Here is a 144,179-nt window from a genome sequence, read left to right on the forward strand (position 1 = left end):
CATGGCAAAATCTGCAAGAAATTGAGTGAATAATTAGCTTAATAAAGAATCATTTGATTACACTGTATATTAGTCAATTATTTTAATTATTATCAATATTTTGAAGTAAAATACTAAAATACTAATACAAATAATATGACATGTAAATATTAGAATCCTTTAGATGAGTAATCAATTAAGTCACTATGACATGTAGTAAAGACTAAAACAGTAATTTCAACAACAATAATATCAACCTAATTAGGACATTTTAATTTTCAAATTTCAATATATGAAAGCAAATAGACTATTATAAGCCAAATTTCAAAACAACAAATATGATGAATTATTTGTACATAATTATTTTTTTTCAAATAATAATAATATGAATAAAGTGTAAATAAGGTGAGTTTCCATCACTTTTTTTAAATACTTCTATGTTTAAGAACTCTCTAAACACATTCCCGAATAACATTAACATATGAAGACAAAATAAAATTTTCAAACTAAGTGATTTCAAGGTGCTCAAATATAACCGAACTAAAAAAAGGTGAAAAAAGTTATCGAAGTCATTTTTTTGTCATCTAAAGTCTTTATTTTTTTACCTGTGTAAATTAATCCAGATAGCCATAAAAGTAAAGGAGCATATCACTTACACATATAAGTTCATTGCCTTCTTTTTATTTTACTAGTAACCATAGTTAATTAGTAAAAAAATTATATAAGTTTTGAACTCAACTCATAAAATTTCAGCATGACTTACTTTCTATAATTAGAGACTTCCAAAAGTCAACTTCCATTGAAAATTTCAAAATTAGTCACTACAATATTTTAATATATATGAGAAATTACCAAGGGTATCATATTAAAAATTCTTATAAATATTTAAAAAAGTTAAGCAAGATAAGTTCTAATACAATAATGCTAAACACATTTAATTGTTATTGAGCTTCTTGTTATGTTGTATGTTTCATGATCACCCAATTGTTCTACAATCTTGAACATTCCATCCTTAGCATGTTATCCTAAATAACTATGGGAATACTCAAAACAAACATCAAATAACTAAAAATATAATCACACAAAAACTCAAAAGATTCATCCTATGAATGTTATGTAAACACTCATAAATCAATAAACATTTAATTAAACATGATTCTTGAACATAAGGCAAGACAAGTAAAGTTATTCATCTGAAAGTCAATTAGTCATGAAATAACACGTGACATGCATCACAATATCATGCTGGCACCCCAAAAGTCAAGGAAGCACTAGAAGTCATGCACTAGAAATTAATGAATGTGCAAGTAACTAGTCATAGGATTTAACATCAAAAGCTTAGTGGTTAGTTGTGAACTTGGTTATACAATGGTTCTACCATTATACCATTATTTTAATCTATTTTCTCTAAGACTCCCCTTCTTAGAATTAATGATCTTATTCTTAACAGCGTTAGACCGCCAAGAGATAGTGCATCTTTCCCTTAGCTTGCAGGTTATAACTCTTGACCTACAATTTACCCTCTCCTAACCAATCTCTAAAGAAATTGCATCGCTTTTAGCTTGTCCCACTCAAGGCTCAAGAAGCATGATTGGTTCATATTATTTAGTTCCTTTAATCTCCCTTAGGCATAGTTAGCTCTAGAGGTATTACTGTAAACATTTCATTAACTTTTATCTAATTTAAATGTAAACTAAGGACATGCAACAAGGTATTATAAATACATTACGACAAAGCACAAATAAATAATATTATGAATTTATTTGTTAGCAAATGCTCACAATATCTCTCATACATATGCAATTATATTATTTGCAAAATAAAAAATATATATTTGTCCCCTGTTTGCTTTACATGTACTATAGAGACAAGAATCATGGCAAACAATTTTTTCCCATCATTATAAATAATCAAAGATATGTTCAATCACAATCAATAATTAAATCATAATCAACAACATAGGACAACCCTTGCACACTAGAGAACATTTCAATAAAGTAATTAAGGAAATGGGTTTATCCCTCATAGAGATAGCAACCCTCATAGGAAAATTCAAAAACATGCAAGGCTATCCAACAAGTAATAGAAGTAACAAGTTGAATCAAACACTCAAAACATGTGGCAATTTAAAAATAGGAGATTTTAGATTTTTCACATAATATCATTACCGAAATCTCCTCTAATATCATAAGTCATTCCTCTACTTCAATCAAATGTGAGTTGCCACGAAAATTTGATAAATCGTTCCCACGAAATCCAAATAACCCCACATATTAAGGATTTGAAGACACTATCGCTCCAGCGACAACTTCCCCATTTCCCATCTGATGAATAATCTATGTTTTCTTTTGCATAACTTTGACCACCTAATCCAAAGCTATATATGGAAAGCACCTCACTCGTTATTCCCATTATTAGTTCCAATGAATTTGCACACTGCCCCTCAGATATTAGATTGATCAAGTACAATACCCAAGGATTAGTAGGCATACCACCCCTCATATATTGGGTTGATCAGTCCCAATATCTAAAAGATTAGTATCTTACATTTATGGTTCTAATAAACAGTCCTATGTGCCCATATTTTATTTTTTGTAAACGAATCCACTACTAAAATTTGATTTAGGATCAAACTACTATGATACCATAAATGTAACACCCTTTGATTACAATAACAACCTGTAATAAAAATATACATTAAAATGTCCATAAAATAAGAATTTAGAAATTTTAATGGTTCAAAGTACTTTAAATATTATAATAAATGAGTCCTTATGTATGTATAAATAAACAACTTTATTCTCAAATATGGGCATCTACAAAGTTTAACTAATAATGAACTAAGTCTTCAATTCTCCTTTATCTCAAAAGTTTTTCCTTGAACTCTGAAAACAACACTTTTAATGAGACAATATTCCTAGTGAATAACATAAGTTCTAAAAGAGTTCTCAAATAGTGTTGTTCTTAGTTGGCGCGGTAACCGGAGAATCCAACCATGATATCCACAAAATTAAATTAAAAAGACTTAAATATGTTAGAGATCCCTGAAATATACCTGAATTTCGTAACTGATCCCTGAAAAAGTTTTGATTCTCGTTGGGTCTCTGAAACTTCAAGAGTTTTGTGGGAGATCCCTGTCGTTAGTCTCCGTCCAAAATGTAATGATGTGGTTGTTAGTTGGACACGTCAGTAATATGTATACGAAGCCACGTCAAAGGTATCAATGACATGACATGGCACCTGGATTTTTTTAATTTTTATATTTAATTTTTAAAAAAAATCCCGCACCCATTTTTCTTTTTTTCCCCTTTCTTCTTCCCCTCTTCTCTTCTTTCCTCATTGTTTCTCCTTCTCCGGCAACCCCAAAACACCAAACACCACATTTGTCCAAGTTGAAACCTCCTTTGTATAAGCCAACCCCAACCACACAACAACAATAGCTTGAAACCCAAACCCTACATAATCAAAATTTGAAATCCAACACCACTACCACCACAAACAACAATAAGGAACTCGTCCTTGGCTCCATCAAATTCAATATTGTATGTTTCGAACATCGATTACTCCCTCACGAACTCAGACCTTCACACGCTCTTCTCCACCTTTGGCCATATCGCACATGTCACTATCACAGAGCCACGTGCGGAGCCGCGGGGCTCACAGTCGAGCGGCGGGAGGATGGAGTTGGGGACAAAGGCTTGTAGTGGCCGCGAAGGTGGGGCCGAAGTTGACGACATCGAGGAAGCAGGGTGAAAATGGAAGGTGTGGTACTTGTGCATGTGGACGTGGGAGTGGTGGTGATCGGAGGAGGGGGAGGCGAGTAGGAGGAAGATGCAAGGAGGGAAAAAAGAGGAATCGGTGGAAATTGAATTTGGGTTTTGGATTTGGGAAGAGAATTGGGAGAGAGAGGACAGGGAAGAGGTGACGGAGAATTTGCACACGGTAGGGCGGAGGGGGGGAGCAGCGGGCGAAGAACCAATCGAGGAAAGGAGGGAGGTGGGGAGGATGGTGTCGATGGAATCATGGAAGGACGAGGAGGAGAGGAAGCCAATGATGGTGGCCAGGAGAGTGGCGGAGGAGGAGGTGTCATCGTCATCTTCAACGGTGTAGTTCACATGTTTGGGGGTCGGACGTGACTTCATACGTGTATCACTAACGTGTATCACTAACGTGTATCATGTTTTGGATGAAGACTAATGACAAGTATCTCCTATAAAACTTTTGAAGTTTCAAGGGCCTAATGAGAAGCAACAAATTTTCAGGGATCAGTTTTGAAATTCAAGTATATTTCAGGGATCTCCAACATATTTAATACAATTAAAAATCATATATACACACTTATAAAGCAACCATACAAAATTATTCACTCAATGAAAGAACACTCTAGTAAATAAACACCAACACTTCACTGCACTCAATTCTTGAACAAACAAATATCACGGACACAACTCATTGATTCCCAGAATCACTAGACATAATTCTTTGGTTCCCATAATTGGTGTGGATTTCAGATTCTTGAAAGGGTCTATGAGCTCATATCCATGTAATAGTGTCCCACAACCTTCCCCATCATAGAGGAGGTATCTAGAATCTCTTCCCATCCTAGATGGAGGTATCTATTATCTCATCCTTATCCTAGATAGAGGTATCTCGTATTTCTTCCCTGTCTCAGATGGAGGTATCTCATGCGTATCGAATCCTAAAATAAAATATACACTACCTCCACTTCCTAGAAGATGATGATTGATTCACACATAATTAGAAAACATCATTCTAGATAATTACCAAATAAATACTCTAATTCTATACACACTAATAACTCACAAAGTCATACCCCAAATTATAACATCATATAAGTCAATAAATAATTAACTATGAGATTCTCTTTGTTTCTTCTTTCTTCTCAATCCTATATAATCTACTAATTTTCTATTATCTGAAAGAAATCATTTATAAAATTCTACAAGAAAAGAATTGTCTATCCTTATATAAGTACAAGAGTATATGATTTAAGATTGAGTTACTTGAGATATATTTTCAATAGATTTGGCTAATAAAAACTTTCTTTATCTTTTTTACTCTATTATCCAGATTTATCTAATTATTAACATGATCTATTATTTTATTTTCTTTCAAGATATATTAAGATAAAACATGATAAGACTTAAAAATCGTTCTCAATGATCACCAATTCAAATATAACAAATACCTTCACAATAATAATCTTTTAATCATGTTAATTATTATATGAAACTGCTATACTTTCTTTTATAATTATTAAATAGTCTAAGAAATTCTTATATCAACCACCTGATCTTTTTGATGGTAAAATTATTATTTAACTCAATTAGTTTTAAATAAAGTATTTAAAAAAATCATACTTTTTTAATTCAATTATTTCAATAAAATTTAATATATCATAATACAAGCATTCCAAATATATATATATATATATATATATATATATATATATAGACACACATAACTATATATCATCATAATTATAATCATTTTAATTCAAATAAATTCTTATACTAATAATTTTTATATTAAAATTAATAACAATAATTATAATAAAATTTTAGGATGCTACACCCAACATTAGTAATATGGTTAAATAAGCTTTTCAGTAAAAAAAAAATTAAAAACTAAATGTTCTAGTCTAGGGTTCCTGGTGGGGATTGAGGTTCACTTTTAGAGCATAAGGTGTATTCTCATTTGTCCTATCTTGGTGTTTGCCTTATATAGGGGCTCCACGAGGCAATCCTATCAAAACTTTCCTAATATTATAGGGATAAGATATGATAGGATATATTCAAGATATAACAAGATTTTACACTATATGATTAGATATGCCACTGTTATATATCAAGCATGACAGTAAGTTATTGGGTTAGTCTGACCTAATACCGACCAAAGGATACACAACCCCTCAAGTTTGAGTGCATAACACAAAGAGGCTAAAAGCAACAAGGGATTGACATGGCACCGCCCAAAGGGTATGCTAACTAATTAAAATGCATTACTCTTAGTAAAACATCAATATGGTTCTTAAAATTGATACTATCCATCAAATTAGTTTGTAACATTGCAAAAGTAGTAAATTTGATTTCTAATGGGCAAATATTAATCAATTTGGGTGTATGTTGGTACATAGGATATAAGTCAATTTCTTCTTTAACATCAGTAGTGGGCATCTAGAACAAAATTAAAGTGACTAATGCTTGTCAAAATTGAAAACTATATTCATGTTTTACATCTGTTTTTTTTTATTAATCAATTTTAATTACAAAGTCGTTATCTTGTTTTTGATCTGGTTCCTATTTTCAAATATTTGTAGAATAAATAGAGAAAGAAGTTGTTTTTACTATTTCTTGTACGAATTTTTTAAAATAGAAAACAAATTAAAAATAAACTGGCAATTTTGTAATTAAAAAGTAGAACAAAAGAATTAAAACAATAACACTTTCTCAAAGTAAACAAGCCCTAAATTATCGTTTTAATCTATAATGGGTCAAAATAAATGATAATGCCAATAATAAGGATGGATTGGATGTTTCACTTTTATTTGTATGTTTCTACTCATCTATATTAAATACCTTTGCTCATACACACTTTTATTTCTTATTTTCAGTTAATTGGTTCAATCAATAAGTTTTGACCTTTTTGCTAAGCTAACTGTTATTTTCTCTATAACAATTTTCAGTTATGATTAGGTAGTTGTTAGCTTGTTGGTTGTAGAGGCTATAAGTAGGTTAATCTTCATAGTTTCTAGTGAGATTCCAAATATCATTGTATTTTTTTTCTTTCTCTTATATCATTGTGAGAAAATTTGTAATTGAGTTGAAAGATATGTTGCATAAGGCCACAAAGGCCTAAGACTTAACATTTGGATTTGTGACTTTTGAGGGGATGGAGTGCTCACTCTCGTGTTACCATTTTCAAGATTCGATGTCAAGCATGAGGCTGGCTCTCCAAATTTTGATTGATAAGATTGACTCATGGTGGGAGCACAATGATGCGCTTCATGTTGATCGTTTCTACATCTACCTCTGTTATTGTCTAGTGTCGGTGGATGCACTAGAGATTAGGCCCCCTATGGTTGATCTTTATGTTTGGTGGACCTAGTCCAAATCATCTTATTACCATTTTTTTGTGCGCGTGCATAGGTTGTCATTCCATCCAAGTCTACCCCGCCACCTGTGGATAATGAGATGTCTTTTGTAGGATCTGACTATTCATCTAATGACTCTAAGGCTACTCTCCCTGCTTCAATTTCTCCATGGTCAATGTTACCTAAGCCTCGTGCACTGCTATCTGGGCCTCTTCGCTTATCTTTGACCTAGGCGGATTCCCGTAGGGTGGCACCACCCATGGTGAACTTGGTAGACCTTGTGTCTAAGAATGGAAAAGAGGATTCTAAGGAGGATACGTCTAGCAAGAAGGATCCATCAATGGAGGAGGACCTATCTATGGATGAGAGGGCCTAGTGACGGAGCTGGAGCTGATGGAGGAAGACTCTACATAGGATTCTTCTTATGGATCTTGTTAGAAGGCCGTGTACATCTTACTATACTTATTTTGAGTACAGTTGACTTGAGCTTGGGTATAGGTGAATGCTATAAGTCTTATATTTTCCACTTATGTGTATTTTAGGATGAATAGACCTAGGCTAAGACCTTTCGTATTATTTAGTCACCATATGCTTTATATCTCTTTTCTTAATACATTAGGACTGTATATGCTACTTATTTCTTCCACCAAGACACTTACACATTGCTACTTATTATCACTTATGAAACTTATTTATGTACATATTGTGTTCATGGAGGTTCACTTGTTTATCCATATTTATTACTTGAGAACATATGGTTTATTTATGCTACAAATGATTCACGTTTACTTACTGACACGTGGTTTCATTATGTCATGTGTTTACAACGAGAAAATTATGTATGTTTCTAAAATGGAAACGAGTTTGAGAAATTTATATAAAAAGTTTTTATTTTTCACAAAATTTCCTTTACTTCATCTATCCTTATTAAGTGGTATGAATGTCATTGGAACGAACCATTTTAATAAAGGATAAGAAAGGGTTATTTTATATATCTATCTAAGCCCATATTTTAGGGCGTTGTCTCTTGTATCACCCCAGCTACTTTTAGGATCATTGATTGTCCCCACAAACACACATGAGACTTTTCAACGTGGTTTGTTCTCACTCACATGATTTTCAAGAAAAATTCTCTAAAGGTCACCCATCCCAAAATTTCTCCAAGCCAAGCACGCTTAATTGTTGAGTTTTTAAGTAATGGGCAACCAAAAAGTAGATGCATCTTGTTGTCATAGGTAATACCAATTAATTCTTTTAATTCATCGTCAACTATAAAGTCACATACTTGCAAAACCTTTAGATTCATCTCATTTGGGTGTGTATTCATTTCAAATTCAAATCCCTCCTATTGGAAGCCTGCCAGGAGCTACTCCTTGTCTGAGTCACAACTTTTTTGCACTGGCGACTACTCCTTAGCTTTTTCAGCATCTAGGATGTTACATGATGATGTAGAAATGTGGCGCAACCATGGGATTAAAATAGATAAATGTGTGAAAGTGTATGTCAAGGCTCTAATATCGAAATCCAGCATCCCAAGATATCCATATAGAGTCCAAAATAATGAAATCACTTAAAGAATGTGTCCTTCCAAAATTAATTAGAAGTTATTGAGGAAATTAAGAATATTAATATATTTTTTCCTTTTTAATAAAGATAACATATTTATAGCTTTAGTTTAGTAATAAGTTAATTGGTGATATTAGGAATATATAATATTTTATTATTTCTTTTTATTTGGTTTCTAGGAAGTTTTATTTTTTCTTATATATAGAGAAAGCATAAGTACTCAAAAGAGAGATTATTATTGAATTAAAAATTGAGGCTTTCTCATTTTCTCAACCCTTGGTATTCTCTTGAATCAACAAGCAGTTGAACCCTATCTCAACTTCTCGGCATTCTTATGAATCAATGAGTTATCCTTAGTATTCTTACGAATCAACGATTTCTTGAAACCCTAGCTTAATCCCATTACTACATTGCATCAGTTGGTATCAAAAGTCAGTATGATCGGGCATGATATGACTAAGGAGACATGCTACTCATGCTAACCTGAAGAATGTGATTCAATTGATCAAGATCACATGGTTGCAGTTGAAGGTGGACCACTTAACACAACAATTGGTTTATTTTCAATCACAACCACCACACCATGTTTGTCTAGTCCTGGACATTGATCATCGAACCTGCGATGACAATGATTTTAACATTGATGACTACCCCTTTAATGTTCCCACTCAATCAGATTGTTGTTGGTAAGATGGATTCGAGTTCGATATGCTTAGTTTTGATGTCAATAGTGAACCTATTTACCACACAGATGATGAGTTTTGTAACATCCTAAATTTATGGACTATAGAAATAATAATCAAAAGACATCTTTTAAGGAATATCTTTTATAATTAATGATTAACGGATACCCTGAGGCATTATTAATAACAAGACCTTATAATAGGATTTGATGAAAATAAGATAATAGGACCCGGATGAGGAGTCAACGCCTAGGTTGGGCCAAGACACAACAAACACCCACACACCCACACGACTTTTATAAAGAAAGGTAGGGAGAGTTAGAGAGAAAAAGTGATAGAAAGAAAGAAAGAGTTAGTGAGAATGAGAAGAAAAGGAAGAAGAGAAGGAAAAGAGGAAGAGGGAGAAGGAGAAGAGATCAGAGCTTCAACGTGAGACCTCTACAATGTGAGTGTTTTCCCCTTAGCCCCATTGATTCCTTGTTTGTGATTGTTTTCCCCTATTTTCCCTTTTGAACCCAAAGTTAAGAAATTTGGGGATATTGATGATTAGGCATGATTGATGAGTTTTTTGATAAGTTTAATTGGATAGAAATACAACAGAAGTGTTTAGGGCTTGATTTTTGAGCTTAGGGATGCATGGGAAACCATTGTTGACCCCCTTTGTGCAGATCTCGCAAAATCACGATTCTACAAAAGCCTAGTACTCTTTGTGCGAGCAAGTTCCTAGGGGAGTTTGTTGGTTGGGCAAGTAAGTTGTCAGTGGAGTTAGCTAGCTAGGTGAGCGATGCTCACTGGACGAGTATAGGTGGAGAGAAATAGGTCTATAACCCTCTAGAAGTTGTTTGAGGATAGTTAAGGGTTAGATTGACTTAGTTGTTCCCTATGCTTGCCTCCATATATATAATCCTTGATGCTTGATTCTATGATGTATAGGTTGTTGTTGATAATTTCCTTGTTGGTAGATGTATTCTTCTGGATTGTGACATATGCTTAGGATTGTATGAAACGATGAATCTCTTAATGAAAGAAACTTAAGACACTTAAAACTATACCTATGCCTCTTAGAAAAGAAAAGGTTAGGGAGTTTCCCCTAAGGTTTTAAGTAAGAGTTTTTATGAAAAGTGTTTTAGTTTCAATAACAGCTTTCAGAAAAGAGTATCCCCTCAATGACATAAGGTATAACCTTCCCTGGTACCAATCACATCCAGCATACTATGGTGTGCAAAAGGCTAAGGATCCTTTATGTTACCAAGGAGTGATAAGTTTACAAAATGTTTATGAAAATGATTCTTTATGAAAAGGTTATTATGAAATAGTTTTAAAGAGAAAGTTAAGATCTCAAGTAAGGGAAGAGATAGGCAACCAAGAGGAGTTTCAAGAAAGTAAATCTAAGAGGCCCTCGCTAGAGGTGAGTGAAAGGACTGTCACCTAGACACTTATGGGGGAAAACCAACCATCTTCATCAGTGAAGGTGGGGTTCTTCATAGAGAAGGACACTTAAAGGAAAAAAGTAAAATAAACTCCTAGGTTGGCCCACTATCACATTCTTAATCATTGCATCATTTTGCAAATACTATGTTGGAGAATGTATCCCATGTTTACATACACAATCAAACAACTGACAATAGTCAATTGTGTTATCAAAATCATTACTACAAAAGAGTATGTTAATGTCTATTACAACATACATATCATCTACCTTATACTACAACAAAGTATGTTTTTTGTAACATTCGAAAAATGTCGCCAAAACATGAATAAATGTTACTAAAATATTTTCACGACATTTTATTGAATGTTGTGTATATCTCTTGTTGTTAAAGACTTTTAGTAACATTTTTTCATATTAATAACATTTATAAAAAATTTACTAAGGTTTTTAGTGACATTTTTTCATACTAATAACATTATTTTTAAAAATGTTACTAAAGGCTATAAGCAATATTTTTTCAATACATAGGCAACATTTTAAAAATGTTTCTAATATATATGTTTTGTAAACAACTTTGTATTAAAAATGATTCACTAAACAAATTAAACAAGGTGAAAAACAACAACCAATTAAATCAAACACCATATGAGAAAAGACAAAAAAAATCAAATCATAAATAAACATGAATAATCAAATAATAAAAATTGATATATTTAAATCACCTTAACTATGAAAAACAATTAAACGGACATAAAATGGAGCTCTGTTCCCCAAACTGCAACAATCAGTAGAGATGGCTTACCAAAAACAATTTATTTTAGGCTTTTTGATTGGTAATATGTTGAAAATGGAAAATTAACCCATAAAATACACAAGGTAATTAGGTTTTGATCCCTTGTGCATTAATGTGGTGATTAACAAGTTGGTGAACAAGATTAATAGTTCAATCAGAAGGGACTCCAATTCTAAATCTTTGATTGGGGTGTTTGATATCTATGGTTTTGAAAACTTTAAATCTACACTACTACATAAAAAGGTTTTAACATCGGTTTTGGAGGAGTTTTAACATCAGTTTAGAACCGATGTTGACACTATCGTCATCGAAAGTAGGCAATTTTCAACATTGGTTTTAAAAAAATCGATGTTGAAAGTCATATACAACATTAATTTTTGGCAAAACCGATATTGAATGTGCTATACCACATCGGTATAGCATCGGTTTTGGCCAAAACGGATGTGGTATAGCACATTCAATATTGGTTTTAGACCAATCGATGTTGTTTTTTTGCAATTTTTAAAATATTTCGTCTGTTTTTACAATGAATCAACCTGCAAATTAAAAGCAGAACTAACCCAGACAGTTTGTATAATTATGGTATTGATTAATATTGAATAAATAACTTGAAAATTATCACAAAACCATGATTCAAGTCATTGAAAAAATAGTGTAATAGTGGACAAATTGCTTAAAGTTACATAACATAATTTACAATTTAAGTAAAATAATATATCAAGTTTGTTGCTTGTATTTCTCATCGGTCTAAATTCAAAGAACTTATAAGGATCTCCAACTAAGACAATAAAAGATGTTAAACTAGAATTCCTAAGTCAAGTGTTAACAAGTATATTAAGTATGATACAATGAGGGAAAATAAAAACTAACGACTGGGAATCAATAAAACATTTCAAATATAATTTTTGCATATATAACAAAGAAAAATAAATCAACCTATAATAACTCTTCTCACACTGAAAATAGGCAGATATTACCTTTGCTCTAAAATGCTTGGGATCTCTCTTCTCGCCTTCTTAATTTTTTATCTTATTTAAAAAAGCATAAAAAATAGTATAAATGAAATTTCTCTATGTAATACTATGATAAGAAGATAAAAAAGAAGGTATCTTATAATAATAATAAACAGAAAAGTAGGTAGTATATCGCTAGATGGCACAACTATGCAAAGAGTTTCTTCTCACCAAAACTATGCTACTATAAAAGTAAATGTATTTGGACATAGAAGAGTCCACATGCATTAGTTATAATATAGGACGGTATAAAAATTAACAATATTTTTTTATTAGTTAAAAAAATTAACAATATAAGATTGAATGTGTATCCTTAATTTTTATAAACATTAACTAATTTGACTCTTCTTAAAATAATATATTAATTTTAAATTAGAATATTTAAAAATATTTCTTCATTACAATATCACATTACATACAATCTCATAATATTGATGATTACTTGCTTAAAATAACTACATCCATATGAAGATTCTACCAGATGATTATTTATTATTTTATAAAAAAACCAAGCTAATTAAAAAAGTTTCAAGAGGATTAAAAGCAAATAAAGTTATAACAACCCACATTAAAAGCAATTAAAGGATATTAAATCCATAATCAATCTTGACAAAGTTGTGGCTTGTGATTGTGAAAATGCAAAGCCAAAGCAACTACACCTCAAACACCACAAGTTTGTGCTTATATTTGCTGCATAGTTGCACACCATATTGATCTAAGGATTGTTTTTTCATGTTTTCTTTTTGTATAAAAAATGAACATTTTAAAAACCATTATGAAAGATAAATTACTATACCCTTCAAAACCATGCATATCTCTCCATCTGTCTGCATCATTCATGCCATTTTCATTTCTCCTCTCAAATTCTCTCACCTTCTCTTCAATCCGTTGATCTTCTTCAATCTGTGGTTCGTCTTTATCAAGTCGTGTGTGGTTGTGGTTGGTGTCCATCATCGTTCCACTATCGCTGCCATGAGGTGCCGTGAGTTCTACTGGTTTTTTTGTGTTTTTATTCTATATTGAACATAAAGATTGTCAATCCATATGATCCATATGAATATTCAATCTGTACAATTCATACGGATTACCAATCCATAGGATTATAAGGATTCCAAATCCATATTTTTTTTTAATTTTATATTTTTTTTATTTAATAAATTATTTGCTTAATAAAATTATTTATCAAAAATTTAATGTTTAAAATTTTCCATTATTTATTTATTTTTTAAATAAGTATTGTTGTTAATTTTATATAATTATTTAATTTAATAAATAAATAATTTATTTAATAAATTTTTTTATTTAAAATAAATTTATAAACTGTTTTTTTATATAATTATTTCATAAATATTTATTTTAATACTTTTATATATTTAAAATATTAATTTTTAAAATAGTTAAATTAAAAAAATTGCAAAATTTTATAATGTATATATTTTAAAATTTACTTAAACAAAAACAGGTAATATTGTATAAGAAAAATGTTTTTTACTAATATATTTGTATGAATATTAAATATTTAATACTATTAAAGATTTATATAATATTTTTTTGAAGTTTAAAAATATAAAATTAATATCTGCATTCATTTATTAATATTTAAAAATATTAAAATAGTTATTTATAAAATAATAAAGTTTTAGTTTATTAGAAATAAAAAAAAATTGTACTTTGATTTTGACCATATATTTTAGTTTGCTAGATTTAGTGATTTCAAGTAAAAAAACTAAAAAAACAATTTCTACATTGATTTATGAATATATAAAAGTATTAAAATAAATATTTATAATATAATTAAATCTTTATTTATGAATAAATAAATTGTAATTTATAAAAAAATTAAAATAAAATTGTAGTTTGATTTTGATGAGGTATTTTAGTTTGCTAGATTAATCATTTAATGTTAATTTAATTTTTTTTTTATTACATTTGTTAAAATATACTACATTTAATAATATAGTAGGGTTTTAGAAGATTTTTTAATTAATTTGTTAGTTAGTTTTTGAGTAATAGTATGAAAAAAAATGTTTTGAAATATGAAAGTCAACTATTATTTGAACGATGACATTATTTGATATTAATGTGCAAATTTGTTGATTATGGTTAGAACCAGATGATTGCGTTAAGCTTTAGATAGAGTTTTAAGAAGAGCCTTAGGCCAACAACATATGCAAGTAGACAACGGACATATGCAGCTGTTGCTGAGAGGATGTTGACCATGTGGATCATGCTGCTGACGAGGTTCACTAGCAGTCTCAGGAGCTAGTTACAAATTATGTAGTTACTCAGGGTTTTCCAGGTGGTCAAGTAAAGGCAGTCTATATCTGTTTGTTTTATAGGTACTATCTATGAGAAATATCAAATTGCAGGCATTGGTTAATTTCACTGCATCATGATGACTCCAACATCCTTCAGTTTATGTCAATGAATACACTCATCATGTTCAATAAGCTTCATTAGTTGTTGCATTTTACTATTATTGTCTCTTATAGAAGAATGATATGCATATGTTGCATTGCATACTTGCTTCATTGTTGTAGAACTGTTGGCATTGTGCTCCTTCAATGTCAGTTGACTAACATATGGATGTCCACCGAACGACTTAGCCAATGCATGATTATGACTTCTACATATTAAATTCACCATCCACTTTTCACCTCCCAACATTAGTTTCCCTCGCAGCTTAAAGGGACACCCACATTTTCTACTGCCAATAACTGTTCGTACTAAATCTTTCTTGTATGTCTTATATTTTCCACTCCTCTCAACCAATTAAAACATATGAGGTCCTTTCTCTCTTTCCATTATTTGTGTTTGACCTCATTATCATCGCCACAAAACCAATATTACACGCAACAGAGTGAGCCCAATGCAAAACATCATCACGGGTAGCAAACACCTACAAAAGGGATAATATATGTTTAGTCTTCAAGGGACATTCATTTATTTACTTTAACAAAATACAAAATTGTATCAATACTTTAGAAGTATTAAAGGCATCACAACAATCAATATTTTCAAACATGTCAGGTTCCTCTCTGTTATCTTCATTCATATTAATTTCTTCCGATATTATGTTGTCATATACTCCGTCTATCTTTACAAAACATTAAAAAAAAAAATCAATGACAAACTAACGACCCCTAACGACACCATACATAATTCTAATTATTTATAAATAAATCTATTTATTTTAAACAACTTCCATGTTCAAATTTATTTTAAAATCTTTTACACTACATAAGTATGTCATATATCAATAAATGTGTTTTTTAACATATACTATCATATAATTTTATTATTTTTTCAGTGCATATACTAATATATTATATTGAAATTGATAAGCATATATGTGAAAATTTATATCAAAATTTTCATATTTTATACACTGCATAAACTTGAAGAGATTAAGAAAAACAACAAATGATTTTAGAATTAAAAAATAATAATTTGTGTTTACTTATCACTATTATTATTATTATAATAAAAAAATTGATTTCTATGAATAATTATTTGATATAATTTCTTATTTTAATCAGATTTTAGTTTTTTTTTAAATTTTTAATAATTTTTAGAAAATGGAATAAATGTTTAAAAAATATTTAAAAGAAATTTATTTTATATAAAAAAAATCTGTAACATTGATGGGAACCCTTATCGGGGTTGGTGTGAGCTAGAATGCTTCAATGGTGACTTAATTTGGCCCCGCTATTTTTACCCTTTCTTTATGTTTTCACACCTCCATTTTTTCTTATTTTTTTATGTGTTTAAATTGGAAATGATACGTTGACACCCTTTAAACTTAAAGAACAATACTATTTTTTAAACAATCAAGGAGTTGGTGTATGAAACAAAAAGGAAAAATATCTTGAAAAAATTTCAATATATCAATGTAATTTACTCTAAACAATGACAGATCAAGGGGAAACTAGCAAAGGCCTTGCCCCCTGAAAACTCCTTGTATTTGTTTTACTAACAACACTCTTTGTATATTTAAGAAGAGAAAAATAAAAATATTAATAGAGAAAAATAGAGTGTTAATTAAGTTAGTGTTTACATAACTTATCTCTAGTTTTACACATAAAATTAATAATAAATATTAGTGTCAAATTCATAATTTATTAGATAATTGTGTATAAAAAAATTAACTTCCCTTAAATATTTATCGGGATTCATCTTTGTCTATATATTAGCATATAAATATCAATGTAGCATCTAAATAACTTTCCAGACGACCCTAATCCTAGTTCACCTTATATTTCATGTTGCAACACCATGAAAAAAAAACAATTGTGATAGGATGGGTCAAATAAGGCCCAAAAAGAAAGCTAGTTAATGTAATAGTATTTACACAAATATTATAAAAAATTATAACTAAATTTATACAAAAATTAAAAATATATATTTTTTAAAAAAATTAGGTTATACAGATTGAGAATCAGTGTAACTTATACGGATTGATAATCTATAAGAATCAATCCGTATGATTCTTACAGATTGACAATCTGTATAAATCATATGAATTGTCAATTCATATAATTCTTACGAATTGCAAATTTGTATGTTTAATAGCACAGATCGAAGTTGTTGGAAAAAAAACATATCTCCACCGTTAAACTGCAACACCAACCACAAACTGTCAATGAACCACTGCAACAATGCACCTCGACCAAACCAGCTACAACAAGGAGGACCTCAGCCAAAATGAAACAAAAATGAATGGTGTATAAAGAAAATAATGAAAGAACGAAGGAAGAAGAAGTTAACAAGGATAATTTTGGAATATTTATAAAAGTGTTGGGTATGAAAGAAATTCTTCCCATGTAAGAAAAAAATTCCCCAAATTTAATGCAAACTTTTTAGTCTTATCCAATCACGGCCCAATGCATGCTAAATCCACAAAACTCATTAAAAACTCACAAAATTGAACATACTTAAGCTTAATTTTTTAGGCCCAAATTAAATTCAAACCTTTTTGGGCCCGCCCATCTTAGTTGATTTTCCTGTGGTGTAATTTGGTTTGCTTTTTGTTTAAAAAATTGTCTAATCCAAACATAAAAATTATATGTAATTTAATTTGGTTTGATTTGAATTTAATATCAAATTTGAACTAAACCAAATAATTTTTTTTTTGTGATTTTTACTAAAATAATTATTTCATTATAATTTATCACTTTCTTTTCATCTTTTAAAAATCAAATTATATTGAAAACCAGTTAATTAGAATCTATAAAATTTGTTAATATGTTGAACATTCTATAATAAAAATTATTAAACTTTTATCTATTTAAGTACCTAATAGTCAAAATTAGATCTTATGTAATATAGTTAGAATTGCAATTTGATTTGGTTTGATTCAATTTTATAGATTCTAACTTCAAACCAAACCGAACATACAGGTTAGCCATAACCAATCCAATTGAATATCGAATTGGTTTGATTTTAAATTTTTAAGTAATTTTTATTTTTATTTTAAATTGATTTGGATTTGAATATGTACCTAAAAACTGAAATACTAGACAACAACAACAAATAACAATAAAAATAACAAATAACAAATAACAATAATGATAATAATAATAATGATAATGATAATAATAATAATAATAATAATAATAATAATAATAATAATAATAATAATAATAATAATAATAATAATACACTTGAGTACATGTCATACTTTGGTTATGTTAATTTTTACAAATGGTTATAATATCTTGAGGTATGACATTGAAATAATAGAATGAATAATGTAAAAGTGTAATGGTTAAAATAAAAAGTGATATAAAATATCTAAATAAAAAGAATATATAAAATAAATGAATGTTGCTACACATTAACATCAATTCTCTAAGATGTCTACAAACATCTGATCCAGCCTGTGTTTAGATGCCATGTAGAAATATTCCTTACTTCATTTCGTTTCTTTTAATGCGAGTGTATGTGATTGACACATGAAATTGTACCTTGATCCTCTCTTTAAGTTTTTCATATGATAGGGATCGTTCAAGTGATACTATTGGCTGTCTCTGGAAAATATGCTGAGTGCTGGTTAAGTCCTATTTCTTTAAAATCTAAACAAATGGACCTGCTTCTGATATTATTCAAACAGCTTCATTTCATCACATAGGCATGAAATATCAGGCATTATCCCTCCATCACAATACCTATATATCCCGTCTCCTGCTAGATCATTCAACAATGCAGCAGGTTCTCTGGCTCCTCCATGCTGTAAGAATTTTGTTCTTAAAGCAAATCCTGTAGTGGGTGAAAGTGGATCCTCCTGGCACAGCTTCTTCCATATGGTTGCAGCAAAACACTTTGCATACAAATAGCTATAATAACCTGCATAAGAAGAAATTAAGTATTATACCAAATTTCCCCCTAAACTTAAAATTTCAATAAAGGAATAATCTCAAGCTGCAATAAAACATGTTTTGGTGGCATCAATAGGATAAATATAGCTACAACAATCATGTACAAAAATTCTAGCATTATTAGTATTGTATTGGACTATTTAAAACAGTAACATTTTATTCTTATTTCAAATTTAAAATTCAAAATGTGCAACACACAGCAAACTAGTTTATCAAAAGGAAATCAACTACCTGCTAATTCAAAACTAATGAGTTCTGTATATGTTAGGAACCAAGAATTGAAATGGCACAAAAAAAAAATTATTGAATAGGATGAGAAGAACAGAAAATAGGAGAGAAAATTCTCCTCCAAGGATTTTCCCTTCACAGAGGATTTCTCCTTTCACAAAGAGCTAATGCTCAATCTACAAATGATAAGATTCCCCTCTCTCCTATCCTTCTTCCCCTATTTATATCTAATAAACCCCTCAAACTAACTAACTAATCAATATCCTAACTGCAGTAACTAACTCCCCCTTCATAGCCCTAGTATATGGCTAGGCATTTATTCATATATGCAAGCATCAAGTTATTCAGATTTCACTATGCTCAACATCATTGATACAAAGGGATTTAAAAAGAAAGTTCGGACTTCCAACACACCTGCACCATAATTAAGTAGATGACTAAATCGGGCCTCCCAATGTGTGCCTTCCACATGTTCACAACTAGTGTGCTCTCTTTTCAGTTTTGCAACAACAGAACTAATATCACCATGAGGGAATGGCTGCTCTCCAAAGAGTGTCTGGTCAACAAGAGCATAGAAGATCTGACAAAAAATACAATTAATGTGTTAAACTATGTTAACTATTTCTCCTTCATAAACAGAAAAGTTATGTACTAACCACTACTGTGTCCCCAGACAGGCAAAAGAAAAAAAAAGGAAAATTAAAAAAACCTGACGTTGCAGATCTGTTGCAGCAAACATATCTCTGGCACCCTGCATTGACTCAACCAACTTCTGTGGTATTTCTTCACCAGTTGAATGGTGTCTCGCAAATTTTTTCAAAACTCGATAATCCCATGCATAGTATCTGTGATAAAAAGTAATACTTAGTAAATCACACTCCACCAAATCAATATGACAGCATCAGCAATGAGCGGTAACTGAATTTGTCTAGATCATTCTTCCATTATTATTATTATTATGTAATTCTGAAGGCAAATTACGTAGGCCTTAATAGTAAATTAGATCGTAATAGTTATATAACAAGTTATTTAAGTGTGGTCTTCATTTAGTAAGTCCCTATCCCTGCCATCCAAATTATAGGGGCTAAAACGGATTAAAAAGTGTATGTGTAGCGACTAAACGAATTAAAAAGTGTGTGATGATTAAAATGATTAGTTTCCAGGTATAGGGACTTAAACATAAAGATTGTGCAGGTATAAGGATCTAATGAGTAATTAAACTTGTATTTTTTCTACCATCTCATTTAAGGTTAAGACTTAAAGACCATAGTTCTTGCAGCATTCTACTTACTCAAAGAGGTTGGATGGTATTTCTGCAAAATCAAGAACCGTTCTGGTGCCCGAAAAATGCTGGTAGTCCTACAATGAGAACATGGCAGCATCGGATTACAAAAGCAGCAAGCTTTTTTAAAGGTTTCAATTATCAAGAAATGCTTGCAAAGGTATTTTGGTTCATTAAACAATATGGTAAGACAGTTGATATAGTTACAATTTCAAAACTCATTAAAAAAAATGTCATTAAAGTTTAAATCAATTAGCTCAAATCATGTTCATACTTATGCCTTCATAATATTTGATGAGAAAGATATTTGACTTCCATAGATTACACATGTTACAGATATTAGAACATGTGAAACTCATAAATCCTAAAGATTACAATGTAGCCGACAGAGAAGCTACTACGGTATCTGCAGGAAGCATTTGCCTCCGGACCCTGGGTGACGCTTCAATTAGCCACATATGCCAACTCATGAATGAAGAACAAAAGAAAAGGCATTATCATTACATTAACTAGGGAAATGGAAACGGGAAAATTATATTTTATTATGCATTTATGTTATTTAGACAATAAGATTGCTAATATTCCTTTTATATTGTAGATATTCATACTCTTAACTAGATAGGAAGAATCTGATGTAAACAAGTGACGAATATGAATCCCCATAGTTTTGGAAATCCTTGTATATCGGACAGATTCTTTTTTTTTTTTCTTTTTACGGTCTCCCAAAGTAATTTCCCACCTAGTAGATAAAACCATGATTTTGAAACCCGGAATGGACTGGCCGGTTCAACCAGGAACCAGTCACGTGTCCAGTCCAGCGCTTCCTAAAGACCGGTGCATTCTTAAACCGGCTCAAAATCGCTGAACCAGTCATAAACCAGTAAAACCCAGTGGGTTAACCAGTTTTACTAGTTTCACTTAGAACTGTTTCTTTTTAAAATAAAAACTTTCAAAATCAGGTCGTTTTGGTTTTTTTAAAAAAAAATTATGATTTATGATACTTTTAAGTGAAGTTTACTTTTTATTATTATCAATTTATGCATATTATGTTATTTTTTGTTCAATATTGTTAGGATATTATATTAAAACATTAAAAAAATTATTTTATTAAAATCATTTTAACCTCAGTTGAACCATTGACTCTTGAACCACCGGTTCGATGACCAGTCCAATTCTAAGAACATTGGATAAAACTAATCACATGGTGTTGAACCCAAGATCACATGCTTAAGGGACCTGAGATCCTTCCAACAGACTATAAAACAGTTAGTGTAGAGATATTTGAATAGTAGAAGTAGTTAACTTTGAAAACCGATTAATTGTTTATATTATAATAACTTAATTTACATCTTGAACCCAAATTTCACAAATGTTTATCTTTGATTCTGCCACGTCATATAGATTTATCCTCATTTTGTAAAGCAACACTTTCCTCACGAAAGATCAAGAGAATACCGTTCTTGAAAGCAGTGAATGAAGAGCATGTCCAAACTCATGAAATAGAGTTTCTACTTCCCAATGATTGAGCCTTACAGCTGATGGATTCCGAGAACCCGAAAAGTTACAAACAAGAGCTACAATCTGCAAAATTATCACAATCAAGCATCAATAAGAAGAATAAACAGTCTGCCACCTATACAGTAACTTGGTCAGAAAAATGTGCTTAAATGAGCATTGTGCATCAATATTAGTTTAAAAAAGGAAATTTTATTTTTGGAAAGCAAAACTCATCGGACAATAATACATAAGTCTATGAAAAACTACAGTTCGTTATTATTTCTTACTGACAACTATCCAAGCAAAATTTACTATCTCAGTACCCTCAACACACTTCAGAGGAGCTAAGTCATGAGATAAAATGACAGGTAGCTTTTTCTTGAAACTCAAATAAACGTTAAATCCAACTTCAACAATATGCAGTTGAAAAATTGTCTATGTTCTTTAGTTAATAAAATGACAGGTCATTAACTGTTTTATTATTTAGGATAAGAGCTAATTGTCTATGTTCTTTCAGCATTTTATTTGTTTTTATTGACATTTGACAGGGTTGATATAATTAACAAGTTGCATACCCAGTAAGCTTTCAACTTTTTTGTTTTGATTGGCAAAAATATGAATATATTATAGGCTTAATTAAGTTTTTTATACCTGGAATATAACCTGTTTTCAAAAAACTATCTAATATTCATTTTTCCCCAGATACCTGGAAAATTTTTGCGTTTCATTTTAGTGCGTGTCATCAGGCTACATCCATTAAGTGATGACGTGACAGACAGAGTGCCATGTCATCACGCCTAGTCACTAACCATGTAAGCATAGGCCTCTCCACATCATCAGGCCCACACCATCCTGGCCCACTCCCTCGCGGCCCAACAACTCAGCGTCACCTTCTACCCAAACCCCCACGGCCTTTGTGAGGAACACCCCGAAGTGATTCTCTTATGCTCCTCCATCATCTCCACCTAGTGCGTGCTCCTCACTCTCCCCCTCCAGCGCTTAAAACGCAGCACACTCTTCGTCGAGGTGCTTTCCATCAAAGAGTTCCCCAAAAACCTCCTTCTCCACGCACTCCCCTCCGATTTCAACATTCTTTGCACCCACCCCATGTTCAGCCCACAGAGCGCCCCTCGCGCGTGGACTGGCCTCCCCTCTGTCTACGAGAAGGTCCAAATCGTCGCCGACAAGCACCAAATCGCGCGCTGCAAGAAATTCCTCGGCATTTTCATGAGGGAAGGGTGCAGGATGGTGGAGAGCTACAGATACACCAGGGGCAACGTAGCACTTAGGCGGGGTCGGGGCAAGGGCAACAAGTCATGGAAGTTTTCAGCTTAATCTTACCAGCGCTATATCTTGGGTGCGCGATATGGTGGGACTGTCTAGCACAGACACCCCCAAGAATCCCTGAGTTACAGTAGCTGGCGGAGGCAACGCAAATCGGGGAACAGGCAACTTCTTCCACAGAAGTAAGGCAGCTAGTAGACCACCTCAGTGAGCAAGCCAGGGAGGTGGCCAGTGAAGCTTCATTGGAAAGAACACCCAAAGTTTATGGAACTGATTTTGGTTGGGAGAAGCCTACAAAGGTGGAGATGACTTTCATTTTCTTAAAAAAAAAAATAATTTAATGATGTGGACGTCTGTGCCTACATGTTTAGTGATTAGGCGCCTACATGTTTAGTGATTAGGCGTAATGACGTGACATTCCATCTGCCACATCATCACTTAATGAATGTGGACTAATGATAGGTAGTAAAATGAAACGCAAAATTTTTCAGGTATCTAAGGGAAAAAAATGAATGTTAGGTAGTTTTTTGAAAACGGGCTATATTCCAGGTATGAAAAACTTAATTAAGCGTATATGATATATAGTAATAAAATCAGTACAAGTGGTGTTGTTGTATTTACATCCTAGAGTCATTATGTACAGAGGTATGGTGTCCTAATACAAGCTTTAGTGCAAGAATTAGGTAGACATAGATCTGTAATAAACTAGGATCCCAACTACAAAAAATCTATAAACCAATCCCCCCATAACACAGAACCAAACCCTGATGTTGCTAGACCATGTGTGGAAAGGAATATCAAATCCTTTTTCTATATTTTTAAGCCATGTCCAACAGAAAAATAACAGATCATCCATCAATTTTTTACCGTTGAAGCTTTCGTTTGAGAAGACTACCCTATTCCTATGGTACCACATCATCAGATCAAAGAAATCCATCAAGTTTGCTTTCATTATAGTCTGATACCATTGAGATTGCAATAGGAGTGTTGAAGGAAGTTTTCTCTCGATAATTCCAGGAAGACACCTGCTGTGTTTAGCCAAGATAACGATTCCCACCATAGTGACATGGTTTTGACACAAGTAAAGAAAAGGTGAGGCACATCCTCATCGCAACTTCTGCAAAATGGGCAGCAGACATCGATCATTTCCACATTCCTTCTCCTCAATTGAACCTTTGTTGGCATTTTGTCCCGAATCAACCTCCAAGCAAAGTGTGATGCTTTACTTGGGATTTTTAGCTTCCATAAAGCAAGCAATGCTTCGTCGTGATTTTCATCTATCATATATCGGTTGAGCAACATTTAAGCATTCCCCAACTATATCTATTTCACCCTCCAAAAATAATCTCCTCCACTAGAACTGTCATTCCCAATCTCCATTTGTTGCCATTCCTAGTTGTTGGATATATTGTTGTTGCTGTTGAGAAATGCGGTACATTCTTGGGTACTTCTCCCGCAATGAAACCCAATCTTCCTTCCACCCATCCTCCTAGAACTTCACCTTTGATCCACATCCAATTTTTCATTTTGTCCCACTTTTAAACCTGCCCCCCTCCTTAGTCGAGTTGCAAATAATGCTTAAATTCCGTCACCAAAGGGACTCTCTATGGTTCCTTCTTGTCTCATCTAAATTCCTCCAACTTCCACATTTGGAGTCCAAAACTTGTGCCCACAATTCTCCAGGGTGATGAAACAAGTTCCAACACCATTTTCCAAGTAAAGCATAGTTGAATTTCACCAAGTCCCGAATGCCCAAGCCACCTTTCTCTTTTGGGAGACAAATTGTCTCCCGATTCACCCAGGCAATCTTTTGTAGGTCTGAATTTCCCCCCGTCAAAAACCAACACTGCATCCTCACCAACCTATCCACCACCAATCTTCGGAACCCTAGAAAAAGATAAGAATTGGGTTCAAGATTGACTTTATCAAAGTCACCCTTCCCCCAAAAGAAAGATATTTGTGTTTCCATTTTGACAATTGAATTCCATGTCTCACTACGCCTTGGGTTTTCCCCAATAGGGATACCCACATAAGAGAAGAGTACTAACAACAATCTGCAATTTAGATAGCTGGCAGCATTATGCATCCATTGCTCAGACATCCCAAACACCCCAACTCAAACTCAAAGTTTATCTTCAGACCCGACACCAACTCAAAGCTCCTCAACATCACCTTGATCGCTTTTACATTTGCCATCATTGCTTTCCCAAAGAAAACCGTATCATCAGCATACTGTAATAGACTGATGATCACATTGTTTCTTCCTACCAAAAACCTTCAAACAGATTCTTCTCCTAGGCTTCTCATCAGTCCAGTTAAGCCCTTTCCTACAATAATGAACAGGAATGGACTAATGGGTCCCCTTGCCTGAGTCCTATTTGAGGGGTGAACTCATCTGGGGGGCTCCCATTAACCAGTATAGATATTGAGGCTGATTTCAAGCATCCTTCAATCCATCTAACCCATTTGGTACAAAACCCATCTATTTCATCATATCCAGAAGAAAATCCCAGCACACTGAGTCATACACTGTCAACTTTGAACACTAGGCAGCTTTTATTATACCTTTTTGCTTCTTCCACGGCTTCATTGGCTATAACCACGTGCAGCATATGCCTACCCTCCATGAAAGCAATTTGGCATTCACTTGTTATGGTTGGCAGCACCTTCTTAAGTCTTCTAGATAATAGCTTTGCCTCAATTTTATATATACAGCCTATAAATGAGATAGGTCTGTATTCATTGAGGCTTTGAGGATCATGGACCTTAGGGATCAGAGCTAGGATGGATGCATTGCTTCCTTCCAAGAATACTCCATTAGCATAAAATTCATCCAGAAAGCGAAGCATATCTATTTTGACAATATCCCAAAATTCCTTGATAAACTTGAAATTTGGTCCGTCCAGTTCGAGGCTCTTTGCACTGCTACAATCCCACATTGTGGCCCTCACTTCTTCCTCTTCAAAACGCGCCACCAAAGGATCATTTTCTTGCTGACTGATAGACTTAAATTTGACCCCATCCAACCTAGGTCTCTCCCACCCCACCTGCTCAAATCTCCTCTTGAAGAATTGTCTAGTTTCCTCTTTAACCCTGCTTGGCTCTTCTAACCAACACCCACCGACAAACACTCCTCTAAGCATGTTGTATCGGCCTTTCCAATTTACAATCAAATGGAAATACCAAGAGTTACAATCCCCTACCTTAATCCATCTAGTTTTTGCCTTTTGCCTCGTAATGGATTCATTTAAGAGTGCTGCCACCCAAAGCTCCTCCTGCAATTGCTTTCCCAATTTTATCTCTTCATCGTTCAGTTGTCTGTCATCTCCTTCTTTTTCCAGCTTATTAAGATCCAACTCCACTCTTTTCATTTTCTGCTTGATATCACCAAATTGAGCTTTATTCCATTCTTCTAACCTCTACTTTAATCTCTTGAGCTTTTCTTTTAGAACGAAACCCCCCTAACCATTTACAGAGTTCTCCATCCAGCAATCACTAACTACCTTCCTGAAAGATTTATCCTCAAACCAGCCATCAAAAACCTGGAACGGCTTCGGGCCCTAATCAGCAATAATGGATCTCAATATAATTGGACAGTGATCTCAGAAATTACGGTCCATGATAAACTGAGTGCTTCCTTGTCATTTGGAAAACCGTTTTGCGGAGACAAGGATCCTATCTAATCTGCTTTTGACAGTCCCATTTGGTATGTACCAGGTAAATTTTCACCCCACACAAGGCACATCCTCAACCTCCAGATCAGCAATGCAGTCATTTAAATTCCTTCATGTTACTAACAAATTGCTCCCTTTGACATAGTCCAACTCTTTCTGATGGTCTTCTAACGCTATTAAAATCTCCTAGTATACACCAGAGACCCCCAATGCTTGCAACTCTGAGCTGCCTGACCTGATCCCATAAATTTCTTTTCAAAGCTGCATCACATGGCGAATACATGTTTACTATTGTCACTTTTTCACCATCACCAACCCATATCCCTTCCAAGTAAATGAAATCACTTCCAATCATCTTCTCAATTTAAAAGTTTCCTCGCTCCAAAGACATAAGATTCCCCCAGCATTATTAATTGTTGGCTGCATTTCCCATCTAATTTCAAAATTGTCCCACAGAGCTTGACATAGGGCCTTATCTATCACTTCCTTCTTAGTCTTTTGTATGCACAACATGTCTACTTGTTCTTTTTTCACCATTTTTCTAATTGAAGCCCACTTTAAACCCCTCCCCAATCCCTTTATATTGTAAGTAATGATCTTCATCAATCACCTACACTTCTTCCCAGCCTCTAAGCTTCACCCTTATCCCTTCCTTCCATACTAACCATTTTGGACACCATTGTTCCTGTTGGGGAGATTCGAGGGGTACACCTGTGGACCACGAGCCACCACATAAAGAGATCTAACACCACACTCTAACCCAAAACCTTATGGCTCAGGTTTATGGGTCTTCTCCTCACTTATATGGTGCTCAACCTTTCCACTTCTACTCGATGTGGGACTTCACCTCACACTTGTAACCCAATACATCTCCCCCTCAAGTGTGAGTCTCTTCCACATGGTAGTCTCCCCCTCGAGCGGAAGTCTTTATCATCCACGAGTATAGTCATGGCCACCTATGGTACTTGCCCTGCCCGCTAGTCATTCTGGCCACCTGCGATACTTGCATACTCGTCTGAGCCGGTCACCAACTTGAACCATTGGCTCTGATACCAATTGTTAATTGTTGGGGAGATTCGAGGGGTACACTTGTGGACCACGAGCCACCACATAAGGAGACCTGACACCACACTCTAACCCAAAACCTTAAGGCTCAGGTTTATGGGTCTTCTCCTCACTTAGATGGTGCTCAACCTTTCCACTTCTACCCGATGTGGGACTTCACCTCACACTTGTAACCCAATATGTTCCCTCCTGCTTGCTGAAATTTATTCCCATATTTTTTACCATGTCCCAATTGCTTGTTGCCTCTTTTACCATCTCACAGCTTCTGGGACTTGAGGCAGTTTTAGATACCATTGTGACATGTTTTTCCTTATACTTTTCATCCCTCCTAACAATTTCCTTCAGCCCACTACCTCCATTCAGTTTGGGAGAAGCCGCCTGAGTGTAGTTGTTTGGGCCACTACTAAACTCCTTTTCTTCATTACTATGCCCCGGTCTCATTTGTCTTTCATGAAATCCATCTATTACCTTGGGCCCAATCTGTTATTTACCCCACCTATTTCTTGAGTATACCTTCCAAGCAGCTTCAGGCCCATTTAGTTTAAGGCCCAAAAGATTGTGTTCCCCTTCTTCTGAGAAGTCCCTTGCCTCCATCTCCTTTAATTAAAATTTCTCCTTCGGGTGTGAGCCCCTTTCTTCCCCACTATTCCCATTTTTATTGCTTCTTTCTTCCTCCTCATCAGAGACCGCATCACCTACCACCTCTACGGCCTCATCCCTACGACCCCCATCAACCTGACATCCTTCTCCTTGGTCCTCCCTGTCCACATCACTAGTATGTCCCTCCTGGGTGAAGGTTTGGTTTCCACCAAAAGCACAGGTTAGCCATGCCTTTGGTCCGAGTTTCTTTCACAAGACCCAATATGAATGGGTCCGCATGTCGGTGAGTACAATACCCATGTCCTGGTTGACCGTGGTTAATGACTTAGTGCAGTGACCAGCGGACAACTGCTACAACCCAAAATTTCTATTAAGCTCGTCTCCATCTGCAGTCAGTGCCATGTTGGTCGTCAGAGACTCGCCGTCAAATTGTGCTTCCTCCAACTATAGATCCAACCCCATATCGCTCCCATCTAAAGAGATTTCTTCTGACGACTCTACAAGGCTCCCTCTGTTGCAATTAAATCTATGGGAGTTGTAGCACATCTCTTATACAATTTTGACCACATAGTCGACCCCATTAATGGACGTCATTCCAATATGGTTGATTATAGGGGTCCATGGCATCTTGACGAGAACTCGTGCCCTGTCCAAACGTTGAAAGTCTTCTACATCCTCGTCGACATCCACCACCTCACCAACCCTCTCTACGATCTTTCTGATGTTTTCCAAATCCCATGCATGTAATGGGATCTCCCAACACATAATCCAAACCATTCTGAATCCAGTCCTCAGACTTGGGCTCTATTTCTCCAAGGTATGGAACATGGATAATCTACTTTCAACTCCTCTACATAAATCTTCTGCTCTTGTATCGTTGAGCCCCATGAGTAACACCATGTCACCACCGAGGTACTTTGGCTTAATGTCTTCACCTCCGTCCCACTTAAGCTCTTCTTCTAGTCTATCAAACGTTGCTAGATTCTTCAGTCTACCTACCCAAGCTTTGCTTAACCATGTATTGTTTTCCATAGGTATTGCTAGCTGGATAGACGAACGAGATGTCGGGCCCGTTGCCTCCGTATACCTCAGTATCCATCTTTTCACCGTATTTTTGCTACTTATTGCGACCACTTTAGCATACGAACCAAATTATGTCTCTCGTTGGGGATTCTGCTTCTAACATCCTCTATATCCAGTGTTGTGTGCTCTACTATCGCCTAGCCTTTATCTTTGTCTCTCTCAACTAGCTTTTCCTTCACCAGCTCCGTCTTATGCTAATCATCCTTGTTGACTCTGTCATCTTCTACTCCCTTTCGTGCTTCGGAAGATTCGCATGTAATTTCAATCCTCCGAGGATCTAATTATCCAGTTGTCTCTCGAGTTTCCTGACATTGTCGACCCCTTTGAATCTCAAGAAACCATATTTCCAGCCGCTCCTGTTTCTGTTCTTTGCGATGAATACCTCCCTGACATCGCTCCACTTCTTGAACTCGAACCACAGGTCCTTTTCCCCTAAATCTTCCAGAAAACGTGTGTAGAAAGAGTATATATCTGATGCATCCCTCCAGTTTTTGCTCCTTCCCTTCCCTCATTGTGCTGCCATTGTTGTCGCATCATGTTGAGCGTACCCATTCCCAACGGAGTTGAGACAAGATCTCTCACTCACGCACTCTCTATTTCCCTCTCACACCCACTCGGTGTTTCTCCCTCTACCTCTCTCTCTCTCATCCTTTTGTTTAAATTTTTGGAATAGTAAGATTTCAACTTGACATGGAGCATGAAAGAATATAATATAATATTAGTTAAACTCATAGGCAATGGGCTACATGTTCAGTTAACTTATGGTGCACCCCAAGTAAAGGATATATGTCTTCATGTAGTTTAAATATAGGGCTAAGAAAGTGTTATGCATTGAACTATTGCAATTAATTAGTGAAATAGAGTTCCCATAGTCTCACATCTCCATCATTTAACTTTCAGAAACCATCTTGTTTTCCACTGGAGGATTATCTCTTCTCTTTTCTTACTAATATAACACCTAATAAAAAAATGAGAACTTTAACATAAAAGGCACTGCATATATGATGGACAGAAAGAGAAAATTATATTTCTAGTTAGATGCCTCAATTAGATTAAGGAATAGGGAATAAAGAAATTTTCACATACTGGAAGTTGGTATTCTGTTTGAGAAATTCTGCGAGCCCCTTTAATTGCAAAGTGAGCACAACCAGGATACTTTCCCTTTCTTGAGTACAAATCGAGGTAGAGATATCCCAAGTCACCCTGAAATGATTTTGAGTCTCAGTGTCTTCAAACTGATTGATAAAAAAAAATAGCACAACATTATTGATATCAATCATCAATAACAATGTGACATCTTTGGCAGCACACATAAATTTAGTCAAGGTTCAAAGATATAAAATCTTGATACGATCAAAATATTATTAGGACAACAGAAATACTTGATTAGAAAAGCAAGACAATTAAAGGAACTCAGAGAGAAGGGGTAAGTACACCAAAAAATAAGCATCGTGTGCTTAAACAATAAATTGATAAATTACAGGTCTTCCCAAACATAGTTAGACGCAGCACCAGATAATCCCACCATGGCAAGGGCCAATCATCAATTTACATTACAGTATGACAATGTTGTGATTTTTTTTTTTTTTTTTTTTTTGATCAGCAAAGATAATATTTTATAGATAATAAAAGGAGTACCAGAGGTACTGTAATACAGCAGTATGAGTACCATAGCAATGGTTCCAAAGTCAGACTAAACAGGTCTGAGAGGGAACCATTATATGGGTACAGTAATATACATCTATTAGTCAAAAAGCTATCCTCCACTAATGCTAAAGCCCTGTCTAATGCTACTTGACCATTGGTTAAAATGGGTAGTAAAATCTTTCTCAAAGTGCCTGAGCCACGTCGATAAAGTGAATATTGCGTCTTCAAACAGTTTGTTGGCGTTAAAGGTTGCATTAGAAAACACTATGCTGTTCCTAAGCTTCCAAGTGGACCAAGTTAGAGCCAACCACCAGCATTGCCACCTCTGCATCCTAACACCATCAGCCTGAACATCTATGTGTTGGAGGAAGTGCTGTTTTGGGGTGAAGGGGACAGCACCTTTTAAATTCAGCCATGAGATGGTTTCCCACCAAATAGGCTGGATTCTATCACAGTGAAGAAATAAGTGGGCTGAATCCTCCTCGCTGTTTCTGCAAAAAGGGCATAAAGTGTCTGCAAGCTGCACTTGTCGACGCTGTAAATTCTTTTTTGTGGGTAGCCTATCTATAATTAACCTCCACGCAGACATCATTCTCCCCCCATAGAGCTTGACAAGTAGACCTGTCAATTGTCTCCTTTTTTGTTTCCTGGATACACAGCATATCAATGTGTTGTGTGTGGACCATCCTTCTAATTGCTGGCCACTTGACCCCCTTCCCTAACCCTCTTACATTATAGGTGATGATGTTCATGGGGTTGTTCTCTTGTTCCCCAATCTCTCAGCCTCTTTAGCATCTCTATATTCCATTTCCATTAACTTCTGCATGTACCCCTGTTGCATGGACCCAGAAGTCACTCCTAAGTCCAGTGCCATGTTCCATAAATGTTGTGCCTCTCTAGACTGGTTATGGTCTGAAGTTTCATTCTCAATTAGTGGTGGTGCTATTATGGCCTCGGGAAATTTCTTCTTTCGCCAAGTTCCCCTCGAATAGCAACTGAATGGGTTTTGTGGAGCCAATTGGGTTCGCAGCGGGCTACCATGGTAAAGGGCTAATGTATTGCTAGGGGTGTGGGTAGCAGTTACAGGCCCAGAATTATTCTCTGCCTCCGGGTCATTTGGAGTGGGTGTTTGGTGTGGTAGGGGCTTTTGTGGGGTCAAGGCATGTGGTCTGGTTGCACAGGAGTGCTGTTTTGATGTATGGGGCGGACTGGAAGTGTTTGGGTTTGTGTTTCCTTCCAGAAAGGTTACGGGATGGTGGGCTGGTAATGAGGTAGGGGTGTGGATAGCAGAAATAGGCCCAACCTTATCACTCCTCTGCTGGTCACGTGATTTGGTTAAAAGGCAGATCTCCTTCCCCTTGAAGGCAACAGTCTCCTTCACGCAACAATTTCCCCTTTCATGCAAGGGGCTGTAGCTATCTACTGGGGTACGCATACCAGCGGACTGGTTTTGACCATTTTCAAGCAAAGGCCACTGGTTGATATGTGGGCCACTGTCTGTATTCTTCTCTCCCGGCGACGATCCATTGATAGCAGCAGTGTCCACTGAAATCGCTGGCGCTACCGGCGGCGATTCTGTAACGGGCCACGGTGAGCCCGTGTCACTCTCCTCCGAGAGCACTTCCTCTGATGAGGTAGCCTCCCTTCCGCGCCCCCAATATGATAGGTCTGGTAGAGTTGCGCTTTCCTCAATGATGTACACATTGAGGATCTCCCCTTGCATGTGTACACTGACTGTATGATTGATTAGGGGGCTCCAAGATGTTTTGATCAACACCCGTGCCACGTCCAGCTGCCGGAGATTCTCTACGTCATCTTCAACAATCAACGCCTCGCCTAAACCTGCCGTAATCTGTTTGATATGCCGAATATCCAATACCGATAGTGGAATCCCCCAGCAACGTACCCAAGTTAACCTGTGCCCTGGACGTAAACTCGGATTCCACTTCTCCATTGAATAAAAAATGGATTCCTGTCCTGCAACCTGGTCATCCATCAAGTTTCGAGCTTGTTCATCTGTGAGTCCGAGAAGCAAGATCATGTCGTCTCCAATGTACTTTGGGGATGTCGTAGCAGCTATTTCCCACGGGAGTTCTTCTTCAATCCTATCATACAGAGCCACATTAATCAATCTCCCCACCCATGCTTCCTTAAGCCACTTCGGCGCTGTTACCGGTATGTCGAAATACACCGTGGATCGCGTTCTACGGTAGATTCCGTCGTCCCTGGTAGATATGATAGGTCTACCCCTCTGTGCCGTCGAGGTGAGATTTCGCATCACAGCTTCCGCATATGATCCACCCCTTATACCCGCATTCGTTTCTGACTGCAGTCGCTGGTACCCACCTCTGTGCTCCACCTCCTTTCGCTCTCCCGTTGCTCTTCCCTGAACTGCCTGGTATAGCATTCCCAACTTTCTCCTATCGAATTTGGGGATGTTAACATACAGCTTTAGCCCCCCAAGGATGATGTTGTCCAGCTTCCTCTCCAGAGAGTGTACATCCTCTACTCCCTTAAATCTTGCGAAACCGTATCTTCTTCCATTTCTGTTTCTCCTTTTCGAAATAAAAACCTCCCTCAGATCACCCAACTTCTTGAAGATGTACCACAGGTCTGTCTCTGTAACGTTGTCGGGAAAACGGGTGAAGTAGTATGAGACTACATCCTTGTGATCCCTCCAATTACCTCGCGTGTAGCCATGTTGATGTCCATTCCTAATTCCGATTGAACTCAGACAGGGACCCTCTCTCGCTCTCTCTCTCTGAGTTTCTCTTCTCTCCCTTCTGGTCCTAACTCTCTCCCACCCATAGTTTCTCTCTCTAGTGTTTCTCTCTCCTCTCTCACTCATCTTTTAACTCTATTTTCATTGTATACAATGTTGTGATTTGAATGAGGAAGTGAGCGGAAATAAAAGAAAATGATAGAAAGTGTAAAGAGAGAATCAGAGTGTCTCTGGAATTTGTGATATTCATTTCACTAAATGAAGTCAGAATAGATTTCTCATATTTATACTTTCAGTTGAGAAACAGAAGCTAGGGTAGATGCTATGTATGTTGTAACAGACTTTAACATACTCCGTTGTAGTAATGATTCTGATAACACAATTGACTATTGTCAGTTGTCTGATTGTGTATGAGATACATTCTCCAACATAGTATATGCAAAAAGATGGCAATGATAATGATTGGAGGGCTGACATTTCTTTTTCAAACGAAGGGTAGAGAATGTGATAGTGGACCAACCTAGGAGTTTATTTGACTTTTTTTTCCTTTAAGAGTCCTTATAGATAGAATTTACTCAAATTTGGACCATTTTATTGAATTCATAATCAAAGATATAAGTTGTATACAAAAAGTTAAAACTACAGAAATAAATTGTCTGACTTAAAAATTTCTTAACAACATTTCAGTGCTATCCACTGGACCCAAATTCATTTTCAGACACAAATTTTCACACCAAATACCTCTTCAGGATGATCAAGAGACAGTTTAAGTACATGTGGATCCCAAGATTCACCAGGTGCTAGAGGGATGATACGAAAGGTTGCACCAAACAATGACTGCACCAGAACCTTCAAACCCTCAATACAGTTTGACAGAGAAAAATATGAACCTACAACCTGCATACATGATTTATGCATTGAAGTGAAAAATACAGAGATATGTATTAATGACAAACAAAACATGCATCTATATTATAATTACCGAAGCATCCAATTTATATGAAGAGGACTTCATCATTGTCATGTAATAGGTCTCATCCCATGGCCTTAAATCTCCATCACTTCGACCGCATTTTTCTCTCTTGAATTTCATAACTAACTTACGCTCCTAAGATCACAAGTAAAAGAGAAAATCCTAGTATAAGTTACAAGCACAAGCCACTTTATCTGTAACACCCTCATGCCCTAGAAAGTATGCCTTAAAGGAATCTGTACCTCTATAGACTTAGCCTGGACCATCTTGCTCATTTCGAGTAAAAATGACGTTACGACTTTTGGTGATACAGCCATGTTAGGCTTAACAGAAAATTCAGCATAAGATCTAGACCCCATTATCTGGATCAAATAAACAATCAGATGGTAAAATCATTATGTTATGACGTCAAAATAGAAGAAATAATTAGCTGTTAATAAAAACTTAAAATTACCAAGCAAAGTAAATGTAAATAACATGATATACAGTTTTTCATTGAAAATAAAATTTTAGCCTAAAAGAATTCAAACCTTTTTATTTATAATTGTTGGAGCACATGAAATTCTCTGCTGATTTCATTATTTTAGTTTTTAATCGTGCAGATTTATTTCCCTGTAATTTAGTTTTTTTCTTTAACTCTAATTATGACAGCAAGATTATAGCCCTTAAATATTGGGAATTGGGTTGTTTTTTTGGCCACTCTTGTTGATCAGTTCCTGGTGTAAGAGCAGTTTCTTTTTCAGACAAACACATAGATTGGCATGATTTGTTACATATTCCAAATTCCAATCTCCTAAGTTATACCTTCTCCCTTTTTGTCTTTTTTTCGTCAAAGTACTTGTCCTTTTTTTACAAACTTTTTCTCTTCTTCTTTAATAAAATTCTTGCTCTATCTATAAAGAAAGAAAAGTATCAAATGTATTCCCCAAGCTATAGTCATATACTCATCATACAAATACATGATAGGGATCTAGAAATCATGTTCACCAAACAGCAACATAGAATACGAGAGAAGAGAAGACACTAATGTTACGGCACCGAACAACGGGCTTAATAAAAAGTATCAGGGTGCCTCATGATGCTACAGACCTGAGCTAGCTCATGTCGTGCAGATATAAGCCTTTTGAGGACATCAACATTTGCATGTGGCACAGAATTTCCTCGTATATATACCATTTTCCTAACCTTAAAATACAAAGAGAAGTTGATAGATATCCGTTAGTTAGTTAGGTTAGTTAGGTTGATCTGGCCTTTGGGCATTGAAGGTGCAGACCCTTTAAGTTCTGCAGCATTCTATCTTTGTAATTGGGTTTTATCCCTATGTCTTCCTAATATTATAAAAATACCAGGTTTCTATTAGAAGCACATAAAATTAAGCATAAATAGTCATTTTCGTCTCTGAATGTGTAGAGTACTGACAAATTCGTCTCTGAAAGATGAAAATTCAAATTTTAACCCCCGACAAATCTATCCATCCGTTAACTTCCGTCCATTACACATTTAGGGACGAAAATGACTATTTACCCTAAAATTAATTTAAGTTCAAATTGGGAGGAAAAAAACAAGTTCATTACTTCGGATCATTTGAGAGTACCAGCAACTTTATAAATACTCTAGAGTCTGAATAAAAGATTTCTTAGAAGATTAACATGATTAGAAATGCTTTTTCAAAATACATGAACTTACTGGACTGTCCTTAATAAGACCTGTGAGTAATCCTTACTACAAATACCAATATACCTGGTAAACTTCTAAATCATTGAATAGAAACTACCTCATCATCTGATGAAAATTGTAGTACAGATGTAAGAGTTTGTGGGTTTGTCGTAATCCGAAATCCTTTCTCTTTTAGGGTGTCCCCGGACCCTGATAAATCCTTGGTTATTAAAGATTTTGAACAATAGATAGGCTTTACAAGATAATGCAGATTCTTGGGGATGCGAGATGAAGGATATATATCAACAGTTCCTGGGTCCATTACAATATTTTCATTGTACCTAACCAAACCAATAAATTGCAAACTGATCAAGAGCACGGCAAAAGTAGGCCAAATTCAAACATGCAACAGTCTACTTTTGGAGAGAATAAATAATGAAGCAATAACTGAATTGAAATCTCACATCGAAACATTTCACAAGCATGATCAACTCCAATCAAATACAATTTATAGCAATAATGTCACCAAGTTCAATTTTTTCTGGTCTTAAAAATGTAGCCAACCTTAAATGTCACCTAATAAAATTTAACTCTCCTTAAGTATAAAACATATCAGCAAAGTACAAGTAAAAAATGACCATTAAGCCCAACAGTAGGATAGGAAGGGCAAACAGTTAAAAAAATTCAACAGTTGTGAAAAGCTTTTCCAAACACTTGTTCCTCCCTATAGAAATCTCTTCATCGTCATGTGAGGGAATTCTATTTAGAGTCTCTCGGGCTTATTCATCACTAAAATACCACTTAATCAACCAAAAGTCAATATATAATAACTTATAGCAGTAGCAGTTATCTAATTGTTTATAAAAAATAATAAATAAATATTTGATAGGCTAATTTTACCCAAGATTCAAAGAGAGAGCCATGCAATGAAGAGGGGTGCAACTTTTAGTCCACCTATCAATTGGTATAGAATAAAACATTCCAATAATGTTGATGTATCATTTGACTCTTTTCCTTCATGCATATATATAGATGTCTTCACTATTTCTATCATAGTATCCCACATCTCATCTCATACACCAAATGTATTGTGGGGCTATCTGTATCACAAGCCCTAACCATATTATCGATAGGCTCAATGAAATCAAAGATATATGCAATTTTGTTCCACCATACATCATTCAAAATAAAGTTTTTCACAGTTTGGGCCTTGTCCACATCATATTCTCTGTAAGCATTCCACTCTTTACTAATAACCATTGATTACAAAGAGCCATTCAAAATAAATCTTTTCAACATCACTACAACATATGTAATGCATGTTTCAACAACAGCAAGCAATTTTAAAGGTGAATAGTGATTAGAAATAGTCAATTTCAAAGAGTGGCTGATGATAAAGTTCCTAACTAAAGAAACATCATCAACAACTTGAGTAATCCAACTGCATTCACCATAAGCTACCTCATTTTTCCCATATTCTAGGCACACATGTGTTCTTCAATGCATGAACAACACAAACAAATCCAAAAAATTTAGGAAATGGAACTTCAATGATCATTCCAACACCTTTGCATCAGGAGCATTATTTTTTATAATGTGGACTACATCTTCTCTCCCTACTTCTATAACTTATGTCATCCTATCAGTTGTATAATGTTTGTTTTGAATTTCATCAAAAGCATCACCAACTTTTAAATAATAGACCCCTTTCACTTGTTACCATAAAATTAATTTAAGGTCTTTGAATATTTGTCAATCCATCAAAAACTAAATTAACCCCTTTTGCCTTCTAAATTGATTTAAGCAAACCTCTCCCCACATGTCTTCTCTTGATGGAAGGGAGTTGTCTTCAAAGCATTGTATCTAGGAGGGAGAAGATGATAGGACTGGACCAGAACAGGGAAATCGTTTTATTCAAATTAGAATGCCACAACTCAAGGATTACACACTCTGATGGATTCAAGGTCTCATCACCCTCCTATTCTCTCCAAATTTCTGTCCAACCCCAAACTAACCCCTCCCAAAGCTATTTGTAGCCTCTTATCTAACTACAATTGGTTATAACTAACTAAAAGTTATCTTAGCTGTCCTACAACTGACAGCTCTCTAACTCTTCCAAGGGTATTTTCTAACATACACCTTTCCCCATCTATTTCCCCTCTATCAGAAAATCACTGTTATAATTATGTGTATCAATTGAGAGATTTTCTGTTGTTTAGCTTTCTTAGTTTTCCTGCTTAGCTTGTTGTAGAAGACAGCAGTATGGCTTGTCTTGTCAAGCTGTCCCTTTCTTCCTTGATGTATATATATATGTTATTTTGAATGAAATAAAGTAAGCAAGTGAGAGAATAGGTCTTCCTCACTCTAGTCACAGCTTCAACTTGGCATCAGAGCTAAGTTCGTCCGCCGCCGTCCGCCGCCGCGCCGCCGTCGTCCGCCGCCGCGCCGCCGCCGTCGTCGCCATTTTTTCCGGCGACAAGCAGGGTTTGGTGCGCCTCGAAAAGCGCAACCCAACCCCACAAGTCGCGTGACCATCAGGTCACTCACGCGCCCTCGCCGTTCGTTGCCCTCACCGGCGCGTGGCGGCCACGCGCCGTCTTCCCGGCGCCGGAATCCGGCCAGACCAGTGCCAAACGTCTCGTCGGCGCGTCCTGAGGCCATTCCAGCCCACAGTTTTTGGTTTCGACACTCGGAACGTGTCGACCTTGCTCATCTCTCCGTTTTCTCTTAGGGTTTTGTGCTCTTGAGTAGAAATGGCTTCGTCTGGTCCAGTTCTCTCCTTCTCTGGAACTCCAACCATCACAACAGCTAAACTCAACTGGAAAAATTATCTATCTTGGTCCGCTTCAGTGGAGCTGTGGTTTCTCGGCCAAGGTCACCATGATCACTTGGAGAAAGCTGCTGAGGAGGTTCCAATCGATAAAAGACCTGAATGGGAGAAGCTGGATTATCAGCTTTGTGCAGTTTTATGGCAATCAGTTGAGCCAGACGTTTTGGAGATCCTTAGATCATTCAAAACATGTTGTTCTTTCTGGAAGAAGGCTCGAGAAATCTTTGCCAATGATATTCAGAGTCTGTTTGATGCAACCATGAAGGTTACAGCTCTCAAGCAAACCAACCACGATATGATTGCACACATAGGTAAAGCTCGGGCTGCAGTGGAAGAGTTGAAGAGGTTCCTTGTGGCTGACTCGCTGGAGGAAGTGAACAGAAAGCTGGATAAGTACTATATGGTTCTTATCTTGAGGAGTCTACATTCAGACTTTGATCATGTGCGTGATCAAGTCCTAGCTGGAGACCAAGTTCCATCGATGGACTCTCTCATCACTAGGCTGCTTCGTGTGCCTCATGCACTGAAAGAAGAAAATCCAGCTGAGGTAATGGAAACATCAGCCATGGTTGCATCTCGGGGGAGAGGGGGAGGTCGGAACAGTAGAGGAGGTCGCAGTGGAAGAGGTGGACGTCCTCAATGCACATATTGCAAGAGGATGGGCCACACTCAAGAGAATTGTTACTCCCTGCATGGCTTCCCTGACAAAGTAGCTCAGGTAACTCAGACAGAAAAATCAGAGTCTAAGTTCTCTGATAAAGAGTATCAGGAGTATCTGAAGCTAAAATCCGAGAAATCCAGCAGCCATGTTCCATCTTCCTCTGTACCATGTTATTCAACAGCATGTATTTCTCAATCTGTTGACGGTCCCAGTCCTTGGATACTTGATTCAGGTGCCTCTGATCATATTTCTGGTAACAGGTCCTCCTTTACATCCATTTCTTTTCCAAAAATTCCTCATCTTGTTACTGTTGCTAATGGCTCCAAAGTTGCAGCTCAAGGGAGTGGTCAAGTATCTTTATCTTCCTCACTGAAGCTGGATTCTGTTTTGTTTATTCCACAGTGTCCCTATAATTTAATTTCATTGAGTCAGTTAACTCGTTCATTAAATTGTTCAGTAACCTTTACCGCTAATTCTTTTGTTATCCAGGAACATGGCACGGGTCGACTGATTGGAGAAGGACGTGAATCACGAGGACTTTACTACTTGAAGTCCAACTTTTCTGTCTCCTGTTCAGCAACTTCAAATCCCAAGCTTTTGCATGATCGTCTAGGACACCCAAGTCTACCAAAACTAAAATTGATGGTCCCTAGTTTGAAGAATCTTCGAGTCTTAGAATGTGAATCTTGTCAATTAGGAAAACATGTTAGGTCATCTTTTCCACAAACTGTTCAAAGATGTAATTCAGCTTTCTCCACCATTCATTCTGATATTTGGGGACCAAGCCGTGTTACATCTTTTGGTTTTCGATATTTTGTAACTTTCATTGATGAATTTTCTAGATGTACTTGGGTCTATTTAATGAAAGACAGATCTGAACTTTTGTCTATCTTCATGTCCTTCCTCAATGAAATTGAAAACCAATTTGAAAAAACAATTAAGATTTTCAGAAGTGATAATGCCAAAGAGTATTTCTCTCATGATTTCTCTTCTTTTTTATCTTCAAAAGGCATTCTACATCAATCTACATGTCCCCATACACCACAACAAAATGGTATAGCAGAAAGGAAAAATCGTCATCTCCTTGACACCGCACGATCACTCATGTTAGCTTCTCATGTTCCTACACACCATTGGGGGGATGCGGTGCTTACTGCTTGTTTCTTAATTAACAGAATGCCTTCCTCCTTCCTTGATAATCAAATTCCTCACTCAATCATTTTTCCTCATGACCATTTATTCCATGTTCCACCTAAAGTGTTTGGCTGTACTTGTTTTGTCCATGATCTCTCCCCTGGTTTAGATAAACTTTCTGCCCGAGCAATCAAGTGTGTATTTTTAGGTTATTCACGTCTTCAAAAGGGTTACAAATGCTACTCTCCATCTACCAGGAGATACTATATGTCTGCAGATGTAACCTTCTTTGAAGACACACCCTTCTTTCCATCATCTACGAACCATTCTTCTTCCATCCAGGATGTTCTTCCGATTCCCTCTCCATGTCCTCTAGGTACCTCACACCAAGATGTCAGTGAAGTTCCATCCTCTCCAGCACATCCACCTGAAGTTGCTCCTCCACCACTTCTTACATATCAACGCAGGATACAGCCAGTTGGTTCTATAGTATCTGAAGATCCTCCTGATTCTCATCCTTCCTCAATCAATCCTCAGGCCATGGATCCTGCTACTTCTCATCCGTCTGATTCAGACTGGCCCATTGCCATCCGCAAAGGTACTAGATCCTCTCGTAATCCTCATCCTATCTATAACTTTCTAAGCTATCATCGTTTGTCTCCTTCATATTCTTCCTTTGTTTTCTCTCTATCTTCACATTCTGTTCCTTCTAATATTCATGAGGCACTGAGTCATCCTGGATGGCGACAGGCTATGATTGATGAAATGCAGGCTCTTGAACATAGTGGTACTTGGGAACTTGTTCCCCTTCCTCCTGGTAAGAAGGCTGTGGGTTGCAGATGGGTTTATACAGTTAAGGTTGGGCCTAATGGTGAGATTGATCGACTTAAGGCTCGCTTAGTGGCTAAAGGTTATACTCAGGTATATGGCCTTGATTATTGTGACACTTTCTCTCCAGTCGCTAAGATCACTACTGTCCGTTTGTTTCTTGCTATGGCTGCCATGCGTCATTGGCCCCTCCATCAGCTTGATATTAAAAATGCATTCCTTCATGGTGACCTTGAGGAAGAGATCTATATGGAGCAACCTCCTGGGTTTGTTGCTCAGGGGGAGTATGATCTTGTGTGTAAGCTGCGTCGATCTCTCTATGGGTTGAAGCAATCCCCTCGGGCTTGGTTTGGTAAATTCAGTCATATTGTTAAACTCTTTGGGTTGAAACGAAGTGAAGCTGATCATTCTGTTTTTTATTGTTATTCATCCCCTGGGAAATGTGTTTATTTGATAGTATATGTTGATGATATAGTGATTACAGGGAATGATGCTACTAAGATTGTTCAGCTAAAGGAGCACTTATTCAGTCATTTCCAAACCAAAGACCTAGGGTATTTGAAGTACTTCCTTGGTATTGAGGTAGCTCAATCAGGAGATGGTGTTGTGATCTCACAGAGAAAGTATGCTCTTGACATTTTGGAGGAGACAGGCATGCAGAATTGTAGACCTGTTGATAGTCCTATGGATCCGAATCTGAAGCTCATGGCAGATCAAAGTGAAATCTATCATGATCCCGAAAGATATAGGAGACTTGTGGGAAAACTAATTTATCTCACCATTACGAGACCTGATATTTCCTTTGCTGTTGGAGTGGTGAGTCAATTTATGCAAAATCCTCGTGCTGATCATTGGAATGCTGTTACACGTATTCTTAGATACATAAAGAGAGCTCCTGGACAAGGATTGCTTTATGAAGACAAAGGTAACACACAAATATCTGGATATTGTGATGCGGACTGGGCTGGATGTCCCATGGATAGGAGATCCACATCAGGATACTGTGTCTCCATTGGGGGAAATGTTATCTCTTGGAAAAGTAAGAAGCAAACTGTTGTTGCTCGATCTAGTGCAGAAGCTGAGTACAGATCTATGGCTATGGTTACATGTGAACTTATGTGGGTCAAACAAATTCTTGAAGAGTTGAAATTCTGCAAAGTGATGCAAATGAAGTTATATTGTGATAATCAGGCTGCTCTTCACATTGCTTCAAACCCAGTCTTCCATGAGAGGACCAAGCACATAGAGATTGACTGTCACTTTATTCGGGAGAAGCTATTGTCCAAAGAGATTGCCACTGAGTTCATTAACTCTAATGATCAGCCAGCTGATATTTTGACTAAGTCCTTAAGGGGGCCTAGGATTCAGTTTATATGTTCCAAGCTTGGTGCATATGATTTATATGCTCCAGCTTGAGGGGGAGTGTTATAATTATGTGTATCTATTGAGAGATTTTCTGTTGTTTAGCTTTCTTAGTTTTCCTGCTTAGCTTGTTGTAGAAGACAGCAGTATGGCTTGTCTTGTCAAGCTGTCCCTTTCTTCCTTGATGTATATATATATGTTATTTTGAATGAAATAAAGTAAGCAAGTGAGAGAATAGTTCTTCCTCACTCTAGTCACAGCTTCAACTATCACCAAGATTATGATTTGCAACAAACAAATAAGAATTTCTTGCAGGGCTAAAAGGCAATAAAAAAGAGTAGAACAAACTACCAATGAAAATTTTAAGATTGTCTTTATCTTCTAGATTAAATAAATGATCTCTCTTAAAGCCTATTTTTCTTCCATTTTAATTAGGAGTTCTCATGCATTTCTCAATGGAAAATGTGACATGCTTAGGTTTCATTCTATTTTCAATCAATTCAACAACTGATTTCAGTTATATCAAATACTCATCATTTACATTTGAGCACAAAGAAATTCTATTCCATAAATTCAAGTGTTGTTAAATGGCGGCCATGGCGGCGCCATGGCGGTTTTCCGTGGCGGATTTTCGAAAAAACGCCACCGAATAGCGGTGGCGTTGCGGGTTTGGGATGGCGGCGCCATGACGGCCGCCATAGCCATGGCGGTCGTGGCGGGGTGGCGGAAATGGCGGAATTTCGTGGGTTTTTGTCCGCGGTAGGAGTTGGGCCGACCCGACCCAACCCTACCCGGTTATTCATTAAATAAAAAGACTCCATCCCTACCTGCGTCGACCCAACCCTACCTGCGTCCCTCCAAAAGAGCTTACCCAGCGGCACGCACGAACGAACCGTCGCGACGAGCTCCGACACCACCCAACAGCCTACCTGCCTTCAGCCTACCCAGCCGCCGCCGCGACACCACCCCCGGCAGCACGCACGAACGGCGGCGACGAGCTCCGACGACGAGCCCCGACAACGCACGAAGAAGAAGACCCGCGAAGGAAGAAGACGAAGTCACGAAGAAGAAGAAGACGCGGGTCTGCTTTTTTTTTTTTAATTTTTTTTGGGCTTTTTGCTGTTTGACACCCCATTTTTCTGTCTACAGCTTTTTTTTTTCCTTTTGCTATTTGACAAACCTTTTTACTGTTAACAGTCCTTTTTTTTTTCGTATTTGACACCACAATTTTTTTTTCCTGTTCAGACCTCTTTTAAATGGCTGAACCATCATCCGATGCTGCTACTGCAAGTGCAACGAGGAAAAATAAGGCAGACCCAGGCTGGAAATATTGTCATTCACTAGTGGAAGGAGATACAAACACCATTGTTTGTAATTTCTGTGGAAAAATCACTAAGGGAGGAATAACCCGAGCCAAACAACACCTGATTGGGAAGTCGGGCAACGTTGCAGCTTGCAAGAAAACTCCCCCAAATGTAGTCGAAGAGTTGAAGGAATATATGGCTACAAAAAAAAGTGGGACCACTTACAGTACTTCTGGCAGTGGTAATATGGCAAATATAAGAGACTTTGAATTTGGTGAACCGATTGGATGTGATGGAAGTGAAGAAGATGAGTTTGCGGACTCTTGTAATGCTGCTACAAGTGCAAAGACAAAGTGTGGGACTAAAAAAGGACCAATGGACAAATTTTGTAAGAATCCAGAAAATGCAATCAATCGGAGAAAAATGGAGATGCTGAGGCAAATGAACATAAGAGAGTCAATGGATAAGAATGAAGTATTGAAGGTGCATCAACATATTGCTCGCTTTTGGTACCAAGCAGGTTTGTCATTCAACCTCATTAAATTGAAAAGCTTTGAGAACATGGTTGCAGCCATTGGTCAATATGGGCCACATTTGCCCATTCCTAGCTATCATGACATCAGAGTTCCACTCTTGAAGAAGGAAGTTGAATATACTGAAAATTTGATGAAAGGCCATAGGGAGCAATGGGTCAAGTATGGTTGTACTATTATGTCCGATGCATGGACTGATCGGAAACAAAGATGCATCATTAATTTTTTGATTAACTCTCAAGCTGGTACCATGTTTTTGAAGTCTGTTGATGGCTCTGATTTTGTAAAGACAGGTGAAAAGCTTTTTGAGTTGCTTGATGCCATTGTGGAGGAAGTTGGAGAAGAGAATGTTGTTCAAGTTGTAACCGATAATGGGAGCAACTATGTTTTAGCGGGTAAGTTGTTGGAGGAGAAAAGGAAACATATTTATTGGACTCCTTGTGCAGCTCATTGTATTGATTTGATGCTTGAAGATATTGGGAAGCTTCCCTTGATAAGGAAGACAATTAGAAGGGCAATCAATCTAGTTGGGTTTATCTATGCCCATTCTAGTACCTTAAGTTTGTTGAGAAATTTTACAAACAAGAGGGAATTGGTGAGACATGCTATTACTAGATTTGCCACTTCTTATCTAACCTTGGAAAGGCTTCACAAAGAGAAAGTCAATATTAGAAAAATGTTTACTTCTGATGAATGGACCTTGAACAAGCTATCTAAGGAGCCTAAGGGAAAAGAAGTTGCAAAGGTAGTGCTCATGCCTTCTTTTTGGAATAGTGTGGTTTACACTCTTAAAGTCATGGCTCCACTTGTGAAAGTGCTTCGTCTTGTGGATGGTGAAAGGAAACCAGCCATGGACTATATTTATGAAGCAATGGACAAGGCAAAAGAAACAATTATCAAGTCTTTCAACAACAATGAAAGCAAGTACAAAGATGTGTTTGCAATCATTGATAAAAGATGGAATTGTCAGCTTCATAGGCCATTGCATGCAGCTGCCCACTTCTTAAATCCAGAGTTCTTTTATGACAACACTGACTTGGAGTTTGATTTTGAGGTCACCAATGGTTTGTTTGAGTGCATTAAGAAGTTGATTCCACAATTTGATGTGCAACAGAAAATTCTAACCGAGTTGCATCTTTACAAGATTGGTGCTGACCACTTTGGTTCCGACTTTGCAATGGCTCAAAGGAAAACCCATTCTCCTAGTAAGAAACTTTTATCATACTATTTTTTTTATGTATTAGTTTTATAATTCAGAATTCTAAGTTATGCTCTTGGTTGGTAATTGGTATTGCAGCATATTGGTGGCGAATGTTTGGGTCACAAACTCCAAATTTGCAGAAGCTAGCTATTAAGATTTTGAGTTTAACTTGCAGTGCTTCAGGATGTGAAAGAAATTGGAGTGTCTTTGAGCAAGTAATTGTGACAACTCTAACTATACTTTTTAATTTTATTTAATTTTGATGATCAAGTTTTATTTGGAGTATATTTGAGATTGAAATCAACATTTATTTGTTATGTTGTAGATTCATTCCAAAAAAAGAAATAGGCTTGAGCACAAGAGGTTGCATGATTTGGTGTTTGTCAAATACAACCAACAATTGAAGCAAAGATATAATGCAAGAGATGAAATTGATCCAATTTCTCTTAATGATATTGATGTATGCAATGAATGACTCGTGGGAGAGATGGATCAAAATGATGATAATGATGCTGGAAATGATTTGGTATTTGAAGATGATGATGCTCTAAATTGGACAACTGTGTATCAGGCTTCGGGGGTTGGAGAGTGTAGGATGTATACTAGGCGGAAAAAGCAAAAAACAAGTGTTGCTGCTGCCCAAACTTCTAAAAAACAGGCAATGATTGTTGGATCTTCATCAAGGAAGCAAAAAGCAGTCCAAGAAAATGATGAGGATCTAGATGTTGAGGAGAATATTGATGTTGAATTTGAAGAAGAAGAAATCATGGTCAATTTTGAGGCGTCTGATGGGGAAGAGGGAGAGGGAGATGCTCCATTACCATATGATAACAACGAAGATGATTATGTGGGGATTGGAGAAGATGATTAGAGCCTCAACCTTCACTTTGCACTTTGCATAATTTTTTTTTTTATCAGCAAAAATAAGTATTTATATTAATGAAGTATCAGGGGTACTTTAAAGTACAGATATAGGGGTCAGATTTTTGGTTCCATGGCAGACTTAATGTAGTCTAACATAGAACCAGTTTCTGGGTACATAAAATATAATAAACTCTAGTAACAGTCTAACATTACACCCTGAGCTACCTACTAAAACCACTTGTAATGTTACTAGACCAGTGGTTGTAATGGGTAACAAAATCCTTCTCCAAGTTTCGAAGCCATGTCCATAACAAAAAAACTGCATCGTCCATCAGTTTGGTAGCGTCAATTGTTTCATTAGCAAAGATGATTCTGTTCCTATGCCGCCAAATAGTCCATGTCAGGGCTAACCACCACCATTTCCATCTATTGGTCCTTATCCCAAGATTCACGCCAAAAATGTGCTGGAGGAAATGCTGTTTTGGGTTCATTGGGAAGGCCCCTACCATGTTCACCCAAGACCATGATGCCCACCAAACTGGTATGACCTTGCTGCAATGAAAAAACAGGTGCCCTTCAATCTCATCCGTACTTCTGCAAAAAGGGCAGCTGCTGTCATTTACCTCTATATGTCTCCGCTACAAATTAGCTTTTGTCGGGAGTCTATTGTTGAGAAGCCGCCATGCGAATACAGAAACTTTAGATGGGATCTTGAGATTCCATAATTCTTCGAAGGTGCTGTCATGACTCTCCTCCGCTGACTCAGCCAGCATCATTTTGTATGCGCTTTTTACAGAATAATGGCCAGTTGGGTCTGCTGTCCACAACCATTGATCTGCTGTGTGAGGCTGAATTGACTTTCCTTCAATATCTTCTAGAAATGATACAGCCATATGTATTTCACTGTCGAACAACGATCTCCTCCACCTAAAGTCCCACACCCATCCTGAATCTTGCTGAAACCCCATCTGCTGAATAAGTTTATCTTGCTGACAGGATATGATGAACAGCCTAGGGTACTTGGTTAGTAGGGAACCCTCACTGTCCAGCCAATTATCCTCCCAGAACTTAATCTTGTCTCCACGTCCAACCCTCCATGAAATTGCACTTTGTAATGCGTGACCGTGTTGTGGATGTTGGAGAGCCAGCTTTAGGTCCCTCCACCATATGGACTCGATGTTGTCTCGTGATGCTTCATTCAATTGTCTCCAGCCACCATACTTGGACTCTAACACCCTGACCCACAGTTCCCCTTGATGCTGGAACAAGTTCCACTTCCATTTTGCGAGTAGTGCCAAGTTGAATGTTGGTATGTCCTTGATTCCGAGTCCCCCTTTCTCCTTTGGAAGGCACACAGTCTCCCATTTGATCCAGGCTATCTTGTTTTGGTCATCACCTCCACCCCACAGGAATCTTCTTTGTAAACGCACCAGCTTGTCCACCACCTTTTTAGGAACCCTGAAAAAAGAAAAGAAATAAATAGGAATGGATGTTAAGACAGATTGTATGAGAGTCACTCTCCCCCCGAATGATAGGTGTCTTTGCCTCCATTTCGATAGTTTTTTCTCACATTTACTGATAAGAGGGTCCCATGTCTGACACTTTCTTGGATTCGCTCCAATAGGAATACCCAGGTACATAAAAGGGACAGCCAACAAACTACAGTTTAGGTAATGTGCTGCCTCGGACTTCCACTCTTCCGGCCTGCCAAAAGCCCCAAAGCTACTCTTTGCAAAATTAATTTTGAGACCTGAGATGAGTTCAAAGGTTCTCAAAATCGCCTTGATAACTCTAACATTCTCCATAGATGCCTCTCCGAAGAAAATTGTGTCGTCCGCATACTGAAGAATGCTGATTTCCACCTTGTCCAAGCCCACTAGGAATCCCCGAAATAGGTTTTTCCCCGTTGCTTGTGACATCAGCCCATTTAATGCCTCAGCTACAATATTAAAAAGTAGAGGTGCTAATGGGTCCCCTTGCCTAAGTCCTTTCTGAGGGAGGAACTCAGGTGAGGGACTCCCATTTACCAAGACCGAGATAGATGCGGATTTTAGACACCCTTCAATCCACTGTATCCATTTTGAACAAAAACCCATCCTCCTCAACATGTAGATCAAAAAATCCCATGAAACTGAATCGTAGGCCTTCTCATAATCAACCTTGAATACCAGGCATGGCTTTTGACTCCTTCGGGCTTCTTCGACCACCTCATTTGCTATCAGCACACTATGAAGCATATGTCTTCCCTCTATAAATGCGGATTGCCTTTCATCTATGATGAGATGCATGACCTGCTTCAATCTATTAGCCAGGATCTTAGCCACGATCTTGTAAATACAACCTATTAGTGAAATAGGCCTGTATTCCTTGAGCAATTGTGGATCCGCCACCTTAGGGATAAGGGTTATGAAAGAAGCATTACAACCCCTTGGAAAGATTCCGTTAACATAGAACTCATCCAGGAACCGAAGCACGTCGGGTTTAAAGATGTGCCAAAATTGCTTGATGAATTTGAAATTAAGTCCATCAGGGCCCGGGCTCTTTTCACTCCCACAGCTCCATACAGCTGTCCTAACCTCATCCTCATGAAATCGCTGCACTAACAGTTCGTTTTGGTGGCTGTCCAAGGTGCGGAAAGTAATACCGTCCGGTCGGGGTCTATGATGGTCAGATTCTTTGAATTGTTGCATGAAGTGGCATCTGACCGCCTCTTTAACTCTCGATGGTTCCTCATTCCAAGATCCATCAGTCATCATCCCTGATAAGCAATTCCTCCTGCGGCTCACATTCATCAGTAGGTGAAAATATCGAGAATTGCAATCACCCTCGCTTATCCATTTAGACCTTGCCTTCTGTCTTAGTAGGGACTCATGTGATTGAGCCGCTACCCACAAATCTTCCTGGAGCTGTTTCCTGAGCAACATCTCTTGGGAGGACAATTGTCTGTCTGCTATGGTCGCTTCTAATTTGTTTAATTGTTCCTCAATCTTCTTGTATTTCTTGAGAGTATCACCAAACTGCTCATTATTCCATGCTTTTATCCACTCCTTTAACCTTTTAATCTTTTCCTTTAGCACATACCCTCCCCAACCTCTTTGCTGATAGGAGGTCCAGCTTTCCTGTACAATCTTCTGAAATGATTTGTCCAATAGCCAACAATCAAGGATTCGAAACGGTTTAGGACCCCAATCTACACTCTTGGATGAGAGCAAAATTGGACAGTGGTCTGAGAAGTTTCGATCCAATGTATATTGAGTGGTTCCCGGCCATTTAGCAAGCCATTCTGGTGATACAAAGAACTTGTCTAGTTTACTCCTTGCAGACCCATTCGGTCTATACCAGGTGAACTTTTTCCCCACCCATGGCGCTTCCTCCAGCTCTAGCTCATCAAGCCATTCATTAAACTCCCTCATATTGCTATCCCCCATTCCCCTTTGATTGACCCCCACTCGTTCTTCTGGTGTTCTGATAGTGTTGAAGTCACCCAATATGCACCATAAACTTCCTGTGTTTGAGCTTTTCAGCTGCTTAATCTTGTCCCATAACACCCGCTTGTTTTGAGAATCACAAGGGGAGTAAATGTTGATGATGTGAACAGATTGTGCTTCCTTAATCCACTTCCCTGTTAACATTATAAATCCATTTCCGCTGACCTTACTTTCTAGAGAAAAGGTTTTGTCACTCCATATGCACACAATTCCACCAGCTGCATTAATTGCTGGTTGAGATTCCCATTTGACGTCCGCATCCCCCCACAAAGCTTGGCACATAGGTTTGTCAAAGAACTCCTTTTTAGTTTCCTGAATACACAGCATATCTATGTTTTGTTTAGTAGCCATCCTTCTAATCGCTGGCCACTTGACCCCCCTCCCTAACCCCCTAACGTTATAAGTGATAATCTTCATGGGGTCTTGCTTCTTACTCCCAGCCGTTCTGCCTGTTTGGTATCTCTTGCTTCCATGTCCGCTATTTTCTCCACGAAGTTGATATCCATTGGCCCGCCAGTGACACCAAGGGCTTGTGCCATTTTCCATATGCTTTCTGCCTCCTCGGTCTGTTTTGTGGGTAATTTATCATCCAGCAGTTTTGTTTGTCCATGGTTATTGGGTTGATTGTCAGTGGAGTCCTGATATTGTTGGAGTGGGCTATAATTAAATGTTTCCGTAACTTTGTGGGGGTTTGAACAAGCAATGGGTATATGTTCCTCTTGCTTTTTGCGCCACCTTCTTCTCGAGAAAACTCTGCATGTACTCATTGGGCCTACACAACTTTTATTTGGGCTGCCAGTATGCTGAGTATTTGTTACCACGGGGGTGTGAGCAGCAAAGCCAGGCCCACTTACATATTCCTCCCCACAGTCACGTGACTGATGGGTATTTAGGATCTGCCTTCCCGACAACTCAACAGCTCTCTCCTCCTCATGGTTTCCTCTTTCATGCATCATTTTTGAATTAACCCCATGACTGATGATAAAGTGATCCTGCCCATCCCCTTTTCCATCCATGATGCAGGTGTCTTTCTGTGTGACCGTGCCGCCACAAGTGTCTGCGTTCCCGATGCTAGCTGGCTGGGTAGTGTCACTGTCGTGAGTCTGGGTTGGCACCATTATCCGCTGGATAACTTCATTATCCTCTGTATATTTTGTTGTTGACGGTCCACCGGTTAATAGCGCACGCGTTTGGTCTGTTTTCCCTAACGGTGACGCCCTTTCCAGCGTGGTGGTTAGGCCGAACGCTAGCTCAGGTCCGTTGGTTGGTGTCCCATACGCGATCTGCGTTTCAGACTTCTCCTCGTTCAGCTTCAGCGTGACCCTCGGCAACTCAACTTCACTGTCGTCGGAAAAAATTTCTTCTGAGGAGCTTTGATACAGCGTTCGCCGGCACCGACATGTGTCGTGGTGGATTGCGGTCTCCTCCGTTATGTGGACTTTGTAAACCTCTCCTTGGACATGCACGTTGACCGTGTGTGCTATTGGCGGCATCCATGAGGTTTTGATTAAAATGCGAGCCCTGTCCAGCTTCCTAAGCTCGTCGACATCGTCATCGACGTCCACGAGTTCTCCGATGGCAGCCACTATCTTTCTCATCTGGGTGGTGTCCCACACCACTAGCGGTATCCCCCAGCAAGTAACCCAGGTCAGCCTGTACCCCGTCCGCAACCGCGGATGCCACTTCTCCAATGAGTAAAAAGGTGATTCTCCTTCTTCGGTTTCATCGTCCATCAGTCGCTTTGCTGCGTCCTCAGTGAACCCGAGGAGAAGGACCATATCATCCCCAATGTATTTTGGCGATATGTTGGCTCCGATATCCCAAGGGAGATCATCTTCAATCCTATCGAACGAAGCCAAATTTCTTAGCCTCCCCACCCATGCCTCTCTAAGCCAGTTTTGTGCTGTGGGTGATAGTTCTAATTGCACCGACGAACATGATCGATAGCTGTTTTGATCATTACGATTTGTTGTCCTCTGCATTTGTGCTCTGGGTATATTCCTTGTCACTGCCTGCGCATACGAGCCTCTCTTCAGATACGTTCCGGGGTGTCTTCCATGGGTTGACTCCTTTCCAATGAACTCAGCTGGCTGTCGTTGTTGAGCTGCTGAGCGTGTCTTTCCAGCTTGTACTCTTGCAAACTTAGGGATATTAACATGCATCTTGAGCCTGCCAAAAAGGGAGTTGTCGAGTTTCCTTTCTAGTTCGTGCTTGTCTTCCACTCCGCTGAATCTGACAAAGCCATATTTCTTCCCCAACTTGTTTCTCCTTGCTGAAATGAAAATTTCCCTCATCGCGCCAAACTGTTTGAAATAGCGCCACAACTCCTCCATGTTTGCTTCATCGGGGAAACGGGTGAAGTAGAAAGATTGAATATCTTTCTGATCCCGCCAGTTTCTCCGTATGTAACCTTGTCGTTGGCCAGTACCTTCTCCAGCGAGTGTCAGACCGGGACCCTCTCTCAGATTCTCACGGCCACTCGTTTTCCTCTCCCTTCTACTCCTAACTCTCTCCCACCCAGTGTTTCTCTCTCTAGACATATCTCTCTCTTCGATTTGAACTTTGCACTTTGCATTATGTTTTTATCATTTTCTTATTTTGAACTCTTTAATGAGTTTATTTGGTGTTGGTACTTGATTATTGTATGAACTCATGAAACTTTTTTAGTTTATTTGAATGCAATCCTTTGTTTTTTTCAATTTCAATGAGTTTATATATATGTTTTTTTTTTTGTCCGCCATGACATCCGCCATTTTCCGCTACGCCATCCGCCATATTTTTATGGCGGATTTTTGACTTTCCGCCATGAACCGCCATCCGCCATTAACAACATATATAAATTCTCAAGAAATGAGATTTTACTCTAGAGTTAATAATTTCTAAAAAAAAATTGATAGGAGTTACAATACGAACTCTCGTTTTCTCCACCTTTTGATCTTTCATCACATGTGCTAACAGTAGCCCAAAGAGGATAAATGATCAAATAAAGTGATCATGCTCCTTTGTGGGGATGTGTTACCATTTTAGGAAATGGATCAGAAGGTGCAGGAAACACAAGCTGGTCTTGTAACTTCTGTCAAAAAGTTTTAGAAGTTATTACTCTATAGTGAAAGCTCATTTGTTGAGTTTTTATGAAACTGAAATTTCTGTATATTCAAATGTAAATGAAGAGTATTTGGATGAATTGAAATCAGTTAATTAACTGAAAAAGAGTGAAACGTAAGCATATCCCATTGCTTACTGAGAAAACACATGAGAACTCTTCATTAAAATGGAGAAGTGGACTTTTAGAGAGAGCATTTTATCTACAAGATAGAGATCATCTTAAAGTCCTCATTGCTAGAATGTTTTATCCTTCTTAATTGTCTTTTAACATTGCAAGAAATCCTTATTATGCTAATTCTTATTTGTTTGCTACAAATCATAATCTTAGTGGTTTTCTCCTTCCTGGATACAATGCTTTGAGGACAACTCTCTTCAACATGAAAAAACACATATTCAGAGCTTGCTTAAACCAATTAAATCAACTTGGAAGGCAAAATGAGTTAGCAAAGTTTCATATATCCAAAAAAAGGCCTTTAACTAACTGCATGCTGCAAGTGAATGGGTCCTATTTTTTAAAAGTTGTTGATGTTTCTATTGAAATTAAACATTATCTAGTTGATAGGAAGCCATAAGCTATAAAAATAGGGTGAAGGAGAGATGGACCAGGGAAGTGCGCTGGTAATGTTCCAGTAGGAGGAGAAAAGGATGTTGCTGTTTGCTCAGGAAAAATGGCTCAAACAATTGATACCATATTAGATTTTATGAAATCTTGTCTCTACACACACCATTGTGAGTACCAAATGCTACTAAAGGTAATAAATGCAGACCACACACCATTGAACTTATACTTACATGAGTGGGGCAGAGTAATAAATGCACATTCAGTAGGACACAAGTGAGTAATGTTATGTTATAAAGGTAAAAATTAAGATCCATATCACATAACAAGTTGCAAAGTATAGGCGTCTTAGATCCATCTAACAAAGTGATAGGGAGACTGAAAGCAATGTCACACAAATGCAAGCATAATTCGTGATTGCAAAATCACTTAAAAGAAAATTCTGCTACAAAGCAAGAAGGCCAGTGATGCTCTATGAGTACGTGTTTGCGACACTCTACAAGTAAATGTTCTACTGCAAAGCAAGAAGGCCAGTGATGCTCTATGAATAAGTGTTTGCAACACTCTACAAGTAAATGTTCTACTACAAAGCAAGAAGGCTAGTGATGCTCTATGAGTATAGGCATCTTGGATCCATCTTATAAAGTGATAAGGAGGCCTAAAGAATTGTCACACAGATTCAAGCATAACCTGTGAGGCCAAAGAGACAATTGGAGGAACCATTGGAAAGGCCTTGCTCTTTATCTAAATAGTAGGTTTTAGATATTGCCAAATAGCATCAACTAATCCATAACGCCAACCCCACAATCCACAGTGAGAAAAGGCTTCATGGCTGGCTGCATTGCTTATAAATCATACAATTACTCTACACAATTGAGAAATTTCAATGTCTAGCAAATTTGTTAATGTGACTTCATGATATTGAAGTTTTGGATAACAAAATTTTCAATGTTGTGATTGCTCTGTCATTAGTAGCAGTTAAGGACCTGCTCTCTTTACATGGTACCAGTTTACCAACAAATACGAAAAAAGAAGGGGAAAACAGTAGAAATATAAACTTATGTTTGGGGAACAAACTGCTTCCAATAGATAAAAAAATTAATCATTTTTCATAACATGCAAAAGTGTCACTGCAACCCATGCATAACTCAGTTATAAACATACTCTCTGCATAGCTGAGAAATTTCAATATTTAGCTTGTTCACTCGATCTAATTTCTCTGCAAAAAAAAAAGTGCATCACATAAGAAACATTTTAAAGAGAGAAAGCTCCTACAACTTTATTTGAAAGTATAACATGGAATTAAGAGTAATATTATTACCAGGGCAAAGATGAATTCCACCCCTTTCAAAGTCGGCGCGTAAGTTTCTAACTCCCCTTTGAGCTTCCTCAGAAAGCATATGACATTCTTGCTCAGCTTTCTTCACCGCATCATATAGATCATGATTTGTGTTCAGATACTGTACAGAAAAAAGATAAAATACCAAGTGCAGGTGCTGGGGTTAGATCTCTTTGTAAAATGAGCTTTATCATGTGTTAATATAATGTCTGCATCTTACTTATAGCACTTAAATGAAGATTTTTTTTTTTTTTGATCAGCAAAAGTAATATTTATATATATATGGGGAGAAGTACCAGAGGTACTAAAAGTACAAATAATAGACAGATATGATATTTGGTCCACAGTTAGGATCTAAGCTAGGTACATTGTTACATTAGTCAAAGCAACCCATCTATCCTAATTGCAGAAAGCTGCCGGTAGATTGCTAGACCAGTAATTATAATGCGCTGTGAATCCTTACTCCAGCTGTCTGAACCAAAACCATACTAAAAACATTGCTTCCTCCATCAACTTGCAGCCATTGAATGGTTCATTCGAGAAGATAAGCCGATTTCTGTGTTGCCATATTGTGAAATTCAAGGCAACCCACCAAACTTTCCATCTGCTGTATTGTTTTTTCCCATGTAAGCCATTTGGATGTTGTATAAAGTGCTGCCTCGGATTGGCTGGCATTGCTCCCAGTGTGTTAATCCAAGAGAGGGATTCCCACCACAAGGGTTGTGTTTTTGGGCAGTTGAAGAATAAATGAGAAGCATCCTCCTCCTTATTCCTGCAGAAGGGGCACAAATGGTCATTTAGCTGTATTTGTCTTCTTCTTAGATTAAGCTTGGTTGGTAGTCTGTCTTTAACTAATCTCCATGCAAAGATGGCTGCTTTGCTGGTATTTGTAGTTTCCATATCTCCGTAAACACGCCATCACTATTTTCCTCTGTTGCTTCTCCTTGCATCAAATGGTATGCACTCCTTGTGGTGTATTGTCCATTAGGTTCTGCTCTCCATTTCCAGCAATCTACTGAGTGTGGATGGATATGAATCCTTGCTGTCTCTTCCAAAAAACTGCTAGCCGCATCAATTTCACAATCAAATAAAGGCCTTCTCCATTGAAAATTCCATTCCCAAGCCGTGTCTGTATGTCTTCCCATTTGTTGAACAGTTTGGTGTTGCTGGCTGGATATTTGATAGAGCCTTGGGTATTTCGTCATTAATGCCTCCCCATCGCCAACCCATGTGTCCTCCCAAAATCTGGCTTTGTCTCCACACCCCACCTTCCAAACTGTTTCTTGTTGGAGTATTTTATTCAGCTGGTGTTCATGTGTGACCTCCATTAAATCCTGCCACCATAAGGATCCATTGCTTGCTCGTCAGCCTTCAGCTAGAGACCGCCACCCTCCATATTTTGAGTCCAATATTCTAGCCCAAAGATCTGAACTTTGCTGCATAATATTCCATCTCCATTTCCCCAACAATGCTCTGTTGAATGTTGTGATGTCTTTTATGCCCAAGCCACCCTTTTCTTTTGGTAGGCAAATGGTTTCCCATTTAACCCACGCAATTTTCTTTTGGTCCAGCCCTCCACCCCATAGGAACCTTCTCTAAATTTGAGTCAGCTTAGCCGCCACTTTAGCGGGGATCAATTCAAATACTTGGCAGGCTGCATTGTCTACTGTTGTGTCTGTCCCACTGTCCCAAAACAGCACTTTGCATAATTTATTTTAAGTCCAGAAGCAAGTTCAAAGGCTCTTAGAATGGATTTGATTGTCTTAACATTCTGCATAGTAGCCTCCCCAAAAAATATGGTATCGTCAGCATATTGTAGGATGCTAATCCCCACCAGAAATTCAGTGAACAACTTCTTTTTAATTGCTTCCCTCATGAGTCCAGTTAGGGCCTCCATAGCTATGTTGAATAAGAGGGGTGCCAATGGGTCACCTTGTCTGAGTCCTTTTTGTGGGGCAAATTCAGGTGTGGGACTGCCATTTACCAACACCGATACAAAGGCTGATTTAAGGCAGCCTTCCATCCAATGAATCCATTTGTCGCAGAATCCCATTCTCCTTAGAATATAAGAGAGGAAATTCCACGATACTGAGTCATAAGCCCTTTCGAAGTCAACTTTAAATATTAGGCATGGCTCTTTAGCCTTCCTTGCTTCTTCCACCACTTCAATAGCAATTGCTGCACTATGTAGCAAGTGTCTTCCAGCTATTAAGGCAGATTGTCTTTCATCAATAATTATTGGCATGATCCTTTTTAGTCTGTTTGCTAGCACCTTAGCCACTATCTTGTAGACACATCCTATGAGCGAAATAGGTCTAAAGCTGTTCAAGTCTTGGGGGTCATGCACCTTAGGAATCAGAGCGATGAATGAGGCATTGCCTCCTCTTGAAAAGCTGCCGTGAGCATGAAATTCACATAGGAAGCGCAGGATATCAGGTTTCATGATCTGTCAGAAGTGCTTGATGAACTTGAAATTGAGCCCATCCGGGCCTGGGCTCTTTTCACTACCACAATCCCATACCCCTCTCCTTATTTCTTCCTCAGTGAAGGTATCCACCAACATTTGGTTTGCATGTTGCCCAATGCTGTTAAAGGTGACACCATTTAGAGTTGGTCTAGTCTGTAGTGGTTCTTGGTATCTTTGCTGAAAAAACCGTCGAATTTCTTCTTTCACCCTGTTTGGTTCCTCTACCCAGGAGCCATTAATGAGCACTCCATTGAGTGTGTTGGTTCTGCGGTGTGAGTTGATCAGCATGTGGAAGTAACGGGAATTACGATCGCCTTCTTTGATCCATCTAGATCTTGCCTTTTGTCTCATTAATGATTCATGTGTCTAGGCTGCTGTCCACAGGTCCTGCTGCAACCTCTTCCTCTTCATGCTTTCTTGGGAAGTCAACTGTCAGTCTGCTGTGTCATTTTCTAGTTTATTTAACTCAGCCTCTATTTTTTGCATGTTGATGAGTGTGTCTCCAAACTGCTCCTTATTCCACAGCTTCATTCTTTCCTTCAGGCGTTTGATTTTCTCTTTAAGTACATAGCCACCCCAGCCTCTTTGTTGTGAATTTGTCCAACTTTCCTTGACCATCATCTCAAATGACTTCTCTTTGAGCCAACAGTCCAATACTCTGAATGGTTTGGCCCCCCAATCAGAGTTTTTGGATTTGAAGAGCACAAGGCAATGATCCGAGAAATTTCTTTGTAGGATAAACTACGAGCTGGCTGGCCATTTAGAGAGTCATTCTGGCTGGCTCTGTCTAATTTGCTTATGGCTGTCCCGTTGGGTCTGAACCAGGTATATTTACTCCCTATGCATGGTGGCTCAATAACTTCAACATCATCTAACCATTCGTTGAAATCATTGATGGGCGTATCATCCACCCCTCTCTGAGATATTCCCACCCTTTCAGATGCATTCCTTACACTATTAAAATCTCCCAACATGCACCATAGGCTCCTCGGGTTCTGATCCTTGATCTGTTTTAGGGATTCCCATAATATTCTCTTATTGTGGGAATCACAAGGGGCATATATGTTGACTATAAACACCTTCTGGGCTTCTTTTCTCCAAACCCCTTCCAACAGTATAAACCCCCGGCCACTGACCCTTCTTTCCACATTAAAGCTTTCTTCACTCCACAGGCATAGCAAACCACCCGTCGTATTTATGGCAGGCTGTAACTCCCAGGTTACATCATTATCTCCCCATAAGGATTGGCACATTTTGGTGTCTATTTGCTGCTTCTTTGTCTCCGGAAGGCATAGTAGATCAACCTTGTGTTTCTTCACTAACCTCCTAATGGCAGTCCATTTGATCCCCCTCCCTAGCCCTCTAACATTATATGTGAAGATGTTCACGGGACACATTTCTATTTCCCAGCTTTTCTGCCTCCTTTCTATCCCTGATTTCCATGTCTGTGATGATGTCTATGAAGCTTTGGTACTCATTTACACATGAAATTCCCATTTGTTTTGCCATATTCCAGTGATATTCTGCCACCTGTAGAATATGAGAGTTGTCAACAGAGATTGGCGCTACATTGTCGGGTGTGCGCTACATTGTCGGGTGTGTGCTCTCTCTTTTCTTTTTCTTTGTTTGTGTAAACCAAGCCTGAGCCCAAGGTGTCTTGCGTTACTGGCGCTTTCCCTTTTCCGGCTTCCATATCGATCGCACCAACCTCGACAACTATGTTGTCAGGCCTCCTACCGAAGTTATTGCCCAGTGGGTCATAGGAAGTTCCACTGGGTAACAGCAGATGCCCGTTGTCTCCTGCTTCGTCCCCTTCATCAGTGATGTTCCAAATGTTGTCGGAGGGTGCATGGTCGTTGTTCGCCGCGCCGAGGGGGTTGCCAGTATCGTTGTCTTCAGACTCTATCTTGTCCGACGACCCATCGAGGTGGCGTGTTTTGCAGTTGCATGTGAGGGTATCGGGCCCTATTTCTTCAACAAAGTAAATGGTGTGCTGTTCGCCAGCGATATGGAGGTGTATGGTGTGTTGCAGCAATGGTTTCCACGGGGTTCTAATCAACATCCTCACTCTGTCCAACCTCCGGAATTCCTCGACATCGTCGTCAAGCTCCACCAAATCTCCTATCACTGCAGCTATCTTCCGAAATTGTTCCGTATCCCAAGCTACTAGGGGGATTCCCCAACACTGAACCCATATTAGTTTGTGCCCTGTTTTCATGTTAGGATTCCACTTCTCCAGCGTATGGAATTGTGTCGACCCGTGCTGAGCTTCCTCCAATGATAGCGCTTCCGCCCTAGAGTCCGAGAGGCCTGGGAGCATGAACATATCGTCCCCTAGGAATTTGGGCACGATGTCTGACCCGAGCTCCCATGCGATTTCTTCTTCAGCTTCTACAAGTGTTTTCATACTCTTCAGACGTCCGACCCATGCATCAGAGAATCAGTGTTTGCTTCCCATCGGGGGATGTCGAGGTAGAGTGAGGACTGCGACTCTCCGTAGCTTTGTCTGGCAATAACTGTACCTCGCCCCTGGCCTAGGCTCGTCGGCTTTGTGAGCAGGGCCTTCGCGTAAGACATTGAAGGTCAACTGTGTTGCAGGTGTTGCATGTGACTCTGACGTGGTGCAGGATTTCCCTGAGCTCCGCTGCTGTTCCGCATTCCAGGACCTGGTCTTGGCTCTGCTCGTGGGCCGTTACCTCTGTCATACTTTGGTATATTAACATATAGCTTCAGCCCACCAATTACCAGGTTATCAAGCTACCTTTCCAACCTGTTGATATCTGCCACCCCACGAAACCTCACAAATCCGTACCTTCTCCCCCCTTTGTTCCTGTGTTTGGAGATGAAGATCTCCCAAACTTGCCCCCACTCTCTGAAAATGTTCCATAGATCCTTCTCATTCACGTCTTCTGGAAATCTGGTGAAATAAAAGCTTGTAATATCTGTCTCGTCCTTCCACCTTGTTTGGGTATTCCTAGATCGTTGAGGCCTATCGTAAGTGTAGCTTCGTTGTGGGTCATTTCTTTGTCTCGAGTCCTTTCTCACTCCCCCTCTGTTTCTAGAGGTGACCCTCACCCACCCCTCATCTCTCTCCCTCGCGGTTTCTCTTGCTCTCTCTCCCTCTCTCTCTCCTGTGACTCTACCTTTTTCTTGATTTATTTTCATATTCTTCCCATGATGAAGTCAACAATCTATAACTTTGATTTTAGCGCTGCTGCTTACAACTATTATTGCTACTGGTTTTTAATTTTTCCTACCTGTATATATAGTCCCTTTCTTACTTTTCAATTCTGTAAGATGGAAATAGTCTTCTTGTCCTTGTATTTTCTCCATACTTAGATCTAAAATTTAGATTCCTGGTCTTCCTATCCAATGCATTGAAGAGTCCAAATCTTCAAAGCTTAACATTAACCACATTTTTTTTTCAAATGATGATTGGTTTGCAAGTTTAATCAAATGCGATACTTCTTGGTTCAGTAGGTTCTACGATGTCAAATGGTCGCTAAATGTGAAGTCTAGACTCATCTATGTCTTGATTAAAAATTTATATGTACTTATTTTCAATTTAAAGTGCTTCTTCAGGTTTTAAGGTCAGACATAACTAATTTGTCTTACTTCAGTATTCCAACCAGCAACAAATTTGTCCTTAATGCCATTCTACTGTTTATGCAGAAACCGTACATGAAATAAGCCTATGGTCCACTTTGATTCCCACAATATTCCATTCAACAACCTAACCCAATGACCTAGAAATCATATTTCCTTCCTGTATTAAATCAAACTTGCTTTTTCACAACTATATAGACATAGACAATGATAGATAAATTAAAAAAAGCAATATCATAGTTGTTGTAGGATACTAAAGGAAATATTGTTATTGTATTTCACCCATACTACTACTACTTTATGTCAACAACAAAAAACAACTAAAACATGGTCCTTGCCTTCAGAATTGTGGGACTACAATGTTCAAGAAGTGCTTCTTTCCTATTCTGTCCAATATACAGAAAACATCTTTAAAGACAAATGCTAACAACACATTCTCTAATATATTATTTTGAACACACTCTACTATTGACTGAAATTTATTAGAAATCTCAAAGTTTTGTGGGTTCCTCTTCTTTTTTTTTTTTTTTGAAAGGCAAAAGATAATTTATATATTATTCATATTAGAACACAGCAGCACCAGAAGTACTACTGGTGATTTACATAGATGTAATGCATCTAATACCCACCCACCAATACAGGATTAGAACAGCATATACCCCCACATATACTAAGAAGAGAACCTAATTTAGCCAAAAAATTCTCCAAGATTAGACGACCAATAGTTAAAGGAAGTGCAGAAGTTTTTGTCCCTAGACTTTAGCCATGACCACATAAGGAATAATGCATCTTCCATGACTTTTGGCGGTTCAAATCTTTTGCCTTGGAATATGAGGAGATTCCTATTCTTCCAAATTGAGCTTGTTAATGCAATCCACCATGTGTGCCATCTGTTTTGATTCTTCCCAGCTCCAAATCCATCACAGAATTGAGTGTAATGAGATGCTGGAGAGACTGCTAGGGGTCCAACCACTCGCTTCCACCTCATTGATTCCCACCAAAGACCATTAGTCAATTTACAGTGAAAAAATAGATGACCAGCTTCCTCTTGATGAGATCCACATAAGGGGCAATTTTGCTCCTGAATGGGAACATTTCTTCTTAGGAGATTATGTCTAGTGGGTAGCCTATTTTTGATAAGTCTCCAAGAGAAAATCGCAGCTCTTGAAGGGATGTTAAGCCTCCAAATTGTCTTGTAGATATTGGCCTGAGGAAGATTGCTGTTAGCAGTGGTTATCAATCTATAAGCTGACCTAGTTGAGTATAAACCCGAAGGTTCAGCTGTCCATCTCAAGGTGTCCTTCATTTGAGGTTGAATGTGTACATTACTAATTACTTCCATAAACACCACAGCTGCACCTTGTTCATGATCAAATAAATTTCTTCTCCATTTTAAATCCCAACACCATTGACCATGAGCCATGTTACCCATATTGGATATAGAGCTGGTCTGCTGTTTACTGATGAGAAACAGTTGATTAAACTGCTGCTCAAGATTTGAATCAACCCCAAGCCATTTATCCTTCCAGAATTTGACTATGCTTCCATCCCCTACCTTCCAAACCAGATGCTGATGAATAGGGCTAAATTCAGGTTGCTTAATTACTTTTCTAAGATCCCTCCACCAATGAGAGTGCCAAGGTCTATCACTGCCATTGTTAAGATCTGCCCAGCCACCATATTTTGAGTTAAGTATTCGAGCCCACAGCTGATCTTGATTAAAGGCTAAAGCCCATAACCATCTCCCCAACAAGGCTGCATTAAAACTAGAGATATCCTTAATCCCTAGACCCCCCAACTCCTTTGGAAGGCAGATATCCTTCCATTTCACCCAGGCAATTTTGGTGAGGTCTTGAGAGCCCCCCCACAGAAAGTTCCTTTGTAGGGATCTCACTTTATGAGCTACTTTTTGAGGAATTCTAAAAAAAGACAGAAAAAATATTGGTAGAGCAGTTAAAACTGAATTTATCAATGTGACCTTCGCTGCCATTGATAGAATTCTCTGATTCCACTTAGACAACTTTGATTCGAATTTTTTAATCAAAGGTTCCCACACCAAGCAGCTAGATGACTTAGCCCCTAAAGGAATCCCCAAGAACTGAAAAGGAATCTCCATCTGCCTGCACTTGAGAAAATGAGCTGCATCAAGAACCCAATTGTTATCAGCTCCAAATATCCCCACACTGCTCTTGGAAAAATTAATCTTCAACCCAGATGCCATTTCAAAGCCTCTAAGCATGGCCTTCATCACAATCACATTATCCCATGAAGCTTCTCCCACAAAGACAGTATCATCTGCATATTGCAGAATGTTTACTGGCACCTTCTGTTTTCCTACTAAGTAACTGCTGTACAGACCTTTGGTTAGAGCTGTCCTCATCATGCCAGTCAAGCCCTCTGCCACAATATTAAAAAGGAAAGGGGCTAAGGGGTCCCCTTGCCTCAAACCTCTAGTGGGGGCAAATTCATTTGAGGGGCTGCCATTTATGAGAATGGATATAGAAGCTGATTGATTGCAAGCATTGATCCATTTCCTCCATATAGGACAAAACCCCATTCTATCCATCATATAATCCAGAAAGGTCCATGAAACAGAGTCATAGGCCTTTGCAAAATCCACCTTAAACACCAGAGCTGGTTTCTTGCTTCTTTTAGCTTCCTCTATTACCTCATTGAGAATCAAAGTTCCATGAAGGATGTGTCTATCCTTTATGAAAGCAGTTTGTCTCTCATCAATGAGTCCAGGCAGTAATTTTCTTAACCTATTGGCCAATAATTTAGCTATTATCTTATACATACAGCCAATGAGGGAGATGGGCCTATAGTCATTAAAAGACTGTGGGTGATTGATTTTAGGAATTAAAGCCAATAAGGATGCATTACTACCCTTAGGAAAGCTTCCATTGACATGAAACTCATCCACAAACCTCCTGAAATCTGGTTTTAAAACCCTCCAAAACTCTTTTATGAAGTTAAAATTGAAGCCATCCGGCCCAAGGCATTTATCTCCACTGCAACTCCACACAGCCTCCCTAAGTTCAAGATCTGAAAATGGGGCAATCATCTCCTCCCTCTGAGTGTGAGTAATGGTATTAAATTGAACCCCATCCAAGGTAGGTCTGTCATAGTTTTCTTCTGTGAATCTGGCAGTAAAGAAGCTTACAGCTTGATCCTTAATCAATTTTGGGTTCTGAACCCATGTGCCTTCAATGAACATACCTTGAATTGCATTGTAATGTCTTCTGAAGTTGATAGATTTATGAAAAAAGGTCGTGTTATTATCACCTTCCCTGAGCCATCTAATCCTTGATTTTTGTCTCAAGATTGATTCATGAGCAAATGAGACCTCCCACAATTCCTGCTGAATGGACTTCATGGTCTTCACTTCATCATCCCCCAAGGTTCTGTCCTGGGCTGAAATATCAATTTGATGCAACTGCTGCTTCAGATGTTGTATTTTATGCCTAGTAATATCCCCAACCTCAATACTCCCCCATCCAGGTTGCTGATCCCCACACCACACATCCTTGACCAGAGCTTGGTATTGTTTATTTTTATGCCAGCAATCCATCACCCTAAAAGGCTTAGGGCCCCAGTCCACCATGTCTGTTTTTAGAAGGATTGGGCAATGATCAGAATAATCCCTATGCAACACTTGTTGAGAAGAATCAGGCCATTTAATTAATCACTGCTCAGATACCAGACATCTGTCAAGCCTACTCCTCACAGATCCATTTGGCCTACACCAAGTAAATCTACTGCCATAGCTTTTAATTTCCTGCAGCTCCATGTCTGAAATCCAGTCATTGAACCCAGCAATATCATAATCACCCACAGTCCTTTGAGAGGAGCCTATCCTTTCATCCATGCTTCTAATACTGTTGAAATCCCCAAGGAAGCACCAGACACCCTCAGGGTTAGAATCTTTTAACTGCTTCAGTTGATCCCACAATTCTCTCTTCCCAGCATTGTCACAAGGTGCATAAACATTTACTATGAACAGATTCAGATCTTCCTTAATCCATCTCCCTGCCAACATTAAAAAATTTGTGCCTTTTACCTTCCTATCTACCTCAAAGGCTAAATTATTCCACATGCAGAGTAATCCTCCAACAGTGTGAATGGCTGGGACACTATCCCAAGACACGTTAGAGTCTGCCCAAATGTTCTGACAAACAAGCTTGGTAATACTTTCTTTCTTTGTTTCCTGTAAGCAAACAAGGTCCACCTTATACTTTAAGTTGAGCTTGCGAATAGCAGCCCACTTAGCCCCCCTCCCCAAGCCTCTACAGTTATATGAGAGTATTATCATTAGTGCATCTGTCTACTCCCTTCTCTGCTGCCATGTCATTATCTCTCTGCTCCAAATCTGCCATAAGACCCAAGAACTGCTGAGGATCTCCCCCATGGGTCAGCCCCATTTGATATAGTAGTTCACGCTGTCTCTCAGTGATAGCTTCTTTTTCTTTTTCTAATAGAGCAGAGTTTAACTCTGTTAAAGAGTCTTGTTGGGCTTCTTTCTTTTTGTACCACTTCTTTCTTGTATACACCTGTAGACCCTTGGATATCTCCTGATGCTGCTGATGAGTTTCGTTCAACTGGGCTTCTGGGGTGTTAATAGTGGAAGGCCCAATATGATTGTGGGCTTCTGAATATCCATAAGGAGGGGTGTGTGAACCGTGGGAGGTAAACTCCACGTGTTGACCAGACTTGGGGGCTTCTTCTTCCTCATAAAGGGATTTTTCAGAATCACAATCAAAAGGACTAGAGTCTGCTTTGATTATTTGAGGAAACCTTTCACCCAAAGCTTCTGAGTCCATTGACTTTTCATTAAACGTTACATTATCTGGTAGCTGCTTTTCTGTACCCCATTCAAATTGTTTCCTCTTTAAGCTTTCAACAGTATCCGAGGTAGACTTTGAGACCATCAACCTGTCGGGGGGGTCATTACCCACTGGTTCATTGATGAACCCAGTGGTTAATGGATCTGGCTGTGGGTCGTGACGGTGATGGGCCTTTTCTCCGCCCAGTTCTCCGACGGCCGTTGTCGGAGGTAAAGCCGTCGACCACGATCGCACGGTGGCCATGTCGTCGTCGTCTACATCAGAGATGATTTCTTCAGAGGAAGCCCATAAGCTCCTGTCATGGCGGCACCCGTTTGGCTCTATACCACCGTCCTCTTCGACGATGTAGATGCAGTAGCTAACGCCATCAATAAGGACGCGCGTGGTATGGTGGACTAACGGCGGCCACGGCGTCCTCACCAAGACCCTAGCCCGATCTAATCTCTGCATGTGCTCAACGTCTTCATCGATGTCGACCATATCACCCACTGCCGCCACCATTTTACGAATATACTCCGTCTTCCACCCGAGAATCGGAATACCCCAGCAACGAAGCCATACCAATCTGGTATCCATCCGCAGCTGAGGATTCCATTTCGTTAATGAGTAGAACAGTGATGAAGACTGTTCTGTCTCTTCACCGATGATCTCTGCTGCTCTCTTATCTGATAAGCCAAGAAGAAGCGCCATGTCGTCACCCAGATATTTGGCCGATATGCTTGGGCCTACATGCCAAGCTACTTCCTCGTCCAGCCTTTCGAAAACCTCCAGCTTCTTCAATCTGCCTACCCAAACGTTTTTATATCTAGCCTTGTCTTCCTCCGAGATGTCCAATGACAGCGTAGTCGATGATGTATCGCCTCCGGCAAAAAGGTTGTTCTCTCTACTCGACTGATTCGACCTCTGTATCGGCAGTGCTGCTACCTCTGCGTATGATCGATTGGTTGTTTTGTACACTGTAGCTCTGCGAGGAGCCTCCCCCAGGCGTATATTTTCAGTCATGTCCACCCTTTCACCCACAAGCCTGTGTCGGAGTGGTTCCTTCATCATGTCACCACGTCCGTACTTGGGGATGTTAACGTGTAACTTGAGCCCCCGTATGAAGCTGTTATCAAGCTCCTTTTCAACACTCCTCCTGTCACCTACTCCTTTGAAACGAGCAAAACCATATCTCTTCCCCTCTCTGTTCCTCCGATTGGGGATGAAAATCTCTTTCAGTTCCCCCCAGTGGCTAAAATGTCTCCAGAGCTCCGCCTTTGTTACCTCCTCTGAGAATCTAGTGAAATAGAACGAGGTGATGTCTACATCGTCCCTCCAGTTTCGTCGAGTTCTTTGCTGCCAACGTCCTTTCCCGCCATGTGTCTGTGTGCGCAGATATCTACTCCTCCTTGACTTCACCGTTTTCCACTCAGAATCACCAGCTTCCGACTGCACTACTTCCTTCTTTCGTTCCCTCACTGTGTTTCGCTCAAAGGCATTGAAACTCTCTCTCACTTTGTCCCTCTCTCTCACATTCTCCCTCTCCCTCTCTCTCACGTTCACTCTCTCCCTCCCTCTCACGTACTCTCTCTCACTCGCACTCATATTCCTAAACTTTCACCTTGTCTGCGCACACAGACATTATTTAATGAGTCTCAATTATTAGTAGATTTTAATTAATAGTGGAGTGTGTTGCTAGCACTCCTCATCTTATAAAATAATATCATTATTCTGTCTCAAAATGTTTTAGAGTAAATTCTCTTAGAAGTGGTTTCCATATTTCATTTTTTTTTTGTCAACAAAGATTAAATATATATAAATTGAGTACCATATTTCATTATTGATTCCTTATTTAATTAAGATTATTATTAGCATAGCATTTGAAGTTTGAGCATAGAAGGAACAAATAACCAAAGCACGTAGTCATGCTCATGCACACATACCCAAACTTTAAACACTTAACACAACAAAAAAACAAAAGCACAAGATTTTTCCTTTTTCTTGGGCAATGCTATCATTACACGAATTAATAATAAACATAAAGAAAAGCAAGCGGCAAGCATCACCGGTCACCTCACATGTAGATATTCATTAATTTTCATCGATGCCTTGGTGGCCTCCTCAACAAACTCCCTGATTTACCAAAACAAATAAAATAAAATAGAAACATAACCTCAAATGATGTCAGAAGCATTAGATTCATAAGTCACTCATCATACTAAAAAATGAAAGTGAACTAATTAAAAAGAGAAACCAATTACTACTACTACCACTAATAATAATAATAATAATTATAGTTTATCCTTATATTATAAATTCAAATACACAACAAAACTCTCATTCTCTCTCTACAAGACATTCTCATTTTCCAATATTTTTTCTCTTCTCTCTTCTAGAGGTGCATTTCACACACTATTTTGTAACTAACAAATAAATTTCTCTCTATTTCATCTCAAACTAACCTCCTTGTATAGTTGATTTTCTTAATTGTCCATCTCTTCAATCTATCTTTTTTATCTCTAATATTAAATTGAATTTCAATAAAAAAAAATTAAAACAAATTGTCAACAGTTAAAAAAAAACTTATATCACAATTTCAATTGTTCATTACAAATCCAAAATATAATTTATATATTAAAAATGTTTATTTATCACAAATTTCAAATTTCAAATTATACATTTATCCTGCCCAAAGCAAAAAGCTAATTACTAGTTCTAATAGTAATTCTAATTCTAATAATAGTAGTAGTAGTAGTAGCAGTAGTAAATAGTAAGAAGAAAATAACCTGTCAGGGTGGGTATTCCTACACAATTCAGCAGAGTCGACAACAGAGCAGACCTGATGCATGAAACATGCAATCAATCCAAATAATTTAGCGACCGAAAGTATGGGTACAACAAACAAGTAAAGTACTTATTTTAGCATGGGAGTCTAGCTAACCATGTGTGTGAGTTATTATAAATCTTGATACACATTTTTTATTCTTATGAGTCGAGGAAACAAAAAGTATTCATTCTCATTGAAACAACTTACAGTATCAGAAATCTCATCCATTGCTCGCATTACTTCAGCAGCTGGCCTTTTCGAACAAATGTAACTAATGAGTTCTCCAGACCTAAAAATCCAAAACAAAAAAAAAAAAAAAAAACAGTGGTCATTGCACCATTATTAGTATACCATACCATATCATACGATAAGTATGATATGATAGGATTACCTTTGAATGGCATCATCGACGAAAGGTTGAAAGCCTTTGGGGGTCTTCAAATGGGGGAAGCCATAGAGACCGGTGGGAGTGGAGAACGTTCTGATAGCGACGCCGAGAAGAATATTCCGTTTAATCTGACGGAGAATCTCCCAACTGCTTCTTCTGATCACAACACTCCACATCGCTGCGCTCATGCTTCTCAGTTCGCACTGATTCAAAACGCTGCGCCCACACCTGCTTAAAAATGTTAACCTTAACATAATAGACCCGGACCCGGACCCGGAAACTTTTCATAATTTGGTTCCAAACAAAAAAATACGAATAAGATAGTACTACTTTCTAATAATTAAAAAAATTCTAATAGTATGTTTTGATATACTAATTAATATATTAAATTTAAATTAGGTCAAATTATTTTTTATTACACAAAATTAGTTAAAAAAGGTAAATTGGTTGTGAACATTATTTAAGAATTTATATTAATTTTAAAATGTTATTATGTTCTGTCTAATATTGATATGCATATCTTATAATTTTGAACTAAAATAAAATAAATTAAATTATTAAATTATTAAAATGTTTTTTGTGTATGACCAAAGACAAATCCAGAGATCTATTAGAGGAGTACTGGTTTTTTTATTCCTTCAAAAAAATTTAAATGTCTAAATTCTAATAAATAATAATTTTCAAAAATTATTTACTATTTTTACACACAAAATTAAAATAATTTTTTATTTTTTTGAAAAAGTAAATAAATAAATTTTTATTTTAAATAATAATAAGCTTAACCGTTATCATAATAACAATAAACCTACAATTAATTTTACACTAATTATTATTGTCGTAATAACAATAAACATAACTAATTTTTTCGGAATTTTATACTATCTAATCTTAATCATCATTATTATAAGATTAATTTTATACTATCTTAAAAATACATATTATATATATATATATATATATATATATATATATATAAAGACATAGGAAGTACAAAGGAAGGGAGGGCTACTACCCTTGCCTGCACCCTCATAAGTGTGTATGACATAAGTAATTAAATGTTTCTTTATTATAATAAATTACATGATAGTTCACCTTTTATATATTACATCAACCGTTGAATTGGTTAAAAAACATTATATCATATATTCCTATTAGAAAGATTGTGGTAGATGTTAAATAAGTAAAGCGGTATAATCTCACAAAACCTTCAAGTGTAAGTGTAGTTTACCCTTTTTACTATGGACTTAAACGCTAGACATCTATCTTGATCAAGGTCTGCAACTACTCTTAGTAATCATGACTCCGTTTTCAAGAAAACGTACTTCTCAAATCACTTTGAAATGGTATGTTTCTCAATCATAGCTTCTTTAGTCTCCAAGAGAAACTACTAAATTTCTCATGAATGGCATCTAGAAAGGGAAGCCATAAAATTTGCTTGGTGTAATTAAGGAGTAAGAGCTTGTCTAAGAGAGTTTTTTTTTTTTTTGCATCTCCTGATTGTGGGGTGCTCTCCAGCACTAGAAGTAAATATTTTCTTGCAAGAGTTATATATGGTATTGAAAACTATCACATTGAAACAGCAAAATATAAGATAAAATTTGAACAAACAAATGTAATTCAATTTATTTTTGAAGCTCAAGTACAACATCAAAGCTGAATTTTTCTCCTTCCTCAAAAGTAGTTTCAAGATCTTCAAAGCTTTGCTCAACTCTAAGGTCCTTGCTAACTATCAAACACTCCTGCAATGAATTTTCCCCGAAAATATAGTATTAACAGAAAAAGCAAAGGTTGGAAATTCGTATTAGCCGTAGAGATATTAGAAAGAGAACATGAGATATAATTTACAAATTTCAAATGTAAAAATCATGGCAGTGTAGATTTGGGATAAATTACATTACATACTGCCAATCCAAACACTGTTTTGAAGTTATACTATGATAAACCAATAATAGTGAAGTGCAAATTTTGAAATGTGTATCTTAAACACTTTCATAATCAATTGCAAATTAGAAGCCACTATAACTACTTAGATTTACATGTATTATTCAATTAGTTGACCTTTCAATCAGTACATCAAAGAGTATGATACTGGGGACATAATCACTGTCAAACTAACTATTGCCGAGTACATTGTCTCTTATGATGCATAACTTATGTGGTATGCTTCTTGTTGGGCTTGATATTAATATTTTAATTGATCTTTGTTTAAAGGAATGGAAGAATACGGACAGGTTTATTCAGAGTAGTTGAGGATTCCATTGATGTAGATGGATCTTTCTCACTCTCCATTATAAAATATACATTATTTCTGCCCTTTCTTTTTTATCTATTAGCTGCATAATTTGCTAGAAGGAACAAAATTAGGAAATACTAGATTTAGCATATGGCAAAATACCTTCTCCACGTATTCAGCTACAGTTGAGTTGATTATTTTCTTGATAACTTCATTGAAAACTTTGGAAGGTCCAAGCACCTCTAATAAAATGTTTTTTGGTATCTGTTGGAAACACATAATACAACCATATATTGATTTAATCTCATCTCCTTTATATCGAAAGACTTCTGCATCTGAATTTGCATATATTGAACTAAATTGCATATTACACACATAAGTTGTTCGATACTAGCATGTACTATTTGGCTTGGAACTGACATTTCCCTAATCCCATAGTAAACTATGGTGTGTAACATAGGATTTACATATCTACTAAAGCTTTAAGAGCAACAATGTGATTCCAAATGGGAGTAGATAATGGAGAGCACCACTTTATGGAGAATGATAAAGTATAACTTTAGCATTCCATAAAAGCAATAATTATGGATAAAAGAAACCAAGAAATATGGGGAAAAAGCATCAAAATACCATGAAACATATGCAGAAACCAGGAGAAAGACTGTTATAGCCAATTTTATAGCCTCTACCATTAATCAAGTTTCCAAAAGAAAAATATATTCTAGAGATACTTTAGCCAGAATTTAAACATAAGAATCCTAAAATAGTAGTTTGGAGAAACAAAAATGATGACAAGGAAAAACATGAATTCCCAAAGAGTTTTATATATCACCAAAGAGAATGCATGAGTTCTGTTACATTATTTAGTACCTATCCCACTCCTTTAATGACTGAAGGATAGACTTCATGATTTAGTACCCAATGAATGATGGTTTTTAAACATCAGATTACATAAAGAAAATTATGCTATTCCCCAGGAAAAGAAAAGGTCTTATTAACCAAACTCTCAATCCACAACATACCCAAAGGTCTCATAATTTTCCCAATTCTATCTATGACCCTGCAAAAAATAGTTTAAATTCAGAGAAAATGGACTTCATCATAACAGAACCTAAGACATAAAATAATCTCATTTGTTTCAACCCATCACATACAGGAAAAAAAGTTGAGTATCTATTAGCATTCCAATTCTATATCAAAAGATTGCCAATAAGATAGCTATCAGAAACTTACATCTGGCGTTTTTCCTGGTAGTCCTCAAATTGTTAGAGCAGCAGTTGGCCATCCAAACAAACACAGGAAAAATGTAAAAATTTATTGATATAGAAGAAATTTACAGAGAAAAGTCAAAAACAAGGAAGCCTAAAGAGGGAAGAAAAAGATTTTGGAGGACTCAATTGAAATTGACAGAAATCTATATCAGTTCATCAAGTTTATAACTATAGATTTTTCTTTATCTGATATTAATATTGTTAATGCTGATATAGTTTTATTGCAATTTTTGTTCTGTTATTATTATCATTTTTTAATGTGCTAAAAAAAGACTGCTCCATCTAATATCATCAGGGAGTAGTTTTATGGTCTAATGAAGAGCTCTGACAAGAGAGAAGACAATTTTAAGAAACAAAGGACTGCCTAGCATCTCATGGCTGATCATATCATAATCATGATTAAAATTGAGATCCTATCATGATCTATCTTATAATTATCATCTATGAGATTTACATCAAAATGCATTTGGCTTTTTATCTTCATTTGCTTTATTTTCCTCTTTTGATAATGAATTTAATCCTCTTAACGTAACAAAATTATGCATCAAACATCATTAATTGGCTTTGAAATAAATTGAACATGAATCACCACCAAAATTCATGACAAAAGTGAACACTCATTGGTAATAAATATGTTAACCAATTATGATTAGCATGCTATGCATTTGTGACCAAGAGTAGCAGCAGAAAATACATTGCCTTTGCATAGACTCCCCCCGCCAAAAAAAACAAAACACAAACACACACAAATAAAACAACAAAGTACTCTTCTATTTTAGGTACGCATAAATACTCCACCTCCTTTTACTCTTCGAAATCCTGGGATAGGTTGTGCAGCTGCAACCATTTTCTTAAAGACGTCATCAAATATCCTTTGAGTTTTGTTTCCAGATACTTCTACGCTTATCTGGACAGAAGAGTTAAAAGAGGGTTCAAAATATGAGCAAATGGCAACCATGAGTGTTGCTAAAAACTTTGAAAAAGAAATCAACAGAAAAACTATATATGCTCCTCTGTCACCTCAATCTTTTAGTCAAAAAACTTGGCTTTATACAAAAGCATATTTATGTTTCAGAAAAATCAAGATCTTGTATACGCTTATTGTTGTATAATGCAAAGTACTATGTGTACATAACTAAACTATTAATTTTAGCGCAGCTGTATTCTCTGTGCAAATAGAGCTGTTCAACTCACTTATCACTTGTGTATTCCAATTCTAGAAGTTTTATCTCATATTAATCACATGCTTCCTCCCCGCATTTTGGTTGAGCATGCTCTGTTTGTACTCCTTCTAAATGACAAGATAAACCCTGCCAAGTTAACCAAACACATCTGTTGGGTTATTCTTGTCTTAACTATTCAAAAATGGTACTGATCTTTTTCACCAGACACCAATCAACAAATGCCTATTTCACTTCTGCAAGTGTTACTTTCATTGACACTATCCCATTTTATACTCCTACCACCAACTGTATTTATGTGCTGCTGACCTCCCATTCCTCCAATATGAATTTATTATGTTGAGTTAGGATCCAGATTCATAAAACTCCACCTCCATCTAGCCCCTACAGTGTCCCTGCTGACTCACCCTTCTGGTTTAGTGCCTTTAACTACTGTGAATCAATTCCATCCCTATAGTCCACTAGCTCTCAGCAAAGGTATTGATTTGGCCCACAACCCAACCCCATCTATCATTTTCTGAGCTTATCATTGTTTATCTCTTCTATATTACACCTTTGTTTCTCCTTTTCCTTTCTATCTTCTATGGATATTTTCCCTTTTCACTTAAATTTTATATGATACCTTTAGTTCACTAGAATCATTGTTGTCAGCAACAGAGACAGAGAAGTCCTCAAACTGATCAGAAGAAATTTGGGCATCTACAACAAGGAAATCAAAGTCCGAGAGAAATTACTAACATGCAAATTATGATTTATGATTGAAATAAGCATACAATCAGAAAAGAAAAACCAGCACCTGATAATACATCAGCAGTAGGAAGGCATTTAATGTATTCCCTGTAAAAGGAAATGGAGATTTCAAAATCAATTTAAATAATTTAAATAGATTCAGTTTAAAATCAGATGGACAGCACTGTAAGAAAACTAATTGCACTGAGGCAATTGAGGAATGACCAGACAATAATGTTTGAACAAATTCTACATAAAACTCTGTCAGGATAGTGATGTTTGAGTCAGTAAACAAAGAAATAGATACTATAATTGAGGAAAAATGCAGCAATGCCCCAAGTTTTGTAGTGTAACTATGTGAGGAATTTTAATGGCTTTGTTGTATAATACAGTAAAGACTCAAATAGCCATCCTATGCAATTTGAAATATAATTCAGAAAGAAGAAGTGCCTTCTTAAAATATTTCTTGCACCATGTCTAAGCTTCCATGAAAGACCGAAATGTCTACAATTCAGGCTAGGCACAATAAACTCATGTACTCTCTGCTTACATGTGGCCACCTGAAAAAAAAAATAGGTTACCAAAGAAGAAGCAACAAACTATCATTACTGGATTCTTTCAACATAGGAAGACTTGGTAATGGGAAAATAACCAAACATTTAAGTTTAAAAAAACAAATAACTTCGTACCCCATTGCCCAGAAGCTCTTCGCTATGCGAAGGTATGGGGGAGGGATGTTGTACGCAGCCTTACCCTTGCATATGCAAAGAGGCTGTTTCCGGATTCGAACCCATGACCAACAAGTCACCAAGGCACAACTTTACCGCTGCACCAGGGCTCGCCCTCAAGTTTAAAAAAAAAAAAAAAAACAAAAAAAAAAAAAAAAACAAATGAAAATGAGAAAAGAATAACCTGTGGAGTTAGATTTAAGATGAAGGTTTGAGATGCTGCATTCATTCTTTCTTTCTTTCAAATGTCTCCACAGTATTTCTCTGATTAGAATCCAGTTTCTTTCTTTGGCCAATTCTGTTTCTACCTATGGCATCCAACCCCCAAAGAGAGGGTGTGCCAGAAGAATATTAAATATGCACCACAGTTCTTGGAACCTGTAAGATTCTTTTTCCCCTCTTTAAGGATAAACATGCACCCTGTAAGAATACATGTCATGTAATCATCCTACTGCTTATACAAAAATCATGCATCAAACACATTTGACATAACTCCATAACCCATAACCACAAAATACCCCCTTTGACAACATTAGGAAATTTTAAACCTGCTTCTATGCATTAACATATCACCAATGGAGAAACATAATCCACTAAATCTAGATTAATACTCTAGTCCTGTCTATCTGCATTCAACTCTGATCAACTAAATCATACTGTAAGGATAAAAATGCACCAGAATGTAATCATAATGCTCATACAAAATCATGTAATCATACCATGAACAACTAAAACATAATCCACTAAGAATAACATGTCATGTAATCATACTGCTCATACAAAATCATCCATGAAACACAGTTGGCATAATTCACACTATATCCCTTTCAAAACATTAGGAAATTTGAAACCTGCTGCTATGCATTATCTTCCGGTTAATGGCGTGACTTAATCAACCAAATCTAGTCTAGTTAAACATGTCTAGCTGCATTCAACTGTGATCAACTATCTTTATCTTTCTTCAAATAAAAAGGGAAAAAAGAATCAGTGGAAGAATATACTTTCAAATGAAAAAAGCCATCCTCACTGACCATTCCAACAAATAAATCTATGACACAAAACAGAAAACACCAGAAATGTACCAAGTGGCAAACAAAATGTAACTAAACAATAAGCAAAGCATTTTAAAATCTTTAAGTTATATGTATTAATGTCTTTCATAAGATCAGTATGTAAGTCTACAGAAAGAAGCATTAACTACTATTAAAACACAACATAAAAAAAATATGTTAGCAACACATCATTTAATACTCTCTTTTCAACACTTAATTTTCTATTACTAGGTAAAGTTTTAGAGAAAAAGAGTTATACACTGAAAGTGTAAAAAGTTTTACACAATCATCCAATCACAACCTACCATGATAAATTTGTTGACTTTTAAAATAATTATCATAAAGTAATTCAAACTGTGTTTTGTGATTGGATAACCGTGTAAAACTGTTTTTACAGTACATAGGCATTAAAACAGTTTTATATTAGGCTAAGTAATAAAGAATGGAACCAAATTATTTAGTGATGCCCATGTAAAAATTTCACCAAATAACGTGCTGCTAGCCTTCTTCACAAACATAATATAAATATAGAGCACGCAAAAATGAAGTCACCATAATATATATAGCCTGTAACAGAAAAACTTAGCATATATTTTCTTTTTATAATTTCTAAGCCACCAAAATGAGATTTCACACACCCTCATGCTGCAAGTGTGTAACCCAATAGCATAATTTAAAGTTCGAAGATTCCACTTTCGGTATTATTGAATGTGAGTGTGTGTGAGAGTGTGTGTATGTGTGTGTCTGCAGCGTCAGGCGCAGTTAAAATGAAAAGAAAGAGATTTAGGAAGGGGAAACAAGCTATCACCTCTGGAATGCTCTACGGCGAGACTCTGCTGCTAGCACTGTAGCACTGCCTTATCTTTGTTTCGCATTGTGAAGTTTCCTTTTAAACTAGTTTTTTTTTCTATGACGTGATTGTAAAAAGAAAGAAAACTTATAGAATTTAATTTAAATCTAGCTATGTTTTTTCTTTGAAAAATTAATAAATTTTGATTTTTTTCAATACATTTTAAATATTTTTTCATATAACATTATATAATTCAACTTAAATATACTTTTCTCATTATATATAATTTTATTTTATATTTTATGATTTGTTTCATGTTAATATATTTAAATATTTTTAGTGAAATTGTTACGTATGACAACATTATATGTAATAATTATTTTAAAATTCAATTGTACAAAAGAAAAATTGTATCAGTTCATACAAATAGGAGCTACCCTTACATAACTATTTTTTTGATACTAACGCATACATAATAACTATGCAAGATACTTTCCCATGACATGCCTTTGAGATGACAACATTCATTTGGAGCTATTATTGTAGTTTTTATTTACTTCTCGGTTATTGAGTTTGACTGACATGGAAACAATGATAACAATTTGGGTTCATGTGAGGAATTCCATAAGACTCAGTCAATCCCAATGGCATCCACACTATTGACATATTTTATCATTAAAAAATGTTAAATGAAAAACAAAACACACATTGAGAATTCATTTGTGGGGTTCCTAGTGTTTTTAAATATATGTTAAATGTCACTATTGATTCATTATGTTTCATAATTATTTTGTTTCGATATATTAAGTTTTAAAATTTTTGATTTTATTCTTTTTTTAAAAAAATATATCGTTTTAGTACTTTTTTCAACATTCAGTTAAGAACGTTAGTGTTATGTTAATTTTTAAATTTTAAAAAGGGATCAAAATGATACATTTTGAAAATATAAAAGACTATAATGAAACTTTTAAAACTTAATATACCAAATCGAAACAATTTCATATATAATGAACCAAAAGTGACATTAATTAAGTATTTTTAAATAAATAATTTTACATAGTAGCAATTTTATCACCATCTTTATTTTATTTAAAAAAAATAAACAACTAGAAAAAATTATCATCTCCTCCAACCTCTTCTACATTTGAAAAGGTTAAAAATACACCATCACACATATCAAACAACATCAAAACATCATATTATTGGAACCACCCAAAATTCTTATACTCCTCACCGAAAAACAAACCTTTCATACAACTATGTTATTGGAAACAAAAGGGAGATCAAAGCAAGAGTTGTCTTCGACAAAAGACAAAACCATGACCCAAACTCGACAATTAACCCAAATCTGAACAAGGAAGTCACAGTGTGGCTCTTTGTGAGGTCTATGAGTAAGACCCCAACTGTTGCACATGGTTGGACCAGGCAAGTAAAGGATTTTCTATTTGATATCTACAATTGGGTCAGGGAAGATGAACAACGCAAATAGGAGTCGAATGGTGTGTTTCATTGGAAGATGATTCTGACTAGCCCGACCGGTCAAATCTCATCCACAATCGGGTGCTATCAGTCTTCTTCTTCACCTTCGTCTACACATTGTTGTCGGGGGCGACGATGAGATGGTTGTTGTCATTAGGTGAGGTGTCAATTCCAGTTGTGTAGAGAGGTTGCGGTGGAGACGAAAGCGGGGGTGGGACAACGATCTTTTTGGGTTGACGGCAAGAGGCGAAGTAGCGAAAGGAGAAGAGACATTTACCCATTGTGATTGAGAATAGTTAGTGAATGAAATTATTATCGTTATTAAATTATTGAATTGAGTGAAGAGAATAATACTAATAATAATACGAAAGTGAAAGTGGTTGTTATTCATGGTTTCAGATCCATCTTTTCTTCATTTACTTAGTGGCTTTTATTTTTTAAAATAAAAAAGAATGACGATTTTTAGCCTACACTATGTTAATTTAACTATTCTAAAATTTAAAACACCGACGAACACTAAGTTTGTAATGAAAAATTGAAAAAATGACTAAAATGGTACGTCTTGAAAACATAAAGGACCAGAAATTAAACATTTAAAACATAATGTACCAAAGTGAAATAACTTGTGAAACATAAGTGACCAAAAGTGACATTAAACCTTAAATATATAAATGAAAAAAATTTGTTGGGAAGTTGATATGCTACAAAACCAATTTCTTTATATCATTAAGATTCAACGTATTTTGAAAACTAATTTTACATCTAAAATATTTTGAAGATTAAATTTAAAAAATGTATTAGTGGTGTAAAAACTAGCTAGAAAGGTTCATTAGATTACCTTTGTCAAAAATTTCATGTGTTTTAAGGTGAAGATATTGCATTTCACTATTAGGAAGAGAAAATGGTTATGCATTAGGAGTGATTAAATTTAAATTAATCGAAAATCACTCAGAAAAATTAAAAATCAAACTAAACTGGTTCTTTTTCTCAAATCGATTGGTTTGGTTCGATTTGCGATTTGTGTCTTTCAAACTGAACCAAATCGTAAAACTTATATTACTTTAGTGTTATGCATTTTATGAGTATAACACTTGAGTTTCACAATGTTTTGTAGTGTTATTTATATGAAATTTACACAATGTATACCACTTTCTTTTTCAGATGACCTTTTTAAGATATGCTTGGTTTAAAATATATGAAAATTTGGCAGATTTCTATAGGTTTAGCATATTAATAAATTTCGTAGATTGTTAACAACAATTTTTTTTAATATAATTTAATTTAAAAGATGAAAAGAAAGAATATAAATTTTGATGATATAATAGTTTAGTAACAACCGCAAAAACCAAACCGAACTAAACCACAAACTTCTAGGTTGGTTTGGTTTGGGTTTTAGTTTAAATGAAAACCGAACTGCATATTTTTTTAAGTTTGGTTTGAGTGACTTTTTGATTAAAAAAATTGAACCAAACCGAGGCGTGAACAGTCCCATTATACACTGTCAAATGGTGATTCAAACGTATGAATTAGTTTGTGGATTTTTAAAATAATTATCTTAAAGTAACTTTACCCATAATTAATATACTATTTTACATTGTCAATACATAGACATTAGGAATGCTTACATTAAATTTCAATGTATCAATAAGATAAGGTATAACCAATGCTTTAACTAAAAAAAGGGTAGAATACACTTGTGTCTTTATTTTACCCTCCTTTGTTCTTTAAATGTAGGTTTGTTTTATTTAAAACGCATTCTAGGTTTATACACAAATATTAATCATATGCAACTATAGGTCTATAGCCAATAGGAAGCGTGCAGCTAAACATGATTACAAATTGCTACGTCCAACGTGGACTAAAACTCTAACATATCTAGAAAACACCCTTACTATTTGTTTGTAACGCAAGTTGGTTTACACCACCCACTTTGATTTGCAGGTGGGGTTAAAAATGTATGGAAGGAGAGAAAGATGCAAGGAACTATTGACAATAATTGTTTTTTCCCACGGGAAAAATAAGCTATGAGGAGCCTTTGTCACTAATTCCAAAGGCTGCTTTCAACTTGTTAAGATGTGGTAGTATCTTGATGCTTTGCTGGATTGACTGGTCAACACAGAAAACCTGATGGGAATAAATTTATATGCCCACGATCCAAGTCATCATGTAATCAATTCTAATTTTAATAATAGAGTATTATTTTATTTTCATTGTCATATTTCATTATTTGACCAAATGGTCCATTTGATAATGTCCTTGATTAAAATTAAAGACTTGTTATTATAATAGAGATTATGATAATGAGAAACAAGTTTGTTCTAATTTTAATCTAAATCATTCTTGATCATAGGATTATTGTAAATAGGATATCAATAATCCGGATAGATTAATATATATGTGATAGTATTTATTGGTTAAATATTAATAGATCTCATTTATTAATTTGCATATATAGATGAGTCACATGTTGATGTGATCATTGAACTGACTCAATTAAAATTTTCTAATGGTTAAAATTTACCATAAACTGTCAATAGAAAATTCTCAATAAGAGGTATAATAGTTTTCTTTGACTTGAGATTGTCATAGTAATTAACAGGTTATTTGTTGTATTTTGATTATGAACATCTAATGCTTTAGAGCACTTGTGTTGGATCGAGTGGCTTCAGAATAATTAAGAAGGGGGGGGTTGAATTAATTATTCCTAAACCTTTACTAATTAAAAAATTACTCTTTTAAGGCTTTTACTTTTGTTGTTAAGAGAATATGGAGTAGAAGAGAAACTTAACAGAAAGTAAAAGCGGAAATTAAAATGCACAGCGGAAAGTAAAAGAGTAGGGAAGAAGGAAACAAACACACAAGAGTTTTTATACTAGTTCAGCAACAACCCGTGCATACCTCTAGTCCCCAAGCGACCTGCGGTCCTTGGGATTTCTTTCAACCTTGTAAAAATCCTTTTACAAGCAAAGATCCACAAGGGATGTACCCTCCCTTGTTCTCTTTGAAACCCTAGTGGATGTACCCTCCACTAGAACTGATCCACAAGAGATGTACCCTCTCTTGTTCACAAAAAGAATTCAGGCGGTTAGTCCTTGGCGAATTCTTTTTGGCAAAGGGAGAAGAGAATGAAAAGGATGAATAGTACAAGTTTTCAAGGTTTAGAAAACCAGAAAACTTCATAAAGCTTTTGGTACAAAGAAGAAGAAGAAGTTCAAAGAGATTCAAGGCTTGTAAAGGATTGTATGAATAAGTGTTTAAGATTGTTGTTCGAAAGATTGATTGAAAATGCAAAACAAAGCCTTGCTTTTATAGACTCTTCATGTCTGGCCAAGAAGGCCATTCAGAAGAGTTATAACTTTTAGAAAAACTTAAAACCCATTTGAAAAAGTCAAAACCTTTTTGAAGAGTTACATCTTTTGATTTTTCAGAAACAGTCACTGGTAATCGATTACCAAATAAGTGTAATCGATTACACAAAGCTTTTGAGTGAAACAATGTGACTCTTCATTTTTAAATTTGAATTTCAACGTTCAAGGACACTGGTAATCGATTACCAAAACATTGTAATCGACTACAGCCTTTTGAAAATATTTGGAACGTTGTAAATTCAGTTTGAAAACTTTTTCAAACTCATTTTGCTACTGGTAATCGATTACAACAATATGGTAATCGATTACCAGAGTGTAAAAACTCTTTGGTAAAGGTTTTGTCAAAAACTCATGTGCTATTCAAAGTTTTGAAAAAACTTTTTAATACTTATCTTGATTGAGTCTTTTCTTCATTCTTGAATCTTGAGTCTTGAATCTTGATCTTGATTCTTGAGATCTTGAATCTTGAATCTTGATTCTTGATTGTAGACTTTCTTCTTGAGTCTTGAATTCTTCTTGATTCTTGAACTCTTGACTTGTTCTTGATTCACTTGAGTTGTTCTTTGATATTTTGAGCTTTTTGTTCATTACCTTTGTCATCATCTTTTGTTGTCATCATTGTTATCATCAAAACACCTTTGAATCATTGTTGATTTATCATGAAGCTTTGCCTCCACAATCTCCCCCTTTTTGATGATGACAACTTCTGAAATCAAGAAACACACATACACTTTTTCCTAGTCGATCACTCTTATAAATGCTCCCCCTTTGTTTTTGAATTTATGCTTCTCTTAAAATTAAATTGTTTACTCATGTGAGTTCTTGATTTATCCCTATTTCTCTCCCCCTTTGGCATCAACAAAAAGCCAAAGTGCGTATCAAACTTAAAGTATGCAAATATATCTTAAACATTCACACAAAATTCATAAAAATATTAACCACAACATGAAGTAACAATCATAAACAGATTAACTTATAAAATCCACATAGTCAAATAACATACTTGTTCAACCAAACCATGCAAATAAGAAAATAATAAATTGTTCAAATACCATAGTAATATAGAGATTTATTTTGATAAGTCACTAACATCTATTAGTCCTAATTCTCTTCTTATGTTATAGAAGGTATCTTTACTTAGTGGTTTTGTAAAGATGTCTGCAAGTTGATTTTCAGTATCTACAAATTCTAAAACAACATCACCTTTTAAAACATGATCTCTAATAAAATGATGCCTAATTTCTATATGCTTGGTTCTAGAATGAAGAACTGGATTCTTAGATATGTTTATGGCACTTGTGTTGTCACATTTTATGGGAATGTGATCTAATACTATTCCATAGTCAGATAGTTGTTGTTTCATCCACAAAATTTATGCACAACAACTACTAGCAGAAATATATTCTGCTTCTGCTGTGGATAAAGCTACACTATTTTGTTTCTTGTTATTCCAAGAAACAAGTGCAGACCCTATGAATTGACATGTACCACTAGTACTCTTCCTATCTGTTTTTGATCTAGCAAAGTCTGAATCTGAGTATCCTACTAGGTTACATAAAGAATTCTTAGGATACCATAACCCTAAACTAACTGTTCCTAATAGATATCTTATGATTCTTTTTGCTGCCAATAAATGTGAAAACTTTGGATTTGATTGAAATCTGGCACACATGCATACACTAAACATAATATCTGGCCTACTTGCAGATAAGTAAAGTAGAGATCCAATCATACCTCTGTATTGCTTCGGATCAACAGGTTGTCCAGATTCATCTTTATCAAGATAACAACTTGTATTCATAGGAGTAGCCCAAGTGTTTTGAGTTTTCCATTCCAAATCTCTTAATGAGTTCTTTGCAATACTTTGCTTGATTGACGAAGATCCCATCATTTGTTTGTTTGATTTGTAATCCAAGAAAGTAATTTAACTCACCCATCATGGACATCTCAAACTCACTTTGCATATCAATAGAAAACTCCTTGCACAAAGATTCATTAGTAGATCCAAAAATTATATCATCAACATAAATTTGTACTAACAAGATATCATTATCCTTCTTTTTTATGAATAAGGTAGTATCTACTTTTCCTCTAGTAAAATTCTTTTCTAATAGGAATTTACTTTATATTTTATACCAAGCCCTAGGTGCTTGTTTTAGGCCATAAAGTGCCTTCTTTAATCTATATACATGGTCTAGTTTTTGTGAATCTTCAAACCCAGGAGGTTGTTCCACATATACCTCCTCCTGAATCAGACCATTTAAGAAAGCACTTTTGACATCCATTTGATATAGTTTAAAATTCACAATAGATGCATATGCTAATAACATCCTAATTGCTTCTATTGTAGCTACAGGTGCAAATGTTTCTTCATAGTCTATACCTTCTTCTTGGTTATATCCTTTTGCTACAAGTCTAGCTTTATTCCTAATTACTATACCATTTTCATCCAATTTATTTCTAAATACCCATTTAGTTCCTATGATTGTATAATCTGAAGGTTTTTCTACTAATTCTCATACATCATTTCTTTCAAATTGATTTAATTCTTCTTGCATAGCTACTATCCAATGGTCATCTATAATAGCTTCTTTAAAGTTTTTAGGTTCTATTAATGAAACAAATGTCATATTATTGCATAAATCTTTAAGAGAATGTCTAGTTGTTACCCCTTTTGAGATATCACCGATGATGTTATCAAGAGGATGATTTCTCGAAGTTTTCCATTCTTTAGGAAGATTATCATTTTCTTGTGCTGTGTCATCTTGATCATCCTTGTCTTCATCATCTCTCTTTCTTTTCAGATTTCTTTCTTCATTTTGAGTATCTTCCAAAGTATCTGTAATATCATCAACAAACTCCTTTCTCGAGGAGGTAATGTTAGTTTCATCAAAAGTAACATGTATTGATTCCTCAATTGTCATAGTTCTTTTGTTGTATATTCTAAATGCTTTACTATGTAAGGAATACCCAAGGAAGATACCCTCATCTGTCTTGGCATCAAACTTTCCTAGACTTTCTTTACCATTGTTTAGAACAAAACATTTACATCCAAAAACATGTAAATGTGCAATATTTGGTTTTCTATTGTTAAAAAGTTCATATGGGGTTTTCTTAAGAATAGGTCTAATTAAGGCTCTATTCATAATATAACATGCGGTGTTAACCGCTTCTGCCCAAAAGTATTTTGGAAGAGGTGTGTCATTTAAAAGAGTTCTAGCAATTTCTTCTAGGGCTCTATTTTTCCTTTCTACTACTCCATTTTGTTGGGGTGTCCTGGGTGCAGAAAAATTGTGTTCTATACCATACTCATCGCAAAACATTTCAAAATCATTGTTTTCAAATTCACCTCCATGATCACTTCTGATGGAGATGATTTTGAGATTCTTTTTGTTTTGAATAACTTTGGCAAGTCTTCTAAATGCATGAAATGCATCATTCTTATGAGTAAGAAATAAAGTCCAAGTATATCTAGAATAATCATCAACAATTACTAATGCATAGTAACTTCCACCAAAACTCATGACCCTAGATGGTCCAAACAAATCCATGTGTAATAATTGCAATGGCTGAGTGGTAGAAACAATATTTTTAGATTTAAAGGATACTTTTGTTTGTTTACCTTTTTGGCATGCATCACATAACTTATCTTTTTCAAATTTTAATCTAGGCAATCCAATAACTAGATCTTTTGAAATTAACCTATTTAGATGATCCATGTTAATATGAGCAATTCTCTTATGCCATAACCATGGATCACAGTCTTTACTTAAAAAGCATCTATCATTTATAGAATTTTGTTTTAGGTCAATCATGTAGACATTATTTTCTCTAAAACCTATATGTTCAATATCTTTGTCATGCTCATGCTTAATAACACATTTTTCAGAATCAAAAGATACTTTATATCCTTTATCACATAATTGACTAACACTTAATAAACTGTGTTTCAAACCTTCTACAAGCAACACATTTTCAATAGGAGTAGAAGAACTCGTACCTATTTTACCTACTCCAATAATTTTGCCCTTGTTGTTGTCGCCGTAAGTAACATGTCCACTTTTCTTGGGGGAAATAGTTGTGAATTTGGATACATCACCCGTCATGTGCTTGGAACATCCACTGTCTATGTACCATTTCTTCCTTATAGAATCTTCTTTGTTATTCTCATCAGATTTTGTCATGAGACACAAATTGACTTGGTCTTCATCATGATCTTGGAATAACCTGTTCCTGAAAATACTTTTGAAAGACAAAGAATCTAAAGAGGCCATTAATCTTGAAGTTGTTAGACTTTCTACAAGAAACCTGCTCTGATACCACTTGTTGGATCGAGTGGCCTCAGAATAATTAAGAAGGGAGGGTTGAATTAATTATTCCTAAACCTTTACTAATTAAAAAATTACTCTTTTAAGGCTTTTACTTTTTTTGTTAAGAGAATATGGAGTAGAAGAGAAACTTAACAGAAAGTAAAAGAGGAAATTAAAATGCAAAACGGAAAGTAAAAGAGTAGGGAAGAAGAAAACAAACACACAAGAGTTTTTATACTAGTTCAGCAACAACCCGTGCCTACCTCCAGTCCCCAAGCGACCTGCGGTCCTTGGGATTTCTTTCAACCTTGTAAAAATCCTTTTACAAGCAAAGATCCACAAGGGATGTACCCTCCCTTGTTCTCTTTGAAACCCTAGTGGATGTACCCTCCACTAGAATTGATCCACAAGAGATGTACCCTCTCTTGTTCTCAGTCAAACCCAAGTAGATGTACCCTCTACTTGTACCACAAAGGATGTACCCTCCAATGTGTTAAGACAAAGATCTCAGGCTGTTACACCTTTGATACTTTGTGAATGGGGATACAAAAGAATTCTCAGGCGGTTAAACCTTTGAACGCTTTTGTATTAGGGAATGGGAAGAATTAAAAGAATTCTTAGACTGTGTCGTTTTGAATTCTTTGACAAGGGAGAAGGGAGACACAAAAGAATTCAGGCAGTTAGTCCTTCGTTCTTTTGGAAAAGGGAGAAGAGAGACACAAAAAGAATTCAGGCGGTTAGTCCTTGGCGAATTCTTTTTGGCAAAGGGAGAAGAGAATGAAAAGGATGAATAACACAAGTTTTCAAGGTTTAGAAAACCAGAAAAATTCATAAAGCTTTTGGTACAAAGAAGAAGAAGAAGTTCAAAGAGATTCAAGGCTTGTAAAGGATTGTATGAATAAGTGTTTAAGATTGTTGTTCGAAAGATTGATTGAAAATGCAAAACAAAGCCTTGCTTTTATAGACTCTTCATGTCTGGCCAAGAAGGTCATTCAGAAGAGTTATAACTTTTAGAAAAACTTAAAACCCATTTGAAAAAGTCAAAACCTTTTTGAAGAGTTACATCTTTTGATTTTTCAGAAACAGTCACTGGTAATCGATTACCAAATAAGTGTAATCGATTACACAAAGCTTTTGAGTGAAACAATGTGACTCTTCATTTTTAAATTTGAATTTCAACGTTCAAGGACACTGGTAATCGATTACCAAAACATTGTAATCGATTACAGCCTTTTGAAAATATTTGGAACGTTGTAAATTCATTTTGAAAACTTTTTCAAACTCATTTTGCTACCGGTAATCGATTACAACAATATGGTAATCGATTACCAGAGAGTAAAAACTCTTAGGTAAAGGTTTTGTCAAAAACTCATGTGCTATTCAAAGTTTTGAAAAAACTTTTTAATACTTATCTTGATTGAGTCTTTTCTTCATTCTTGAATCTTGATCTTGATTCTTGAGATCTTGAATCTTGAATCTTGATTCTTGATTGTAGACTTTCTTCTTGAGTCTTGAATTCTTCTTGATTCTTGAACTCTTGACTTGTTCTTGATTCACTTGAGTTGTTCTTTGATCTTTTGAGCTTTTTGTTCATCACCTTTGTCATCATCTTTTGTTGTCATCATTGTTATCATCAAAACACCTTTGAATCATTGTTGATTCATCATGAAGCTTTGCTTCCACAACTTGTTGAATGGATATTGGATATGATTAAATACCTGCAGAATTAATGATTAATCAAGAAGGAATCCATCAATTCTTGGAAATGAGTTTGAGCTCTATGAATAAAATTATATCCTGACCAGGAAAATTAAATGAAAGAAGAAATGAGTTTCTTAAGTCATTATGAGTTAAATCAAAAGGGTTTGACAATAATATCATACTCTAGAGTTAACCCAGAGTTGTAAAGATGGAATAAATTATTACACTACTCTTATAATGGTTCTTGAAAGTAAAATGTTACTTCATGCTATCCGGACATTAAGCAGTGTTGCTAGATGCCTACTTTGATTAGTATATTAATTTGATTGATATATTACCGGCTTAGTATTGAACCTACAAGGTCACACACAAACGAGTGTTCTAATCTCTGTTAAAGAAATTGTTTTAATATTTGATGATTAATTAAATTAGAGAATTTAATATGATCAAATGATTAATTGATTTCAAAAAGGTGGAATGTTATTATATTTTTGCTAGCACTGAGAATATAAATAATATGAAAGATTTGGTGAAAGAAGAGAAACAAACAAGTATGATTTTGTATTTGGAATTTGGGTTGAAAAGGCGGCTAAATACAAGTTTGACTTGGTCAATTATTATTTCAATTTTAATTTCTAAATGGTTAGCAATAAAAGGTAACAAGAAATAACAATTCAATGATTTCTATCATCACCCAATGACTCAAATCAAATGCACATTTAGTATTACAAATAGTCTAAGTTCAATAATCATGGTCTTCACAACTTGTGTTTCGCACTGGCCAACAATCCACAACTCCCATCCTCCCAAGTCAGATAAAATAATTTTCAAGTATTGCAACTATCAAAAAATTGCAAAGAACCAAATTTGGAATGCACAAAATGCAATTTAGAACAACCAACACTCTAAAAATAGGCAATTAGAGAAGGTTGATTGTCAAAAAATACAGGAACTAGAAAGTATAAAATTGTATAATGTCAATCAGCCAACCCTCAATCATTTTTCATTGAATACGCCTAGAAACAGTCCCCAATTAATCATCCTTGCATATAGGTTCAAAGCTTCTTTAATTTATAAGAGTTTCCTTAATAATTTTATACACTCTTGAAAATTTAAATCAGTAACAGATAATAAAACAAGAGAGAATATGATAACAGAATTATGGGGTAGCTTACCTCAAACATTGCCATCTTATTAACAAAAGTGTTTTCCACTTTATTAAGATGATTAATGCAATTATTGACACAATGGTTTACTTCTTCCTGCCTTTTGCTTATCAAAGCACTCATATCAACATTTAAAAAAGGCTTATTGAAATTTTTCAATCAAACGGTCAACTATATGGAATTGAAAGTAAGCTTTATCAAGGAAAGAAATTACCACATGCTCATTTTATGCAAAACTAATATCAACGTTTAATAAATCAAACTGATGGAAAGAAAAATATAGGACTTAAGGTACAAATAATCAAAACCTGTAATACCTAGAAATATTCAAGTCATATGCATTTATGACTTATAAGACCAGAAGAGTGGTACAATAATTTGAACTAAAACCAGAAACAAAGAAATAATGTGAGACAAAAATCAGCTAGCCAAAGGGATACAACTTTCTGGTCCCAATTCTTATGCCATTTCGGTCATCAATAGTACTGGTATCAATAGTAAAAACAAACACTAAATTACTTGTTGCAGAAAAGGACCAGAAAGAACCTGAAGAGTAAAATTAACATAGTCTTGGATGGGGACAATCTTAGTTTGAACAACCTCATCCAATTCTCCGAGTTTCTGCCTCAGCATCTCTGAAGCAAATTGCTCTGCACGCTTTTCCTCCTTTTATACTATTTCGTTTCAAACGTTTTAGAGTCCCCTTAACGGTTTAAACCCTTCACGGTTTTTTTCCTTGCCATAAAAAAAATAAGAAAGTTTTTAGCATAAAGAAAATATGGTAAAAGACTTATGAATGCATGTGATGTTGTAAAACTTCAAGTTTTGAAAGATGCAATGCATCATTTATTTATAACTAATTAACTATGCAACAAATTTTCCCATCACATGCCTTTGAGATTTCAACATTTGGAGTGTAGTTTTGATTAATTTGATTTTGAGTTATTGAGTGAGATCAAAGAGACAGGGTCAAATGATGATTTGGGTTAAAGTGAGGAATTCTATAAGACTCCATTAATCATCCTAGTATAACTTGAGTTAGTTGTTAGTTACCTAACTAACTAAGTTTGTTATAATTAGTTAAAGGTGGTTATATTAACCATCCTAGTATAACTTGAGTTAGTTGTTAGTTACCTAACTAACTAAGTCGGCTATAATTAGTTAGAGGTGGCTAGTTTTTTGTTATGGTAGTTATAGAGAATATATAAGCAATGAAAGATACTTTGTATTCAATTTTTGATATATGATAAACACAATTTCTGATTCATTTCTATGATTAGATATTCTTCCTATTCCAATAGCTTTCTTCATAAGCTATCTCTTTTTCTTCATTTGAGTTCACCCATGGCATTCCTACATACCTTTATTATGATATCAGAGCTCTTCAATTGAAGAACTTTGCTGCACTACTCTATCCTTCATCTTTCTGTTGTTTGTTTGTTCAGTCTTGTTAGTACTCTATTGATTCTTCAGGATGAGTGAAAAACAAGATGAATCTCTCAGTGTTCATAGCCCTTACTACCTGCACCCTAGTGAAAATCCAGCAATCGCATTAGTTTCACCTCTTTTGGATCCAACGAATTACAATTCTTGGAGCAGATCATCCTTCACGACCCTGAGTGCGAAGAATAAAGTAGAATTTGCTGATGGTTGCCTTCCTCGATCAACCTCGAATCATAGATTGTACGCAGCTTGGAAAAAAGCGAATAACATGGTGGTTTCATGGCTTGTACACTTAGTTGCAACTTCCATTCATCAAAGCATCTTATGGATGGACAACGCGGTTGATATCTGGAAAGATTTGAAAGCACGATACTCACAAGGTGATTTGCTTCGAATTTCTAATTTACAACACAAATTAGCTTCAATTAAACAAGGAGACATGAATATTACTGATTATTTTACAAAGCTGGGAACAATTTGGGATGAGCTTGAGAGTTATCAACCCAATCCTATGTGTAGAGATAATCACACAGTAGAAACATGTTATAAGAAAAATGGTTTTCCACCTAACTTCTTCTCCAATAGAGGAGGTGGAGGTAGAGGTTTTGGTAGAGGGGGGACAAGAGGCAAAAACACCAATGGTAAAGTTTGCACCCACTGTGGTATCATTAATCATACAGTGGATGAGTGTTATAAGAAGCATGGTTATCCACCTGGTCACAAATTCTATAAACCTCAAGGAGCTTCAGTTAATAACACTATTAAGGAAGAAGAAAATGTTTCAAGTTCATAGACTAGTGATCATGGCCAAGACATTAAAATCACTTAGCAATAGTATCAAGCACTTAGGTCTTTGCTGGCTACCAACAATAACAGCTCTCATGGATCACAGGTTAACTAGTTTGGTACAAGTTCTGCTCATACATCAACCATAGGTAATATATTATCCTTTGTTTGTAATATTCACAAGTTTGAAGTTGCAGCATGGATTTTGGACTTTGGTACTACATATCATGTTGCATTCTCATTGACTTGTTATTCTACATACAGAGAAATAAATCCCATAGTAGTTTGCCTGCCTACTGGTCAACAAGTCATAGTCACACACTTTAGAACAGTCAAATTTATTGAGTTTTTACACTTAGAAGATGTGTTATACTTGCCATCTTTTAATTTCAATTTAATCTCTATATCAAAATTGTTTTCTGCATTGAATTGCAAGTTAACCTTCTTTCCTAATTCATGTTTGATTCAGGATATAAGCAGTCACCTGATGATTGGTACAATTGATGTAGTGGCACCACCTGCTCTGTAGATGGAACCTTCGTAGAGCTACCACTTGAGAGAATCATTTTGGTCTTTTTGCCCTGGCCAAGGGCACACCATGTTCGAAAGAGATCCCTTAGACTCCATTCCTACCCCGTCTTCTTAGGATTTAGGTTGCAGCACAGTTTTATGTAGAACTGGCTATGATAGCAAAGAGCAGAAGAGAAGAAAGATATGTATTGTATATAATAAGATAATCGTTGAGAGCACTGCTAGAAAGATAAAGATGGCGATAAGAGATTCGTTTTGTCTTTCTTCACTTCTGATCTTTATCTATGACATTAACTTGAACTTTAAGACAAGTTTTATTCATAACTAAAAAGCAGATCGAAAGAAGCATAGGTACACTGAACACTAACCCAATCCAGATGAAACTACTATTCTCAGAACCCGAATTCTCTTTTTTAGCGAATAAAGATTGAAGTCTCTCTTACACTTACTATATTTAAAATATTTCTAATTTATCATATGAAAGAAGGAGAAAGGGGGTTGAAGGTTTGTACAAGCTTAGAATACCTACTGCCGATTATGTTCCCAAGGCTGACAACAATTTCATTTCTATTAAGTCTGTGTTGTCTTGTAATAAAGAAGTCATTGATATTTGGCATTTTCGTTTGGGTCATCCTTCATATGATAGGATGCAATTGTTAAAACAAACTTATCCTATGTTGACTTGTGATTAAACCTTTGTCTGTGACACTTGCCATAGAGTAAAACAGAGCAAACTTCCATTTCCTAATAGTGACTCCTATGCTTCTAGTCCTTTCTCTTTGATACATGTAGATATTTGGGGCCCTTGTGCCACAACTACTTTGAATGGACATAAGTATTTTCTTACAATTGTGGATGATCATACTAGATTTGTTTGGATTTTTATAATGGCTTCAAAATTTGAGACTCAAACTCATTTACAAGCCTTTGTTTCCTATGTTAAGAGGCAATTTAATACAAAAGTGAAAGCTATTCGATCAGATAATGGTGCTGAGTTTATCATGAAACAGTTTTATCACAGTACTGGTATCATACGCCAGACTTCCTGTGTTGAAACCCCACAACAAAATGGAATAGTGGAGAGAAAACATCAGCATTTATTAAATGTTACTCGAGCCCTTCTTTTTTAGTCCAAGTTACCACCAATTTTTTGGTCTTTTGCTTTACAGCATGTTGTTTTACTTATCAATTGTTTGCCAGCTCCATTTCTTAATAATATATCTCCTTTTGAAAAATTATATGGCACTGGATATGACATTTCTTCTTTAAAAGTCTTTGGTTGCTTGTGCTACACCAACACTCTCACTAATAACAGGAAAAAGCTTGATCCTAGAGCTTTTGCTTCTGTTTTCTTGGGCTTCAAGCCTCACACTAAAGGGTATATTACCTTTGATCTTTCCTCTATAGTCATAATGGTATCTAGACATGTCATTTTCCATGAAGATTGTTTCCCTTATGCTTATCCTAGTGCCTCTTAATCTTTTCCCACATTTCCTGTACATTCCTATCCTACCATTTATGACCATGGTAAAGATTTGGTTTTTTCTTCGCCATCTTCACACTCTACTATCCTTGATAATTCTCAAATTCCTAACACTTCTATTGATCATTCACAATTGGATTCCTTAGACACTTCTTCTGATCCATCAAATTCACCAATTATTGTTGCTCCTAGAAGATCTAACAAGGAAAGAACCAGACCAAAGAAGTTTCAAGACTTTCACACTACATTCACATCAACTGTTGCTGGTCAATCCTCAGGTACTCGTTATCCTTTAACCTCTGTTTTATCTTACAAAAATTTGTCTCCTACATACCATAGTTTTATAATGGTCACATCCTCTGAGACATAACCTAAGTCATTTAAAGAAGCTTCCCAATCAGACAAATGGATCAAAGCAATGAATGCTGAAATTGAGGCTTTAGAGGCTAATCATACTTGGATTTTGACTGACCTCCCTCCTAACAAATCTGTTATTGGATGCAAATGGGTTTATAAAGTTAAACACAAGGCTTATGATGGGTTAGTAGAAAGATATAAGGCTAGGTTAGTAGCCAAGGGGTATACTCAGATTGAGGGTCAAGACTACCTTGATACTTTTTCCCCAGTGGGTAAGATAACTACTATGAGATTGTTACGTGCTATAGCTGCTGTTAACAACTGGCATTTAAAGCAATTAGATGTGAATAATGTCTTTTTGCCTGGAGACCTTAATGAAGAAGTTTACATGACTTTGCCTTCTGGTATGTACTCAACAAAATCTAATCAAGTTTGTAGATTACAGAGATCTTTGTATGGCCTTAAATAAGCCAATAGACAGTGGTATGCTCGATTTTCCATTTTCCTCATCTCACATGGCTATAGGCAATGTTCTTCTGATCATTCTTTGTTTATTAAGCAACATCTTTAGTCTTTTACTGCTTTACTGGTTTATGTAGATGATATTGTCTTGTTAGGCAATGATCTTCTAGAGATTAAGTCCATCACTCAACTTCTGGATGAAGTTTTTAATATCAAAGACCTTGGTGACTTAAATTTTTTTCTTGGATTTGAAGTGGCTCGCAGTAAACAAGGGATCAATATTTGTCAAAGAAAAGATGTTCTTGATATATTGCATGATGCATGCATGTTAAGGAGCAAACTTGTCTCTACTCCAATTGATTATGTTGTAAGACAACACCAACAATCTAGTAGTCCACTTGATGATACAAAAGCTTCATCATATTGCAGGCTCATTGGTCGCCTTATTTACCTCACCAATACAAGGCTCGATGTTACATATGCAGTGCAACACTTAAGTCAATTTGTAGCTCATCCTTCTTCAACTCATCAACAAGCAGCCTATAGGATTCTTAGATACTTGAAAGCAGCACTAGGTTCTGGTGTATTTTTCTTTGCTTCTAGCATATTCCAACTCAAAGCATTTAGTGACTCTGACTGGGCAGGATGCATTTATACCAGGTGATCTATCACTGATTACTCAGTTTATCTTGGTAGTTCCCTTATTTCTTGGAAATCCAAAAAGCAGGCCACAGTCTCTAGAAGTTCTTCCGAGGTTGAGTATTGTGCACTAGCTAGTGCTACATGTGAATTACAATGGTTAACCCACTTGCTTCATGATTTTGGGATTGTCTACACTCGACCAACTCTTTTGTTTTGTGACAATCGCTCCGCTCTTCACATTGCTGCTAATCCTGTCTTTCATGAACACACAAAACATATTGAGATAGACTGTCACATTGTCTGAGAGAAACTACATTCAGGCCTTATCAAGTTGCTGTCCATTGTTTCTGCTCAGCAACTTGTAGACATATATACTAAAGCACTTCTACTAAGCGCTTTCAATTTTCTTTAGTGCAAGTTGGGAATGTCAGACATACATCCTCGAGCTTGAGGGGGATATTAACCATCCTAGTATAACTTGAGTTAGTTGTTAGTTACCTAACTAACTAAGTTTTTTATAATTAGTTAGAGTTGGTTATATTAACCATCATAGTATAACTTGAGTTAGTTGTTAGTTATCTAACTAACCAAGTCTGTTATAATTAGTTAGAGGTGGTTAGTTTATTGTTATGGTAGTTATAGAGAATATATAAGTAATAAAGATACTTTGTATTCAATTTTTGATATATGATAGACACAATTTCTGATTCATTTCTATGATAAGATATTCTTCCTATTCCAATAATTTTCTTCACAAGCTATCTCGTCTTCTTCTTTTAAGTTCATCCATGACATTCCTACGTACCTTTATTAGACTCGGACGATCTCTATGGAATCCACACTATTGACATGCGCTCAATGCCTAATTGATTTGAGATGCACGCATGGACACTGGCTCCCATATTGGAGGAATTGCCAAAATACAATAAGGACTCTGCTTTTGCCAAGTATAAAATACAGAGTTAAATTTTATAAAAACTATGATTTTGTAGCTTAAATTTGTTTTAAAAAAAAATTCACTATTAGCTCTTAAATAAAATTTTAACATTTTTAGTCTGTGTATTTTGTTTTTACTAATATTAACCTTTTCCGTATTTGTCATTAAGTAACAAAATTATCCCATAACTTAAGAGTCACGTTGTCATTGTTGGCTTAATGACATCACATCATTAAAAAGTTTAATGAAATAAATATGATAATTTTTTAACATTTTATTTTAATACCTCGTCAGCTGGTATACATAATTGTCTCATTTTTTTAATAATGTAACAAGTCACTAATGTTGTTATTATGTGATAATTAAAGTTAGTGAGATTAGAATCATTAACAGAAGATAAAAGAAGTATGAAACCAAAAATCCCAAAAAAATTGTTTAAGGATTAAAAATAAAATTTACAAGAAGTTTAAGAAAAAAAATATAGGTTAGCCTGAAATGTATGGCATATCATGTAAACAATTCAAGTATGTGGTTTTCCCTCATTTTTTTAACACATCGATCATTAGTGGTTAGTAGTTTTATGCCAAAAACACCCTAATTAAAGAAATGCTTTGTCGTACCAATGCACCATGCTTTAGAGGAGGTTGTACCTCTAGATAAGATTGTTCAAATGTTAATGAACCTCAAAGGTCAAAAATTGAGACATCACCGGAATCCCTACACTTACAAAACAGATAACTTTCACATTCTGGGACTAGTCACTGTTTTGAGCAATAGGTTTGTTGCAATTTTCTTATTCTAACATCAATGAAATTAAAGTATATTATCCTTAAATTATAATTTTTTTGTAAAATTCCTCATCAATTATTTTAAAATTTATTGAAGAATTTTTAATTTCATTTAAAAATTATGTTCAATTTTTTTAGTAACCATCATGATTCGGTGAGATCTCAAGGTTTAATTATAAGAAAAATGACAACCTCAAAAAAGAATTATAAAAAGAATCACAAAAATTATATAGAAAATGTTAGATGAAAAGAACACACTGAGAATTCAATTCTCCACATAATTTTGAAATGATTTTTTCACCTGTTTCATTCATGAAAAATTTAAATACAGATGTTTAGTTTAAGAAAAATATGAATGAAATAGGAAAAAGAATAGGTAAATTCAACAATAAGGATAAAGTATGTAAATTTAGGAATGCATACATTAACTTTTCATAAATAATCAATCCAGATAAGATACAACCAAATAAATCAATGCTTTCACGGAGAGCAAAATTGTGTCTTTTACCCTCTCTTTTAAAAAGAAAAAAGAAATAATGTAGGAAGCTTTCAACAAGCTACGAGGAACCATTGTCCCTAATTCCAAAGGAAGCTTTCAACTTGTTGGCAAGATGTGGCAACGTCTTGATGTTTTCCTGGATTGACTGGTCAGCACAGGAAACGAAATCATTCATAGCATCATTTTTCTTCTGGAGCCTAGCTGCCTCGTACTTATCTTGACACACCATCAGAGATCTATTCAATCTCTCCTGCACCATGTTGAAAACACTATCAGAGTCAATGTTATCAGTGACGGATGGCAGAATAAGGCAGAAGGCCAAAATTCCGCCATATAAACACCCCATGGTGGCCTATGGTACCACCATAGTGGGCCTCCCTTCACAAATTGCCTATGGAGGTTGGCAAATTAAATGTCAAAATGCTTCCAGGAAATAGAACATGCCTGAATGTCAGATACAAAATATACAAATAATTTGGACCATTAACTAGCGGAGCAGATAATCTAAGCAGCTTGAATTCGCAATTAGTTAACCATGACTTGCTATCAACTTTCATACAATTAGAAATTTCAAATGCAGACAAGGACAGAGTCCTCATTCAATAAAAAAAAAAACAACGAGTAAATGACTCTGGCCGGTATTAAAACAAATAACGAGGGGCATTAACAACTGTAAGAGTCTTGGTTTTTCTATAATATGGACAGGGGTGCTCCCCAGTCTCCCCCCTCCAAATCAACAATTTCATAAGACTTCCCTTAATAATTTTATACACACTTAAAAAATTTAAATAAGAAAGAACAGATGATAAAACTGAGAGAATATGATATCAGAATTATGGGGTAGCTTACCTGAAACTGTGCCATCTCATGATCAAATGTGTGTTGCACATTAGAAAGAGGAATACTGCAATTTTCGACACAACTGCTTATTTCTTCCTGCCTTTTGCTTCTATCAAAGCACTCATATGCACACATAAAATAGGCTTTCTGCAATAATTCAATCAAATTATCAACTATATGGAATCGGAAGTCTGCTTTATCAATCAGACAAATTACCACATGTACCAATTGTATGCAAAACAAATATCAGTATATAAAATCAATGTGGTGAAAAGGAAAATACAGGACTTAAGGTACAGAAAGTCAAAACCTTTAATACCTAGAAATATAAAATCCATGTCATGTAATAATTTGCATTTACGACATATAAGACCAGAAGAATGGTACAATAATTTGAACTGAAATCAGAAATGATGAGACAAAAATCAGCTAGCCAAAGGGGATACGACTTTCTGGTTCCAATTATTATACAACTTATGTCATCAAGACATAAAACCATCCAATCTTCTAAGGAAATATTAAGTACTGGTATGTATCAAAAGTAAAAACAAACACTAAATTACTTGTTACAGATAAGGACTGGAAAGAACCTGAAGGGTAAAATTGACATAGTCCTGGACAGGGGCAAGATTAGTTTGAGCAGCCACATTTACTTCTTCAAATTTCTGCCTCATTCTCAGGGAAGCAAGTTGCTCTTCATGGGCTGCAAAGTGATCCATCTGATACTTACTGTCAACAATGAGGTCTGCACCCTTAGTTTTGGTGATAGCAAACTACTTTATCCGGTTTGATTTGCTTCTTAATATGGTTGCCTACTATAGGCTTTTATCTAGTTGAATTTTTTATAGTAAGCAAAACCAAAAACCAGGGGAAGACCTGGGTTCGACCCCCAGATACACTCTTTGGTAGGGGCAAAGGTGTGACTATGTCCCGACTCATAACCGATCCTTTGTCGGTCAAAGGACTGAAACTTGTGGGATACCTTGATAGGTGGTTACCAAATAAAAAAATCAAGACGAAAACAAATTAGGGGCAAACAACAAATCAAAGAATCCATCGTCAGAGACCACGCTTATACCATTGAAGCTTGCAACAATAAATAAAATAAAAACTCGTTTTTTCTTCCGTGAAGAAATGAAAGGGAAAATAGGAGAATGAAGCAGAAGACGATGGAACTCACTAACCTGAAAATGCGTGAAATGAATTTCTTTTCGGAAACTCTCAATCGCTATTGAGTTGCAACTCTGCTCTTCTGCTTCCTCTTTCTCTTCGTACACAATTCCGTTTCAAAGGGTTTTAGGGCCTTTAGGCCCTTCCAGGGTTTAAACTTCAAACAAAAAAAGAAAGAAAAGGAAAGTGCTTTACAAAAAAAATAATATAAAAAACTTATTTTTAATTAATTGAATAGCTTCCTTAAAAAAAATTATTGAATAGTAAATATTTTTAATCATTATTTTCAATTCTCAAATAATATAATTTAAAAAAATACATAAAATGCATTTTTAAACTTAGAACTCATTAGGCATAATAATATTATTATTATCTTATAAGAAAATATATTATTTCTCAAACTATAGAAAATTTATTTGGCACCAAAATTTATACAATAATTCATATAACTTGTGTAGTTGTTTTTATTTGAATGAGAATTTTGTGTGTTAGTCCAAGTGTTTGTGACTAAATAAAAAATAATATCTATTCTTATAAAAAAAATTATTATATGATTTGTTTTTATACATTAGAAGAAAGAAAACACAAACAAAAACAAACAAAATAATGCAATCTGTGTGAGGAAACTCTTAAAGAGTATGCAAAACAAAGGTTATGCAGATTTGGAGGACACACATCTAAATCAAAATAGGTTGTTGCAAATCAACTCCTTGCTCAGCTAAGTTATTTGTCATAAAGTTGTCCTCCCTTAAAGTATGTTGGAAAGAGAGAGGCTCCACTCCTTGTCCATGAAAGTTCGTATGTTGTTGATCACGGCCGCTAACGAGTGTGTTATAGGAACACCATTGGCAATCATCTTCAAGGCCATAATAGAATTTGATTCACATATGATATTCTTTAGACCCTTCGATCAATCAATTTTTAGCCCATGAAAGATTGCTTTGAGGTCTACATTCATATTAGTAGTAACACCACACGGTCCAACAAATCCCACTATCCAATGAGCATCTGAATATCTGATAACTCCACCAAAGCCTTATTTGCCTGGATTCCCAACTGATCTCCTATCAGTATTAAGTTTGACAAATCCTTGTGGTGGATAGTGCCACTTAATGTCTCTAGGTTTGGGAATATATATACTTTGGCTTGCAAAACACTTTCTGCACCAACGAACAAATGCCATAAATCTTGATTATTATCATATGAGAGTTCCAGGTTTGATTTTGAAAGATTAGTTTGTTCCTCACTGTCTAGATACACCAGCAAGCAATGAGGAAGATGTCCACACTCATTCCCTTAGCGTAGAACTGCAGCCAAGTTGTTAGGCTCTAGTAGTTGCTACTAGACTTTGAGGGCCAGAAACTCCTAATACGAGAATAGAAAGGTAAAGTATTGTATTGATTTATGTCGTGCCTTATTACATTTGATGAGTATTTATAATGGAATTGTAATAATAGAATTTGGAATTCTGTGATGACAAGGTCCTAACGGAAAGAGAGAAAATATTCCTAATGGCAGACAAGATCAAGAGCTGCTCCCTTGATAGCCAGCTCAGCAGAAACGGTTATAGGAAATCTTTAAGGTAAGTTGGGGCCCTGCTCATCCTTTGTGGTCGTGCTTTTGTTGCTTCTGGTTTTTCTGTGTTGCTATCATTCCCTATGCCTTCCAAAAGCACCTTGTCCTCAAGGTGGTAATCAGTTTGAAGTTGGGTCCAGTCTTTCCATGAAGTATCATCCGATGATAATCCTTGCCATTGAACAAGGACTTCTAGCTTGGAGTCAGCTGTCTGGTGTGTGTTCAATATAACTAGAGGTTAAATGATAAGATGATCATCCTTAGTGAGCACTGTTAAGGTTATGATGTGAAGGTTGTCACCGGGGCGTGAAGAATGAAAGGGTTTGAGTAGGAAACAATGAAAGATCGGGTGTGTACAAGCTTCTACAAGTAATTGAAGTTTGTAGGCTGATAGCCCAATCTTTTTGATGACCCGGAATGACCCATAAAATCTTTTGGCGAGCTTGGAGTACCCAATGGGTTGACCCGAAACGGAGGTCTGCCAGTGTGGCCTGAGTTTGACCAGAACCAAATCTCCAATCATAAACTAAACGTTGCGACGTTTAGTGTTTGCAAAGTGCTTCATGTGAGCCTAAGCCTTTTCTAGTTTCTTCTTAACTTCCGCAAAAATTGCCTCTCGATCAGTGAGCATGTTATCAACAACGTCAATGTTAGAATCACCTGCCAGATATTGTGGAAAATTAAAGGGCTTTTTGCCAAAAGTGATTTCATAAGGAAAGAAGCCCGAGCCCGAGTGCCAAGATGTGTTGTATGACCATTCAACCCGGTGTAGCAATTTTCCCCAAGATGAAGGCTTCTTATGGACAAAGGCTCAAAGATACTGTTCGATAACTCGATTCAAGACCTCTATATGGCCATCTGATTGAGGATGATACACAGAGCTCATGCGTAACTGTGTCTAACTTAAACGAAAGAGGTCTTGCCAAAAACGACTAAGAAATAGGGGATCATGGTCCGAGACTAAGCTTCACGGCATTCCATGGATTTTCCCAACAAGGTCCATGAACAGGACTGCAACTGTGTAAGAAGTGTGTCGGGTTGGGAGCATACCCAGATGAATCCCTTTTGAAAAGCGGTCGATGACCACAAGAATGGTGGTATAGCCACGAAATGCGGGTAATCCAGTTATGAAGTCGAGAGACAAGTCCTCCCATGGCCGACAGGGAACTGGTACCGAGCATAATAGACATGTGGCCTTCTTAGTTTCATATTTCGTGTGTTGACAGTCGACACATGAAGCAAATTCAGTGTGCTCATCGAGGTGGTCAATAATAGCTTGTCAGAACTGAGCAAATTCTAAATCTTGAGCCAACTGGGCCTTTAATTCCTCCAGAAAGGTTAAACAAGGCACTGATAATAGTGACAATGTACCAGAAGGGCCTTCCGGAAGTCTGGACAGAGCATCAACGACCACGTTGGTATTACCAGAGCGATACTGAATGTTGTAATCATATCCCATTAGACGCGCGAGGTACATCTATTGCTCCGACGTCTCTATCACCTGTGTTAGCAACTCTTTCATACTATGGTGGTCTGTGAGTATATTGAAGTGACGACCAAGTAGATACTGGCGCCATTTTTTGACGGCGGCCGTAATCACAAATAATTCGTGAACATACATCGAAGCACAGAGCAGTTTCGGAGGGAAGGCTTTGCTAAAGTAGGCAATGGGGTGACCTCGTTGAGATAACATCGCACCCATGCATGTCCCTGACGCATCAGTCTCCACCGTGAAGGGAAGTGTGAAATCAGGCAGGTGAAGGATGGGAGTCGACGTTAGAACATACTTGAGGTGAGCAAAGGCTGATTGGGCTTCCAAGGTCCACTGGAAGGGCTCAATTGTTAGTAACTTATTCAAAGGTGTGGCAATCGTGGCGTATCCAAGAATGAATCTTCGATAAAAATTGACGAGGCCCAAGAAGCTACACAGAGCGTGCGCAAAATGAGGTTTGGGCCATTGTTGGATGGCTTGAACTTTGGCCAACACTGGTTTGACCCCACGCGACAAGACCACATGACCCAGGTATTTGACTTGGTGTTGAGCAAACGTGCATTTCGAAAGTTTTAAAACAAATTATTCCTTCAACAAGACTCAAAAGGTTTTCTCCAAGTGAATTATATGATCCTCCAAGGTTGAACTGTATATGAGAATGTCATCAAAGAAAACGATAATAAATTGACGGAGGAATGGGCGAAAGATAGTGTTCATTGTGGCCTGGAACGATGAAGGTGCACTACACAACCCGAATGACATCACCCTAAACTCAAAGTGACCATGGTGTGTGAGAAAAGTAGTTTTACAAATATCATCTTCAGACATGAGGATCTGATGATAACCTTGCAACAAATCCAACTTAGAAAACCAGGAAGCACCGACTAACTCATCTAACAACTCATCAATTATGGGAATCGGAAAATGATCCTTGATCGTAAGTGCGTTCAATGCTCTGTAATGAACACAAAACCTCCAAGTGCCATCATGTTTACGAACCAAGAGAACAAGGGAGGAAAAAGGGCTTGTACTAGGTGGAATTATGCCTCTCTGTAGCATAGAATCAACCTGGGATTCGATTTCGACTTTTGGGTAATACGGGTAACAATAGGGTCGAACATTGATAGGGTCTGAGTTTGGGGCTAAGTGTATATGGTGGTCTGTGGGTCGGGAAGACGGAAGTGCCTGGGGAGTTTGAAACAGGGAAGCAAATTGGGTCAAAAGGGATTGGATTGCCGGTAGTGGTGTGTGTTGGGATTTGTCGGAAAAAAGGGAGGTCAATGGGGTTTAAAGTGATATGAAATTAAGCACTAGCACCTACGGTGCGGACAAGGTGTCTCACCTGGGTGGGAGAAAGGGGCTGAAGTGTGGAGGTATCCTTACCCTTGAATTCAATAGTACAACCCTAGTGCAGGAATTTCATGGACAAAGTAGTATAGTCCGTGAGGATGGGGCCTAACGAGCGTAACCATTGCACCCCGAGAACAAGGTTAGCACCACATAGAGGCAGAATATGGAGGTCAATAGTGAATTCAATGTTCTGGATCATTACCGGCACAGTTGGACATAATTGTTGACAATGGAGATACTGACCGTTGCCCACCATAACCTTGAGAGGGGTGGTGTCGCAAGGAGAAAGGCCCAAACGCGAGACCAAGGTGTCCTGGATAAAGTTGTGGGTACTACCCCCATCAACCAGGATCAACACCTTCTGGGCAGCAATCAGGCCTGATAATCACAGAGTTTCTAGGGCCAAAGGACCCGTGAGGGAGTGTAAATTGAGTTGGGCTGCATTCAGATCAACCGGGTCGGGCGGTTCGGGTTCAAAGCCCAAGGGGATATAATCTTCAGCACAACGATCATCCTCGTCTGCAATCAAAAGGAAAACCCTAGAGCTGCAATGATGGCCACGATGATACCTTTCCTCACAATTGAAACAAAGGTCTCGCTCAGGGCGTGAAGCCAGTTCTTCTGATGTCAAGTGTTTGAGAGGAACAGAGGAGGAAGGTTTTGTCGAGGAAGATAATAGTGGAGGAGGCGGCAAAGAGATGGGGGTGGGGTTGTAGCGGTTATCCTGGAAGGAAAAGGAGGTGCGCGACCCTGAACAGCACGGTGAGAGTCTATGAGCTTCTCCTCCTGAAGACATGCGAGCTCAGCTGCCTGTACCAACGATAATGGTTGCAGGGCTTGTACATCGTGATGAATGTCGGGACTCAGACCCGAGATAAAGCAACTGAGAAGGAAGTGTAGAGGAATACCAACGACGCGATTTGCCAAGTCCTCAAACTCATAGAGGTAAGAATGGACTGTGGTTTTCTAGGTTAATTTGAACAAGGCACTAGTCGGGTCCTCATATTGGGAGGGTGCGAAATGGGTTTGAAGGGCATAGAGGAAAATAGGCCAGGAGGTGAGCTGACCGTTGCTGGCCATCCATTGGAACTAGGCCAAAGCACGACCATCCATATAAAAAGAGGTGATGGTTAGCCGTTCATGGTCAGGGGTGTTGTGATATTCAAAGAATAGGTTAATTGTGAATATCCAACACAATGGTTCAGAGCCATCAAAGCGAGGCATGTCAAGCTTCATACGGTGAGGCTGGGCAGAAGGGGAAGATGGTGGGATGGTGGTGGACGAGGTAGGTGAGGATACAAGGTGTTACACCCTCTACCCCATACATATATGTACTAATAATAAAAGAAATAAGAAATCAAACTTGATTAAAAGTTTTTAAAACACATTTAAATATAAGCCTTTTAAGAGGGTGGAAGACTCACATTCACCTTTCTAACATCATAATAAAACTTGTCCAAATAAATAATAAATTCACTTCGACTCAAAACAAGGTCGTCTAAAACTTCATACAATTAATATAGAACCTATACCCTAATGTCACATCCTATCAGAGCATTGTGTTCCCATGTCCTCTAGCATCAGGTTCTTCATAGTCATCCACCTATTCATCTGCTCTCACGAACACAAGGTTCGAGATCATCACAAGATCCAAACACAAATAACACACTGGGAGTGAGTTATCACATTCCTAACTAATGAAGAGTAACGAGACAACATGTAGGTGTAAATATCATAAAAACAAAATAAAACTTACTTACACATAGCTCACATCATTTCACCACTTTGTCACCCAACATCGCATCATAACATAACATGTCTCATTCATCTTCACAATATTCACATATTCAAGGATCAACACACAATATCACCAAGTCAATCAATATCGATCAATACACAAGCGTTATGCAACATATACACTAAGACTCAATCCTATATGCAATGTGATACCATGTCAGTGAAAAACCTTGTCGGGCGCCTAGCAGTACATGATAAGACAAACCACACACTAGCAAGTCAGGTCACTCTCACTAGGTAAGATCATAGGGAGACCAGTCAGGGTCACAGTATTTTGCGAGAATGATCCAACCATATGGAATCAATATAGGCTTAAAGGAGCACTCAAACCGGGTGACCCCCAAGGCCTACACTCCGAAGAGTCCGTCAGGGCCTCTCCCTCCTGATTCAGGTCCAACCCATAAAATATTTTAGCACACGGACTCTATCTATGAACTGTACAAAACACATGACTCCTCAACTGTTCTCAAAATAGTTTATCTCGTCGCCTTTAAAGGGTCTTAGCATTAACTCGTCGCCCTTAAAGAGACTTAGCATTAACTAGTCGCCCTTAAAGGGACTTATGGTCGTGTGATTGTAGAATTCACAGCTCACAACTCAATGCACACAATATCTCAATGCACATATATATCTCAATCATATGCATACTCAATTTATCACATACATTCGATCTCAATCACAATGGTATAATCTCAATTTAACACGTTATCACACCTCATGAATCATATACATTTTACCTATGAACTATGCAATGCACACAATTACTCAATTGTTTTCAAAATCATTTTAACCCGTCGGGTTCCCACAGTGGATCCCATCACAATACTCGTCGCCCTTAAAGGGTCTTACAATTGTGTGATTGCATAGTTCATAGCTCACAACTCAATACACACATCTCAATACACATTTATTTCACCATTTATCACAGGTTCAATTTATCACATACTCATAATTTGAATCACAATTTCATAATCTCAATATAATAATTTATACAAAAGGTTTATCACAACATGGACAGTAAAACCCATCAAATAATTTTACACAATTATATCAAAATCATGGGTCAAAACGCAAAAACATCAAGAACACTCAAGTTTATCAATTAATTCTTATCAGAACATCAATTGGTGCGTAAAGACAATAATATTGTATTTATAATTGTAAAGGAAAAATTATAATTTAATAAACACCCAAAAATAAACCCCAATTTAATCCTCTAAGTATCTCAACACATGTTCTCACTAATCCCCAATTGTGAATAACTCATCCCTTACCTCTAAGTGGACTCACGTGACTTTTGAAAGTGATAGCGGAATCTCTAGCGGTTCCCTGAGATTTCTCCAATTTTTCCTCCGACTGCTCCAATAGAGTTCCCAAACGTCAGAGAGACGGAGAAGGGATTGAAGCCTCCATTCATACTGTCTTCATGTGATTCCTTTTCTTCCTGCACGATTATTATCTAGCAAATCCCAACGGTGAAGGTGTTAGAAATTTAATTTTAACAAAATATCAAACTTTCGTGAAAATCCAATGGTTAACGAATCCAGGATCATAGTTTTACCGGGACAACTCTGGGTTTCTACGGGAAAAGAAAAAGTCACGATGCGAACAACATTTCTCTCATCTCCGACATATTTTAGTAATTCCCAACGGTGAGAATTCTTGTAATTGAGTTGTGAACCTGTTTATTAAATTTCACAACGATCCAACGGTGAATAAGTCCGAGATCGTCATTTTTCTGAGACAGGTTTGGTAGTTTGCGGGAAAAAGGGAGAGCATTGAGAGGAGAAAGGGAAAAACGAAAATGAGGGAAAGAAGAGGCACCGTCAGTGTGAAAAATGACCTAACACTATTTATAGTTAGGTTTACTCTATTTATTTATTTATTATTTTATAAAAACAAACTCTATTTTATTCTCTATCCAACAAATAAATAAAATACCCTTTTTATTTTCTCTCAAACCATTATTTTAATTAATAATTATATCTCCTTGTTTATTTATTTATAAAATTTCATCATTTTTCTAAAACTCTATTTATTTATAAATAATAATTCTTTTAAAATTATCTTAGGAAAAATGGGATGTTACACAAGGGATTTGGGTGTAGCCAGGATAGTGATAAGGGTATCAAGTTTGAGTCATGGTTTGAAGGTTTTCACTGAGCGCCAGTTGATGAGTGGTGAGCTTGGCAATGGCGTCCTTCACTCTGTCCGAGGAGACCTTCGAGCGGGTGGACTCCGCCATTCGAACAAGAGCACCAAATTTTTAGGCTCTAGTAGTTGTTGCTAGACTTCGAGGGCCATAACCTCCTAATACGAGAATAGAAAGGTAAAGTATTGTATTGATTTCTACTTAGCCTTATTACATTTGATGAGTATTTATAATGGAATTGTAATAACAGAATTTGGAATTCTGTGGGGACAAGGTCCTAACAAAAAGAGAGAAAATATTCCTAATGGCAGACAAGATCAAGAGCTGCTCCCTTGATAGCCAGCTTAGCAGAAACGGTTATAGGAAATCTTTGAGGTAAGCTGGGGCCCTGCTTTTCCTTTGTGGTCGTGCTTTTGTTGCTTCTGGTTTTTCTATGTTGCTATCACAAGTTGTACTATCATCAAAATTGGGATTGCTCCAAACGTCCAATTTGAGAAGGTTCCTAATCGTTCTTGAAAACTGACAATCTCGCAACAAATGGAAGATTGATTCTTCATGATCGCCACACCTACAACAAGAATAGTCAAAACAAATATGCCAACGTGGTCAAAAGAGGTTAGCGGGAATGCTCTTATGGTCTAAGAATCAGATGTAGTGTTTGATATTTTTTGGTAATTGGAGAGACCACACCCAAGTTCCATGAACCGCAGTAGCACAATGGAAGAACGAGCTCTAGTGAGCCACTTGTAAGTAGTTTTGGCCGGAAAATTTGCCATCAGAAGAAGCATCCCAAATAATCATGTCAAGCACATTGTCTGGTAAAGTGAGAGTTGTAATATCATTCTTAAGATTAGGTATCACAAATTCCCTCCAGAAGCCATAAATTTTGCATGGAATAGGTAGGTATGGAATCAAGAACCGAAGTGGCCAGAGTGACTATATCGACTCTACTAAGAAGCTTAGCTTTCCAACTTGTCAATCTAGAGTGAACATGATCTAATATGTAAGAGAAAAATAAAAAAAATTTACCTGGTCTGCGAGAAAAGGAAACCCTAGATGGCTAGTGATTTTTGGAGTGTGTTGGTACCCCAAAATGCTACTGAATTTGTCAATTTTCTATCGAGGAACATTCTTGGATGCCATGAATGTAGACTTTTGCACATTAATCTTCAATCCATAGCCTTGTCTTAACTCGTTGGCAAGTGCACCAAATTTTTTACAAGTAGTAAAGTACTCGGAAGTCCGAGTATGAAATCCACAAGGACTTTGTTTGTACTTAGATTAATGCAAACCCAATTTACAAACAAAAGATAAGAAATTAATTTAAAATAACATATAAAGAAAGATAGTAGATAAGATAAATATTTAAAGATAAAAATAGAAGATAGAAAAGATAAAATATTTAAATTAAAAGATGATAAAGATAAAGATAAAAATAGAAGAAAAAAAGATAAGATGAGAAAAATAAAAGATTAAGATAAGATAAAAAAGACAAATTCAGAATGAGTGTGATTATACTAACACTAATGCACCAGATCCCATCAGAACTCCGCAGTTAAGCGTGATAGGGCGAGAGTAGTACTAGGATGGGTGATCTCCTGGGAAGTCCTCGTGTTGCACCTCTTTTTATGGTTTTTCTTTTATTCTGAGTATTTTTTTTTAAAACAAAGTAAAAGGTCCGATAAGTTAATTAATTTTTGTGATTGATAGGGAGATAAATGTATCGTGGGCCCCATGGGTCATTCAGCGTAGAAAGTCGGTCGAAAATCGGTCTGGGTAGAAGGAGTTTCAAGTCGAGGATCATGTATTTCTGAAGGTTACTCTTATGACCAGAGTTGAAAAGGCTGCAAAGTCCCAAAAACTTCTTTGAAGATTATAGGTCCTTACTAGATTCTTAAGAGGATTGACTCTATTGCTTATCATGTCGCTTTACCTTCGAACATATCCAACGTACATCCTGCTTTCCATGTGTCTCAGCTTCAGCAATATGTTCTTGATCCTTCTCATGTGATTGAGTTGGACTCTGTGCAAGTAAGAGACAATCTTACTTATGACGTGATACCTCTAAAGATCAGCTTTGGCTTTCTCTCCGCCATTATTAATTTGATTATGAATTATACTACCGCCACTAATATGTCTATTAAGTGGAATAATGAGATTTTGCAACCCTTCCCTCCTCATCGGGATCTTCGACAAGGGAATCTCATGTCTCCTTATCCTTTTGTTCTTTGTATGGAGAAGCTATCCTTATCCAAGAACAAGTTTAGATGGGTGTGTGGCAACCAATTGTGTCTATTAGGAAAGGTCTAGGTATATCTCATCTATTTTTTGCAGATGATTACCTTTTTTTCACCAAGGTGAAAACATCTCAGGCTAGTTGAGAAAATTCTTTCCTTCTTTTGGAAGGTGATAACTGCTAAATATAAGCTATTTTTCATAATAAAAATATTTAAAATATCTTTAAAAATATTTATTTAGCATTTATTTTTTGTTTAAATGTTAGGAATTGATATTTTCATTATTTATGACTTATAGATATGAAAAGAAGGGATTAAAAGAGAAAAAGATCTAGAAAATATAAAAAATATGAATAAGGATGATTTTTAGCATCAGACCCAAATCCACTCCAACAACTATAAAAAAAGAGTCAAGTCAAGGAGAAAAGACACCACCCCACACTATCCCGGAGACTCAGAGCTCTCTAATAAATACATCATAAGCCTAAGTATCTCAAATAGGAGAAATCCTTCTTTTTATGTCCTTTTTCCATCCCTTCTCCTCCATCAATTTCTATACCCCTTTTCAAGTGTAAGGCTCTTGTGGCTATGAGAGGCTAAACCCTTAGTTAGGGCTTGGCAGGCCTAAAAAGCCAAAAAATATATTGTACACTTCATATTTATCAATACAAACAAGTGTTTTCTTTCCTATTATCCTTTCTTATTTTAATTCATGTATCATTCATCCTTGCATCATCTTTAAGGATTAGGTGCTCAACAGAGGGTAATCCTTAATAGAAAAACAAGGAAGGTTTTGCATGCATCTGTTTTGGGAATTAGTCGCTCGACAGAGGGTAGTTTCTAATAGAACTAAAAGGAAGAGGTATCTTAATAAAATCATTGCTAGACATAGAATGGTTGCATTATGCCCATGCATCAACAAGCATCTAGAATTAGAACTTCATGCATTTTATCTATTGAGTCTAACATTTGGGAGATAGATAAGTAAGATAGGCTTGTCATCGTGAGATATCAGAGGTAAGTATTTTAACAGATGTGGGTAGGAAAAATTCACCAAATTGACAGAGAAAAATTTAAAATAATACATCTTAGGCAAATAAGGCAGGCTAAGTATTTGCCTAAGATGTATTCAGGGGTAAGTATTTTACACCCTTTCAATGGGGCAACTGTAGTACATCTTGTCTGTATTTTTTTCCTTCAATTTTTGTAGTTTTCACAACAGTGTTCAAGGATTAAGTATTAGAAAACATGACTCATTATAAGTTGAAAATGTAATTCACCATTATATTTTCAATGGAGAAGGTAGATGTCGCCTATCATGTTGAAGTATACAATATATGAGATTTACAAAATTGAGTATAAAATATAGTTCACCCATTATGTTAGTCATGTTAAAGAATACAAAATAAAAGAAAATACAATAAAAGGTGAAAAACCAAAAATATCTAATTTCGTCTTAAATTTTGATTGAATAAAATAATCTATTATGTATCTCTTTGCTTTTAACTTCCTCCTAAATTAAATAAATATATTGACTTTTTAAAAACAAATATTTGTTAGTATCTATATATTTACAAAATATACATTTTTAATTTGATTCTTATGAAAAAGTAAATTTAATTTTCATATGTTTATTTATTTTGAGTTCAATTATAGTGTTGTTTGTCACTATTATAATATTATTTGATAGAATTTTAACTTAATAAATAAAATAAATAAATTAATAATGATTTCAAATATAAAATATATTATTTTTGAATTCTATACTTGGCAATTATTATTTAATTTCCATCACCATAAACAATTGTTATAACTATAAACAAATGTCATTTATTATTACTATGCTAATAATTTTTATATATAGTGTGAGACATAATTAAAAATTCAAAAGTATTTTCTAGCACAAAATGAGAATACATAGTTATATTCAGGGATCAAAATATCAAAAAGTTATTAAGTTATACCAAACTAAAAAAAAACAACTTTTTAACATGTGACGGTCATGTAGATGACATGTGACAATCACATATCGCTTAGCTAGAGATGTTGCTACCAAAGCTAGTTGGTTCAAAGAAAATTCTGGATATGTGTTTGCTTAGCTAGTTCAGTCGATCGTTAGCTTAGCTAGATGATGCAATCCTACACCTTGCAAAAATTGCAAAGCCAAGTTTCCAAAACATTAGTGGTTACCCAAGCATTCAAACTCACAATAAATTCATCATTAATGATCTCTTATGCTTTCTAATCGATTATTATACTAAAAAACATCATCATTCTTGCATAATCCCAATGTTTCTAAGCTTAGGGTTCAAAGGGGTAAAAGGGAAAACAACATAGTAAAAGGAAAGCAATGGACAAAGAGGGAAACACTTATGTCTAGGACATGTAGAGATGAGCTCTGAGTATTGGGTTTTTAAATATCTGCTCTTTCTCCCTCTTCTTGCTTCTCCTCCTACTTCTCTTCCTTTTCTCTTTCTCTCTCTAACTCCCCTTTTTCCTCTACTTAAATAGAGTGTGTGGGTTTAGTGGGCCTAATCCCACCTTGGGCCTTAGTTCTCTATTTGGATCCTATTATCTTATTCATGTTCATTTCTAATATAAGATAGTTATTACTCCTTCCGTATCATTATAATTGTCATGTAAGAGAAAAATATTTATCATTTTTTCAATGTAACATTAATTAATTTTTCACTTATATTTCTTATAATATTAATGATGAGCAAAAAAATTTATAAATGAATTTATGATGGTATAAGATTATTTTTGTGAAATTAATATCCTCTTTCATCTATTTATTATTTTTTCTTGTTATGTGTAAAACAACCTAAGACAATAATGTTTTTGGGATGGAGGAAGTATTATTAATCCTATAACTATCATTAACCTTTAATTATAAAAACTATTCCATAAAAGAGATCTATGTATTATTTATTACTAACTATATTTTTTAATTGTGCGATGCATGGGATAAACAAAGGGTTTGGGTGTCTTTATTTGGATTTTATTTTTTTTTATTTAACTGTAATAATGAGCATAGATGTTTGTCAAAGAACATGACAACTATTAATTTTTTTATCTAACTAATACTACAATTTTATCTTAAATGTATTTACTTTTATTTAATGGAATTGAACCTTTGAATAATATTTACTTAGAAAATATTTAAAATATGCAAAATCATAACAAGTGTATAGTATTTAACATGTGCATAAATATACATTAATAAAATCAAACTTTTTATTTAACATGTGTTATTTGTTCCATGTGGTTATCCCAAATGTGAAAATTGACATTACATGATTATTTTACTTGAATTTTATATTTTATTCAAATAACGCTACAACAAATGTGAAAATAGACTTAAACAATTATAAGGATGATTGATTTTACTTGAATTTTTTTATTTATTCAAATAACGCAAATTTTTTATCTTAAATGTTATTGTCTTTTATTTAATGGAAATGAACTATTGAAAAACATTTACTATCAACGATAGCGCGCGTTCCTTTCACGGGAAGTAAGCTTGAATTTGAGGACCTAAGGGTAAGAGATGAAAGCTCTTATCTTAGTAATAACAGCACCATACATACGGATGAAACGTAGCAGAATTTTCATGAATCAAGCGAATGGCCATAAGAGAGTCATACTCACAAATTAAGCGAATGGCCATAAGATTAAAATGAGTGTATTATATTTACTCTTATAACTACTACTTCCTATAAAAAAAATATATTATGCTTTAGGTTTGTGAATTTTAGCTAATAAATTTTTCATAGTACTCTTTTATACATGAATATAATGAAATATTTTATAAAAAATATTATTTTTTAGGCTTATGAATTTTAGCTAATAAATTTTTTATGGTACTTTTTTATGCATAGATGTGATGAAATACTTTCTTGACTTTTAAAAATTTATGATTATAAAAAAATGATTAGTCAAATCGATTAGTCTTAGTGCGGTTATCCGTGCAATGCACACATATAAATATGAATTAATGCAATATAAATAGTATATTTTCAAATTAAAAAATGAAGGATGTTTTAATATAAAGAAATATAAATATCATTCACATAAAAATGACATTCATTATATTTAAATATAAATATCGAAAAGTCTCTTCAAATAAAAAAATCACCAAATAAATTTGCTCTAATATGAATGCTGGTGCGACAAATGAATATAAATATGGATTATACAACATAAATAAAATATATAATACTTAATAATATAATTTTATTATTTCAAACTTAAAATCAATGGAGGATATTTTGATATAAAAAGAATTTTAAACATCATTTTGTATGATAGCTAATGTAATTTGTTATTTTTATATGTTTATACTTTCATAAAAAAATATTCAAACCTCCATTTGTTATGTTTTTCTGACTTCTCATGTTTGTAAAATAAAAGATTCAATAAATAATTTAAATCAAGAAAGAGACAACCATAAAAAAAATACATTTGAATTAAAATTATTATAATTAAAAAATATATTTTCACCATACTAATTTAGATATTAATGTAACTACACATAAACTGTTTATCTCGTGAATTAATTGATAATTTCTACTTGCTTTTATATAAAATAAATTCATCCCTATATGTTATATTTTATATATAATTTTATTTTAATATATTCACATATAGATATCAATTTCTAAAAGAAAATTAAAGTTTGTGTAAGTAGATCAAAATCGTAAATCTTTAAGTGAGAAGATGATAAATAAACAAATAATTATTTGCTTAGAAACTAATTTTGCATGGAGAAAATAGATGTGTTTTTATTGATTTCTTTTATTTTTGTTGTGTAATTAAATATATACTAATTTTTCAAAATAAATTTTAATTTTGATTGAAAAAAATATTTTCTAAAGAAGCTTATCCTTAAATTAAAGTGTTATATTTTCATCCCCGTGTTATATTTTATATGATATGTTAAGTATAAATTTCTCGTCATCATACTTTCATGAAAATATTCATCCCCATTTATTTTATTTTTTCATACTTTCTATGTTTGTAAGATAAAATATTCAATAAATTATTTTAGTCAGGAAAATGCATCCATAAAAAATACATTTCAATGAAAATTATTATAATAAAATAATATAATCCAACCGTAACATATCTATATACTAATGTAATTTCAAGTAAATTATTCATGCTTTGAATTAAGAGTAAATTTTTTATTTGCTTTTATATAAAAAAAACACAAATTCATCCTAGTGTGTTAAATTTTATTTGTACTTTTATTTTAATAGTCTGGTGCATACATATGCAAGTATAAAAGAAAATATCAATATGGTACTCTATAGTTGATAAATAACTTGTTTCTTCTCCATGTGATCATAGTTTTAATTCTTGACTCATGTCTATGAAAAAATATTTGTTGGAAAGAATCAATTCTTTAAATAAATTTAAATAGTTCAAGCGATTAATCATTGGCTTTTGACGGAAGGGATATGTTGGTTCACAAAAATAAAAGTATAAAATAAAATTAAAATTTATTAAAGTAGAAGAAAATCTTGAATACTTTATTTAATTAAGAAGATAATAAATAAAAAATGAATAATTATTTGATCAAAAATTAGTTTTAGACACTAATTTTGCGTTGAGAAAATAATAATGATTATGTCGATTTAATTTAATTTTTCTTATGTAATTACATGAATATTAATTATGTAAAAGAATTTTAATGTAAGAAAAATTTAAATTTCGATTGGATAAAAATCTTTAATAAAAAAGTTTATCATCGTGAATTGAGTGTAAATTTTCCTATATTTATTTTTATAAGAAAAAATCTTAATTCCCATGTCTTATATTTTATATATAGTATGTTGTATATCTATAACCCACTTGCTTTTATATAAAATAAAATCATCACTACGTGTTATATTTTATATATAATTTTATTTTAATATATTGACGTATAGATATCAAATTCTTAAAGAAAATTAAAGTTTGTCTGTATACATCACATGAATATTTAAGTGAGAAAATAATAAATAAATAAATAATTATATTTTAATCTTGATTGAAAAAATATTTAGTGAAATATCCTTGAATTTAGTGTAAATTTTTCTAATTATATATATATATATATATAATTCATCCTCGCGTTGTTTTCTATTTGATATGTTAAGTGTAAATTTTTCTTCCATAAAAAATACATTTAAATTAAAATTATTATGATAAAATAATATAATTCAACCATAACATATCTATATGCTAATGTGATTTCTCTTAAATTTTTCATCCATGTGAATTAAGAGTATTTTTTTACTTGCTTTTATATATAAAAAAATTCATCCTAGTGTGTTAAATTTTATATATACTTTTATTTCAATAATTTGGTGTATACATATCCAGGTATAAAAGAAAATAACAGATAAATAATCTTGTTTCTTAAGTATGTAATAAAAGATTTTATTCCTAATGAAAAGTATTAGTTAAGAGGAATTAATCCCTTGAATGGATATGAGTAATTCAAGCGATCAATCCTTAGCTTTTGATTGAAGGGATATTGATTAAAAAAAAGTATAAAAGAAAATTAAAATTTATCCAAGAGAAAAGGAAATCTTGAATACTTTATTTAATTAAGATAATAAAAAAATGAATAATTATTTGGCCAAAAATCCAAAAAATAGTTTTAGGCACTAATTTTACGTCCAGAAAATATTGATGATTATGTTGATTTAATTTGGTTTTTCTTATGTAATTACATAGACATTAATTATGTAAATGAATTTTAATGTAAGAAAAAATTAAATTTCAATTAGATAAAAATATTTAGTAAAAAAGTTTATCCTTGTGAATTTAGTGTAATTTTTCCTATTTTTTTTTTTAAATCTGCATTCCCGTGCCTTATATCATTTATATCTATTAATTCCAGTATGATGTGTATCTATATTTCTCTTGATATTTTCATAAAAAATATTTATTCTCATTTATAATATTTTTTTCTTCAGATTTTCAATTTTCATAAAATAAAATATTTAATAAATTATTTAAGTTGAAAAACAGACATCCATAAAAAATACATTTAAATTAAAATTGTTATAATAAATTAATATATTTTCATCTTAATAATTTAAATATGAACATGATTTTAAGTAAATTGTTCATCTAGTGAATTAAGTGTAAATTTTTTACTTTCTTTTATTAAAAAAAAATCATCCATGTGTACTAAATTTTTTTCACATTTATTTTACTATTTTGGCATAGATCAATGTATAAAATAAAATTAAAAAAAAAAATTCTAGGTAGAAGAAAATCTTAAATACTTTATTAATTTGAGAAGATAATAAATAAAAAAATAGATAATTATTTGCCTAAATAATTCAAGACAATAATTCTGTCTAGAGAAAATATTAATGTTTATGTTGACTTAATTGTTTTTTTTTTTTTTTTGTAAAATAACGTTCATCTCCATGTGTGATATTGTATATATCTAATTTTTGGTCACTTAATTTTTTTTTTCATATTTTCTATGTTTGTAATATAGAGTATTCAATAAATATTTGAAGTAGAAAAAGATACAGGCATAAAAAAATATTTAAATTAAAATTGTTATAATAAAATTATATATTTTCACCATAGTAATTTAGATGTTAATGTAATTTCAAATAAATTATTCATCTATGTGAATTAGGTGAATTTTTTTACTTGTTTATATATATATATATAGTCATCTTTATCCCCATCCCTATTCATATCCCTATGTGTTATATCTGGATATCTGTGTTCCCAAATTTATTATCTTTATATAAAAGGTAACATGTTTAGTATTATTAAATTTATCAACATTAACTTTAATTTATATATTTGATTTAACATTGTGTGGATACCTAATAAATTATATTCAATGAAACCATAGATGATTTTAATTTAAATATTCTAAAGGATAATAAATATCAATTTAATCTTTATATGATTCAAGGATATATTAATGTTGATAAATTATTTTAATAAACTGATTAACATTTCTTTGATAGAAGATATAATCTTAATAAATTTGGAATACAAATTATTATCATTTGAAAAAATAAATTTAATCTCTTAATAAAACCCATTAAAATGACATGTAATCTCATATCTCTTAAATATTGGAAATCAAACTTATCTCTTCAATTATCAATTATACTAACCAGATTTTTCGCTGATTGAAGGAACCATACAGCAAAAGTACAATACTCTTAAAGTCACGCGCTATTTAACATGGATGAGTTAAATATATTTTTTATTTTTAATAAATATTGGATTTTTGATTTTTTTTAATAATTTTTATTTTGTGACGAGATTCTAATAAAACAATAATTTTATTTTTAATTCTTAATAAATTAGTCAATTTTGTATTTGTTTCATGATAAATATTTCTCATTTGTTATTAATACAACTTAAAACAAAATTTACTAATTTATTAAGAAATAAATAATTTTTTTTAATTTATGAGAGACAAATATCAATAATAAAAAATAAAATTATCGTTTTATTAAAAACCTATCATAAAATAAAAATTTATTAAAAAACAAATACAAAAATAAAATATTTATTACAAATCAAAGACATATTTAAATGGTACCTCTAATACAACCGTACATATTACCACAAGGTCCACATTTTGAATCCAACTCACAAATCTTCCATGTCATTAAATTAAATAATGCACCAAACCTAAAGAGATTTTTATTCAGTGTGTATTAATTCCTCTAAGTAGATGACTAAAATATTTATTCATGGAATGGCGGAAAATGAGTAAAAGTAATGAATAATGGCAGAAAATCTGGGCAGATGTTGATTGCAAAGTGTGTATTCCTCTAAGAATATGACTAAAATATTTATTCAAGAGTGGCAAAAAATATGAGTGAAAAAAAATTATTGGCAGAAAATCTGGACAATTTTTATCGATAACGAAAATTTGGTCAGTTGATGTAAATTTGGCATATTGATAATTGATAATTGAAGGGATAAGTTTGTTTTCAAATATTTAAGAGATTATATACCATTTAAATGGATTTTATTTGGAGTGGAGGATTAAAATTAAATTAACGGATGAAAATTGGTGCAACTCTTTTAAGATTACATTGATCTAATCTGATTTTTCATCATACAAGGCACAGGTGTAATTTGATAATTTCTAATATATATATATATATATATATATATATATATATATATTAAAATTCAAATATTTGATAATAAAAAATTAAGTATTTACAAATTTATATGGAATAAAATATTACAATCCCATTATTTAAATAAAAAATAATTAAATTACCATTCATTATTTTAAACTTAATAATAATATATTTTAAAAAATACAAATATGGAATAGTAATATATTTAATAAAATATCCATAATTAGTGCTCATATAATTTTAAGCAGATTTTTATTATCATATATAATTTACAACACGATAACAAATATTAGACTTGCTATAGTTTATCTTGATAAAATATAATCAATAACGTTTCAATATTTTTTTAGTTAATATCATTGTATCAGTCAATTAATATTAAAATACTTTTAAACTATTCTTGAAACAAAATCTATATACACATTGAAACCTCAATCAGTTTCATATCCATAGGAATAAACAAAAACATAAATTAAAAGGATTCTAAGAAAATATTAAACTGATACAATACAACAATATATCATAGAACAATCATCCATCCAAATTAACATTTACTATGTTAATTACCTTCCCTCTCAGACCATTAGCATTAGCAGTAACCAATTCCCTCGAGTCATTAATTCAATTCATTGTTTAGTAAGAATAACTTCTCTAACGCCTCTTTCCCATCAAACACTGCATTTGAAAATTTGATATTCATCATCTACAACAAATACAAAAATAGTCTTCATACAATCCATAACTTGCCTATATATCCATATTTGCAGACAAATTCTGCAGAGTTGAAAGATATATTTTAAGGATTAGGAACTGACTAACTATAAATGAGAAATTAGAAATAAAGAAAAAAAATAAATACAAAAATTATCATGTTATTTTTTATTGCATGTGTGCAATTCATATAAACTACCCATGATTTCATCTTACCGATTTCTACTTTCACTTAATGTGATCATGGAAGTCATCATGCAATAGCTGAACCTGCCACCATTCTATTTTCCCAAAACTCAGAAAAATTGCAACAAACAAATCATTGACAACGACAACCATATACAAAAACGCATTATTCTTGTTGCTTCAATAAAAAAATATGAGCACATCTAAAATATTGAAAAGCCAAACGCATCACAACTATATACAAACTTTTTCTCTTCATTAACCCTAAACATATTGAAAAGTCCTGGACAGCCAAAATAAATCATATTAAAAACAACTAACGACTCATGAATTCAACATTTCACCTTTCATTTGGGTTGAATAAGCGTGTTGTGGATCCTTCATAAGCTTATAGAAACAACCGCCAAAACAAACTCGTCAAACAAGTTCTGGACAATAAACTAAAAGAATGATTCAATTACTGCATCTTTATAATGTTGAACGAAGGATTTAATGGGAGTAATATAAACCACGATCGTGTAGGCAGAAAGGAGTAGTAGTTGCAAGGGAAGGGATGTTTACCCAAATCATGAGTCTTGAGGCAGAGAGCAAATAAGATTTTCTAGAGTGGGTCGCAGTTTAAATAGAAGAGTAACATCCTTCCTTTCGTATTCACTCATCCCTTTGTCGCTTATATCCTCCCAGTAAAATTGAAATTAAGAGTCTATTAATTACGTGGTAAATAAAAAGAAATTGTAAAAACATTAGTTATTTTTAAAAGTTAATATAATTTTTTTTGCTGAATAAGTTAATATAATTTTTTTTATTACAGGTTATCCACTAATAAGATTCTCGTGTCGGTAACCGAAATCAAATTCATATCTTTTAAGAGATGAATTTGTTGAGATATGAATTTGTTTCTGGCCAACTCAACAAATCTTTGTTGGTAAATTAATAATTTTATATTAATATTATATCACATTGAATTATATCCACGGTTACAGTGAAATTAACTATATATTATGATCATCTTTCATGCTTGATCTCTCGCAATATAATTTCAAAATTGTTTCTTTGGTGTCGTTGATGTAGAAAAGAAACAGCACCAACTGTAGTAGTTCATGCATATAGAAATTAGAGTTTAAGATTTTAGTCCTTAAATTTTTTTTTTAAAATTATTTTTTAGACCCTGAACTTTTATTTGAGTGGTCAAGGTTCTAAAATTTTTAGAAATTTTAGTTTTTAGTTTTTGAATAAAAGTTTGAGCCTGTTATTTTTATTTATTTAATGAGATTTCAAGGATTAAAAATTGAATTTTTCAAAGGCTTAAGGACTAAAAATGTTAATGTAAAAGAGTTAATGGATCTTGACCAGTGAAACAAAAATATAGGGATTAAAAATCTTAATTAAAAAAAGTTGAGAGATCTTGACCAATCAAATAAAAGTTTAAGGATTAAAAATTTAGAAATTAATGTTTTGTTAGCTTGTTAGTCATAGTGTGTGTTTGTGTCGTGCCTATTTAACCTTTTACTTTCATGAACACATACCTTTCAGTTATTAGTAATTTATATTGCTAAAAAATTACATCCCTGGTATAGTCATCTTGCAACAAATTTTATATCCCTTATCTATATTATATATAAATATTATTTCTTATGTAGCTCCTGCCACAAATCTCTCCCCAATCCTAATTGCCTTATACCTTTCACCTCCATTGCCATTCAAAGTTTCTAACTGCTCACAAAATTATATTTTGTTTCAAATGTAATAATTTTGGTTTGTATATTTTGGAATCTCAATTGCTCCATCAGTTTTCGAGTTGAAAAATCAAATATTAAATGACTATTAATGGATGATAATGACTACTAATGAGTGGTAATGACTATTATAAAAATTTAAGGACTAAAAATTTAGAAATTAATGTTTTGTTAGCTTGTTAACCATAGTGTGTGTTTGTGTTGTGCCTATTTAACCTTTTACTTTCATGAACACATACCAGTTAGTTATTAGTAATTTATATTGCTAAAAAATTACATCTCTCATATATTCATTTTGCAACAAATTTTATATCCTTTATCTATATTATATATAAATCTTCTTTCTTATGCAACTCCCGCCACAAATCTCTCCCCAATCCTAATTGCGTTATACCTTTCACCTCCATTGCCATTCAAAGCTTCTTACCACTCACAAAATTATATTTGTTGTTTCAAATGTAATAATTTTGGTCTGTATATTTTGGAATATCAATTGCTCCATCAGTTTTGGAGTTGAAAAACCAAATATTGAATGACTACTAATGGATGGTAATGATTACTAATTGGTGGTAATGACTACTAATTGGTGGTAATGACTACTAAATACATTCTTGATGGTAGAATATCTATGTATAACATATATGTTTGGTCCCTGGGTTCACCTCTTTCAATTTTTGTCTGATACACCATCTACACAGGGAGAGAACTTAAAAGAATCAAAACAAAACAGTTTTTCATGGTAATGATTTGAGGTATATTTTGCTTTTGTTTTTCCGCATTTTTTAATGATTTATGTTTCATTTTGTAGTTTGTAACATCGCAGAACCTACAGGTTATTGGAATTCATGTGAGCCAGCCACTTGCCCATTTAAGGTTCTTTGATATTTATTCATTTTTCATATTTTATATGCTTATGCGTTTCTGTTTACCTTTGCAATTTATGGAGTTTTAATTTGATTTATTTTATGCGTGAATATATTCTGCAAAAAAATTGTTTTGTGCATATATATATAAAATCAAATGCATAATATTATGTTTCAATTATGAAATTATATATGAGAATTTTATTTATTATTGTATTATATCTTGATCTTGAAGTGCATAATATGATTTATTCTCATATGATTAAGTTTTATGTCTAAGTGATCTTTATAATTTTGGTTAAATATGGATTAGCCACAACATCTATAATTTGATTAAAATTATATATTAAGTTGTTTAAAGATCATATAAGGAATTAGGCATAATACTATGATTAATTGTACTTTATATAATGAATTTTATCCCATAGGAATTTTTATTATATTTGTATACTTAATTGAGATAAAATGATATTATTTTTCATGGTTTACCTACAGGGATCATAAGGTATGTATAGTTTGTCAGTTTTATCATAAAGTAAATATTTGAGTATACAATTTGATTATTGTATCATAAAGTTTAATTGTTTCTTATTAAATTAAAAATTTAGCCCACAAATAATTTTTATGTCATAAAATTCAATTTTCTGGTATGTTTACATTGGTAAAACATACAATTAAGATTAATATGCCTCAAAATTTTGACATAAGCCTTTGGATTTTTGCAGCTTCTCAAACTATTAGTTTTTCTGATATTCAATGTGATGTTCCCGAACTAAAGGAGATAACTATAAGATATGGAAGAAGAGAATTCTTTTGCAATTAGGGTGGATGGACATTGGCTATGTTATAAGGAAAGACAAACCACCTACAATCTCTGATGAAAGTAGCCCAGCTGCTGTTGCGCTATATGAACGGTGGGAGCGATCCAACCAGCTCAGCATAATGTTCATTAAGACCAAAATCTTGGCTAGGATATGTGGTTCTGTTGACCAGCATGAAAAGGTCTGAGACTTGCTGAAGGCTATTGATGACCTGTTCATCGCTTAAGATAAGGCTTTAGCAAGCATCCTGATCATGAAGTTCTCCTCTATCTAGCTCACCAATGTGAAAGGTGTGCGTGAGTATATAATGCACATGCGAGATATTTCAGCTCAACTTAAGAAACTGGAGGTTGACATATATGAGTCCTTCTTGGTGCACTTCATTCTGAACACCCTTCCGCCAAAATATCGGCTGTTTAAGATTTCCTACAACACACATAAGGACAAATGATCTATCAATGAATTAATGACCATGTGTGTTCAGCAAGAAGAAAGACTTGTAATGGAGATGTGTGAGAGTGCATCGCTGACAACTACTTGTGGGAAGAACAAAGCAACTAAGTCTCAAGCTAATAAGAAGGGGAATGGTAAAATACCACCTCAAGCTGATATTAAAAAGGTGACAAAGTGTTTCTTTTGTAAGAAAAAAGGACACATGAAGAAGAATTACCCTAGATTCCAGAAATGCTTTGAGAAGAAAGATAAATCAATCTCATTAGTATGTTATGAATCTAATATGGATAGTGTTAATATTAACACCTGGTGGATTGATTTTGGATCTACAATCCATATTGCAAATGTATGAAAAACCTAAGGAAACCAGTGGGAAGTGAGCAAAGAATTTTATCAGGCAATAAGCTAGGCTCACTTGTGGAGGCTATTGGAACTTGTATTTTAACTTTAAGTAGTGGCTTTATTTTGAAATTAGAAAGGACTTTTTATGTGTCAAGTTTTTCTCGAAACTTGATTTCTGTTTCCAGACTCGTGCCTTTTGGATATTCCTTTAATTTTAAAGACACATCGTTTGAGTTATTTTATAATTCTGAATGTGTTGGGAATGATATTTTGTCTAATGGTCATTATCTTCTTGGTTTACAAAATTATGCCACTTATAGTTTAATGCATGTTCAAACTGATATTAAAAGGTGTAATATTAATGAGAATTCCTCTATGTTATGACACCGAAGATTAGGATATATCTCCATTGAGAGGATTTAAAGGTTAGTGAAAGATGGGGTACTCAATACTCTAGATTTTGGTGACTTTAAGACTTGTGTGGCCTGCATTAAGGGTAAGTAGACCAACATGTCTAAGAAAGGTGCTAACAGGAATTCAAACATATTAGAAATAATTCATACTGCTATTTGTTGTCTAGATAAGGATGCACATGGTTAGAAATATTTTATCACCTTTGTAGATGATTATTCACGATATATGAATGTTTATTTGCTTCATAACAAAAATGAAGCATTAGATGCCTTCAAAGTCTTTAAGGCTGAAGTTGAGAACCAATATGGCAAGCAAATAAAAATAGTGAGATCAAATAGATGTATGGAATATTATGGCAGATATATTGAGAATGGACAAGCACCTGGTCCTTTTGCAAAGTTTCTTCAAGAACATGGGATTGTTGCCCAGTACACTATGCATGGTTCTCCAAATTAGAATGGTGTTACAAAAAGAAGGAACCGAGCATCATTGGACATGTTACAGAGTATGCTTAGCAACTCCAATCTTCCTAAATCCATGTGGGCTGAAGCACTAAAGACAACAGTGTATATAATAAATCGTGTTCCAACCAAGGTTGTCCCAAAGACACCTTTTGAGTTGTTTAAAGGTTGAAAACCGAGTTTGAAACATATGCACATTTGGGGTTGTCCATCTGAGGTGAGAATATATAACCCATAAGAGAAGAAACTTAACTCGAGGACTATTAGTAGGTATTTCATTGGATATGCCGAAAGGTCTAAATGTTATAGGTTTTACTGTCCATATCATATTACTAGGACTATGGAATCAAGAAATGCCAAGTTTCTTGAAAATGACTTGATTAGTGGGAGTGATCAATTGAAGGACTTAGGTTCTAAATTGATCATATAGAGTCTCAACCTTCCACATCAAGTGAAAGATTGGTTGTAATTCATAGCCATCAAGTTCAAAGGGATGATGAAAAACAAATGACTGACATTCCACAACCTGTTGCTGATAATCCAGTAGATCAAGTTGATAATCAAATTCCTGAAAATGATGAACAACCGACTGAATAACATGATATCCAAGAAAATGTTGATGCAACATTACAAAGATCTACTAGAGTAAGAAAATTAGCTATTCCTAGTGATTATACTGTATATTTGCAAGAGTCTGACTATAATATTAGAGTTGAAAATGATCCTGAAACTTTTGATCAAGCCATTAAAGAGTCAAATTTATGGTATGATACCATGAAGGATGAGATGAATTCCATGCAAAGTAACGGAGTTTGGAACCTTGTAGAGTTGCTTAATGGGGCAAAGGCCATTGGATATAAATGGGTCTTTAAGACCAAAAAGGATTCATTAGGTAACATTGAGAGATACAGGGGGTAAGACTCATTGCTAAGGGATTTACTCAAAAAGAAAGAATCGACTACATAGAGAGACTTTTTCTCCTGTATCTAAGAAAGATTCTCTTCGTATTATCTTGACATTAGTTTCTCATTTTGACCTTGAGTTGCAACAAATAGATGTGAAAACAACCTTTCTTAATGGTGATTTAGAGGAAAATGTTTATATGAAACAACCTGAAGGCTTCTCCTCAAGCAGTGGTGAGCATTTGGTTTGCAAGTTTAATAAATCTATATATGGTTTAACGCAAGCCTCCTGTTAATGGTACCTTAAGTTTTATGGGATAGTTTCTTCATTTGGTTTTGATGAAAACCCCATGGATCAATGCATATACCACAAGGTCAGAGGGAGTAAAATATGTTTTCTTGTTTTATATGTATATGATATTTTACTTGCAGTCAATGATCAGGGTTTGTTATAGGAGGGGAAACAATTTCTCTCTAAGAATTTTGACATGAAGATGAAGGATATAGGTGATACATCTTATGTCATAAGCATTAAGATTCATAGAGATAGACCTCGAGGAATTTTAGGTCTATCACAGGAAACCTATATTAACAAAATTTTGGAGATATTTTGGATGAAAGATTGTTCACCAAGTGCCGCTCCTATTGTGAAAGGTGATAGGTTTAATTTGAACCAATGCCCAAAGAATGAATTTGAAAGGGAACAGATGAAAGACATTCCTTATGTTTTGGTTGTTGGAAGCCTCATGTATGCTTAAGTATGCACAAGGCCTGACATTACTTTTGTAGTTGGAAATTTTAGGAAGATATCAAAGTAATCCAGGTATTGGCCACTGAAGAGCTGCAAAGAAAGTGATGAGGTACCTTTAAGGGACCAAAGATTACATGCTTATGTATAGACAGACAAACAATCTAGATGTGATTGGTTATTCAGACTCAGACTTTACTGGTTGTGTTGATTATTGCAAATCAACATTTGGGTACATTTTCATGATGGTTGGTGGATACTTCTACCATGGAAGCTGAGTTTGTCTTTTGCTTTGAGGTTATTTCACATGGTGTATGGCTTAAGAGTTTCATTTATGGGCTGAAGATAGTCAATACTATTTCAAGTCCTTTGAGAATTTTCTGCGATAACTCAGCTACTGTATTTATGGTTAAGAATAAAAAAAGTGGAAGTTGAAGTAAGTACATTGGCATTAAGTACTTAGCCATTAGAGAAAGAGTAAAAGACAAGAAAGTGGTCATTGAACATATAAGCACTGAGTTGATGATCGTTGATCCTTTGACTAAGGACATGCCATCATTTAAATTCAAGGATCATGTAGAGAGAATGAGACTTGGTTCCACTTTATGATTGTATACATACATGTTAGAGTTGAAACTTTTATATTGTGATATTTTCTCATATTTAGGTGCACATTGATTTATAAGAGAAAAATTATGTTTTGGACCAAGAATAAACATTGGATTTATTCATTATGTTTTATTACCACCTTGAGTATACTGCTTGGGAAATTGAACATGTTGCTATACATGGATGATATTACTCGTTATAAGAGGAGCTATCACTATGATTTGTACGTTCATTTTTTAAGAAGATTGAACATTGACTTATTTTAATGAATGAGTCAAAACGTTTAAACCAAGTGGGAGAATGTAATAATATTGGTTTGTACATTTTGGAATGTCAATTGCTCCATCATTTATGGAGTTGAAAAGTCAAATATTGAATGACTGCTAATGGGTGGTAATGACTAATAATGAGTGGTAATGACTACTAATTGGTGGTAATGGCTACTAAGTGCATTATTGATGGTAGAATGCCTATATATAGCACATGTGTTTGGTCCCTGAGTTCACCTCTTTCAATTTTTGTCTGATACACCATTTACAGAGAGAGTGAGAGCTTGGAAGAACCAAAATAAAACAGCTCTTTCATGGCAATGACTGGAGGTTTATTTTGATATTGTTTTTCCGCATTTGTTAATGACCTATATTTCATTTTGTAGTTTGTAACATCACAAATTTGATATTTCGTTTAATGACCTATATTTCGTTTTGTAGTTCCGCAACACTTCTGCTTCAGTGCTTTAGACACAATTGAGTTTGAGAGAAGCAAAACTCAATGGAGCAAAATTTACTTGAAAATGAAAACAAATATAGAAATTTTACTATCTGTAAACAGAAGCAAAACTCAATGGAGCAAACTTTACCTGAAAGTGTGTGACTTGACAACCAACAAATCCAAGTTTAGAAGCCAAACTCACCACTGTATACAGAACTGAAGCTGTGAGATACACTCTCTTGGCTTATATAAAATCAAAAGGGCACATTCACATGTAAACCAAAACCCTTCTATAAAATTTGTAGCTTGGTAAGAATCACCATGATGATCTTATCACAATTTTCTGTAGCTATCACAATTTTCACACCCATGGAAGTCGCCTCTCTCAAAGCATTGGCAGTTGTAGAAGAAATTTGACTTTTGCTGTTCAACAATGTTCCTTTGTATATAATACAGGAGTCTATTAAAATCTAGATAAAAGAAAAAAAGAATGTATAAAGAGTGTGCTTTGCTGCAATCTTACCATCCATATCACAGAAGATATAGCCGAGCTTTGGTTTGTAAAATCTAAGACTTCCTTCTTTCTTCATGTATTTTGACAATTCATCTATAAGATTATTTCCCTTGTATCTGCTCTTAGGATCAACTGCATCTGTCTATCACCAAGATGCATGAAGTTAAAAGAAAAAGGAAGTTATTTATATAGGAAAGTGAGAAAATTTCATGAAGGACATATTCATGTGCATAAAATTAAGTTTGAATAGTGCACCCTTCCCTTTAGTGAAACTATCGAGAGGCTCAAATGACTGAATATGACACTTAATGATATGAATGATAGGACCCAATAATTGCATCATAAATACAAATCATACTAATCTTTTGCAAGCACCATAGTAGTAATTTTGTGAAAAAAGTTACAAAAATGGCATAATTCTGAAAAACTTAATGATATGAATGATCAATAATTGCATCATAAATACAAAATTATGAAGTCAAAGGAAAATAGGTGCAATAAAATGTAAACTGATCTCTGCGTGAGGTAATAGATCAGATTTGAGATAGACACCAGCAGAAAAGCAGTAAATAAACCTGACATTGAGAAAATTATAAATAAGATGGAGATTGAAGGCATAGTACAAAATATTAATTACAAGAGACTTTTTCTTTATATGCAATTAAAATTTTATAATAAGTACTTGTGAAGCTAAGATGTTTCACATTCTATGTTACAGAAGTCTTCCCTTTTTAAATGAATTTTAATATATAATCTTTTTTTTTAATTAAAGCATAAATCGTCATGCAGTTTCTGACTAATCTTACCCTTGATACCATTGACTATAATTCCTCTTGACTTTGAAAACAAAAGCCAATTCAATTTCACATTGATCTTCATGGATACGCCTAAAGTCTAAGCCTGTCTAATTAATAGAAGATTCCAATATCTACATATCAAAGAATATGAAGGGCAAGGCATAACAGTTGATAGCTTATGCAACAAGTTGAAGTTTGCGCTTCAAGTTGAAGCTGATTAAATCATCAGTTATGCAGGAGCCACTTATAGGAGAGCCATAGGTATTCTCAGGGGAATGATACTCGTCAGGTGGATATGATTGAGAGTCTTGCTGCGATATCAGCCTACCGTTGGGTGAGAAACTAACAGTTGAAGGAGAGTTGTAAAAAGCTACAGAAGATGACTCCAAAGTGCAGTAAAGTTTTGAAGAACTTAAATTTGAAAACTGAGTTCCATGGCTTCCATCATTTTAAAGATTACTGATTTTTCTCCATAAAAAAGGAAAATACTTTGGAATTAAACAAACAGAAGGGAATAAATATTCAGAAAGGGAAAGGGAATTATCCAAACATGAACAAATTTCCATTAAAAAAATTCAAAAGATGAGACTAGCAGAAATATACATGGCCCCACACATTGTACTAAATCAATTTTCATTTGAATGAGGTTAATCATTCTAAAACACTACAAAATTATCATTTACATACGGAACAATGTTCAACCAAATATAATGAAAAATACAATGTTTATAAAACATCGTTAAGAAAATTTCAAATGCTACTAGATTAAATCATTTAACTTTTGAACTTGGCTGAGCTGAAAACAAGAAAACTTTGCATGTCATATAGAACAAATGCACAAACCAAAAGAGCAGTAATAGCAATTGGAGAAGTACTTTTTTTTCCCTTTGTTTGATGAAGTTATAGATTTTCTTAGCCAACATCATCTAGTTAAGACAAGGTTAAGCAAACCACCCCTTATACAATACTCTCTCTCACACACACATATTGAACAGAATACACACATATATTGAACAAAATTTGTGCAACAAGCAGATTTATTGAGTTTATCACTTTTAATTCATCACCTAAAAAATTGATCTTTTAATTCAATCTATTCTCCAACCAAATTTCAACTATTCTCTCCTCAAAAAATTATTGAGTTCATCACTTTGCCTCTTAAATACCTATCATATAACTATTTCTAACTAGTTTTCTTTTTCTTTTTTGGTAAATACTACAACAAATTTTCTTGATCCCAAGGAAATCATCTCATTAAGTTTTCTTCGTCTCATTGAAACTTCTAGTCATAATAAGCTAATCCATTTGCTCTTACTTTCTAATCTTTGTCTTTCACCATGCTTCCCTCTCATTGCAAGCATAACATTGTCTAAAACTAATACATTACTTCTCTTTAGCAAACAATCATGTTCACATCTAAATGAACTTGTTCGGGTAGACAGACACTTACATGATTTATCAATTATCTAGTAGTTACTCCACTGACATTGCAAAAGAGTCAACAAAAAAACTATAGCACCATTTTATCTTGGAAAAAACACTCAACAAAATAGAAAGTGTATATATGTAGGTATATAGAGTGGAAACCATTAAAAGAAAATACCGTTTTGACTTAAGGAGAAATTCAAAAAGAAAAGATATATATATATATATATATGTATGTATAATTATATCATATACCTGATTAACTAGAAATACTTTCAACATGTTTAAAAGGTCATCCCGCCTCTCTTTATCAAGCCTTTCAAGTTCATTCCTATTGTTTTCCTGCATTGGCAGCATAATTGTCCATTATCCAAAATATAGACAAAGTAAACAAAAAATAAATTCAGAATACAGAAAAAGCCTACATTTTAGGATTGGACTTAGACATGGTATATCCAAACATAATAATTATAAACGAGATGCTATCAACAAAGCCAAACCAGATTGCATGAAATATAACCTAACCGATGTTAGATGATGAGGAAGAAGTAAAAATGAGATAAAAGATCATCCTATATAAAGCAATGTTGCCAACAGATCACTACACAAAAAGCACATAATCATTTGCATGTAGCCTTCATAACATAAAAATTGTGTAGAAAGCAGAGTTAACCACAAAGCAAAAGATCCTTAACACATACAGCTATTTGAAGACAAGCTATATAGCCAAAGAAACCAATAAAATTCTAAAATGTGGATGAAACAATACAACTATTTGAAGACAAGCTATCTAGCCAAAAAAACCAATAAAATTCTAAAATGTCGACAAAACCATACAACTATTTGAAGACAAACCATACCTTGATCCCCTCATATTCTCTAATTGCATCATATATTCTTGGCATCTTCAATGACTCTTATAATTTCTTGTAGCTCTTCCAACTTACTAACCCTTGATTTGTCAGCCCCAAAGCTCTATTTACATAGGTAAGGACCAATGCAAACAATGATATTTAACATTAATCATAAAAATTAAGAATAAGAGAAACATTCCTAGTTTCACTCATATCCACACTATTCACGGTCCTTGGCTCCAGATCCATGAGCACTGCCCTCGGCACGAACTTTTCGCAACTCGCTTCATTGTGAGTGACGACCTAAGAAGTCGTTTAGTGAGGTGTGTGGTTGACGACGGTCTCCGTGAACGAGTGGCGCATTTCCACGGTTCCATAATCGAGTCTCTGAACTGATACGATAACGCATGGTTCCTTCCTCTTTTAGACCTCACCACCAATTCTCTTTCCTCGAAAACGTCATTGTATAAATCCACAACCACCCACTTCTCCCTCCATTTCACTTTACTCACCCTTTGAGTTGTCAACTCGCCACCGAGTTCCTCCAAGTCACATGATTGTTTATGTTGTTGTTGTTGTCGAGTTTCTCCAAAACTTCAACGATGTTCTCAAGAAACCCTTTGTTGTTGTTGGTTTGAGTAGTGGCAGAGGCATTGTCATAGTCACTTCTAGAAGATTCGGATTCTTCGGTCTCTGTGACAAAAAAGAATCTGAGATTCAAATCGATGCCGACGCCCTTTGGTTGGAAAGGGTTCTTGTTGTTGTTGTTGTTTGGAGGGTAGGGAATAGCTGCGGAGAATCTTGAAGAAGCACATTTGGGCCTTGGAATAGCCACAACATGAGGAAGCCATTGATGTTGAACAAATAAAGAGAAATAATTTTTGTTCTTCAACACCGAAAAGAAAAGTCCTGTGAGTAAACAACCAAAAACACTTCCCTTTCAAAGGTCTTTGAATTAGTGCTTCCAACGACAGTTTTCCAAAACTGTCACTATAATTTTTTTTAATATTTGCAAAAATGCCACCAAATGTTTAACTGACTATAGTTTTGTTAAAACCATCATCAAATCACCGTTGTTGTTGAAGCGTGTCTTTTTAGTAATGAGGAAAGAGACAAAGTTTTATCATAAAAAACAATGGCAAAGTTTGATTATCGACAAAAAAAAAAAGTGGGTAAAAGCCAAAAGTTATATAGGAAATATTTTTTTTAATGAAAACATAAAAGATAAGAATACAAAAATTGAATTTCACTCCTAAATTTATATTAAGTGTTTGAATTTACTTGTTGGATTTTGGTGTTATATTTCTCTTTTTTCTAATTTGTTCAATTTTTTTATGCTTATAATGGTGTATTGTTTCTTGTTCTTGTTTCTTATTTCATTCAATTCTTATTTGTGTGTTTGCCCTGTTTCTTGTATGCCTTTTCAAAAACGATAATAAATGCCAAAAGTTAAACAGAAAATAAAGTAAACGAATAATATAATAGAAATATATTTTTTATTTAGAAAGAAAACAAAAAATTAATCATATATTCCCTTTGTGTCAAGGGGTAGCTTAGTTGGTTGAGTAAGGGTGCGTGAGTTATTATTGTTATTGTTGTAAGTCCCTTGACACTATCTTCGATTCTCATGGATAAAAAAAAATACTTCATCTGTTTTAAAATAAGTGTTGCATTTGAAAAAATTATTCCAAAATAATTGTCATGATAGTTTTTAAGGTAATACTAATTACTTTTTTCACTAATATTTCTGACAAATTATCACTTCAACTTTTCAATATAATATTAAAACTACGATTAGTCTTGTAAGATTTTTATTCTCTTTAACCTATTTATTAGTTTTTCTAATCTGTGTAAAATAAAATTGAAGACACTTATTTCATAACGGATGAAGTATTATATTTAATGAATACATGTAATAATTAAGGGGGTGTTTGGTTTGATTGTTTTCTGTTTTTATTTTCACTGGAAATAGAAAATGGTAATGAAAATGCGTTTAGTTGGATTTTTGAAAACATTTTCAGTGAAAATATTTTCTCAAACGAACCAAAAACTGGAAACAATAAAATCTCATTTTTCAGTGTTTTAAGTTGAAACTAAAAACCTCATTTTGGGTAAAATGAAAACGCAGTGGTAAGAAATGTAATTTTAAGCAAATCTAAAAATACATTTTCTTTTGAAAACACATTTTCAATGTATTTATTTCTTGAAAGTAGAAAACAAGAAGTCAAACCAAACATGTTTTCAGAATTCTAATCTTTTAAAAATGAAAACAGTTTACAGAAAATGAAAACAAAAAATGAAAATGAAAACCAAACACACCCTAATATTGTAGAAAAAAATCATTTCTTTGTATATTTACAAAAATACTTTATTAATTGCATTAACAACAAGATAAATTATTTTTAAGTTCATTTTAATGTTTTTAATTTTATTACTTTAATAAATATTTTATGAATAGTAATAACTAAAGTTATATAATTTTAAATACATTCTATTGGTGCACTGACGAAAAGTTAGAAATGGTACTTTAATATTAATTAATTTTAATTAATAACTATAAATAGTATTGAATTTAAAAATTGTTTCATTATTAGTTTTATTATTCTCTACTACAATTTTTTAATAAAACAATTAGTTTTCTATTTTTTGAAAAGAAACTACTATTTTCTTAAAATATCACTTTTTTATAATCACTTTTGTTTTTTTTTTTTCCTTTAAACATACTGGCCATTTTTAGGTTGGTACATGAATATCTAAAAGGAAAGAGACAATGTTTTGCATAAAAAGGCAATGTTTGATTATCAAGAAGAAAATAAAGGAAGGAGGCTAAAAGCCAAAGGTTAAACCAAAAAGATAAGAATACAACAATTGAATTTAACCCTTAAATTTATATTTTGTGTTTGAATTTACTTGTTAGACTTTGGTGCTATATTTCTGTTTTTGCTCATTTGTCCAGTTATATTTCATGCTTATAACGGTGGATTGTTTCATGTTATTGTTTATTATTTCATTCAATTCTTATTTGTGTGTACACTGTTTCTTATTTGTCTTTTCATAAAGAAAAAATATGAACAATATAATAGAGATACATTTTTTATTTAGATAGAAAATAAAAAGATTATTTATATACTACCTTTGTCGTAAAATAAGTGTTGCAATTGAAAAACAATGTCCCAAAATAAATATCATATTAGTTTTTCAATGTAATATTAATTATTTTTTCCCTATTAATACACCTAATATATGACACTTTTTCAATATAATATTAGTACTAGGTTAGTTTTGTAAATTTTTCATTCTCTTTCATCTATTTATTAATTTTTCTTAATCTAGACTGACAATTATATCACTATTGCAAAATATTCTTTTTACGACATCGATTTTACGTCGGTTGATCGAAAATCGACTTAGCAAGAATGGCGATGACATTTTTATAAATAAATACAACAACTTTACGACGGTTTTGTAAAAGCCGTCTTACAAAACGATCTTAGAATATTTTTCACTCTTTTAAATATTTTGTTTCTCCCCCACTCCATCATGCTCTCACTCTTCGACTTCCCTTCTCTCTCTTCTACTCCCCCATCTAGGGTTCTTCGCGCCGTTGCGGTCTAGTGAACGTGAACTCCCTTTTCACGATTGTCGTCTTCGTGGGCCTCTCCCTCACCACCCCGGGCCAAACACAGCCTTGAGAACCACTCCTTCTGCGACGTTGGTGTTGATGTAGCCAAAAAGCTCCTTGTCTTCAAAGTGGTGTCGTTTAGCTTCTTCCTCTTATCGTCGCTGGTGGCACACAGGCTAAAGCTAGCGCTGAATCTGCTCAACAACAAGGATGTCGACGAGGCCTTTCGGGCCCACATCAACCTTAAGGCCCGACATGGTTGGCTCCACCATTGGCTTCATCATGGGCTGCCTCTTGTTCTCTCTATGGTCAGCGTCATCGAGATTCGATTGAGAATGTTGTCTTGTGGGAGCAAGGCCGTTGGGCATGCCGTGGCTGTGATGGTTGTGTTGTTCTCCTCCGCTCTCGTGGTTAACTTGTTTTTGTATAAAAATTGGTAAGTGGGAAAATAACGAAAAATACATTATTTGGAAGGTGGTTAGCTTGTTTTTGTATCAAAGAACATGCTGGTTGGCAGTCTGTCAAGATATTTTGGGGCAAATAATATTTTTTTCTGCAATATTTGTTTGCTTATTGCATGCTAAATGACAAATGGCTTTCTTATCTTTGAGGGACAAAATCAAAACTGCCCTTAGATATTAGGGAAAATTGGCTCTTTAATATTGTCTAGTGTTAATATAAGAACAATGACATTCATTTTTTCAGCTTTTAGTTTACCTTTTCCATAGTAATAGTTTGATAAAATCAAACTATTTTTATCAACATATAAATTTAATCTTTTAATTGTATTTTTGTTGCTAGCATTCACTGGCTCAACAGATACTGGAAAAATTGTACCCAAACTGGCTACAAGAAGCAATCTTAAGCGAGTGACATTGGAGCGTGGAAGGAGATTGCCTGTAATAGTATGTGAGGATCTTGATGTTGACAAGGCTATTGAACTTGCACTCTTTGATCTGTTCTTTAATTAGGTTTATTCAATCACTTCATTGTACCTCAATATGCATGTGTCAAGAAGAAGCTTATGCCTAATGTTGGATGCTTTATAGGGGCAATGTTGTTGTTCCAGGTCACCTACCTTTTTACATGAGCGTGTCTATGATGAGTTCTTGGAGAAATCAAAGAAACAGGCTTTGAGACGTGTTGTTGGTGATCCGTTCAAGAAAGGTGTTGAACAAGGCCATGTAATTTTATTTTTAAAGTAACCACTGTGTTATTGCATGTACTTGACAAGTTTTTTTTTTCTTTTTGTTTCCTCCTTAACAATCATGACTTCATGGGAAAAGTTAAAGTTGTGAGTGCATGTTAACATCGGTTTTTGGGAAAACTGATGTTGTTTGTAAACATCAATGTCGGTTTTTAGTAAAAATCGTTGTTGTTTTTTAGATTTTTTCAATGTGTTTACTGTTTTTTTAGTTACCCCAAATTAACCTGCAAATTTAAAAGCAGAACCACAACAAATAATTTTTAGTCTGTTTTTAAACAATTTTTAGCAGAAATTCCTTAAAAATTGAATATTTACTATGAATTAAAAAAATATTTAATGTGCATATAACATGAATTGTAAAAAATGTAAATAAGTACACTACAATTGCAAAACTACTTAAACACTAATTGTTTCATTTTTAACTTTCAAATAATAGCTTGCCTGTTGGATGCGAAGCGCCTCCAATCTCTTTGGTTTCAATGGTCTAGCATCATTGAAATATGGCATGATATAATAAAACATAAGTTAATAATATATAATACCAATTATAACAAAATGAAATACATTTGAATTAAACAATTATCATTTTCCAATTATTCTTGAAACTTCCTAAGATTATAGTTGACATTCGGTGCATGACGTAATACTCGCACGCGGTACTTCCTTTTTGTCTATTACACTAAATACATTATGAAATTTAGATATTCAATGTTAATTTCAAATTAGTTTACACAATATTAAAATATAACTAGAAGCATTGTTTAAATGACTTACTTTAACAACAATCCACCTAGCAGTAGCCTTGGATTTACTTTGTGGAGTATCGTCAAATCCTTTCAAAGCATTGTTCAATACAAACATGGATGTGAATTGCACAGTTAAAATATTGATGTTCACAACTAATGCTAATGTAAATGTATTGAAAAATATAACTGACCTGATAATAATTCCTTTCAGGAAGTTGCCTAGTCTATTATGCAACGAACAAAACCAGATGACAACATTTTCCTTTGTGCTGATACGAGTAGCTGAATGACCATCCTCAGGCTCAGGAGGTAGTGCGAGTACCTGTGATTGCATCTACGATTGAAACTGGGATTGCATCTGGCTAAAGGACAACATTACTTGTCGAGTAACTTTTTCTGTGATCGACTCCTCCAGCTGGTCCCTGATTTTTTGCGTCAACTGCTCCATGTCTTTCGGAGCCATGGACGAACATGTGTGGGAGGTCCTTGGAGCTGGTCCAAAGTATTGTTTGATCGTGACATCGGCTCCAGTAGCACGCACACGACCAGGGTGTTCTGATTGGCCAATGACAATAGTCAGTACATCTTAACGTCCATGGGCGACAAAGGAATCCTGTGAGGCCTGCTCCTCCATGGAATCCTATAAGGAACACATTTATTTGTTCACTCAATCAAAAAATAAACATAAACAATTGCAATTGACAATTGAAAGTGATTTACAATCTTGTTAACAATTTCCTTTGCCGCCTCAAACATCATTTGGTCAGTTTTCTTGGTGTAAGTCATTTTCCACTTCACGTGTCGTCTGATGGAAGATGACACATTGGTTACTTCCTAACCTATATTTTTTTATACTAAAACTTGCACTTACTTTAAAATTTTATAAATTTCAGTAGTTATGTATTTACTAATTTTTATTTCCATATATCATGAAATTCTATTGACAATTGCCTTTATGAAATGCAAAAAATTTACATCTTTTTTCTAAATAAATTAATAAAGTAATTTTGAATCTTTCTATAAACATTGTTAAGTGGACTTGCAGCCATAGTCAATTAATACAAATGGACACAAATTGAAAGGAGGGTTGCGGATTGGTGACAGAAAATTCAGCTAAAGATGAAAATTGGCTAATAAATTTAATTAAGTGCTAATCACAATATTGTTAACTTAATGACTTGCTGATATTAATTTATGACATCTAGAAATAATTTAGTACAACTCAATTTTTTTAAAACTCTAAAAAAGCTTCCTTGATTGTGCATTTTGAAATTGAATTTAAATAATATTATTTTATACAACCACGTTTAAACTAATTAAATTTTTGAAGGATCTTTGTTATAACTAATGATGACCAACTATCATTATTCTTGCTAATTTCTTGACTTTTATTTTTCACTATTGTAGTATATTCTTATATTATCAAATCATAAGTCTAGATAAATTTCGATGGAATTTTCAATTGAAACTCCTAAAAAAAATAACATTTATTTAATTATGTTTTACGAGAATAAATTTAATTTTCACTTGAAATATGTGTAAATATGTGACGTGGAGGTTTCAAAATAGATGGATTAATTGTTTGTCATATACTAAGTGAATCTCTTTCCATAACTCCCATATTTGTGTGAACGAAATTATTGTACGAATAGATAGCGAATCGTGGTTTACATGCACAAGGTATCATATGGTGGGATATAGTCCAAAGCTTTTATTGCTGATACTTCTGTTCAAGATAAGTTGAATATGCCTAATTATAGGTTTTGCTATTTTTTTTTATTTGCATGGATTTGGTTTTATTTCCTCCTATTTTTGTTGTTATTTCCTTTTTAGATGAACAAATTTGGTTTGCGGGCATATGATTGATTGCCCCTATGGTGCCGACATAATTGGAATGATAGGGTTTTATCATGATGCTTTTGCAATCCTTTGCTTAAAAAAATATCCTCTTTTAAATTGAATTTTGAATATGATAATAAAATTATGTATCTATATTCTTTTAATATATCGTCATTGTCATCATCTTTATTATGCTCTTAATGACATATAATGTTGAGCTTTTCTTGTTAAAAAGTAAGAGAAAATGTTCAAGCATATAACCAAATGTATGACAAAATTATAATTATAAGTATAAAAGGACAACTAATTAAAAAATATGTTATTTAGAAATACCTAAAGAATTAGTTTGTGGGTTCAATTTGAAATGTGTTCATAAAAAAAACATGTTTAGAGCAAAATGCATAATACTCCTTTAAACAATCGGACATTTGAATATCAATTGAAAGGAAAAAAATTATGTCATCTCTATTGTCTTTTGTTCATTCCTCTTGTATGCACCATATGATGGAATATAAAAAGGAAATGAAAAAGAACTCCGTATTGAGATATGGACAAAAGGAGTGTTGATGTTTATGTTGTCATGAACCAACTATCACAAAATAAAATAAAGCACTAAGTGAAGGGACATGAATAATTTAAAATTACATTTTTAATATCATTGTGGTAGTTCCTCTGCCAAATAGATGTAGAAATGTCCCATAGCTCCAGTACGAAACTCATTTTTATATCTAGATTCTAGAGTCAAAATTTCACCATCATGAATCTTGATTGAACCCGGTTGTGGATAACAAACAGACATTCCAATGAGATAACCTTTCTCATTTCCAGCCTCTTTTCCTGTTCCATATTTTGGTGTTGATGTACATAAAGTCCTTCCATCCTAAATGGTAGAAGAACATAAATTTTAGAGTTGAAGATGCATTGTTATATATGACCTTTTACAATAATATGGAATTAGAAAATTTATTGAATAAAAAGTCATTCACAAAAAGTTTCACAAAATTAATACGTAACTAATAACAAATGGTTTATAAGAATGGCGAAAAATACTGTTCATCACCTGTCCATATAAAGTTGCATTTACAACACCTGAATGCATATGAGCAGTGCCATAAATTAGATAACCTCCATTTTCCATTGGGATGTTTGCTTTTTGGACATGAGGAGAATCACCACCACCACCAGCTGGAATGGTATACTCTGCCTGCAAGGAATTAAGATTTACTTTTGTTCACTCACTCTAATAAGATTGAAAAGTATATTGTTTTATCATAAAGTACTGTCTTGAAAAACTTATCTACCAGACAATCATGAAGTATTTTGGAACCATTTGACCTCACTTTGTCGGTGGAATCAAGTATGTAAACCTTAACTGGTATTTGGTATATGTTCCAATCAACCCAACTAATTTTGTATCTTAAGGAAACCATTCTCCTTGAACCTTGAAAACCCTCTATTTGCTTGCATTGTAAGTTGTCCTGACAACAAAAGAGACCTCCTTTATAATTTGTAGTCAATCTTTGGTTATGTATATCCCTTGTGACATTATAAAAGTCCTTCGGGAGATTCATATTGTCACATCTACATTGAGTGCAGGTTTTCTTATCTTGTGCACCACGTGTATCAATGACCATGATGTTGAGCAACCATTTCTCCTCATATCCATTTTTAATTTTTGTTGGGTTACCTTGTTCTATAGCAAAAGGATCGGGAATTTTTGAGGTTGTTCCTCGTGATTCTACTCCAAATCCCCAATAATGTGGAAGAATGCCACCATTACATGTGCCTTCGTTTCTTTGGAAAAAAGCATCCTCAGGACGACGAAGCTTAGGATTAGGTGACATGGTAATATTTTGGTGGTACTTTATTGCAAACCAATGATGAAGGTAAGTTTCATACGAAGGTATAGAGTTCCCTTCTTGGTCAACTAGTTCCGCATCAAAACTCTTAATTCCAACATGACCTTTTGGAAACTTTATATTCTCAAATGTTTTTGTTGCAATTGATCCTGGTCCCATTTCAAAACTCCCAGTTACAAAAATAGCTGTCTTGATATGATTTTCAGGCTTTTGATATAGTGAATATGATGTACTTGGTAGCAACAATAGTATTGAGAATGAAAGTATCATTGCATTAGAGATAAACTCCATGTTAACCTGAACATAAACAAGTAGTGTCACAAAATTAGTAATGAATTGTCTATGATGTTATTTTTTTAAAGGTAAGCTCAATTACATATAATTCAAACACATGATTAAAAGATTAGGTAGATTGATAAGTAAGTTTGAAAAAAAAAGTATATTGCTTACCATATGAGAAGAAGACAAAGGATTGATCATGATGAAGATTTGGTCTTTGTTGAAAATTAAAGCAATTGTTTAGATAAATTGGTGTACATACGATGGTCTTGTTTGGTGCTTTTATAATAGAAGATTTTGTAGCAATATAACTGGCATAACTAAATGTAGATTTAATACACACGTAAAATGTTTATTTCCATTTGTCGCTAAAGCATGTGTTTGCAATCTACAGGTAATGATTTGAACAAAATTTATTAATAATTGTTAGTGACTTTTATGAAACTACAAATCATTAAGCAACTGTTTAGATCTATTTATGGGTACAATAATTGGTGTCAATTGATACTTTATGTAAGAATTAGTTTCTATAATAATTTCAATCCCTCTTCATGGTAAACTTTTGTTTTAGTTTTTTGTTTCTTTTAATTATAAATCCAAAGGTGGGGGAATGTGTATACATTACTTATTAACCAACAAATTAAACTCCTTTAAAGCACGAAATTAGTTATCTCACAATATTATGTAGTGTCTTTTTAATGCCAAATAAGATTTTAAATACTTTTTGTTTTTATGATATGATTTACAAAATCAACATGTTAGGATTGTCTCTTTTAAAGAATGAAACAAAATAAATATGCTTCTTCATATGAATACAAGTTTGCTTCCACGTTCAATCAAATATTATTGGTGATTACTTTTCTGTTTTTTTTTCAAAAGAAATAGAAAATACACATCTAACATTGAAAAATATTTTATTCATTAAAATTTTCACTAACATATCTACTTGTAAGAATACATAATTTGGAAAATGAGATTCTCACTCTCCCCATTTTCTCTATTAGATATTCTCAATATTTCAGCTCTTTTTCTTTTCAATATCTTTATCTCTAAATTGAATTTCAATATTAAATTTTGAATAATTACAAGTAATCTTATATTGCAATTTAAATCCCAAATTTAACCCATATAATTAAATATGTTTATTGCAATTTTCTGATTACAATATAACTTATATTAGAAAATATTTACTTATTTTAAATTTTAATTATACATAAATAAGAATTTATGTTATATAATATTGGAGCTAGATTCCTAATTTTGAATTAAACAATAACCCTAATTTAGTTAATTTGAAATTTCAAAATATGTTTATTAAATAACAATAAAAATTTACTAAAATAATTTATGATATATTTTTACCATGAGCACTTAGATTTTTGTGATAGAAAATTGTGACATCCTTTAACATGAAAATTTTGTGTGTTATTATTGATATTAGTATAATTAATCTCACTGTTTCAAAATAGTAGTCTTTTTAGGTTCATTTTTTCAAAATAGTAATTCTTTTGACTTTATATAGCTATTTTTTTTATAATACTCTTATATCTAGTTAAGAAGATTAATAAATACTTTCCTTAAAAAAAAAGACATTTGTCATAAAAATATGTTGGTCGAGACCTAAAGGATAGAATATATTTGTTATTGGTAGATAGTGGCACAATTAATGCCAATAGTAGTTGAAAAACTAAGGATATTTTTGTCTAAATTTTTATAATTGAATGTTTTCTAATATGTATGAATGACTTGAAAAGACTATTATTTTAAAATAGAGGGAGTGTATATTATATTATATAAAGTATATTTCTAAAAAATAATTATGTATTTGATGATACAATTTCTAAACTTAATGAAAATATTTTTTCCAACGAATAATATAGTTCCTTCATCCCCTTTTTTAAGAGATTATTTAGATATTTCCTTATTCATTTTCATATGACTCTGTTCTAATTGGTCGTTGCATGAATTATATTTTATCAAAATAACCTTAATTATTTTAGTGCATGTATCATAAATGCTACCGAATGTCTCTTTCTCTCTCTTATGATTGAAAAAAGAAAGAGTTTAATTTTAAGAATTAAAAGACCACTACTAATATTCTCTCTCCATATACATTAATTATTTAAGGGTTTCTTAAAAAAAATATTACAATTACAGACAAATTTATTGCTTAAAATGAAATTAACCAACTTTCTTAAAATGCATAAAATAGTTAATGTTTTATAATTAGTATGATTACCCGTGTAATGTAACATTGTGATTTTTCTAATTCATGATAAAGTGATTGAAAATAATTATAAGAGTTAGTTTAATTTAATTTTAAAGAATAATTAATAAATATGTGAAAATTTTGTGTGTAAGATTCAATAGAAAATTTTATTAGAAAAAAAATTGAGTTATACACTAC

At 34.7% G+C, this 144,179-nt stretch overlaps 5 protein-coding genes, 1 non-coding gene and 2 pseudogenes across 9 annotated transcripts; 3 read left to right on the top strand and 5 right to left on the bottom strand.

The window, feature by feature from the left end:
• LOC114410573 overlaps window positions 1-4,121 on the bottom strand; it is a 5,233-nt pseudogene extending 1,112 nt beyond the window's left edge.
• Window positions 4,122-18,205: 14,084 nt separating this feature from the next.
• On the bottom strand, window positions 18,206-70,208 carry LOC114409373 (mitochondrial intermediate peptidase, mitochondrial). The gene is made up of 17 exons (XM_028372805.1): window positions 69,991-70,208; window positions 69,807-69,888; window positions 69,559-69,611; window positions 68,851-68,905; window positions 55,859-55,997; window positions 55,702-55,756; window positions 36,787-37,009; window positions 36,102-36,197; window positions 35,255-35,374; window positions 35,022-35,147; window positions 34,781-34,936; window positions 30,757-30,873; window positions 21,923-22,048; window positions 20,477-20,544; window positions 19,895-20,030; window positions 19,600-19,765; window positions 18,206-18,925 (listed from the first exon to the last, which is right to left on the bottom strand). The coding sequence occupies exons 1-17, from the start codon at window positions 70,173-70,175 to the stop codon at window positions 18,681-18,683; spliced, it is 2,148 nt and encodes a 715-aa protein (XP_028228606.1). The 5' UTR covers window positions 70,176-70,208; the 3' UTR covers window positions 18,206-18,680.
• A 1,297-nt stretch (window positions 70,209-71,505) lies between these two features.
• On the bottom strand, window positions 71,506-78,089 carry LOC114409374 (trigger factor-like). 2 transcript variants are annotated; one of them, XM_028372806.1, is made up of 9 exons: window positions 77,990-78,089; window positions 76,314-76,549; window positions 75,852-75,961; window positions 75,469-75,509; window positions 75,295-75,371; window positions 74,290-74,398; window positions 73,454-73,467; window positions 72,383-72,484; window positions 71,506-71,726 (listed from the first exon to the last, which is right to left on the bottom strand). In XM_028372806.1, exons 2-9 carry the CDS (start codon window positions 76,356-76,358, stop codon window positions 71,610-71,612), a joined length of 615 nt encoding a protein of 204 aa, XP_028228607.1. In that variant the 5' UTR covers window positions 76,359-76,549; window positions 77,990-78,089; the 3' UTR covers window positions 71,506-71,609. The 2 variants fall into 2 exon arrangements, with proteins under 2 accessions (XP_028228607.1, XP_028228608.1); XM_028372807.1 differs by having other exon boundaries at window positions 76,314-76,528; window positions 77,990-78,083.
• A 13,380-nt stretch (window positions 78,090-91,469) lies between these two features.
• On the top strand, window positions 91,470-92,231 carry LOC114410574. The gene has a single exon (XM_028374545.1). The coding sequence runs from the start codon at window positions 91,470-91,472 to the stop codon at window positions 92,229-92,231; it is 762 nt and encodes a 253-aa protein (XP_028230346.1).
• A 5,595-nt stretch (window positions 92,232-97,826) lies between these two features.
• On the bottom strand, window positions 97,827-100,085 carry LOC114409376 (protein FAM136A-like). Of its 3 annotated transcripts, none has more exons than XM_028372808.1 (4): window positions 99,948-100,085; window positions 99,354-99,492; window positions 98,773-98,910; window positions 97,827-98,173 (listed from the first exon to the last, which is right to left on the bottom strand). In XM_028372808.1, exons 2-4 carry the CDS (start codon window positions 99,480-99,482, stop codon window positions 97,982-97,984), a joined length of 459 nt encoding a protein of 152 aa, XP_028228609.1. In that variant the 5' UTR covers window positions 99,483-99,492; window positions 99,948-100,085; the 3' UTR covers window positions 97,827-97,981. The 3 variants fall into 3 exon arrangements, with proteins under 3 accessions (XP_028228609.1, XP_028228610.1, XP_028228611.1); XM_028372809.1 differs by having other exon boundaries at window positions 99,354-99,745; window positions 99,948-100,073; XM_028372810.1 differs by lacking the exon at window positions 99,948-100,085 and having other exon boundaries at window positions 99,354-99,937.
• A 9,718-nt stretch (window positions 100,086-109,803) lies between these two features.
• Window positions 109,804-109,922, top strand: LOC114410933. Its single transcript, XR_003666325.1, has one exon. It is a non-coding gene; the product is annotated as a 5S ribosomal RNA (ribosomal RNA).
• A 25,088-nt stretch (window positions 109,923-135,010) lies between these two features.
• On the top strand, window positions 135,011-138,161 carry LOC114410576 (annotated as a pseudogene).
• A 2,031-nt stretch (window positions 138,162-140,192) lies between these two features.
• On the bottom strand, window positions 140,193-141,224 carry LOC114408120. The gene is made up of 3 exons (XM_028371227.1): window positions 140,936-141,224; window positions 140,695-140,838; window positions 140,193-140,514 (listed from the first exon to the last, which is right to left on the bottom strand). The coding sequence occupies exons 1-3, from the start codon at window positions 141,203-141,205 to the stop codon at window positions 140,290-140,292; spliced, it is 639 nt and encodes a 212-aa protein (XP_028227028.1). The 5' UTR covers window positions 141,206-141,224; the 3' UTR covers window positions 140,193-140,289.
• Between the last annotated feature and the right edge of the window lie 2,955 nt (window positions 141,225-144,179).

Source organism: Glycine soja, chromosome 4 (genome assembly GCF_004193775.1).
Source record: "Glycine soja cultivar W05 chromosome 4, ASM419377v2, whole genome shotgun sequence".
In the NCBI taxonomy this organism is placed as follows: domain Eukaryota; kingdom Viridiplantae; phylum Streptophyta; class Magnoliopsida; order Fabales; family Fabaceae; genus Glycine; species Glycine soja.

What these genes read in the sequence shown, in the direction of transcription:
- LOC114409373 (XM_028372805.1), bottom strand. Translation starts at nt 70,175, where the DNA reads ATGAGCGCAGCGATGTGGAGTGTTGTGATCAGAAGAAGCAGTTGGGAG. An exon ending in AAATTAATGAATATCTACAT is followed by an intron (nt 55,998 to 68,850) that starts GTGAGGTGACCG and finishes TTTTCTGTACAG; the next exon opens with TATCTGAACACAAATCATGA. An exon ending in TGGAATTCATCTTTGCCCTG is followed by an intron (nt 55,757 to 55,858) that starts GTAATAATATTA and finishes TTTTTTTTGCAG; the next exon opens with AGAAATTAGATCGAGTGAAC.
- LOC114409374 (XM_028372806.1), bottom strand. Translation starts at nt 76,358, where the DNA reads ATGAATGCAGCATCTCAAACCTTCATCTTAAATCTAACTCCACAG. An exon ending in TCTTAAATCTAACTCCACAG is followed by an intron (nt 75,962 to 76,313) that starts GTTATTCTTTTC and finishes TTTTTTTTTCAG; the next exon opens with GTGGCCACATGTAAGCAGAG. An exon ending in TAGCTGAATACGTGGAGAAG is followed by an intron (nt 71,727 to 72,382) that starts GTATTTTGCCAT and finishes AATTCATTGCAG; the next exon opens with GAGTGTTTGATAGTTAGCAA.
- LOC114410574 (XM_028374545.1), top strand. Translation starts at nt 91,470, where the DNA reads ATGAGTGAAAAACAAGATGAATCTCTCAGTGTTCATAGCCCTTACTAC.
- LOC114409376 (XM_028372808.1), bottom strand. Translation starts at nt 99,482, where the DNA reads ATGGATCACTTTGCAGCCCATGAAGAGCAACTTGCTTCCCTGAGAATG. An exon ending in ATGTCAATTTTACCCTTCAG is followed by an intron (nt 98,911 to 99,353) that starts GTTCTTTCCAGT and finishes GAATTATTGCAG; the next exon opens with AAAGCCTATTTTATGTGTGC. An exon ending in ATGAGATGGCACAGTTTCAG is followed by an intron (nt 98,174 to 98,772) that starts GTAAGCTACCCC and finishes AACATGGTGCAG; the next exon opens with GAGAGATTGAATAGATCTCT.
- LOC114408120 (XM_028371227.1), bottom strand. Translation starts at nt 141,205, where the DNA reads ATGAATCTCCCGAAGGACTTTTATAATGTCACAAGGGATATACATAAC. An exon ending in AAATACTTCATGATTGTCTG is followed by an intron (nt 140,839 to 140,935) that starts GTAGATAAGTTT and finishes AATTCCTTGCAG; the next exon opens with GCAGAGTATACCATTCCAGC. An exon ending in ATGCAACTTTATATGGACAG is followed by an intron (nt 140,515 to 140,694) that starts GTGATGAACAGT and finishes TCTACCATTTAG; the next exon opens with GATGGAAGGACTTTATGTAC.